The 140186-nt window shown below is 48.0% G+C and overlaps 4 protein-coding genes, 1 long non-coding RNA gene and 1 pseudogene across 8 annotated transcripts; 4 read left to right on the forward strand and 2 right to left on the reverse strand.

The window, feature by feature from the left end:
* The window catches only part of LOC128112660 (60S ribosomal protein L35a-like), a 7542-nt pseudogene extending 2818 nt beyond the window's left edge, over positions 1-4724 (reverse strand).
* A 130-nt stretch (positions 4725-4854) lies between these two features.
* Fam53c (family with sequence similarity 53 member C) lies at positions 4855-18680 on the forward strand. 2 transcript variants are annotated; one of them, XM_052741860.1, is made up of 5 exons: positions 4855-4963; positions 7889-8117; positions 8481-8538; positions 13640-14424; positions 15810-18680. In XM_052741860.1, exons 2-5 carry the CDS (start codon positions 8040-8042, stop codon positions 16068-16070), a joined length of 1182 nt encoding a protein of 393 aa, XP_052597820.1. In that variant the 5' UTR covers positions 4855-4963; positions 7889-8039; the 3' UTR covers positions 16071-18680. The 2 variants fall into 2 exon arrangements, with proteins under 2 accessions (XP_052597820.1, XP_052597821.1); XM_052741861.1 differs by lacking the exon at positions 4855-4963 and adding an exon at positions 7073-7151.
* A 3487-nt stretch (positions 18681-22167) lies between these two features.
* Kdm3b (lysine demethylase 3B) lies at positions 22168-85285 on the forward strand. 2 transcript variants are annotated; one of them, XM_052741863.1, is made up of 24 exons: positions 22168-22407; positions 37736-37903; positions 40639-40752; positions 42098-42203; positions 43591-43715; positions 46365-46439; positions 50705-51304; positions 55188-56436; positions 57174-57375; positions 60800-61014; positions 61913-62065; positions 67108-67215; positions 69208-69335; positions 70129-70414; positions 71447-71703; positions 74548-74814; positions 75668-75839; positions 76210-76300; positions 76436-76566; positions 77482-77601; positions 79448-79587; positions 81257-81433; positions 82408-82542; positions 83878-85285. In XM_052741863.1, exons 1-24 carry the CDS (start codon positions 22210-22212, stop codon positions 83956-83958), a joined length of 5298 nt encoding a protein of 1765 aa, XP_052597823.1. In that variant the 5' UTR covers positions 22168-22209; the 3' UTR covers positions 83959-85285. The 2 variants fall into 2 exon arrangements, with proteins under 2 accessions (XP_052597823.1, XP_052597824.1); XM_052741864.1 differs by lacking the exon at positions 50705-51304.
* Positions 85286-86903: 1618 nt separating this feature from the next.
* Reep2 (receptor accessory protein 2) lies at positions 86904-95664 on the forward strand. 2 transcript variants are annotated; one of them, XM_052741865.1, is made up of 8 exons: positions 86908-87106; positions 88684-88756; positions 89084-89160; positions 93262-93382; positions 93584-93697; positions 93935-94082; positions 94329-94459; positions 94540-95664. In XM_052741865.1, the coding sequence occupies exons 1-8, from the start codon at positions 87075-87077 to the stop codon at positions 94606-94608; spliced, it is 765 nt and encodes a 254-aa protein (XP_052597825.1). In that variant the 5' UTR covers positions 86908-87074; the 3' UTR covers positions 94609-95664. The 2 variants fall into 2 exon arrangements, with proteins under 2 accessions (XP_052597826.1, XP_052597825.1); XM_052741866.1 differs by lacking the exons at positions 88684-88756; positions 89084-89160 and having other exon boundaries at positions 86904-87106.
* Positions 95665-107066: 11402 nt separating this feature from the next.
* Positions 107067-108205, reverse strand: LOC128112663 (uncharacterized). Its single transcript, XR_008219083.1, has 2 exons — positions 108118-108205; positions 107067-107904 (listed from the first exon to the last, which is right to left on the reverse strand). It is a non-coding gene; the product is annotated as an uncharacterized LOC128112663 (long non-coding RNA).
* A 2657-nt stretch (positions 108206-110862) lies between these two features.
* On the forward strand, positions 110863-114641 carry Egr1 (early growth response 1). Its single transcript, XM_052741867.1, has 2 exons — positions 110863-111431; positions 112105-114641. The coding sequence occupies exons 1-2, from the start codon at positions 111128-111130 to the stop codon at positions 113409-113411; spliced, it is 1611 nt and encodes a 536-aa protein (XP_052597827.1). The 5' UTR covers positions 110863-111127; the 3' UTR covers positions 113412-114641.
* Positions 114642-140186: the final 25545 nt, after the last annotated feature.

Raw genomic sequence — 140186 nt, forward strand, 5'->3', positions numbered from 1 at the left:
AGAAAAGAAGTCTTAACCCAGAAGACTTTCCAAGCTTGTCCATGTTTCTTTTTTCTGAAGTTTTTGTTCTGTTCTATCATTTAATGTGTGAGTGCAGATGTGCCTGTCAAAGCCAGAGGATAACTTTCAAAAGTTGGTTCTTTGCTTCCAGCACGGGCTCTTCTGGGGCTCACACTTGGTCCTCAGCCTCTCCCCTCAGCCATCTTGTTGTCCCCCCAATATTTCTTTTCTTATTAATCTTCTTTGTTAGTGTACAGGGAATGGGTTTCGCTGTGATATTTTCATTATATGAATGTATTTCATTATTCTTTGTTCATTTAACTTTTTAAAATTTTTATTATGTGTATGGGTATTTTCCCTGCATGTATGTTTGTGTACCACATACATGCCTGTGGAGGCCAGAAGAGGCTGTCAGATCCTCTGGAACTGGAACTACAGACAGTTGTGAGCTACCATGTGGGTGCTGGGAATCGAACCCAGGTCCTCTGAGCCATCTCTCCAGCTCCCTCTTCTGTTTTCATGTCATGTATATTCCTCTCTGCTCCCTTTAGACCTCCTGTCCCTTCTTCCTCTATAGTTCCCTTTCTATTTTCATGACCTACACCTACACACACACACACACACACACACACACACATGAAATGCATCAGAAAGTTGAATATCATCCTTAATCAAGGACCAGTTTAAACTTCTGTATAATTCTTTTTTTTTTTTTTTTTTTTTTCTGAGACAGGGTTTCTCTGTGTAGCTTTGCACCTTTCCTGGATCTCCCTCTGTAGACCAGGCTGGCCTTGAACTCACAGAGATCCGCCTGGCTCTGCGTCCCGAGTGCTGGGATTAAAGGCGTGTGCTACCACTGCCGGCAGTATAATTCTTATTTTAGTATATGTGCTTGCTGAAGTGAGCATTATTCCCTGCCCTCCTCCCCGCCCTCTGTGTCTCTTAGTCTCATGTAGCCTAGGCTGGCCTCAAACTCACTATGCAGTCGAGAATGACACTGAACTTCTGATCCTCCTGCCTCCACCTCCAAGTGCTAAAATTTCAGGATTCTAGGTATGTGCCACCAGGCCTGGTCTCACCGTATTTGCTGAACTGGAGTATTATCCTGTCCCTTTTTTTTTTTTTTTTTTTTTTTTTAGGATTTATTTATTTATTATGTATACAGTATGCATGACTGAAGACCAGAAGAGGGCACCAGATCTCATTACAGATGGTTGTGAGCCATGATGTGGTTGCTGGGAATTGAACTCAGGACCTCGGGAAGAGCAGCCAGTGCTCTTAGCCTCTGAGCCACCTCTCCAGCCCTATTATCCTGCCCTTGAGTGGTTCCTGTCTAGGCCTCTGATTCACTGTGCTAAGCCATGAGCAGTATCCCTTTCCTCTGACCTCCATCTGACCCATATTTGTCGTTGCCAGGGCACAGCGACAGCCTGGGTTTCACCCTCAAACACCAAACAAAAACAGGAGGTACAGCGGCCAATCCTGGGATGCCCAGATCAGGCAATGGAGACGAGCCCTGCATACCCGGGACCCCCCAAACCAGCCTCTGCATGACAGGGAGGCCGAGGGTGTGGTCACTAGCCTGACTCCTTCTATGGGTGGTGTAGGCTGAGCCCTGCTTTCTCCAGTTTGCAAAGACTCGGGTTCTATTGGGTGGAAGTGGGGAGTACCTGCATGAGTGCATGTTCTCTCACTCTGCCACCTCTCTAGGAAGGCAACTAAGACTTCCTAAGGCCAGTGGATACTACTCCTTTGGATGATCTCCTGCATGACTGGCCCCAGGCTCCAGAATCCTCAGAGAAGTGGCACAGAGGCCAGAAAGAGACCCAGGTAGTGTCCTCTGCCAAAACCCACTGAATCAGGGAAACAGACAGGGTCTGACCTATGAGGGCAGAAGGTAGAGTCCAAAGGAGATGGGGGCTGAAGACAGAGGGCTTGCCTGAATGCATATGGCCCTGAGTTTGATCTCTTTCACCACAAATAAAGTCCAGAAAGGGAACTGGGCAGGTTGCTGACCCCTGTAATCCGGCACTGGGCAGGCGAAAGCAAAGGATCAGAAGTTGTTTATTTCTGTCACTTAAAGCTTGATTTTGATAAAACATTGAGTTCTTTATTACAGAGATTAACAGGAGGGTCAGGAGTTTAAAGCCAGCCTCAGCCGCATTATATCCTGTGGCCAAACAAAAACAAGACCTGCAAACAAAACAAACAAACAAACAGAAACAATAAAAAAGGCAAGGCAATCAAAACCACCCGTGAGAATCGAGAGGCGTCAATCTGGGCAGGGCTGAGCTCTACTGGTAGGCCGTCTCAGGTCACACTATGAAACATGGTGTGCCCTTAGGCATGACTTGCAGTGTTTTTAAATTTTGCAGTTTTTTTTGCAGTTTTCTTTTGTCTTGCATTATTGAGCTATATTATCTACTTGTCCTTAGGACTGTTTTATTTTTATCTCCTTTCCTTCCTTCCTTTCTTTTTAATTTTACTTATTTATTCGGTGGTGGTGGCGAGGTGAGGCAGCATCTTACTCTGTAGTCCAGGCTGGCCTAGAATTCACTATGTAACCCAGGATGGCCCTGAGTTTATGACTCAGTTTCTTTCAATGCTAACTTAACTTTCACACAATCATTTAACTTTTGTAAGCATGGCTAGGAGTAAAGGGGGCAAGGTGATCCTGGGTACAGTGGTCCGTGTCCATAATCTCAGCACTGGTGAGGCCGAGGCAGGAGGAGCTCAGTGAATTGTAGGCTAGCCTGGTCTACATAGTAAGTTCCAGGACAGCCAGATGTTCACAGCGAGACCCTGTCTCAAAACAAACAAACAAACAAACAAACAAACCAAAACAAAACCAAAAGAGAAAATACAAGGTGTTAGAGTCTCAGATTTTGATGCAACCTTTACTACTACATGGGCAATCATTCAGCCTTTCAGGTGGTTTTGTTGTTGATTTTTCTCATTTGGTGATTGAAAGGAAAATGGCAATAAATATATTTACTTAAAGTATATAGTGCAAGCTAGGCAGTGGTGGTGCATGCCCTTAATCCCAGCACTAGGGAGGCAAAGGCAGGTGGATCTCTTGTGAGTTCGAGGCCAGCCTGGTCTACAGAGCAAGTTCCAGGACAGCCAAGGCTACACAAAGAGACCCTATCCCCCAAAACCAAAACCAACCAAACAAAAAGTATATAGTGCAACTAGACATGGGGGTTCATGTCTGTAATCCTAGCATCTGGGAGTCTGAGACAGGAAGAGCAGAGTTTAAGGACATCCTTAGCTATGTAATAAGTTTGAGGCCTGAAGAAGCTGAATGAGACCCTGTCTCAAAAACAAGTAATAAAGTAAATAGAGTATGTAGCACAGTGCAATTGCTGGAAACCATGTCTCCTATACTCTTTGTCAAATGTGCAATGCAATACAAATCTCCACGCTCCCCCTCCTATTTTTTAGGTTTTACTGTGCAACCTTGGTTGGCCCCTGCACTTGAAACGTTGACCTTGCTTGCCTCTACCCTCTCAAGTGCTGGGATTTTAGATGGGTGCCACCAAACCTGACTTTCCACCTCCACTCTTTAATACTTTATTCTTTTTTTCACTCTTTTCCAGTGTGCATACTTAAGGGTCCTGTTTCCTCCCCTCCCCAGCTCAAAGAGGATCCCCAGCACAGCACGAGGTCTACCGCTGTTTACCTATCCCAGACGAGTAGGGTAGGAAATAGTCAAAGAAAACACATGTGTTTTAGGGACTTGCTGCTACTACTGCAATAGTGAAGTGACTGAATTACCACTTTTTTACCAATTAAAAAGGAAACTAAAAGTCTGCCCTACTAGTGCTCACAGCATGAGAGCATTTATTGAAAACTTTTTGTTGTTACCTGAGACTCCAGTTTACAGAAGAGCCAGGAACCTCTATGGGTTTTTTTCCCCCCATTACTGACATCAACATTCAGTTCTTGAAAAAGGACTTAAAACTTTGGCTGAGGTGGGAGATGGTGGTGGAGATTTAATAAAAAGTGGTTTCCAGTTCCTGAAGAGGAAATACAGTACAGTCGACACCGGTTCCTCATATGCCAGCTTCCTCCCTCCCTCTCTGTCTTAAGTGGTCCAGCCATAACCACCGTGCTCCCCCCACAACACACACCCCGCAATTGAACCACCTATGATGTCATAATCACAATCCCATTACCTCATCCTGCTGGGGGGGGGGAGGGGGAGGCGGATAGGGAAGGGAGGGAGTGAACAGCCTCGGGCCCGCCTCAGCTTTACAAAGTATTTTGGGTGAGAACAAATTACAGAACAAGAGGACACAGCCCCGCAACCGTTATAAATCCCAGGTTTATAAAGGTTCCAGCAGATCCCGCAGCTAGAAGAGGGGCTCCAGGGACTCAGAGCAGGCCCTGATCGGCGCTTGGACTACATTTCCCAGCAGCCTTCACGCTGAGGATCGGTCCTTTGCCGGGGGAAGGAGGGGGGGATGCTTACAGAAAGATGGCTGTTTCGGAAGGGAAAGGAGACCAGGTGAGAAGGCTGTGGCTAATACTGTTTGGGGGTCTGAGTTAAGTGAGACAGTTCAGTTGGGAAGATGGGGCATTGGAAGGATTGGACAATGGCTTTGTTTACCTTTATCCGACATGGCTTCCCCTACGGGCTTCAGGATATGCTTCCAACTGGGCGCGTCCACTCGCGGCGATCTTTTGGAGGGGGTGATTCGTTAGTGAGGACGCCGTCCTGTCCCCAAATCATAGCTCTAGGCTCCTTTCCGACGGCACTACTCTGGAAAGGATTGAGGGAGAAACCACAGAGGGCCCGGGTCTCTTCGGGCGGTTCCGGGGGATTCGGCGAACAGGAGCGATCCCCCCCACTCTCCTCGAGGGCCCGTTGGTTCGTGCCAGCGCCTTTTAAGGGCACCGTGGGGCGAACGGAGCGCTCAGAGCTGCTCCGGCCGCGGCCCTGGGAGCTGGAGGAGCCGCGGTAGGTAGCGGAGGGCAGGTGGTGCTGGGGCCTCGGGGCGGGCACCGCGACCGTCCCTCCCTCCCTCCCTCCCCTCCCCCAGGCCAGCCGCTGGTGCGGCCGAGCCTCGCAGGCTGCCTCGGCGGGAGAGCACGGGACCCGGTGGGGGAGGGGGTGGCGGAGTGCATGTCCCAGACCCTCCCCATCCTCTGCGTCCTGAGTTCGCTTCCCGCGGGTCAGATGGGGAACCCGAATGGGAAGAGGAGAGCGACAGTCCCCCTGAGCGAACCCTGGAGTGCCCCCCCACCCCACCCCCCCCACCCCCCGGCCAGTAGATGCCCCATGCCCCACCCCGCGGGGACAGGCAGGGCAACAGAGGGAGAGGTTGAAGATTAGAGGGAGCCTAAGCCGTTCGCTTTCTCGTCGTGGTGGGGGGATGGGTGCACCCCACTTGTCACCCCTATCTTCAGCAGAACCATATGGAAGAAGAGCAGTCTGATAGCTTTTCCTGCACCTCCCTCCCTCGCTTATGTTTTCCTTCAGTTTCTCCCAGAGGTTTGGGACTGGGACCTGGGGGGAATGCCCCCAGGGAATTTATGACTTTCTTTTCCCCTGGCCTGACTGGATCCTAGGTTGTCCAGGTTTCAGCACAACCTCAGTCTCCCTGAAACACAACTGTCAGGGGTTCCTTCCATCCAATAGGCGTGGGGGGGGGGGGGGGTCTAGTCGTTATCTTAGGGGGCTTCGGGTGGAGGGAGAGACCCTGGGTTGAGAGTTAGGCCTGGTGGGGTTGCTGGGAGGGCCGAGCGGCCTGCTGCTCAGTGAAGGGCTGAGCCTTGTGCCAGTAATGTTAAGCAGAGAAGTTTTAACTTGTTTAGTCAACGTTGAGGGCTGTCTACCCTTCAGATACACAAAATGGAAGGGGAAGGAAGGCCGCCAGAGAGGCCTTCTCACACTTTTTTTTTAATGTCTGCTTGAGAACGAGGAGGCCCCTTGCAGAGCTGGTTTGCCTTCTTTTGTGTCCTGGTTTGATTCCTTATGGCTTCCGTTCTGTTCCCCCTCTCAGCCTGGCCTGTTTTAGGAAACTCGGGCTGAGAGTATCAGTTGCGTGGTGGTAGTTGCATTGTTCCAATTACCGCTGTGTGTGGCCACATCCCAACAATTAAAATGCAGAAAAATAGAAAATCACTCTCTTCAGCTGCTCCTAGAGAGGGCTGGGAGTTTGCTGTTTGTCCAAATGCCTCATGAAAAGCTTGAAAGTTTTTTCACTCCCTGCTCCTCATGGCTGGTCAGCCTGGGGTCTCTAGGGTAAAAGTCTTCACTTAGCTTCCCTTGTTGATTTTTGAGGGCAGAGTTAAGAAAATAGGAACAGAAGAGAGTCCAGCTCTACCTTCTCCCACCAGAACGCAGGGGAAGCAGCCGAGGGGAGGTCTCAGGAAGCTGGAACTTTGTTCCCAGTGGTAGTAATAATTATGCATGGAAATGATAGTTAACTGTAGTGATGATTGACTTCTGCACCTTTCTTCCAAAGAACTCCAAATACATCCTAGGGTACTTTGTTCTTCTTTGTTGCCTTCCTTGGAGACGATGCCCTCTTTTTTCTGTAAGGGGGTGGTCTCCCCCTACCCCACCCCAGGTCATAGGAGGAAGAGCCCGAGCCCTTAGGCTCTTCCTTGATGAGCAAGTGAGGGAGGGTGGCGTCTAGCCAGAGATAGACCCTATTGCCTTCTTCATCTTAATGATATCACCACTTCGGGCATGCCAAGGCTTTGAGAACCTATGTGAACTCCTATTTTTTTATAGGCCAGTTGGTAAGGTATTGTTCAGTTTGATAGTTCATGTAGCCTCGTTCCGGTATAGAATAAGATTGTTATATCCATTTTATGTGGAAGCAGAAATGTTATGTGGTTAGCTAAAACTGACTGAGCAAATTGAATTAAGACTTGGTGGTGGTGGTGGTGGCAGCTTTCTCGTTTTGTTTTTAGACAGGGTTGTAGCCCAGGCTGACCTTATGAGCTCTTATGTTCCTTCTTGTACCTCCCAGGTGCTGGGATCCCAGTGTGTGCTCAGGACTGGATTTCTTGGTTGGTTCTTCTCTGTACTAGTTAATGCTCCATGGCCTCGGGTCTGCCTGTTGGTCATTTATGGGAAGAGGTAAAAGAAAAGACATTGTTGACCTCCCTCCTCTGAGCAAGCCAAGGCCCCTCAGGTAGTAAATGTGTGGGATTTTGAAGCTTGCTCTTTGATAAAAAAATAGTTTGCTTCAGTCATAAGGAAGAATCTTGGTTAATTATATCCATGGTCTTTGAGTGGGATCATGAAAAAAAACTTGGTTGAATAAAGTCATGGAGTTGTTTTTAATATCTGTACAGTTGAAATGTAATCAGAACCAACCACCCTGACCATTCCTTCCCATTGTATAAGAGGATACCCACAGTATCTACTGGGGAAGAGTGATGTATCAGCTATTCAGGCCATAGGGTTTAGAATCCTATCCTGATCTGAAGCAGAAAGCCATGCCTTGCTCCTCTCCTGGCACTAAGCCCCTGTGGTTTAGGAGAAGGGTTCCTTTCTTGGCTTCTGGCTGTAAGATAAAGAGAATATTGTGCTAATTTGGTATGAAATAACCATTTGGGCATCTCTCATTTGAATCTGTTTTCTAAGTGGTGCTGGTATTCTAGGTAGACACAACAGAGCATAAGCAAGGCGAGGAGTGGTAAATAGGTTCAATGTGCCATCTTCGGTTTATTCTACTGGATATCTAGAGTGCCAAGTTCAGTGTGTTTCTGAGGCCATCTTTAGGCTCACTGGGAGTGCTATGATCAATTAACGATGTCTACGGAGGCCTGGCCTAGGGATGCTGGGGTATGTGTGCCATGCATTCTCCAGCTCTGCACCAGGTACATCTCTAATGTTACTTGGGGCTGATCCCTCTGTGATTGGCAGACTCAGCAGGCATGACTGGAGAGGGAAGTCCCAATGGTGCTAGAACGGTGCTTCAGTGGCAGAAGACGGCTCACGAGTGAGATCTGGAAGAACGACAGGGAAGACATCCGTCATTTGCTCCAAAGTGTGCAAGTCAAATCCTGGGCAAAACATGATAACCCTGATCACTGAGCAGCTACAGAAGCAGACTCTGGATGAGCTGAAATGCACACGCTTCAGCATCAGTCTGGTAAAAGACCAGTATTCCTCTTTCCTCATGATCTTCCCCCTCTTTTTTTTTTTTTTTCTGGAGGCTGTTTGTTGCTACAATTTTCCCCTTGTTCTGTGTTGTATGAAACATGCTTGTACTAGAAAAGCCCACTAACAGCTCAGAACCCAGCCCAAGAGGAAGGGGACAGGGACACTAACATTTGGGTGAAAAGGGCTTTGTAATGTTTGAAGGTGTGGCTTATTTCTCACTGACTTTGGGAAGAGAACAACACAGGAGTCTCTTAATATCCTGGTAGCCCATGAATATAGGGAGAATGTAAGAGGTCTCTCTAGAGGTGTCCTTGCCCTGAACCCAAATAATGATGGATAATCTCTCTCTTAGCCTTTGCCTGATCATGCAGACATATCCAACTGTGGGAACCCTTTCCAGCTTGTGTCTGGTAAGGAATCTGTGGTTTATATGTATGTGTGTTTGTGCTTCTGTCCACACATTTCTGTGATTAATTTTTAATGACCATAACTGGTTAACCTACCTTTAGTTTTTGCGATGGGCCTTTTGTTTTGCTTTGTTTTGTTTCGTTTTGAGACAAGGTCTTAAGTCTGTATACCAGGCTAGCCTTGAAGTCACAGAGCTCTGCTTCTGCCTCCAGAGTGATAATAGTGTTAAAGGTGTCCTGCCACCACACCAGCTTGGTTTTTTTTTGTTTGTTTGTTTGTTTTTGTTTTTCTTGAGACAGGGATTCTCTGTGTAGCTCTGGCTTTGGAGCCTGTCCTGGAACTCATTCTGTAGACCAGGCTGGCCTTGAATTCAGAGAGCCACCTGCCTCTACCTCCCAAGTGCTGGGATTGAAGATGTGCCCTGCCGCTGGGCACCACTGGCCACCAGCTTGTTTTTGTTTGTTTGTTTTTTGTTTTTGTCAAGGCCACCTTCTGAGAGTGCTATCTATCTCTATTTACTGTCTTGTAGGAAAATCATGTTCAGTTTACTCTTTTGTTTTTGGGGAAGGATCTTGTAGCCTAGGCTGACCTAGAACTCTTAACAGTCTTGCTATTGAATGCTGGGTTGCAGGTGTGATCCTAGATCAGTTTAACTTTTCTAATGTAATTGCTTTGAAGAGGTAGTACATTTACATAGTTTAAAAATAGCAAAAATATTATGTTGATAAAAGTCATCATCTCCTGTTTCCAATCCATTTAGCTCCTAGTTCCTCCCTAAAAGTACCTTCTGAAAGCTGTGGCTCAGACAGGGCGTTTGCCTGGCATGTATGAGGCTCTTCCTTTGCTCTTAAGAACTGTGTGTGGCATGGAGAGGCAACTGCTATTATTAAGTTTGTTGTTGTTTTACATTTATTATATACAATGTATGCACATGTGTGCTACAGTGTGTGAGGTCAGAGAACAATTTATAGGAATCAATTCTCTCCCACCACATGGGTCCTGGGGATGATTGAACTCAGGTCATTAGGCTTGACCTGAAGCACCTTTACCCTTTAACCATCTTGTTGACCTATAAACTTCTTGTTCTCTTTTTTACATGGGGGTGGGGGTGCTGTGCATGTATGAATGCAGAGTACATATATGGAGGTAAGGGAACAAACACCATGCCTCAGGAGTTGGTTTTCGCTTTCTACCATGTAGCTTCTAGGGATTGGGGATCCAACTCATCAGGCTTGACAGCAACTACCTTTGTCTGTTGAGCTTTCTTGCTTGGGCCCTGTTAACTAGTTTCCTATATATATCGAATGATCCAAGTAGAATTTTTTTTCTTTCTTTTCTTTCTTTTTTTTTTTTTTTTTTTGGCTGGGGGGTAGTACTTGGGATTGAACCTCTGACTAAGACATACTAAGCAAGCACTCTGTTACAGGACGGTGTAGATGAAGTTTTTCTGTCGCACCAGTCAGTTCTGTCCCGCCAGCAGGCTCCCAAATAACTACACAGAGACTTATTATTAAGTATAAATGTTTGGCCGATAGCTTAGGCATGTTACTAACTAGCTCTTATGTCTTAACCCATATTTCTTTTTTTATTTTTTATTTTTAAGATTTATTTATTGTGTATACAGTGCTCTGCCTGCATGTATCCCTGCAGGCCAGAAGAGGGCGTTAGATCTCATTATAAATGGTTGTAGGCCACCATGTTGCTGGGAATTGAACTCAGTACCTTTGGAAGAGCAGTCAGTGCTCCCAACCTCTGAACCATCTCTCCAGCCCCCATATTTCTTTCTTTTTTTTTTTTTTTTAAAGATTTCTTTATTTATTATGTATACAGAAGAGGGCGCCAGATCTCATTACAGATGGTTGTGAGCCACCATGTGGTTGCTGGGAATTGAACTCAGGACCTCTGGAAGAGCAGTCGGTGCTCTTAACCTCTAAGCCATCTCTCCAGCCCCCAAGCCCCCATATTTCTTATTTACACTCTACCATGTGGTGGTACCTTTTTTCAACAAGGCATATTTATCTCCTGCTTCCTTTACTCTTGCTGGCGACTCCTTGACTCTGCCCTTCTTCCCAGTGTCCTCTCAGTCTGGCTCTCCCACCTAACCTCTTCCTGCCTAGCTATTGGCCAGTCAGCTCTTTATTAACAATGAGAACAACACATCTTCACAGTATACAGAAGGATCATTCCACAGCAGGACTGCATCTCAACTCTTTATTTTATCTTGAACTGGCTCTGTAGTTGAGGCTGATAGTAATTCCTGCTCCTCTGCCTGCCTCCTAAAGTGCTGGGGATTCCAGGTGTGTACCACCATGCCCAGCTTTTTTATCTTGAGATAGGGTTTTTCTAAATGTCACAGACTAGCTTTGACTTTGTAACCTCCTGCCTCAGCCTCTGGGATTACAGGTCTATGTCACTAGGCCTAACTCATAATTTCTAGTTTTGTTTTTTTATTATACTTATGGAGGGGTGGGGTGTGTGTCCTATGGCCTGTGGGCGTTGGGTTGGTTCTTTGCTTCTACTTTGTAGATCTCAGGGATGAACTCAGGTCATTGGGCTTGGCAGCAAACACCTTTATTCTCTGAGACATCTCGCTAGCACTTGGATATCTATATACAAGTAGAAGCAAATATAAGTATCTGCATTATTGCTTTTTTGGCAGAGTTTTCTGTTAGTCTCTGCTTCGTTATAGCGTAGTACAGCTGGGTGCCTTCCCCGGTCTGTGCCCAGTGGTGCCTGTTTTACGGAGTTGGACGTTATTACACTGTATGGATCTGTAGTAGTTTACCTAGTCCCTGTTGATGGAGATTTGGGCAGTTTGCAGTCTTCTAATTTTGGGGCGCGTGTGCACGTACAATACGTGTGTATGTATGCATATTTGACACGTGTCGGGTGTTCTGTCCTGTCCCTCTGCCTCACTCCTTTGAGACAGTCTTTCATTGAACCTGGAGGTAGGCTGGCAGCCAGCAAGCCTCAGTGATCCTCCTGTCTCCACCCTACAGCCCCAGATGTAGGTGCCTGGCTATTTGTGCTGGGATCTAAACTCCAGTTCTCAGGCTTACACAGCAAGTGTTCTCACCTACTAACTAACCACCTCTCCAGACTCCTTTTCTATTCTTTACAGAGGACTTTAGTGAATAACTCTGTCCCCAGGTCATTTCTAATATGTGACAATACATCTGAAATGTAAATTCCTAGAGTATGAATTAATCTAAGGGCCTATGATCATGAGTATAACTAAGACAGCCAGAAGCTCTCTAACCTGTGTTGCTGGGCTGCTACACATCTCTCTGGGCTACCTGGCAAGCAGCTACATTCTTTCTCTTGTTGAAAAAACAAAAACACAAACATTTGCTGAAGGCCAGGTCTTATGCATAAGGATCCCTGACCCCTGCCTCATGAAGGCTGGTAAGGAGAGGAACTGTTGACCAAATGCTTGCTGTCGTCGAGTCTGATTTTATATACTTGGATTTGTGCCTTTTCTAGAGAATTCTTGAGAAAACTTGGAATAGGCCCATTGTCCTGTAGTGAGCTATTTCCCCCAAATCAGTCTTAAATGGGGAGGTAGAGGCAGGAGGATAAAATACATTCAAGGTCAGCAGTGGTTATGTAGCATTGAAGCCAGTTTGGGTTACACGAGACCCTGTCTCAAAATAAGTCACAATTTGGGGGGACTAGAAAGATGATAAAGTGCCTGCAGTGTAAGTGTTTGGATTTGTCAGGGTCCCCAGCATTTACATAAAATCCAGGAACGATGGCAGAGTCTATAATTCCAGTGCCTAGAGAGGTAGAGACAGGTTGGCCAGCCAGCCTATCCAAATTGATGAGTGACAGGTTCAGTGAGAGTCCCCACCTCAAAAAAAAAAAAAGAAAAAAGAATTGGAGGGGGCAGGCAGATGTCATAAAGTGCTTGACGACCAGAGTTCCATCCCTAGGACCCCCATGATGGAAGGAGAGACTGATTTCCCCAAGTTGTCCTCTGACCTCCACACACATGATTGTGTGTGTGTGTACATGTTCGTTTGTGTCCATGTACATGTGGGTATGGACAAGAGTCCACATACTTTGAGCTCAGAAGTCAACATCTTATGTCTTGCTCAACGGCTCTCTGCTTCATTTTATTTTTAAATTACATTTATTTATGGGTGTGTGTGTATGTGCGCGCACGCGCCAGCGCTTGGGAGGCAGAGATAGGTAGATCTCTGTGAGTTTGTGGCCAGCCTGGGCTACATAGAAAATTTCAGGCCAACCAGGGCTATATAATGAAACCTAGTCTCAAAAAACTTTTTTTGTTTTTTCAAAATTTATAATGAAGGCCTAAGAGGAAGGGAAGCAGAGTATACGCACAAACAGACGTGAAAGAACAAAATTAACAGAGTCTCAGGGGTTCTCGGAGCACGCGTTCTGCCTTCAGACCCCCCCGCATCTCCCTCGCCTTTCCTGGGGATGAAAGCAGTTGCTTGGTTGCTGGATTACTTCCTGTAGACAGTACTGCCTTCCTTGGTCCTGGTGCCACAGAAGAGAGGAAGAAGGGCCGGGCGGTGGTGGTGGTGCACGCTTTTAATCCCAGCTCTCGGGAGGCAAAGGCAGGCAGATCTCTGAGTTCGAGGCCAGCCTGGTCTACAGAGGGAGTTCCAGGACAGCCAGGAATGTTACACAGAGAAACTCTGTCATGAGAAAAAAAAAAAAAAAAAAGGAAGAGGGCCAGAGAAGGCGAACATAGGCCTGATTTTCAGAACTCAGGCTGGGAGCAGGGAAGGTTGGGTTGAAGATAGGGCTGGTCTGGGAGCCTGGGGGTGAATGGGGCATACACACAGACATGCAGGTTTCTCTTGACGATTGTACCTTTGAGAGGAAGTGGCAGATGGTGTGTAAATGTTCTTTATTCCAGGTGGGTTCTTAGGATGAAGGTATCGTAGTGTAGTGAAGTCTGAATCCTGTTTTGTTCATTTGATAGCTACACACTTTGGAGCAAGTTAGACGGCCGTTCCCTCCTTCATGGAGAGTTTTGTGAACCTACACCAAGTATTTGCTACATTATGTGATGCAGAAGCTCTTATAATATGTTAGCTATTGTTAATCCTTTTTATTATGAATGCCTTTCAGAAGGTGCTTCCTGGAGGGGCTTGCCCCACTGTTCCTGTGCTGAGTTCCAGGACAGCCTCAACTTCAGCTACCATCCCTCAGGCCTGAGCCTGCACCTCAGACCACCTAGTCGGGGAAACTCCCCACAGGAGCAGCCCCTCTCCCAAGTACTAAGCCCTGAACCCCCAGACCCAGAGAAGCTTCCTGTGCCCCCTGCTCCTCCATCCAAGAGGCACTGCCGCTCACTCTCGGTGCCTGTGGACCTGTCTCGCTGGCAGCCAGTGTGGCGGCCCGCCCCCTCCAAGCTGTGGACTCCCATCAAGCACCGGGCCAGTGCTGGAGGGGGTGGGCCGCAGGTGCCTCACCAGAGCCCCCCGAAGCGGGTCTCCAGCCTCAGGTTCCTCCAAGCTCCCAGTGCCTCTTCTCAGTGTGCCCCAGCCCACAGACCCTACAGCCCCCCTTTCTTCAGCCTGGCCCTGGCCCAAGAGTCCGCTCAGCCCTGCGCCACCTCCCCTCAGAATGGTTCTTGGGAGAGCGATGCTGAGTCCCTGTCACCCTGCCCACCCCAGCGCCGCTTCTCCCTGTCCCCCAGCCTGGGCCCACAGGCAAGCCGCTTCTTGCCCTCTGCCCGGAGCTCCCCTGCATCTTCCCCAGAGCTGCCCTGGAGACCTCGGGGTCTCCGCAACCTTCCCCGAAGCCGCTCACAGCCTTGTGATCTGGATGCCCGCAAAACTGGGGTCAAGCGGCGTCATGAAGAGGACTCCCGGCGCCTGCGGCCTTCCCTGGACTTCGACAAGATGAATCAGGTGGGACCGGTCGGCCAGCGGAGTGTAGAGGAGAGTGGGAAGACTTGGGAAGACCCTCTTACAGGCATCCCTGGGAACTCGACTCGCGTTTATTCTAGGAGGCCAGTCTGGCTTGCCTGGGACCTTTTGATTTGGAACCTTTAAAGTCTTCTGCCTTGTCAGATTAACCTTTGATGTTCAGGGAAGCTAGGCTGAGACGTTAACCTTCCGACAGGGATCCCTGATTGTCCTGCCAGAGGCACGCCCCCCTTCCCCCCAGAACTCTCAAGCCACAAAGGTTCTGTCACCAGACTCCGCTCCTTGTGCTTAGGGTTGAGTGTGCTCCCTGCACGTCACTGCCTCGTGTGAGCCTGTGGAGCCTTCCACAGCCCTCCCAAGCCCTTTGTCCAGTCCTAGCCCGAGAGCAGTTGCTGCGTGTGCTTCTTCACTTTGTCCATGGTTTGCTTTCTAGATCACTGGGTCACGGGTCTCTGAGAGTTTGTTCCTTTAGTCATTCAGCCGTTTGGGAAGCATTTATGGCAAAATCGGCAAAAGTACTTGGCTCTTCTCGGGCGCTGGCAGGCCAGAGTGGCCAAAAAGCAGATGGTGGTGTTGACTTCGTGGAGCTTATAAATGAGTGTGTTTGGATTTGTTTGTTTTGAAGAGGTCTTTCTGTTTATCCCAGGTTGGCTTCAGCCTCCTGAGCTATGAGAGTTTGGATCCCACCATGCCCCATTATAACTCACAGCGTCCATTCTTTTTTGTGGTGCCTGTGAGTGAACCTGTGTCCTTAGACATGCTATGCAAATGCTCAGCCACTCTGTTAATACTCAGCCCCCAGGCTTCTATGCTTTGTTGTGGTTCAGGCTTAGTTTGGTTTTTTTGAGACAGGGTCTAATTATTGTAGTCCGAAACACACTGTGTAGACCAGGCTAGCCTTGAACTCTCAGAGATCTGCCTGCCTCTGCCTCCCAACTACTGGGATTAAAAGTGGAAACTGGGGTTCTTTCCTTTGAGAATGTACACGGATACTAAATGTTCCAAATTTTATGATTTGGAAGCTCACTCTAAAACCTAGAATTTCTGCCTTCAAGTGTAACTGAGAGAGACACTTTAAAATTTATTTTTGGAGGGCCAGGAGACATGGCTCAGTGGTTAAGAGCACAGGTCCTCTTCCAGGGGACCTGGATTTGATTCCTAGCACCTACATGGTATAACTCCAGTTCCGGGGGACTTGACGCCTTCTATCGGTCTCTGTGGGCATTGTTTCTATCCACATGATACACACACACAGACATACATGCAAGCCAAACACCCATACATAGAGAATAATCAGTGGAAAATTTTTGAAATTTTATGTTACTTTGGGAAATTAATGTCTTTGTCTCAACTTGGTTGTTTGACAGAAACCATACTCAGGAGGAGGTCTCTGTCTCCAAGAAACAGCTCGAGAAGACAGCAGCATCTCTCCACCGTGGTTCATGGCCTGTAGCCCCCCACCTCTCTCTGCTTCCTGCAGTCCAGTTGAGGGGTCATCCCACGCGCTGAGTGAAAGCGAAGAGGAGGAAGAGGGGGCTGTGCGGTGGGGTCGGAGGGCACGACAAAAGCGGACACTGTGCCAGCAGGACTTTGGGGACCTGGACCTGAATCTGATTGAGGAAAACTAAAGCTGAGAGGCTACTTGCTGGGGCCACACAGACTGACTGTCTAATGGCTACTAACCCGTGTGAAGGCCCCAAGGCTGAGGGCCCAGCCTGGGAAAGGGGGTGAGTGGAGGTCTCTGACTCAGGGCAGCCCAAGTCTTCTCGCTCCAGCAAGCTCGACCATGCCAAGAGACTGGCCGGGACAAGATAAACGGAGCTGGTGGCGAGAGGGATAGCCCCAGAGCAGACCCTCCCCATGGCGGCCCCGAGTGTGAGTATCCATCCCTGCCGCTGAGAGCAATGGGCAGGGAAGGAGGGGTCTCCTGACCCCAGCTCGGGGAATTTCACTAGCCCCTTTGCTTCAAAGGGCACTTGTGTCTTAGAATTTGGCCAGGGTGCGGGCGTTCAGTCAGCCTCCTCGGAGAAATTGTGTGAGTGCGTGTGTGTGCATGGGCGTACACTTGAGGAAAGGTGTGTTTGTGCAGCCTTAGGGAAGGAAGGCAGTTGCTCCTTTTACAGTAGAGCATCAGGATGCCCCCAGAATCTTGACTTTTTTCTTTCTTTCTTTTAATATGACGTTGGGCTTGTTCAAGGTGTCAAGAGTAGAGGGGTGCTTTTTTTTTTTTTGGTCTTCATAGCTCTGGAGCCAGGCTTTTAAGTTCATAGCATTACTTGCTCTGCAGATGGCTCTGTTTTGGGGTCTAAGTACGGTGACCTCAGCTAATGGTCTTTTCCTCAGTCCCACCCTCTCCCACTAGATAAATCTAGTATGGAGGGCTTGTAGGAAGGTCGCATTCATTGTGTTCATCAGATTATCTAAGCTGTACACCGTACACAGCCTGCCTCTCTTGTTCTCTGAGTAGGTGCAAACAAGGGCAGCTGAGGCAGAACTGAGGAGTTCTCTCTTTTCTTCACCAAGGGGACCCTCTCATGTTTTGATCTTTCAAGTCAGAGACAGAGTTGATCCCCAGAATATGTGGAGGCAGACCTGTAGCAGGAGCACTGACATTTAGTCCCCAGAAGTCCTGGAGCCCAGCCCAGCACTGCCTTTGGAAGCTGGCTGCTGTAGGGAAACTTATTCTTGCAAGATCTAGGCCGAGTCTCTTTCTGATCTTCAGGAAAGAGGAAGGGTGCTGAGCGTCTCATAGTTTGCTTGTCTTCCACCCTTGCCAGGAAATGTTTATGTGCCTCTAATTGGTCCTGCGAGACCACGGAGAGGCTGGGGTGCACCGAGGGATTGGCTGGGGATGCGTGAGGCGAAGGCTCTGAGAAGCAGCTGGGAGTTTGTTGTTGTTGGATTGGATTTCCTTTTTTGTTTCTTACCCACAACTGCAGCCGGTGCAGCAGCTCCCAGTGGCCACAGACATGGACTTAAGATTGCAGATACCCTGGTAGGGTTGGCACCAGGAGGTATGCATATAGAAGCTGCTACTGTTGCAGTCCGTGAGGCTTTGTTTAGAACACCCTGCATAACGCATTTGGACCTGCCCTTCCCATTTATCATAGTAAGGGCATTTTTCTGTTCAATTTCAAGGGTGTCTTCACGGGAGGTAGCCATGTCTTCTTGAGCCTGTGGCCCTCAGGTTCTACTTTTCCAGGGCTCCTCCCTATCTCCTGGCTAGTTACCACATATTACCACTGGGCTACCAGTCTCTAAGGACCTAAGAGAGGCTCTCTCGAGAATCCAGGGAAACTGAGCCCAGGAGTTACCCATCCTTGGTTTCATCCTTCCCTGGTTCTCCCTCTCTGGTCCATAATTTCCCTGGTGCCAGCTTCTTTTCCACCTGGGGCATCCTCATCCTTGGGCTCTGCTGCAGATGGCAGTGTCAGCCTCCGATAGGTGACTGGCAGTGCCAATGGGGTCTCTGCAAGGCCCTACTACGTTTAAGTGATGGCAGTGGTTCTGCCTCCGTCCTGGCTTCCCAAAGACCTTAGGTCACCACCCATAGGGAAGGAGGCCTGCAGTTGTCATATTTTGATTCCATTCCTTTAAGTCTGGAATGTTAAACTTGGCAGAACTATCATCTTGCTTCCCAGTTTAAATGCCTCTGGCCCTGGAACAAGCCTTTTCAAGACATGAATCATTTTGCTTTACACAATAGATCTGTTCCAACAGTTCTGTGTAAACCAAATGCTGTTTTTTAATGCATTTGGACTGCTGGCCATTTAAAAGCAGCCTATGATTGCTTCTTTGGTAAAGCGAGCAACCTCCCTCTACTTTAGCCGGTTTCATTATCTGGGTTCTCACATTTGGGCTTTCCCAGAGTGGAGCACACCTCCGGGGCTTGTGGCTGATGCTGTGTTGATGTCTGCATCTGTGCTGCGTGTGTGGTGTGGCTGGCCAGTAGGTGAGTAGTACTGCGTGTGTGAGGGAAGCCGCTCCCAGGCTGATGCGCTCCTCCTGTGCCCGGTGACTGCCCAATGGCAGCCCTCGCTGCCCTTCATTCCCACCTGCTGCCAAAGTCCCTGTGCTAATGGGATTACTGAAACAAAAAGTGGAAAAAAAATTTTTCGTAAACTTTGTTTTATATTAAAAAATCCATAAGTCTGTGTGTGTTAAAACATGAGGTTCTGCCTCTGTGGCTGTGTTTGAAAAAATAAAGTTTTATTAGAATAATCCATTTTCCCAAGCAACCTTGTGTACTACAGTGTCTTTTTCCCTTACGTGCACACACACACACACACACACACACACACACACACACACACACACACACACAGGAAAAGAAGAGGCCGTGAGAATGTTGCCTAACTTCCTAATCCCTCTGAGGCATGGCCAGGCCATCCAAAAGGGCTGGATCTGGTCCCTAGACCTTCTGTGATCAGACCCTGTTGCCTGGGAGTCTGTCAGTATGGCTTGGTCCCAGTTTTCTGGTACTTACAAGTGTAGTCTGCCCTCACTCTCATTTCCAACTGGTTAAAATCAAGTACTAATAGATTCCAGTTCCCTGAGATGTGCTTGATGGTACAGTTAGACACATGACTAGGTTGATTCATAGGCTTTGGATGATGGGAGAAGACAGGACTCCCTTCCTAAGAGTTTTCACATGCTATATCCTGGAGAGATGGAAATTTAGTTGTTAGAACTCAGATTCCAAAGACCTAGGTAACTTCATCTTAAAAATCTTGTTTGCAAAATTATCCTAACAGTAAAGCTCTTTGTCCTAGAAAAGGACATGTTCCCTAAAGCTTCTATTGTTTCCTGAAGAAAAAAAAAAAAGTGTTGCTTAAGTCTTGGCTTTTCTATTCCACCTTTCTTATGTTAACATTTTTCTAATGTGTGTGGATGAAATACAGCTACTTTAGCCAAGCAAGGGCCTCTGCCCATAAAGTTCAGCCTTTCTTTACCAAGCTACAGGGAGAGTCAAGGTGCTCACCTTATGCCCTGCTTTTCTATTTCAAATCGTGGTACTCATCTTGGAATGCCAATGACAGTCCAGGGCAGGACTGGCCTGGCGACCTGGAACAGGAACCTTTGGATGCAAATGACCCCAGAGAGTGGGAGTCACTACCTGCCCTGGAAATAAAGGAGGAGGTACTTTGGAGGTGGACCAAGGCAGACGCGTAGTTAAAGAAATTGTATTTCTGCTTTTTCTCTCTTTACAATTACTGTTTATCTGCTTGGGCCAGGGGCAAAGTTTGAACAACTGAAAAGACATTGCCCCTTGTTATTTTTTTTTAGTTTTATAGTTGGTTTTAAAATCTCTTTTTTTTTCGTGTGTGTGTGTGTGTGTGTGTGTGTGTGTGTGTGTGTGTGTGTGTGTTTTGCTGAGGACAAAAACACAAGGGGCTTGTACATGCTAGGTGAATATTCCCACTCAGCTATACCCCCAGCTCTGTGGTTCTAGTTTTCTGTTAGTTTTCTGCGAGGTCAAATGTACTACTCACTTTCATTGCTTAAGTCTCTTATAGGAAAGAAGTGTAAATTTTGTGAGGGCAGGGGATTATTTTATTCAGTGTTGTGGACTCAACACTTTGGAAATTTCTTGGCATATGAAAAAGTACCTATTTTATTTGTTGGGTGAATTTCTCCTTTGCCCATCCCATCCCTGAGCTGAAATATAGTTGTCACTGGTGCTGTGAAAAGCTAGTCTAGATACTGGGGCAGTGGTTAAGGCTCCATAGAGGAGGAAAAACCTTCAGTAGTTACTTTGGTAGCGAAGATGTAAGGCAGATAGGTCCTGTATGGATTCACCTGTTTTCCTTCCATGAATCATTTACGGGCTGTGTGCACTAAGGACTCAGTCCAGGCCTTAGGTTTGCTATAGGAGAGTAGAAGTTACAAAGAATAGGGGTTGGGGTCTGCCTTTAACCCCAGAGGCAGACTGGTCTACACAGTGAACTCCAGGTCAGCCTGGGACACGTAGTGAAACCCTTCAAAAAACAAACAGGGTTAGAAGGAATAGGGACAAAATTTTTGTTTCCTTGATGCTCCAAGTGCTAGAACTAGGAAGATTTCCCTGGATACTTTGTACTGTATAAAGTTGGTAGTTGGTACCACCCATCCCAGTATTTGCTTAAAAAAAAAAAAAAGTAGGTCAAAGGTACAGACAAGGTTGTGGAAAAGGAGATAACTAGGTAGTCACAGCTGCTTTGTACAGATGAAGGAAGGAACTAGCTACTTTTAGAGCAGCAGGCATGGTTTATGACTAGGCCATTTCTCTTTCGGGTTTGTATATACTTAGTCTGTGTATTCAAGAGACTCCTAGAAACAAGGTAGTAGAATATCAACAAATGTTGGAGGGTCTCCATTGCATATTGTGAATTAGTCTATCCAAAATCTCAGCATCTTCCCTCTGTACTACCTCCTTTTCTGAGATTGTAGAGTATCTCATGCCAGAAATAGTTCTAATATATGCTACTATACTTTTTTGCCTGCAACCCCATTATGTCCATGGTAAAATGAAATGCCACTAAATTAGGTGGTCTTTTGCATTTCCTTACAAGCTGAGTAACATCTAAGCTTAATAACATTGGCAGATTGGGACTAGGGAAATGGCTCCATGGTTAAGAGCACTTACTGTTTCCTGGTGTTGCAGAAGACCTGGGTTCAATTCCCAACACCCACAGGACAACTGTTTTGTAATCCAGTTCCAGGGATCTAGCACCCTCTTGTGGCACACACACACACACACACACACACACACACACACACACACACACACAATGCTGGAGACACTTAACATACAAATAGAAGGGTTTTTGTTTGTTTGTTTTTTAAGACAGGGTCTCACTACGTTACTCTGGCTGGCCTAAATCTCCCTAGATAGACCAAATTGGCCTCCAGCTCTCAGAAATCTGCCTGCCTCTGCCTCCAGAGCATTGGAGTTAAGAGCATGTGCCCCGCCACACCTGGCTAAAATCTTCAAAAACAGTAACATTGGTCCATTGGAAAAGGAAAGAAGCTCTGTGGGTTCAAGGCAGAACACTAAGATGTTAAAGGCACATTCGTCTTTACCAATGGAAATCATAATCACACCCAATGGATGTTACGCATCGGCCAATGGAAAAGGAACCTATCAAGTACTGAACTACTAATGGGCCTATAAGAAGGAAGGTAGTGTCCCATATGGATCAATGGGGTGGATATTTCCTAACAGGTAACAGGGAGGATAACAGTTTTAGGATAGAAGATCAATGGGTTATTGGGGTTAGCTCAAAATATCCATCTTTTAGGTACCTTGTCTCATCTCCCCACCCTCTTAAAAAGTCTTTGGTGTTGTCTGAGGAGAGTAAGCGTAAACTCCTCAACACATGACCACCCGAATTGGAGCAAGGCTGGGCCGAGGGATGGGGCTACTGGGGGGGAGGGGGATGAAGGACCCGCCCACCTCTCCGCCCCCCAGCCGAACTTGCAATTCCCCTCCCGGCCGCAGGGGGCACTGCAGGCCCCGGGGAGGTTGGGGCGGAGCACTGCGAGGGGCTGACAGCTGCTGCCCGGCTCCGGAGCGCTGGGGGCGCTGTGCGCCGCCCTGGCTGTGCCTCCGCTCCCGGCCACGGGGGGCGCTGCGCGGCGCCGGTGGTTGGTGGTGGCTGTTGGGGGGGTGGGGGGGAGCGGCGGCCGCGGGTGGTGCGGAGGGAGGCCTTGCGGGTGGATCGGGCGCTTGGCGGCGGAGGTGGTGGGAGGCGGCGGGCGGGAGCGCGGGTCCGGCCGGCCCTGGCGATGGCGGACGCGGCGGCCTCCCCGGTGGGCAAGCGGCTGTTGCTTCTGTTCTCGGACCCTGCGGCCTCAGCTTCGGCCTCGGCCCCCACGGCGGCGGCAGCAGCGGTGAGCGGAGATCCTGGGCCTGCGCTGCGCACTCGGGCCTGGCGAGCCGGCACGGTGCGGGCCATGAGCGGGGCGGTGCCCCAGGACCTAGCGGTGAGTGGCGGCCGAGGCAGGCACGCGAGGCCGGGGCTGTGGGGCCTGTGGGCGGCCTCCCTGGGGGCCTTTGTGAGGGGGGTGGCGAGGCGGGGGTGACCCAGTTCCGCGCCCCCGGCTCTCCTGAGCGCCCCCCGCCGGCACCTCGGCGCCTGGGCACTCGGGCTCTGGCCGGCGTGGCTTCCGCGTCGGGGTGCGCGCCCCAGTTTCTCCTGGGGGGCGGCCGGGGTGCGAGGAGCTTTGCTGCTGCTGCTGCTTCTAGCCGGGAGGCCCCGCCTCCTGGGCGACCCTGCTCAGCGCACCCCCCCCCCACACACACACACACGCCCTCAGAGCAGGCTCTCGAACCCCGGATTCCCGGGTCCCGCAAAATTCGGCTAGAAGACGCGGACCTGGAGTCCCCAGGCCGTCTCGGGGGACTCCCATCGGGTTCCCTTCCTCCGGCATCCCCGAGTGCGGCCGGAATGTGGGGAGTTGCGGGAGGCTCAGAGGCTGCAGTTGGAGCTGCTCGGGGCTCCTTTTTATTTATTTATTTTTTTAATCTGGCACTTACTTCCTCCTTGTTGGAGCAGGGCTCGGCCTGGCGGTCCCCAGGAAGGCCAGTTCTGTGGTCTGATTTCGAGCGCCCTTCTTTTGGCGCTTCTGGGTGACAGGAGCTGCCGTTTTAGCTTTTTGATAAGTTTGAGGTCTGTGCTAGTAGCCGAATGAGGCTGCTGAGTGGCGGTTTTTGCTTCTAACTCGGTTACTCCCCCCTAACCTTGAGAGAGGTTTTGCTTTGAAACTTTGTATTAGGGTTTGGCCGCTTGCCTCGGTGTATCTTATGGTGAAAGTTGTTCGGTACGAAGTTAAGTAGCATTCGAGACCGTGAGCTTTTATTTTTGCTAATGTGGCGGCAAAATGCTACCTTTTGAGTTTTGTCAAGCCTCTTTAGTTCCTCATTCTGATAGCGGCCCTCCCCTAGCTCCTCTGGCGAGATAAAGCTATGAAAAATGGGCGGGAGGGGTATTTTGGGATTACCTATCGATCAGTAAACAGAAAGTGAATATTCTTGATGAACTTGATTCCGCAGACATTTTATTCACTAAACAGGAACATATTTTGTGAAATTTAGGATTAATGTAGCTGTCTGCTGCTCGTTTTGCTTCCTAGTCTTCAGGTGTTGGGCTGTCTTTCTATCTGATAAGCAACCTTTGGGTTTTGTTTTGTTTTTGTTTTTTTTTTTTTTTTGGCTTGTTCCTGGCTCAAGCTTTACCTCTTCTGCTTCAATTCTACTTGCTTTGATCGTTCTCTGGGATGTATAAAGAAAGCTTGTTAGGGTATTTATGAAGCTTTTGTGGAGTGAATTTGTAAAAAGATACCACAACAATAAGGAGTCGGGGTGGTGAATAAGACGGGAATTTAACTCTAAATTCCTCTGCCCTTTCTACGGAATGATGGGTATAGGTCGGATCGTGGCGGTTTCTTTGATTCACTAATCCCCCCACCCCCGGAAGCAAAGCATTCTTGAGACCCACCCATATGCGCATACCTGAGGCATCGGCATTCCAGGCTTTTAGATTGAGATTTTACTTCCCAGTACTTTGAATAGTGGTTCCCATGTTTCCTCCATCAAATGAATTGAGCTACTGAGCTCTGCACCTGAAATGGCTACCCATTCGCTGATGTTTGTTGGTCTCCGTGAGGGCAGAGGTTTTTGAAGTACACTCAGTGCTGGACACCTACTAGGGCTAAATACTTAATAATTTTACCACTTGGTCAGTGGAAGTGGATTTTCCACCCAACTAAACACTTGCAATGATTCTTGGAAAAAAGGAAGGTGTTCTTACAACGGTGTTGAGGTCTTGTATGGCACAATGTGAATATTGAAGCAAAGGTAGGTTTGGTGAATATATTTGTGCATGTCTTGTACTTTTATCCAGGGACATATATAAGAAAGCAGTCACAACAAAGCTCTGGCTGGGCCTTTAAGTTTTTGTTTTTTTTTTTAAACCTTCTTGAAGAACTGTTCTAGAATTGCTGTTACATTGGAGTTCTGTTAAAGACGGTGATTCGTGAGAAATCTGAATTTGCCGTTTTGTTTTCCTTTTTCATTGACGAGAATGTCTTTGGACTCTGGGCATGTGGACCTTTCCAATTTGCACCACACTTTGTAGTAAACACAACTATCTTCCAATCAAAAGTGTTCTTCCTGTACTCAAGGGTGGAGTTTGCCAGCAGCTGTCCTGTGATTGGGCAGATTTTCTTTCAGTTATGTTTAAGAGGTTTTCAGGCGTGCTTGGTTTTGAGTAATGCATAGCAGGGCGCCCCCTGTTAAGGATGAGTAATTAAGGGTTGGATGAATGAGTTTCTGAAGTGATTGAAAACACATTTCTCAATTTCAGGCTCCATTAATACCCTCTTTCTAAATACTTTTTGACCCCGAAATACTTAAGAGTATATTGGTGGTACACGTAATGAACCTTTTTTATTTCATTACCAATGCCATGTGCTGCCTTAAGGTATGACGTGGAAAAAAATGAAAACTAATACTCTATTCCTTGGGAAATTTGTTGGTGAGGGTCGTAAGAGTGGGTGTGTTCACCAGCAAGCTTCTCTTTGGCAAGCAACTGCTGATTTTTTAACTAGATACAAACCCAGTTTTTCTCCTCTGCTTCTCTTGGAATAGCGACTTTGTAGTTCAAAATAGATTGTGTGTGTGTGTGTGTGTGTGTGTGTGTGTGTGTGTGTGTGTGTGTTTTAATATGTTGCAAGATCAGTGGATTTTGCATTTATCTTATTTCTTAATCTAGTTGTATACATTGAGTTCCTAAATAATTATTGGTCCATACAAGCTCCAGAGTCTTTCAGACCATTACATATATAGATACCCAGACAAAAATACCATGGATTTTCCTCTTGGTTATAAAAGTACAACTATTTACAGAATGTTAAACGAAGTTCTAGACATAAGAGCACAGCAGTCTTGACCCTGCCAGCTCCACCTTACCAAGGAAGAATATAGTTCGGTCATTTAAGAAGAATACTTGTACATGCAAAAGCTATGAAAACAGGGCCAGGGTTGGAGCACGTTCAGTGTGTTTGCACAAGGCCCTGCCTTTACTACACCCATAAAGCTCTCCACAGAGGTTGGCTCTTTTTTTCTTTTTTCTTTTTTTTAAATAAATGCTATCTTTCTACAAAATATCTGCTACTGGCTCTTTACCAAAAAAAAAAAAAGGCCAAAACACTTCTTTAATTTTCTGTGTACGGGTGTCTTTGCCTGCAAATGTGCATGTGTGCCGTGTGCATGCCTGGTATCTGAGAAGGTCAGAAGAGGGTGTTTGATCCTCTGGAACTGGAGTTAAAGGCAGCTGTACATCAATAGCCATCTATACTGTAAACACTTCCCAGTTCTCCTCAACCCTCCCAGGAGCCTTACATATACTAGGTAGGTCCTGTACCACCGAGCAACACTCCCAGATCTTCATCATTTTTTATAACTTTCATATTTTATAGAATGAGTGTGCCATGATTTAGTAATTTCCTTTTTTCTCTTGGTGGACATCCACTTTATTTAAAGTCTTCTTTGGAGGGGCACTGAATAAACTAATCTGTCCTTAGTATACCTTGTGTTTTGTTGGTTTTGTGATCCAGGCTTCATTTGTGTATTTTAGGCATCCAAGGGTGAGATTGTTGAGTATAAGCACTTTTATTTCATTAGGTAATAGATGGTTATTTTCCACTCACATTAAGATGTTTCATAGTCTCACAAACGGTGCTGTAGTACTTGTTTTCCTTCCTCTTTCTTGTTGCTAGTCTAGGAGGTGAGAAATAGGATCTCACGTTTTCATGACTACTGGTCTTTATCTGGGTGTATTTACTCCTCTTCCTTCCTATTTATGCACCTTTTGCTCTCTTGAGGAATGAGTTATTTTTATTATTATTATTATTATTATTATTTTTATTCTGAGTTCTTTATATGGTTATTAACCCTTTTCGAAATAGGATTTCTCTGTGTTACAGCTCTGGCTGTTCTGGAACTGGCTTTGTCGACCAGGCTGGCTTCGAACTCACAGAGATCCGCCTGCCTCTGCCTCCTGAGTGCTGGGATTAAAGGCATGCGTCACCACTGCAGGCTGGTTATTAACTTGTATTACCTCTCTAGTATATTGTAATCATAATCATATACTTTTTGTTTGTTTTTGAGATAGAGTTTCTCTGTGTAGCCTTGGCTGTCCTGGAACTCACTTTGTAGACCAGGCTGGCCTCGAACTCACAGAGATCCACCTGTCCCTGCCTCCCAAGTGCCAGGATTAAATTAAAGGCGTGGGTCATCACCGCCCAGCCTATTTTTCTTTTGACTTAGTCCATATGTTGCTTTGCTCTACAGGAAAAATGTTAACAGGATGGTAGTAGATCATGCCTGTAATCCCAGTGTTTGGGAGGCTGAAGCAGGAGGATCAACATGAGTTTAAGGCCACCCTGGGCTACAGAGTAATACCCTGTCTCAAAACAAAAACAAAACCACACACCAAACAAGCAACTCTAGAACTCTAGATCTGGTTTTAAGCGCTTGGAGCCTGAAGGAAAGCACTCTACCAACCAACCTAACCCCCCATTCGTTCATTCATTCATTCAAAATACTTTATTTGTGGGGAATTCAGGGCAAGTGGTTATGGGTAGCAGGGGAGGCCAGCAGAGGGCATCAGATTCCCTGGAACTAGAGTTGCAGGTTTTTGTTTAGCCACTCTCTGTGGGTGCCAGAACCTAACTGAGGTCCTGTAAGAGCAGCACTCTAAGACATCTCTCTAGTCTCCTGTATTTTTGAGACAGTGCTTTATTGTAATCCAGGCTAGCTTTGAGCTCCTACTCTTCCTGCCTCTATCTCCCAAGTTCTGGGACAGCTCTCTCTCACTCACTTTGTTTGTTTGTTTTTTGTTTTTCAAGACAGCGTTTCTCTGTGTAGCCCTAGCTGTCCTGGAACTCACTCTGTCGACCAGGCTGGCCTTGAACTCACAGAGATCTGCTTGCCTCTGCCTCCTGAGTGCTGGGATTAAAGGCGTGCGCCACCACCGCCTGGCTTTCTCTTTTTTCTTTTTTGAGACATGCCCACTATATATGATCCATGGTGTGCTTGGAACTCATTATGTAGACCAGGCTGGTGAACTCAAGTGCTAGTTAGTATCAAAGGCCCTTTCCACCTCTCCTGACTCACTTTATTTAATCTTTGGACCTTCTGTTCACCTGATGGTTTTTCATTGGCTATAAAATAGGCGATCTGATTTGCCCTTTCTTTTTTCCTGCTGTCTAATGAGTTGTGGTCCTGCCGATTGATTGACTGAAGCCTTTGTTGTTGCAGGATGGTAGAACTGAATTCTGCTGTAGGTGGAGCATTGGTTTCTTTGGCTATCACAGCTGTCTCAGCTTTTCAGACTTGCAAGAAGGACTAAAGGGTATCTGCCTTAATGTTAACTTTCCATCTTTCATTTCTGTTTCAGGGTAAGAATGGTTCTAAAATGTTCCCTTTGTTATGATTTGAGATCTCTATTGTAGCCTTGTTCTGACCAGTACCAGATGACTTGTATCTGGAAGTTGGAAGTCTTCGATAAGGATGAAAGAAAGTGTATCTATTTCTCACCCCCACCCCCGTTTGTTGTTGTTGTTGTTGTTGTGTTCTCACGCGGGGTCTCACTGTGTCACTGGCTGACCCCCCCCACCCCTGTTTGTTGTTGTTGTGTTCTCACGCGGGGTCTCACTGTGTCACTGGCTAACCTGGCACTGACAAGGCTGACTTCAGACTCGCAGAGATGCACTTGCCTCTGCCTCTGAAATCAGTTAGAATTAGAGGCCTGGGCCACCATACTAAGCTGCCTAGTATTTTTACAGCAACCTTTTTCTCTTTGTGCCAGAGTAGGGAAGGTGAACCATAAAATACCTGCTTCCCCACTGTGTCTCTAGATGATGTCATTATAATCAGGTCCAAGATCATACCGTTTCTCCAGTGTACAAACTATCGTTTTTACTTGCTACCTACTTCTAGAATTGTCAGCTCTGATTGTAATAGAGTGTGTGGTTTGATGCTGGAGGTCAAGCCTAAGTACTCTCCCATGCAGCTACACCCCTACTGCTATCCTCTACTCCCCACCCCCAGTCATGGTCCCGCCCCCCATTTTGTCACTTTTAGGATTTATTGATTTATTTTTATGTTAATATATGTTTTGCCTATGTGTAAATAAAATATATTTTGTGGATCAATATATGTTTAAAGATTTATTATGTATACAGTGTTTTATCTGCACATATGCTTATAGGCCAGAAGAGGGCACCAGATCTCATTACAGATGGTTGTGAGCCACCATGTGGTTGCTGGGAATTGAACCCAGGACCTCTGGAAGAGCAGTCAGTGCTCTTAACCGCTGAGCCATCTCTCCAGCCCCAATATATGTTTAGAGAGCTATGTTGTTTTTGAGACAGTCTCACTGTGTCACCTTGGTTGTCCTGGAACTCCTTATAGGCCAGACTGGCCTCAAACGCTGAGATCCTCCTGCCTCTGCCTTTCAGGTGTGAGCCACCACACCCAGTTTGGAGTTTTAGATAAACTGGGCATGGTGAAGCAAGCCTATGCTTTCTAGACTTTTGGAGAGTAGCTTTAAATGAGATTCTGCTCATCTGAACGCTAAGATTGTGTACTGTTTAATTGGATCCCCTCTAAGAACGCCTATCATCCTAACTCCAGAGCTCCTTTTTGTTTGTTTGTTTGTTTGTTTTTTGAGACAGGGTTTCTCTGTGTAGCCCTGGCTGTCCTCAAACTAAGAAATTCGCCTGCCTCTGCCTCCTGAGTGCTGGGATTAAAAGACATGCGCCACCACCACCAGGCTTCTACCTTTTTCTTTTTTTTTTTTTTTTTTTTTTTTTTTTGATGTGTACACCAAGTTGGCCTAGACTCCACAGAGATCCTGCCTCTGAGTTCTGGGATTAAAAGAAAGCACCACCACTCTTGGCACCACTCCATGTGCCACCACTGCCCGGCCCTGTTCATATTTTTAAAAAAACATTTACTTTGTCTAGGGTAGTGGTGAATGACTTCAATCCCAGCAGAGGCCTGAGGAGGAGGAATTCGAGGCCACACTGAGCTGTATAGTTTGTTGTAGGCCAGAAAAAAACAAAATAAACTAATAAAGATGTTGCTGTGTAGCCCAGGATAGCCTGGAATTTGAGAACCTCTTGCCTTAGCTTCCCAAGTGCTGAAATATCTGGTGTGCTCTGCTGCCCAGTTTAAAGTGCTGAAATATCTGGTGTGCTCTGCTGCCCTGTTTAAAGTGCTGAAATATCTGGTGTGCTCTGCTGCCTAGTTTAAAGTGCTGAAATATCTGGTGTGCTCTGCTGCCTAGTTTAAAGTGCTGAAATATCTGGTGTGCTCTGCTGCCTAGTTTAAAGGCCCTCCCTGTCTTTGCAACCCATTGTTTCAACGTTGGACAACATGCCCACCCACATCACAGTGTCCAGCAGTGACTTTCCCTTCCTTCACACAGTCAGAGCTTTCCTCCTGCCCACCCACGTCACACTGTCCAGCAGTGACTTTCCCTTCCTTCACACAGTCAGAGCTTTCCTCCTGCCCACCCACGTCACACTGTCCAGCAGAGACTTTCCCTTCCTTCACACAGTCAGAGCTTTCCTCCTGTCCACCCACATCACACTGTCCAGCAGGGACTTTCCCTTCCTTCACACAGTCAGAGCTTTCCTCCTGCCCACCCACATCACACTGTCCAGCAGTGACTTTCCCTTCCTTCACACAGTCAGAGCTTTCCTCCTGCCCACCCACATCACACTGTCCAGCAGTGACTTTCCCTTCCTTCACACAGTCAGAGCTTTCCTTCTTCCTGCATTGTCTGGTTTGGTCGGGGTTTGCAATTTTGGTTGGTTGGTTTTTTGAGACAGGGTCTCACTTTGTGGTCTTGGCTGGCCTGCAGCTGACCTGCTTCTCACCTCCCCCTCTCCCCCATGCTGCACGACCATGCCTGGCTGGGTTTGTTTTTGTATTTAAAGCAGAGCACTGAATGTGTCCTTGACTGGTCTGGAACTTTGTAACCAGCCAGGCTGGCCTTGGCCTGGTGGTGTAGGTGTGTGCTACCCTCCAAGGTCTCTTAACGGCCTATTTGTTTACCAGGGATCCACACACACATCACTCCGTTCTCATCTGCCAAGAGCTTGTAAGCACTTGTGTGTTCTCCTAGCTTATTCTGGTTGACTTAGTCTCCCCTTCACAGATAGACCCGGAACAGGAGATAGGGAACATTTTCTGGTGGTGGTTTAACAACAGCTGTGGTGGGTGGGTCTGTGGGTTTTCCTGCCCTAAGGCCCAGGGGACACTCAGCACCTGTTACTCTTCAGTTCTCCACTGCCTTTGATAGGTTGGTGACTTTTAAGCCCTCCAAAACACAGCATGCCCAATGCTAAAGTGTCCTTTATTCTTGTTCTCCAGATGGGTAAAACTAGTAGTGACTCAAGTGCTGTGGCCTCTTAGTTTTCCAGGAGGGTAAGTGCCGTGTTTTTAGGGACTTTGTAGGTAATGGGGCTCTAGGGGACTGACTCACTAACCAAATTCTCTGGAGACTGATTTGAAAATCGATATGCAAGGTTATTAATTTACAGTGGAGGATATACCTGTAGAGATGAAAATCCTCTCATCTGCTCAGGGTAAGAAGATTTTTGCCTTGTGAAGAATTACACAAGGAAAATTGGGTGTGGCCCAGGGATCTTTACAGCAAGCAGCCCTCACTTTGTGGGCCCTTACTCCGATGGTGCCTTCTGTGGTCCATTGCTGTGTTCTTGCTCCCTTTTTAGGATAGCCTAGCATGTAACCCAGGCGAACCCTGAACAATCTACCCACCTTAGCTTCCTGATTGTTGGGATTATAGGTATGCACCAGTATACCCAGTTTGGGCTTAGGTTTTTCTTTTCTCCCTTTCCTTCTTTCTTTCTTTCTTTCTTTCTTTCTTTCTTTCTTTCTTTCTTTCTTTCTTCCTTCCTTCCTTCCTTCCTTCCTTCCTTCCTCCCTCCCTCCCTCCCTCCCTCCCTCTCTCTCTCTCTCTCTCTCTTTCTTTTTCTTTGGAGAGGAGGTCTCAGTATATAGCTTTGACTGGCTAAAATTTTATGTAGACCAGGCTGGCCTCGAACTCACAGATATCCGCCTGCCTCTGCCTCCCAAGTGCTGAGGTTAAAGGTGTGCGCTATCGTGCCCAGCTTTGTTTTTTTGTTTTATTTTGGTTTGGTTTTCACAAGGTCTGTCTGTGTAGCTCTGGCTGTCCTAGAACTCACTCCATAGACCAGGTTGGCCTTGAACTCAGAGATCCTCCTGCCTCTGCCTCTTGAGTGCTGGGATCAAAGGTGTGCACCACCACTGCCTGGCAGATGTTTTGTTTTGACTGGCCTAGGCAACATGATGTTATTTTTAAAAGATAAGTAAGAGAGGCAGAGAGGGCCGTGCGGTGGTGGCGCACGCCTTTAATCCCAGCACTCGGGAGGCAGAGCCAGGTGGATCTCTGTGAGTTCGAGGCCAGCCTGGGCTACCAAGCGAGTCCCAGGAAAGGCGCAAAGCTACACAGAGAAACCCTGTCTGGAAAAACGAAAAAAAAAAAAAAAAAAAAGAGAGAGAGGCAGAGAGATTTCTATAAAATTTGAGGATAGCCCTGCACAATTGAGACCTTGTCTCAAAAGGGGAAAAATGATAAACTGGGTGTGGTGGTGTGTTCCTCATGGCTGAGGCAAAAGGATCATTTCAAATTCAGTCCAGATTTCGCTACATAGTGAATTCAGTATACATATATTGATCTCAGCTCCAACAAAACTCTGGGGCTAGGGATGTCGCTCAGTTAGTAGAGGACTTGTCTAGCATGCATGAAGCCCGGGCTCAATCCCCAATCTGGCATAGGTGTGGCATATGCTTATAATCCCATCACCAGGCAGGTAGAGGCTGGAGGGTTTGGTTTTTGTTTTTTGTATTTTAGATAGGGTGTCTGTGTAGCTACAACACATTATGGGAGCTTTCTATCCTCCTGCCTCAGCCTCCTGAATGCTGAGGTTACAGGCATGTCCCACCATGCCTACCTTGGTAACAGGAAGTTTTGAGTAGACTTCTTTGTATTTAGAGTAATTAAGATCATTGCAGGAGTGGTATCACCAGATTATTAACGTGCAAGATTTTTGATATATTTTTACGTTTTCTTGTCTTGTTTGAGGCAGGGTCTCAGCCTAAGCTGGCCTGGAACTCCCAATGCTGCTTTAGTCGCGCAGGAGTGGTAGACCTAGAGGGTTTACAGGCATACACTACCATGCCCGACACTTGTCCCTTAAAGGTTGTACCAACTTATGCCGTGACCAGTAAGTAAAGCAAGCTTGCCTAGGGAACGATGCTGACCCTCCAGGCAATCCTCCAAGGCCCTTCTTGTTCCTGTTTATAGGCAAAGGAAGTGAGGCTCCAAGAGGCTAAGTGAAACATGGGGGAGTCGGGTACGAATCCCTCCCTAACATTGATTCACAGCGCCTCAAAATGCCGTACATACCTGAATTATTCGGATTATCTGTCACCCCCAACTACTTTCCATTTAATATCCATAGTATTAGGTGGGTATGGAAAGTTATCGCTTGGAAATTCAAATAAACTGTAAAGAGAAAATTGTTATTGAAAATAGCAGCATGTAGTCATGCTTCATCACTCACTTTAGCTGTCCACATATCCTACAGTTTGGTGACATTGCACGTAATTCACATTAGAAATAGGAAGAGAAACTAGGCGTCCAGAGTCTTAGTAACTGACCTCTATCTCCTTACTCTCCAGCAACCATCGCAGTCCGCTGTTATTCTCTCGAATTTCTCTGAACACTTTACAGTCATATAACCTTACCGGGGGTTTCAACTTTCTTTCTTTGTAAATGGTCTTCTTACAGTTTCTTCACTTCATAGTTTATCTTTTAAGTCTAATCCAAAGTTAATTTTTCCCTTTAAAATTAATTACCTAAATAATAAATGATACATTCAGATGTTTTATGTCCATAGGTAAATTCTACTCTCAGCTGTAATCAGAGAAACCTCTCTTTTCAGTGAACTGCAGTGAGTGTACAGACCCATGGCTGCACAGGGTGCTGAGAATGAATGATGGCTGAGTGCTCAGCCCTGAACAAGACGCTCATACCATCCCCTTTGAGGCTCAGAGAGCAGAGTGGAAGAGGGGACAGATAGAATGTAAGAGCCTGGAGACAGGAAGAAGGGTTGTCAAAGTCCTGCTCAAGACACAGCCAAGCTGTTACCATCATGAACCAATCAGCAGTCAGCTGTGGATGGAGGCGGGGCTTAGGGGCCGGACTACTGGAAGGAAATGGGAACCCATTCTGTCCCAGTTCTCCTTCTTGTAACTACCTAGTGTCCAACATCTGCAGCTTTCTTTTATTCCCATGTCTTGGGAGCCTTCACAAAATCTATTAGATGTCACTTTTTAACACTTGTTTGTGTTTATTCCATAGTATCTGTTGTATTTTAGTCATCTAATTATAAGATACTTTGTAAGGCTGGAGAGATGGCTCAGAGGTTAAAGAGTACTGGCTGCCCTTCCAGACGTCCTGAGTTCAGTTCCTGGCAGCCACATGGTGGCTCACAACCATCCTGAATGAGATCTGGTGCCCTCTTGTGGCGGGCAGGGGTACATGCAGACAGAACACTATACATAGTAAACAAATAAACAAATAAAAAGATACTTTATAATTTCACTTTGATTTTCTGTTTAAACAGTTTATTTTGCCAGGTGGCATTGTCTTTCCAAAACTTACTCAGTGATGTTTCCCTGCTAACTTTTTTTGTTTGTTTGTTTGTTTGTTTGTTTTTTGTTTTTCCAGACAGGGTTTCTCTGTGTAGCTTTGCACCTTTCCTGGAACTCACGCTGTAGACCAGGCTGGCCTCGAACTCACAGAGATCCACCTGCCTCTGCCTCCCAAGTGTTGGGATTAAAGGCGTGAGCCACCACTGCCCGGCTCCCTGCTAACTTTAAAACTAGAAGAACAATGGTTCTTTCAAGTTCTGTGAACAAACAACATACACTTAGAATCATCTAGGGACTGTTCTTAGCTGGATAGTAAAAAGAAAAAGAATGAATAAATAGAATAATCCATCCATCAAAAGAACAAAACAAATACAAAGAAGAAAAAAGCAATTTGAAAGAATAAAACATAAAAATGAAGCTGAGTGTGCTGGCATATATGCCTGTAATGCCAGCACGATGTAGATAGAGACAAGAAGATAATGTGCAAAGCCTGCCTTGAGTAGGTAGTGGGTTCAAGGCCAGCTGGGCTACATGAGACCCTGTCTCAAAACAAAATGCAAAGTCATATAACAAAGGGTGTAGTGGATTTTAGTAGCTGCCAGAGAGTATTGATAACTTTGTGAAGATGTTCAAATGTATATTAGAAACAAGGGAGACTGGTCTGGGTATGGTGGTGTATGCCTTTAATCCCAGTGGTCAGGAGGCAAAGGCAGGCGGTCAGATTTCATCAATTAAAGACCAGGCTGGTATATAGTGCAAGTTCCAGGATAGTCAGGGCTATAGAGAGAGACCAGGATAGTCAGGGCTGCAGAGATGACTCGGGTTAAGAGCCTGTCCTGCTCTTGTAGAGGGCCTAAGTTCAGTTCCCAACATCCACATCAGGCAGCTCACAACTACTCCAGCTCCAGGGGTTCTGATGTCCTTTCTGGACTCTAGGCATCTGCACTCATGGGACACGTTATCAAAGTTAATTAACCACATGCACCCATCCATGCACAAATGCAGGAGAGCCCCACATAAATAAAAAGAGAAATACATTTTTTTATTTTATGTGCATTTTGTTTGCGTGACATGTGAGGGTATTGGATTCCTCTGGAACTGGAGTTACAGATGGTTATGAGCTGCCATGTGGGTGCTGGAGATTGAACCTGGGTCCTCTAGAAAAACAGCCATTATTCTTCACTGCTGAGCCATGTCTCCAGCCCAGAAGTCTTTTTTTAAAAAAAGAAAAAACTAAAACAAAAAACAAGAGAACCTGGAGAGATGGTTCACTGGTTAAGAACACTCACTGCTCTTGCAGAGACTCTGAGTTCAGTTCTTAACACTTATGTGCTGAAAAAAATGGCTCAGCAGTTGAACACAAATACTGCTCTGGCAGAGGATCCGAATTTGGTCTCCTCCACATCTTCACAACTTCCTACCACTGGAGTTATTCTGCCTTCCTGTGCACCGCACTCAAGTATGCATACCTAAAAGTAAATATATCTTAGAAAGGAGAAACACTGGAGCTGGGCGGTGGTGGCGCACGCCTTTAATCCCAGCACTCGGGAGGCAGAGCCAGGCGGATCTCTCTGAGTTCAAGGCCAGCCTGGGCTACAGAGCGAGTTCCAGGAAAGGCGCAAAGCTACACAGAGAAACCCCGTCTCGAAAAAAACCAAAAAAAAAAAAAAAAAAAAGAGAGAGAGAGAGAGAGAAACACTGTACCAGTTAAAGGAGACGTCTTTGCCAACACATGTCCTTTTGCTGTTCATTGTCCTTCTGTGCTGGGCTCTTGCCGTCCCCCTTTGCTCCCAGAACACCAGATCTTTCTGGGAGGATTCTTCTCTGCTGATGTGACCTGTCTGAAAGTCCAGTCTAGCAAGCATAGCGTCATAGGTCTTTACTGTTTGTTGCCTTTGTGGGACTCTGAGGCTTTCCATTCCTCTCACCCACTCGGGGAGATGTCTTCCTACCATATTTACCTTGACATTCTCAGACCCCGGAGGTGCCCCCGTGTTTCTGAGTGAGTGGATAAATGAACAACAGCTTTACCAGTTGTAGTAAAAGTGCCTTTGAGAAGCAGCCAGTGTCTAGACTGATGATTACGTGACAGACATAAGCCGGATATTACTTCTATCAGAGTTCATCAAACTCCAAGTATTTTTTAAATTGTATTTGTTTTGAGACAGGTCCCAGCGTATGGTCCTGGCCGGCTAGTCTAGAACTTGCTATGTAGAGTAGGCTGGCATCCAACTTGGGGATCCACCTGTCTCTGTCTTCCATGTACTGAGATTAAAGGCATGTGCCACACCCAGCACTTTTTAAGTTTTTTAAATTACATTTATTTGTGTATGAGGGGAGATTTGCACATGTGTGGAAATGATTATGTGGAGGTGAGAGGACAATTTGCTGGAAGTGATTTTCTCCTTGTACCATGTGTGCCCTGGGAATTGAACTCAGGTGCCAGGCTTGGTGGCAAGCCTCTTCACCACTGAGCCACCTCACCTTTCCTTATTGTTGGTTTTGAGTTTATAAAAATCTGTTTGACTTTAAGGGCACTAAAGTGAATTTAAGCACCATTGATACTTCATCTTTACTTCTTTCAGTGTTGAAGGGGGAGTCTCAGTCTGTAGACCAAGCTGGCCTCAAACCCATCTGCCTCTGCCTCCCCAGTCCTGAGATTAAATGTGCCACCATGCCCTGAAGTTTGGGGTTTTTACGGTTCATTTTATTTTATTTGTATGAATGTTTGCTTGTTTGTATGTATGTGCACCACATGTATATTTGGTGCTTGTAGAAGCCAGAAGGGTGCCAGATCCCTTGGAACTGGAGGTGAGTATAAGAACTAAACTCAGGTTCTCTGCAAGAGAGCACGTGCTCTTAACCACTGAGCATCTCCCCAGCCTCTAGGTTTTTGGTAGTTTATAATCCTTTTCCTGCCTACCATGCACAAAGCTGAGTTGGATCCCCAGTACTGCATAAAGCCAGGTTTTTACATGTGTCATTACATGATGACGCATGCATGTAATCCCAGTTGAGGGCAGCGTGGGAGACATGAGACCCTGCCTGGGTGGGGAACCAGGGAGGTGGCTCAGCAGATAAAACCCGCTTGCTGCCAAGCCTGTAGTCCCGAGCTTATCCACACTGTGGGAGGAGAGAAGTGTTTCCCACAAGTTATCCTCCATGTGTATTCTCATACTTGCACATGTACACAAAATCAGTAAATAAACGTCATAAAAATTACAGTGAAGCGGGGTCTCAGGTGAAGAGCCTTGTCCCCAAGCCTGATTCTAGTCCCGGAACCCGTCTGGTGGAAGGAGAGAGCAGACCCCCACAAGTTTTCCCCAGACCTCCACGTGCGTGTGCGCATACCCTAAATCATTGTTTTGTTTTCATCTTGTAAGTAAAAGAAAATGTCAACAAAAATGACCTTAGAAGTAGGTTTATAGAAATTTTCTTAGTCTGTCGTTTAAAACTAGGAAAATGGTTTTTATGTATTCTATAGTATGGCATTTCCCCAGATGTGACATTCAAGCTGCTTTTGATATCTTTTTGCAGATCTTTGTAGAATTTGATGGCTGTAACTGGAAGCAACACTCCTGGGTTAAAGTTCACGCTGAGGAAGTAATTGTACTTCTGCTAGAAGGATCACTTGTTTGGGCACCCCGGAAGGACCCAGTCCTCCTCCAGGGCACTCGGGTCTCAGCTGCACAGTGGCCCGCGCTGGTGAGTAGCTTTGATTTATTTGCGGGGGGATGAGTTGGAGACATGAGCTCATGTACTCCAGCCTGGCTTCCAGGCAGGCCTTGAGCTCCTCGCCCTGCCTCCGTCTTCTAGGCTGGGGTTGCAGGTGTGTACCCCCAGCCCGTTTATATCTTGATGGTTGTCAAACCCAAACAGGTACATGTTAGGCAGCACTTGGATTGCTTTTCCCTTGTTGTATTTTCTTTTTATTTATGGTGTCGGGTATCAGATCTCGGGCCTTCTAGGGCCTTTGCAAGTGCTGTACCCCTGAGCTATACCCTGCAGCCCAGTTAATGAGTCATTTTTATTAGATAGGAGCAATCTGACCTTTTCTTATACCTAGAAATATTTACCTCATAGCTATAAACTCTTCAGAAATTGCAAAAAAATCTACATGCTTTGTCCTTAACAAACTTTGTTCTGAAGTTACCAAAGCAATAATTAAGTTCTTTTCTCCTATGTTCTGAAGAAAGGTTGATATCTATGTATGTATCTATGTATGTATGTATGTATTGTTTTTTTCGGGACAGGGTTTTACTGTGTAGCCCTGGCTGACCTGGAATTCATTCTATAGACTATACTGGCCTCAAACTCACAGAGATTCGCCTGCCTCTGCCTCCCAGGTACTGGGATTAAAGGCATGCGCCAACACCGCCCAGCTAGTTATCTTTTGTTTTGATTATGTGTATATGTGTGGGTGTGTGCATATTACATTTTATTAGTATCCATTTGTTTCTTTTGTTCTGTTAGCAAATTGTGAGCATGAATGCTGACTTTTAAATCTCAATTTTCCTGTGACTAACCCAAAATAAATAATATACAAAACAAAAATTTTATTCAATCTGTTGGTATAGTATTATCTCTTAATAAACTGCCCTTTTCTTTCTTTCTTTTTTTTTTTTTTTTTTTTTTTTTGTTGTTGTTGTTTTTCCAGACAGGGCTTCTCTGTGTAGCCCTGGCTGTCCTGGAACTTACTTTGTAAATCAGGCTGGCCTCAAACTCAGAGATCCAGCTGCCTCTGCCTCCCAGTGCTAGGATTAAGGGCATGCACCACCATACCTGGCTTGCCCATATTTTTCCGTCCTGCACTTTCAGATGGTGTCTCCCTGAGTTGCCCAGGCTGGTCTAACAGTGTATACCTGTAATAGCTGTACTTGGGAAGCGGTGGATCATAAATTAGAGGACAGTGAGACTGTCTCAGAAAACAGGAGTGCCTGGTCATAGTGGTGTGTGTGTATGCCTAGCATTCAGAAAGTTGAGGCAGGGACATTGATAGGAGTTTAAGGGGCTATATATTGAGACTCCCCCATCTCAAAGTACATGCGCACACATGCACACTCGCTGGCAGGTTGTCACAGTGGGTGAAAGCATTTGTCAACAAGCCTGACAACTTGAATTTGAACCCTGGAATGCACATGGTGGAAGAAAAACACTTCCTACAAGGTTTCCTCTAAAATCACAAGTACTGTGGTGCTGGTGTTCATGTTTAAGCGTACTATACACTCTCACAAAATAAATCAATATAATTAAAGGCGGGTGGGGGAGGAGATTGGAACATATAGCTCATTGGGTAGAGTGCTTGCCTGACATGCATAAAGCCCCTGGTTTTATATAAAGTATCACATAAAAGCTGGTATATTGGTTACACACCTGTAATCCTAGTACCTAGGAGGTTGGAGGCAGGATTCTAGAGGTTCAAAATCATTCTTAGTTTATAGAGAGCTCAAGGCCAGCCAGGGCTATCTAAACCTGTATTATAGTAATTGTTTTGTTTGAGATAGGGTCTTACCATGGAATTCTGGCTGGCTTTGTAGATCAGGCTAGACTGAAACTCAGAGCTCCACCTGCCTTTGCCTCTCAGGTGCTGGCATCAAAGGGTGAAGGCTGCACCTTTATACCTGGTTATTCCAGGGTTTATAAACCTCACACGGGTTTCAAGAGCTATAGAAGTGTGTACAACTTTAGGGGGACAAGGGGGCCTTCCTTGACCATCTCCCAAGTGCTGGGGTTATTGGCATGTCCTACCACACCTTGACTACAGCTCCTACTCTGGACATTTATAGTTTAGCCCTTATGAAGCGTAGCACTAGATCCCTAGTGACAATGGCTGATTTCTTACTCCACTTGCCCTTTTTAGACACACAAGTATAAAAATCAGATGTGGTCGCTCACACCTGTAATTCCAGCATTTGAGTGGCTGAGGCAGGAGGATTGCTGCAAATTCCTCACAAGCCTGGTCTGTAGTATGAGATCTGAGCCAAAAACCAAACAAACAGAAATTAGAAAATACTGAGCAAGCATAGCCAGGCATGGTGGTGTATACCTTTAATCCCAGTACTTGGGAAGCAGAGGCAGGCAGATCTCTGAGATCAAGGCCAGCTTGTTCTACAAAGTGAGTTCCAGGACAGCCAGAGCTACACAGAGAAACACTGTCTTGAAAAGCAAAAAAAAAAAAAAAAAAAGAAGAAGAAGAAGAAGAAGAAGAAGAAGAAGAAGAAGAAAAGAAAGAAAGTATTGAGCAACCTCTCTCCTTTGGTTTGCTCACTGGTTATTTGAGGAGCAGAGGCTGTTTGGAATGCTCCCAAGGCCTTGTTCGTTAGCTTGTCTGCATTCACTGGGAGGGGAGGAGAGTATCAGTGGATGCTTTCTCTGAAGTCAGAGATGCATTGAATCTAAGGAACCTAATCAACTTCTTGTCATTGTCCTGTCCTTCACAGACTTTCACTCCCCTGGTGGATAAGCTGGGTTTGGGGTCTGTGGTGCCAATTGAATACCTTGTGGATCGAGAGCTGCGCTTCATGGCAGATGCTAATGGGCTGCATCTGTTCCAGGTACTTGACTGCTCTAGCTAGCCTTGGACTTATTAGTTACCTCCTTGCTAATTTCCTTGTTGATTCAATCGTGGGTATTTATTCTTTTCTTTTAGCATTACTTTGCTTCCTGTAGTAAATTACCCTGTGCATTTTGAAGTTTTATGCTTCTTTAAAAAGTACATTTGGTGACTGACACCTCTTTCTCTTCTGTACCCCCACCCTCACCCCCTCTAAAGCCACCCAGGACTTAAGACTACCATGTAGTAGTTCCTTCCGAAAAATGGGCTTCTTGGGTTAGAGAGATGGCTCAGCAGTGTGAGAGCACTTGTTGCTCTTCCAGAGGACTTGAATTTGGTTCCCCACACTACATTCCAAGGCTTCCAGCTGCCTGAACTCCAACTATAGGGAACCACTGCCTTCTTCCGGCCCCTGAGGGTGCCTGCACACATGTCATGCACACACACACATAAAAGAAGAATATGAGCCAGGCGGTGGTGGCGCACGCCTTTAATCCCAGCACTCGGGAGGCAGAGACAGGAGGATCTCTGTGAGTTCGAGGCCAGCCTGGACTACCAAGTGAGTTCCAGGAAAGGCGCAAAGCTACACAGAGAAATCCTGTCTCAAAAAACCAAAAAAAAAAAAAAAAAAAAAAAGAAGAAGAAGAATATGAGTGAATAAATAGCAAAGGGACTTCTCTAAGATGGGACCTAGTTTGGCTTATGTTTACTTTAGTGGCAGATGAGCAGGAATGAGTAACAGCTGGTTCCCGGCAGCATGAAATATTGAAGATATATATATATGTAAATATATATATTTACATACAAAGCAAAGGAATAGGCGAATAGTTTGGACAGACTCTCATCTGAGTTGTAGTTTCTTAAGATACTACTGGCTGGAGACATGGTGCAGAGGTAAGAGCACTTGTTCCTGCAGTGCTGATTCCATCACCCACCCATGACCTCCCTTCCAGGGTCAGATGCCCTCTTCTGACCTCTGAGAGCACTGCATGCATGTGTTGCACACAGACATGCAGGCAAAACACTCATAAAACAATAAGTCTAAAATAAAAAAATTTTTAAAGAAAGATGTTATTTTTTTCTCACTTGTAAGGACTATCTGAAAGTTGAACATTGTAAAGGTTTTACTCTTTCGTTGGAAGAGCTGAGACTGATATTTCCTGAACTACATTCTAGGAGATATTAACAGTAGTTTCTTTGTTAGTCGTCCTTATTAGGGGTCATTCCCTCTGAGCATCCTTGCTTTATTCATCTTTATGCTCCTTGTGTTTGGGTCTGATTTTCTCATCTACTAAGTTTTATTGCCTTTCACTTTAACATCAGGTGTTTACTTTTATCTTTACCAGATGGGAACAGATGCTCAAAACCAAATTCTTTTAGAGCATGCTGCATTAAGGGAAACAGTTAATGCTTTGATCAGTGACCAAAAGCTACAAGAGATATTCAGCCGAGGTAAGAAAAAACAGTTTTCTGTCCTTGGACTCCTTATCAGGTGGGCAGTCAGTGATGATGCTGGATTTCTAAAATAAATTGGAAAAAAAAAAAGGAAAAAAGCCCCTTACTCCAGGCTATTCTGTTTAGTGACCCTAGGAATTCTTTCTGCTGTGTGAGTTTCTACCATTGAGTAGAGGGTTCAATTTATGTTCTCCATATTGTACACTAATTAATAGTCCTGACAAACATGCACCCCTTGATCTTCTTTCTGCATTTCAAAACACAAAGTTTTGTGTTTTCTTAAGTGTTTATAAGGAGTTAACCACATATTAAACAAAACATCAAGTGATAGAGATCCTGCCATTAGAGAAAACCTTTGCTATTATTATAGTTTTACTTACCACCTGCAGATTTCTCAAGAGCTAAAAGCTGCTAACACCAACCAAGTATGTGCCTAAAGAAGTGTAGTAGAATATTATTTTAAGGTGTGTTACTTTAGTTTATGTTGCATTTGTTTAACTCTGTGAAGCTGTGTTACTGTGCCTGTCTAAAACATCTGATTGGTCTAACAGAGGTCTGAATGGCCAATAGCAAGGCAGGAGAAAGGCTAGGTGGGGCTGGCAGGCAGAGAGAATACAGAGAAGGAGAAAACTGGGAGAAAGAGAGAGGAGGAGGGGGAGGAGGGGGAGTGAAAGGAAGTAGTAGCCAGAGAAGGAGGAGGACACTGGGGCCAGCCACTCAGCTACACAGCAAGCCATGGAGCAAGATTTACAGAAGTAAGAGAACAGGAAAAACCCAGAGGCAAAGGGTAGATAGAATAATTTAAAGTTAAGGAAAGCTGGCTAGAAACTAAGCCAAGCTAAGGCCAGGCATTCATAAGTAAGAATAAACCTCAATGTGTGATTTATTTGGGAGCTGGGTGGGGGCCCCCCTAAAAAGCAAAAACAAACATCAACAAAGCAGTCCATTAATAGACTTGCTGCGCTAGAGTTTGTAGTCAGTGGTAGAGTTCTGTGAAATAGACAGCATCCGAGGGCCTATATTTTCAGCATGAATTGAACTCCACCCAATGGCATTTCATTTATAGTTCCTATGGCCATTTTACCTAATAGCGCATTCAACTTAGTGGCCTGGCTTGTTTTGTTTGCTTTATAGCTTCGGCTTGCCTTTCAGAATTTTATGATTGAGGGAAAAAAATAGAATTGGGGACTTAGGAGATTCCTTAGAAATGAAAAGTTTATAAAACTCACTAGAAAAAAAACCAACAACAAAACCATGTGTTTCAATTTTATTCTACTGAGTATGGGAAACTAGAGTTGTTCCCTTCGGCTCTGCATAGAAAATGCTAAGTGTTTACCTCATGTGGTTAGCCCAAGCATTCAGTTCTAATGGAGCTCTCCTTTAGGTCCCTATAGTGTTCAAGGTCACAGGGTCAAAGTATACCAGCCAGAAGGAGAAGAAGTATGGCTCTGTGGTGTTGTAAGCCGGCAGGACTCCATCACCCGTCTCATGGAGGTGTCTATAACTGAGGTGAGGCTCTTACCCTGTAGGAGGTACAGCCACTGCCTTAGTGACGTTCAGCATTGTAAGAAGACTGGCTTCTACCTCTGCCTGTTTCTGAGTGAGCCTGAGGAAGGCCGCATAACTGTGACCTCATTGTGAGTTAAGAGGTAAACATGTAAAACCCCACTGACACCTGGCAGTGGTGGCGCATACAGTGGAGGCAGAAACAGGCAGATCTCTGTGAGTTCGAGGCCAGTCTGGTCTACAGAGTGAGATCCAGGACAGCCAGAGCTGTTACAGAGACAGCCTGTCTTGAAAAACAAACAAAAAGCCCATTGACTTTATAGCATAGGGATAATCTTTGAAAGTACTTACAAGCTGGGTGGGGCTGCACATACATGCACTTCCAGCACTCTGGAAGTGTTAATCTCACCAAACAAGAGTAAAGACCATTACTCAAGTTCTTTGGTCAAATTTTCTGTCGGACAGGAATGTCTCCTTCCATCAGAGTTTGAGCAAACAGCATTGAACATAGGGGAAGGTAGGGTTTATATAGCCCCCACACACTTCAAGGTCTCAGGGTTTCCAAGGGTTGAGGGATTTCCAGAAGAATTTTGGTTTCATAGGAACTTGGTTGAACATTTCAAAATTATCTGGCAGAACATCTTATCAGGATACATTCAAAGTGTTAACAGGGTATGTTCAAGGTGTGAGTCAAACTCCAGAAACAGGTTAGAGCACTGTCAAGCTTGGATTTGCAGCAAACAGAAACTTGTTCTAATAATAAAGTTATTTTTAGTTTATGTGTATGGGTGTAAGTATGTATATACACTATGTGCGTAGTATGCTCATGGAGCTCAAGAGAGTGGGATTTCCTTGAACAGGAGTTCTAGGTAGTTAGGATTTACCATGTGGGCACTGGGTAAACCTGGTATCAACCTAGGTCCTCTTCTCTGAAAGAGCAACAAGATCTCTTAAACACTGAGCTGTCCCATCTCTCTAGTCCCCACTAAAGACAAATTTTTTTTTTTCAAATGATAGCCATACATGTAAAGTACATAATGAAAACTGCCACTTCCCCTAAGAAGCTGTCACTCCCACAGTGGTACCACCAGTGTGGTGTTTCCCAGAGTCTTCCTATTATTTTCTAAGTATGTATCTAGAATATATTTTATTTAGATGAAGTAAAGTTGTGTAAGTTAAACTTTAGTGATTGATATGATACAGTACATAGGCACAATTCCTCTTTTGAACATAATTGTATGCTATATGCTATATATATGTGTGTGTGTATGTGTGTGTGTGTGTGTGTGTGTGTATACAGACATTTGACTCATCCTTTTAAAATATATGTATATTCTAAATGGATATATGATAACTAATTTGTCTTGAGGACTTTTAAAGCATGTGCAGTATTTTCACTAGCACAGGTATTGGCAGTTAGCACCCTTACACATTCTTTCACACACGTTACTTATTAGAGTGAACCCTTAGTGTGGGATGAGAAGGTGCTTTAGCAGTAAAGGCATTGATACTCTTGCACAGAGCCTCAGTTTGTTGCCTAGCACCCATGTTGGGGGACTCCTGCCTGTAACTCCACTTACAAAGGACCCCATACTCTCTTCTGGCCATTTGTACTCATGTACACACACCTACGTATAAACATACATGCATACACAAGTAATTAAAAATAGGTATGTTAAAAAGTAAATTCCTGGCTGGGCAGTGGTGGCCCACGCCTTTATTCCTGGCTCTTGGGATGCAGAAGCAGGAGGATCTCAGTGAGTTCCAGGCCAGCCTGGACTATTACATAGAGAAACCCTGTCTTGAAAAACTAACTAACTAACTAAATAAATTTAATAAAATAAATTCCTTAGTGTGTAATTGCTAGAAATAGAATAAATTTGTACTTTATCACATTGTCCCCACCTTTAAAGTTTTATTTTTTTCTTTAATAGTTAAGTGCCTCTTTTAATGATTGTTGGCTTAGAGATGCAGAAATTTAAATGAATATTGCTGAGGTATTATTAGATCATAGGCATTATTAGATTAAAGACATACTTAGAGCTTGAATTGAGTCAGTTCTTTAATTCATTAACTTAACAATTATATTAATCTTTGCCAAATTCTAGATGTTATTTCCAATACTGTTACTGGACATCACTCTTGTTAGGAAGTTTTCCATCTCTGTAGGGAAGTAAAAATAAATAGATGTTGTATATTGGGTGTGGTTCACTTGGTCCGTGGAAAGAAGACACAGAGGCACCTTAGCGAAGGGTTTTTTCTATTGTTACACATCTCACACCTTTAGCAAGTTAATTTCCGTATACCAAAACCTCTTACCTAAGTTCCCCCAAAGGGACAATGCCAAATGCAAATTCTCAGTTAAGAGGTACCTCGGTTTGCTGGGTTCTCTGCCAGCCAAGTTCTGCATAGGCTTTGCACCTTTAGGAAACTCTGAGCCAAGATTGACATTTCAAATGGAAGGTACTGGAGACTAAAAGGCTGATTAAAGCTAGGTGCTAACACTCTGGAATCAAACCAGCTGCGGCTCAGCAGGAGCTCTCCTTACAAATAGATACCTATGTTGTTAAGGAACAGTATATTTTATTTTGGTTGTCAAGGTATTAAATATCTTTTCCCCTTTCTTCATGTGTTGTGCTTCCTGCTCTGTAGACTGGTGAGATGAAGTCAGTAGACCCCAGACTCATCCATGTGATGCTGATGGACAGTTCGACACCACAGAGTGAGGTACAGTAATAGTCTCGGGAGACTTGTGAGCTTGTGTTAGTTACTCTGCCCTGGGGATCCCTTGTTACATGTTTTACATGAATGCCCTGGAGTTGCTGGGCTCTGCAATGCTTTTCTGTTTTCTCTCCGATTTGTCTAGTTAAGAGAGAACAGCCTTAGGAAAAAAAAACTAGTTTGAGCAAACCTTTTAAATTAAACCTATGTCCCCTAGTTGTAAAATCCATGGCCTCTTTCTTCTTATATTCTCCCAGGACAAGTTAATAGATAGTTAAAACTGTGATGAACAATAGTAATAATAATGGCTTACCTAATAATAGGAAATAAAGGAAAAGCTGTATCCTCCCTACCCCTAATCAGGTCCCAGTGAGCTCCGAGATAGACTGAAATTCTATCTTTGGTACTGAAATCAAATTAAACAAATGCCTGGTTCAGTGCTGCACATAGTGGTTTGTTTTATAATTATTATGAACCAGGCCAACTTTTGGTTCATTCAAAATTATTATAACAAACAACAAAAAAAGCTATATTAAAGTCTGCCTGAGCCAGCCAGACCTGACAATGAATCCCAGCACATTGATGGTCAAGCAGGAATATCAGGAGTTCAAGGCCAGCCTGGTTTACTTGAGGCCCTGCCTCAAAAGTTTTTTTGTTCTTTTTTTTTTTTTTTTTCCAGAGCTGAGGACCGAACCCAGGGCCTTGCGCTTGCTAGGCAAGCGCTCTACCACTGAGCTAAATCCCCAACCCCTTTTTTGTTCTTTTGAGACAGGGTTTCTCTGTGTATCCTTGGCTGTCCTGGAACTCACAGAGATCCGACTGCCTCTGCCTCCCAGTGCTGGGATTAAAGGCGTGCGCCACCGCCCTGGCTCATTCTTTCTTGACAAGTATGCAGTCCTTCCTTTTCTGCGGAGACAGGATCTGAGTATGTCTGGTACTCACTGTGTAGACTGGGCTGGCCTGGAGATCCGCCTGCTTTTCCTCTCAAGTGTTGGGCTTAAAGGTGTATGCCACCATGCACTGCTCTGCAGTCATTCTTGTTGGAACAAGATCAGAAGGAAAGAACCAGATTAAATTGAATAGCTCTTTAGTTACATTACCATGAATAGGATAAGCCCTACTGTATGTGTGTGGCTGCAAATACCTATTACTTTGATGATGTATTGAGCTCTGCTGTTCTTTCCTGTATTTCATTTGTTTGCTTATGTACTTAGTATATGATTGGTACTGCTCAGTAGGTTAGATAAAACTGGAGAGCCTGGATGGGTCTCACTGCCCTGTGCTGTCTGCTCATAACTGAGCAGACAGCATAATAGGACCTACATCTGTTGTTTAGAGGATGGTAGAAGACTGCTCTGAGCCAGGTCTGCAGTTTGGCCATCAGTTATAAACTGGATCTAGGAACTGGAGAGATAGCTCAGAGGTTAAGAGCACTGGCTGTTCTTCAGAGGTCCTGAGTTTGATTCCCAGCAACCACATGGTGGCTCACAACCATCTATAGTGGGATCTGGTGCCCTCTTCTGGAATAAAGGAGTACATGCAGATAGAGCACTCATACATAAAATAAATAAGTATATCTTTAAAAAAATGAAAGAAACTAGATCTATGTTTTTTAGCTGAAGATATTGGTTCTTTCCTTTTTGGCTTTGTCGTGGTATGACTACTATATTCTTGACTAGCAGTACAATTATTATTGATACTGTGATAAGTTTGTTTTTTGTTTTTTCTTCTTTTTTTTTCCCCTGAGACAGGGTTTCTCTGTGTAGCTTTGGAGCCTATCCTGGATCTCACTCTGTAGACCAAGCTGGCCTTGAACTCACAGATATCCACTTGGCTCTGCCTCCCAAGTGCTGGGATTAAAGGCGTGCACCACCACCGCCCAGCCTGTGCTAAGTTTTATAATAACCCTTTTTAGACATCCAAGATCAATCCTTTAAGTATAAGAATGAGTGAATGAACAAGAAAGAGTATATCTCAGTAAACATGCTTCTACAGTTAGACTGAAAACTTGCAGAATGGATAGTTTTAAATGAGGGTGAAATAAAAACTATACTCAACCGAATGTTTTCAATTCTTGAATAAAAGTATGGGAAACTTAGGTAATTTTCCCAGAAATATGATAGGTGCTTAGTCATGGTGAGTATGTTATTATTTGTTCATACCTGTTATTTATCTCTGTTGAAACTTGGGTAATATTACTAGAAGTATGGAGGAATGGAAGTAAATCTTGAGTGGTGGTTTTTGTTTTGTTTTGTTTTTGTTTTTTGAGTTTTACAGGAGGGGCTGGAAAGATGGCTCACAGGACAAGAGCATCACTGACACGCTGGCCCATAATCTCCTTTAACTCCAGTTCCAGGGATCAGATGCCCCTTCTGGCCTCCAAAGGCCACATTCACATGGCATATGTACATGCACTCAGGCATACACACATGCATAAAATAAATCAATCTTAAAAAAACAAATAAATTTTACAAAAAATTTAAAGGAGAAAAAATGAAGACGGTAAAAAAAAAATACAGAAATTGGAAAGAAAAAACTGTTTTTTCTTTTAAGATAGGGTTTCTCTATGTAGCCCTGGCTGCCTGGAGCTCTCTCTGTAAAGCAGGCTGGCCTCGAACTCAGAGCTCTGCCTGCCTCTGCTGAGATTAGAGGCTTTCACCACTCCACCCAGCTCCAAGAAAATTTTAAGTCATTTAAAAGTTGACATACCAGATACAATGATCACAGGAAAGATATGGAAAGTATTGATAGTAGTGGGGATAGATTTATTAAATGGTAAATATTTATTGCTACACAGAGCTAGCTTATTACCACCTTGGTACTTTTCAGTGTTTCTGAATAAGCTTAATGAGAATTGTCCCTTCTGATCCCTATCTTCTTAGTTGACATCACAAGACTTCATTGGTAGTGTGAGATACTAGAAAAGAGATTTGTGGTTTGGTCCTCTTTTCCCCATTCCCTGACAAAGGTTTGGAATCAGCTCCGTCAGGTTTGCCTTTCCTGGTCAGCATTCACACATTTCGGGCTGAGTGATTTCTGAATAGAGGAATTTTTGTATTTCAGTACTTGAATGCGAACCTGTCAAACAGACAAGGTGGTGCCCGTGTAATCCCAGCACTGGGGGACAGAGGCAGAAGCTCTGAGTCTGAGGCTAACCTGAGGTCTACATAGGGACTTCTAGGCTGTTCAGTGTGACCTAGTGGGCTCCCCCTCTCAAAAGAAATACAAATAAGTCAATCATTTTTTAACTTTTTAAAACAGTATTCATCCTATGTGAATGGATGTTTTTGCCTGCATGTATCCCTGTGCACCTGAGCATGCCTGGTGCCCTGAATGTCAGAAGAGTTCATTGGATCCCTTGGAAGTGGAGTTGCAGGTGGTTGGGAGCTGCCGCCATGTGGGGGTGGGGGTCAGCTCCAAGTCCTCTAGATGAGCAGCCCACTCTTAGCCACTGAGTCCTCTCTCCAGCTGCCGCCACCACCACCACCCTGGTCCAACCTTTTTTTCTTTTAATTGGTTTTTTTGAGACAGGGTTTCTGTATGTAACAGCTCTGGCTGTCCTGGAACTCTCTTTGTAAACCAGGCTGGCCTCAGACTCACAGAGATCCGCCTGCCTCTGCCTCCCCAGTGCTGGGGGATTAAAGGCTAGTGCCACCACCTCCTGTCTGAAAAATTCTTTTGAAGGGATGCTAGAGAGATGGTTCAGCAGTTCAGAGCACTGGCTGCTCTTTCAGAGAACTGGTATTTAGCAAGTAGAACCCAGATGAGGCAGGTTACAACTGCCTGTAACTCCAGCACCAGCACCTGGCCTTTGAGGGTACCTGCACACATATGGAAGACACATGGCACACATATACACATACATGAAAATTAAAAAAAAAAAAAACTCAGGAAGATAAATATGCCATCTTTATTTCTTTATTGGACAAATATGCTCTCAGCTTAGCTCTGTTAATTTGTTTTGTAGCAGAAATTCCACAAATTGTTGAAATGCTCAAAAAAAATTTTTTTTTCAAAAAAATCCGCTGTGAAGTAGTATACCTTACTGCAGGCATTTACCAAGGAAAGTAACCTCTAGTAGCTTCTGTCTTAAATGTGTGTATCTACAGAGTGAGCCACCAGAGGACTGGAGTTTTCCCGATGTCTTAGAGCTGGCATCAGAAGTGTGCCTGCCTTATCTGCTTCTAGGGATGGGACAGCACTGACGGCTGATGGTTTTCACAGGATGGAAGACCCCTCACAATAAACCTCTTTTGAATTTTGTTTTGTAGGGGGGTACCATAAAAGCAGTAAAATCTTCCAAAGGAAAGAAGAAGAGAGAGAGCATAGAGGGGAGAGATGGCCGGAGGAGGAAAAGTGCTTCGGACTCTGGGTGTGACCCTGCTACAAAGAAATTAAAAGGAGACAGGGGTGAAGTAGACAGTAATGGGAGTGATGGAGGTGAGGCAAGCCGAGGGCCCTGGAAAGGAGGTAATGCCAGTGGAGAGCCAGGGCTGGAGCAAAGAGCCAAGCAGCCACCGTCTACATTTGTTCCCCAGATAAACCGCAACATCCGCTTTGCCACTTACACCAAAGAAAACGGCAGGACTCTGGTGGTGCAGGATGAGCCCGTAGGTGGGGACGTGCCTGCACCTTTCACTCCATATTCTTCAGCCACAGGTCAGACACCTTTGGCCCCAGAGGTGGGTGGAGCTGAAAACAAAGAGTCAGGAAAGACACTGGAACAAGTTAGCCAGGGCATGGTGGCTTCAGCAGCTGTAGTCACCACCGCCAGCTCCACCCCAACTACGGTGAGGATCTCAGACACTGGCCTTGCATCAGGGACTGGGCCGGACAAACAGAAAGGCAGCTGGTCTCAGGCCTCGGGAGAGGTGAGTGACTTCAGGGCAGACCTGGCAGGCTTGCGTGAACTCTTCCGCCTTCCTTCACTGTTAATAAACACATTGAAAGGCATCTCAAATGCCCCAAGGAAGGAAGATTTCTGATACGGATTTAAATTTTACATTGGGCAAATGTGTATTTTTTAATAACTTTATCAGCTCTTAAAAGTCATCTGAACAGTTGAGCTAATTAAAAACCAAAAGACAATTCAATTGAATGAGATGTGGAAAAGATCTGGTGGGGGAATCTCTTTCTCAATTATCTGTTCCTAAGACTCTGAGAGGCAAAGTTCATGAACTGTAGTGTTGATGATAGTGAACCCCATCATGAAGCTGTGCGTACAAGCTGCTCTAACCCTGTCTTCAGTTCTGTTTCTGTGGTAGTTTCCCTGGGGGTGGGGGGGTGGGGGGGGCTTGTTGCTATTGTTTGATACAGCCGTTTAAAGAGCAGTACTGTACAATCTGATGGATTTAGTTACAGTATATCCAGTTGACTGTATATCATTATATATGGGCTAAATGGACAACATAAAAATTGGTTTTACATGGTCTTTGACCAAGTTTGGTCACCAAAGTATAATTTATGATGTTAGTCACATTTTTCTTTCAAACGGGCTGTTAACTCATACTAAAATATGAAATCCTTGACTTTTAAAAAATGAAAGAAAAAAATAAAAATAAAAAATATAAAAAGTTGGGGCCTAGAGAACTGGCTTAGCAGTTAAGAGTACTGGCTGCTCTTGCAGAGGACCGGGTTTCAATCCCCAGGACCCACACAGTGGCTCATAACTGACTAATTCTGCTTTCAGGGGATCTGATACCTTCTGGCCTCTGCAAGCCTCTGTGTGTGGTATACTGACAGACATGCAGGCAGGCAAAACACTCAGACATCAAGGAAACTGTGAGGGGTTCATTTGAACCAGGAGTCTAAGACAGTTAGCCTGGGCAATGTAAGACTTCATTACAAAGTTAAAAGAAAACCCAAACAAAAAATTGTATATAGAAAACTGCTGTGTGCTAAGTACTGTATATTATATATGAAAACCAGGCATGGAGTTTATGACTCCTATAGTCATGGCACTCTGGAGGTAGCAAGGTCAGAAAGTTCAGGGTTATTCTCAGCTACCTAAAGAGCTTGAGGCCAGCCTGGGCTACATGCAACCCCGTCTGAAAAGAGAAATCCCTATTTGGAGGAGCTCACCTACTAAATAAAATGGGATCATTTCAAGTGTAGGAATGCCAGGTAAAAATGGCCTTTGGTTGAGGGTGTAGCTCAGTGAGAGAGCACTGGACTGTTAGGTGTAGGATCCAGGCTTCAGTCTCTGGCACTACAGAAAGCCACACTGAAAACCTGTGGCTTATCGATTTCAGTTGACCTCTTCCCTTTCCTAGCAAGGGAAATGTTTAAATCCTTAGTATTCAAGGATAGGGAGGGAGATGAAAAGCCCAGACAGAAGAGAAGGCCTGTAAATGTAATACTGTTTATAGTTGTTCTCTGTTAGGTAACCAGTGTTAGCAAAAGAACCAGGTGGTTCTTACGTGGATTTCTAGTGGAGATGAGTTGTCATAGTGCCTAAGTTATTTCATATTAACACTGTGTCAAAGTTAGAATGAGTGTAAATGGGCTTATAAAACAAATTTTATGTGCTACAAAATGCTTCTCCTCTTAAAGTAGAAAAGCTGAATAAATGTAAGTAATGTGAGTTTAAAGGGTATTTCTTTGAATGGGTTGGAGGGCTAGGGATATAGTTCATTGGTAGAACACTTGCCTAGTATCTTGCAGTCCAGGTAGGTTCAATCCCCAGTCGTCCCCCCCCCCCCCCCACTTCACCCTACAAAAAAGTCAGATGGCTTGGAGAATTTCTGGACTGTCAAGCGCTTTATTAATGTGTCATCCTGCCTTTTAGAATCCAAGTATAGCCATGAATGTTTCCATTACAGTTGCTTAATCTGAAATAGAGAAACTGAGAGCAGCCACCAAGAAATTTCTCCTAAAAACTGAGTTGCAACAGTTTCCATCACTTTCCTATAAGACAAGGATTTGGAATGTAATCATCTGAAGGAGGAGCAGCCAAGTTACTATCACTCACGTGCTGTTTGCTTTAGCAGTGAAGTATGAGCTACTTAGAGTTCCTTACAGTCCTGCAGCTGTCAGGCTTCTGGCCAGATGCTGCTAGTAAAACAGCTGGAGAGCCTGGGACTGTCAGCCTCTGCTCTCTTCCATGCACGTGGGGGTGTGTCAGTACTTGCGTGGTTAGTGGAAAGAAAACGCACTTGAACTTTTTAACTCTAAAATCTCCTAAAGCGGTCTTGGTAGCAAATATCAGCTGAAGACAAGCTATTGGTATTTTAGGCTTCTTTGCTATTCTGAAGAAAATTTACCATTGTAACCATTAAAATGTATAGTTCTGTGGTGTTTAGTACATTCACGGTGTTAGAAAGCTGGAACCATTACTAGTTCTGGAGATTTTCCTCAAACCAAAAAAATCCACCATATTTCAGTTATGGAATAATTTTTATTTTCAATATTTTAAAGTGAATTTTAGGTAATCATTCTCTTTTTAATAGTACATGATTTGCAAGCCAGGTGCTAGGATCTAAGTATTACTAAATTAAACCAATAATAAGAAAGGGCTCCTATGAGTGTGTCTGTTTATGTATATTGGGTCTGGGTGCCTAATGCACATGAAAATGTCCTGTAGTCATTCACATATGGAAGTTAAGCATTTTCAAAGTTAAGGAAGAAATGTCAAAATGTTTCTTTCATTCTTTAATTTGTTATCCTAAATGTTTGTGTTATCCTAAATGTTTGTGTTTCACATATATTTCAATATACACAGTTTCATTTGGGGAGCCTTAATTGCAAAAGGTCTCAGTAAATTGCCTCATGTGAATTAGAGAATCTTTAGTATTAGTTGAGGCATCTGTTCAGTTTAAGTTGACATGAGCAGGGTGTGTGGTGCACATCCCAAATACCAGCACTAGAAAGGCAGACACAGGGAGCTCTGGGAGTTCAAGGCCAGCCTTGTCTACATAGAGTTCCAGGCCAGCCAGGACTACATAGACCCTGTCTCAAAATATTAATTAATTAAGTTGACATGAACCTGTAAGTAGGTGGCTGGTTTCAAAAAAGATCCATTTTATGAAATTTAAAATAAATAAAATTCTTTAATGTACAGGGAGTTGTAATGAAAGTGAAATAACTTTGTAATGTGGGCTATTTACAACAGCTTAAGTAAATAAAACTGTTTAGAGGGCTGTATAGCTTATTGGTCCTGGGTTCAGTCCCCACTGCCTCATAAAGCAGGCATGTTGACGCACACCTGTCCTATAACCTCAGCATTTGTTAAGTAGAGGCAGGAAGATCAGAAGTTCAAGGTCATTCTGGACTACATAGGGAGTTTGAGGCCAGCCTGGGCTACATGAGACCATGTCTCAGAAAGCAAAGCAAAGCAATGCCTTTCTGTAAGAGGGTGTTTAGGAAGTAGATTGATTTCATAACAAAGTAAGAACTGACTGTTCAGGAACCCTTTCTCCCAGTTCCTTAATGGGACCTCCTTCCAACTACTGTAGACTCTAAGACTACCTCGCATCACACTGCCTTCCAGCTAGACAGGGACCAGTTGAGTAGCAGATTGGGTGACATCCTGCCATCTCTGGCTCACCTTGCTAAAGTAAAGATGACTTCTGTGGTCTGTGGCCAGTTTCCTCCCTCCTCGTGCCGGTGAAATTCAGTTCTAAGAACAGGTTCATAAAATACAGGAGAGAGGAGTTGATTGGCTTATGGAAATGTTGCTTTACCGGTAGCTATGACAAAGAAAGACCAGTAGGTTGTGGCCAGCATCCCTAACTGGATCTACACTCTTCCTTCCAGAGTTCAAGAAGCTCTAGTCTGGCCTCCCCTGGGTTTGGAGCGTCTCTCCCAAGTCTGTCGCAGCCGCTGCCGTTTGGAAGTGGGAGGAGCCAGTCCAATGGGGTGTTAGCCACCGAGAACAAGCCTCTGGGCTTCTCCTTCAGCTGTAGCTCCGCATCAGAGTCTCCGAAGGACCCAGAGCTGTCCAAGAACTTGTTTTTTCAGTGCATGTCCCAAAATTTACCCAGCAGTAACTACTTCAGCACGGTTTCAGAGAGTGTGGCTGAGGATTCCTCCAGCAGGGACTCCTTCAAACAAAGCCTTGAGAGCCTGAGCTCAGGCCTGTGTAAAGGCAGATCTGCTCTTGGGGCAGACACTAAGCCAGGTCCCAAGGCTGGCAGCTCTGTGGACCGAAAAGTGCCTGCAGAGTCTATGCCCACCCTCACTCCAGCCTTCCCACGGAGTCTCCTAAACACCCGCACCCCAGAGAGTCATGAAAATCTATTTTTACAGCCCCCCAAACTATCCCGAGAAGAACCTTCTAACCCTTTCCTGGCGTTTGTGGAGAAAGTCGAGCACAGCCCTTTCAGCAGCTTCGCGTCTCAGGCATCAGGTAGCTCTTCCTCGGCTACGGCTGTCACCTCAAAGGCGACACCCAGCTGGCCCGAGTCTCACTCCTCTGCAGATTCTGCATCTTTAGCAAAGAAAAAAACCCTCTTTATTACAACTGACTCCTCCAAGCTGGTGTCTGGTGTTCTGGGCTCAGCTCTCAGCACTGGGGGCCCAAGCCTCTCTGCCATGGGGAATGGCCGCTCCAGCTCACCCACCAGCAGCCTCACCCAACCCATCGAGATGCCTACTCTCTCCTCCAGCCCCACAGAAGAGAGGCCAACTGTGGGGCCTGGCCAGCAGGACAATCCTCTCCTCAAAACCTTCAGTAACGTCTTTGGCAGGCACTCAGGCAGCTTTCTGCCCTCCGCAGCAGAGTTTTCCCAGGAGAACAGAGCTCCTTTTGAAGCCGTAAGGAGGTTCTCATTGGATGAACGAAGCTTGGCTTGCAGGCAGGACTCGGACTCCAGCACCAACAGTGACCTGTCCGATCTGAGCGACTCAGAGGAGCAGCTGCAGGCCAAGAGTGGCCTGAAGGGGATTCCAGAGCACCTGATGGGGAAGCTAGGCCCCAACGGGGAACGCAGTGCCGAGCTGCTGCTGGGCAAGGGCAAAGGGAAGCAGGCCCCCAAGGGCCGGCCTCGGACTGCTCCCTTGAAAGGTGAACCTGCTTGGGCCATAGCCGGGCTTTGCACTAACAGCAAATGATTTGATGGAAAATTCGTAATCTCTAGCATTCCAAAGCCGAAAGGGCTTGACAGAGTCCCCTCATCAAACCTGGTGCAGGGCACCATTGTTTTCTGTGTTCTCACTGTTAGGGTTTTCTGGCCACAGAGAAAATTCTTGATCTTATCGGTCTTTTTTTACATTAGGAACTAAGTTTCTGTGTATATCCCATTCCTTTCTACTTCACTTTAGACCATCTTTAAGTTTACTTCAGGGAGATACGAAGAGATAGTCACTGATCCCATAGCACCCTTTTGTAGATTTGATGAAGCAAAGAGATTCACAGCCTCAGTTTCTTCTCCCTCAAGACACTTACCTCCTACCAGAGTCCAGTAACTACGACAGGATATTGTGGAGAGTCTAGTGGTAAAAGCAGCTCTTTCCTTCGGGATTGACAGACTTTGGGAGCCCAGCTTCAGGTGGTGGCTGCCTTCTCTCTCCCTGTGGGCTCTCTCACGCCCAGACCCAGTGTTTCCACTTCTGAGTCACTTGATACAGGTTCTCTGTGGCTCTTAGTTCCCAGCTGAAGCCTTCTTGCTTCCTGCACTCTTTCTGTTTCGTCCCTCAGGAGTACAGAGAAACAGGGAGGTCAGGAATGATGACGTGTCTCTAAGAGGATTGTTAGTGGACCTTATCTATACCTCCTGTGAGAGCCTTTTCTCCTTCCCCCAGTTGGCCAGTCGGTGCTGAAAGACGTGAGTAAGGTGAAGAAGCTGAAGCAGTCTGGAGAGCCCTTCCTGCAGGACGGCTCCTGCATCAACGTGGCCCCTCACCTGCACAAGTGTCGGGAGTGCCGCCTGGAGAGGTACCGCAAGTTCAAGGAGCAGGAGCAGGACGACTCCACCGTAGCCTGCCGCTTCTTCCACTTCCGGAGGTACCAGGCTGCTCTTCCCGCCTCGTCCCCTGTTCCCATTAGTTTGCAGTGCCTCCCACCCTCTCTTCCCCGGGATCCACAAAGGTGTCTTGCCATCCTTCTCACTCTCCTTAACCTTCGCTCTCAGAGTCTGTGAGGCGGTCACCCAGTGGGGTTATGAAATACCGTGTGACTTTGTCCTTAGAGAATGGAGTTGAACAGTTGAGCTGTTCCTGGAGTTAGTCGGGTCCATTTGAAGTTGGTGGTGTAAGCAGGACTCAGTTTATGTTACAGACCCGCCTGATCACCTGCCCTTCTTTAGTGGTAGAGTGACCTGAGAGATGGGGGAAGATTGGGAGATAGTGTGAAGCTGCTTCATTTTTCCTTTGTTTTTCTCTTGGCTTGGTTTGGGGTACAGGGTCTTTCTTGTGTCTTCAGTGTGGTTTGAACTAGTGGACTCAGTCTGCCCTCAGCCATCCAAGTGCTGGGATGACAAGACGTCTGCTCCCACACTTGACAAAGAGTCTTTACTTATTGGATAAAGAAATCCATTTCTCAGCCTTTTTTGACTGAGATCAGGTAAAGAAATATAAATTGTTCATTGGTTTGGCATGAATTCCTTTATCTATCAGGCCATTATTGTGTCAACCATTTTTCTCCTGTGGATTCAGGAGCAAAGAAAGCCCCACTTGCAGCCCTGTGGTTTGGAGAAGAGGAAGAAGTTTAAAAACAAAGCATTCTGTCACGGGGCTAGAGCAGCCACATGTGGTTCCCAGCACCCTCGTCGGGCACCTCCTGACGCTCCAGCCCCTACTTCAAGGGACCTGCACACACCTGGCCTCCAGTCACACAGACGCACATATGCCAAAGATGAAAATAAGTCTTAGGCTGGAGAGAGGGCTCAGTAGTGGTTAAGAGCCCTGGCTTCTCTTCCAGAGGACCTGGGCTCAATTCTCAGCACCCACATGGCAGATCACAACTGTCTGTAACTCCATTTCCAGAGGATCCACCTCCCCTACACAGACATACATGCAGGCAAAACACCAATGAACATGAAATAAAAGTTAAAAAAAATTTAAAAATTATATATTAAAAAAAGATGAAAATAATTCTTTTGTTTGTTTTCAAGACAGGGTTTCTCTTTGTGTAGCCTTGGCTGTCCTAGAACTTGCTCTGTAGACCAGGCTGGACTCAGACTCAGAGACTCTGCCTGCCTCTGCCTCCCGAGGGCTGGGATTAAAGTCATACTCCACCACTGCCCAGCAATAATAAATCTTTAAAAATATGTTATATATAAAAAAAGAAGTGTGGTCATCTGAGGCTTAAAATCAACAAAAAGATAGTTGACATTTTGGGGGAGGCTAGAGAGGCTTGTTTCTTTGTTTGAAACAGGATCTTACTGTGAGCCCTGGCTGGTCCTGAACTCATAAGAGCTCTACCTGCCTCTGCCTCCTGAGTACTGGGGTTCAAGATGCACGCCACCACTAGTCAGGCAGTGGTGGCGCACACCTTTAATCCCAGCTATTGGGAGGCAGAGGCAGGTGGATCATTGAGTTCGAGGCCAGCCTAGGCTACAGAGGGTTCCAGAACAACCAAGGCTACACAGAGAAACCCTGTTTCAAAAAGAAAAAATATGCATACCACCATGCCTAGCCCAAGAGAGGCAAACTATTTTAACTACGATATGTGGAAGCAAGTTCATCCTTGAGGTTGTACCATTGCTGATAGAACTAGGGTGGGTACTAGGATGAGCAAAGGACAGAGAAGGTGGAGGTCAGAGAACTCGGGATGGGTCTGTATTTTACTTGTTGCTTGCTTGTTTGGAGGTGGGTTATCGTGTGCCCCAGGATAGCCTTGAGCGCCTTCTGAAGGTGAGGATGAACTTAAGCTCTGATACTCCTGCCTGCCTCCTAAGTGCTAGGAGTACAGGCCTGTCACACCATGCCCTGTTGAGTGGTGCTGAGGACTGAACCCAGGGCCTCCTGCAGTTAGGTCGGCACTCTACCAACTAAGTAAGCTAAAGCTGATGGGTCCGTGTTTTAAAGGACCATTCCAGGAGCCTTGGCTTTTATGTGGTAAGTGCTTGAAGGTATGTTGATGCATGTGTGTAATCCCAACACTCTGGAGGCGGAGGTAGGAAGAGCAAGAGCTTGAGGCTCGCATTGATTATGTAGTAAATTTGAGGCCAGCCTGGACTACATGAGGCCCTGTCTTGAAAGAGAAAGAATTAGAGGACTTAATGCCTTTGAGTTGGGGAAAGGCATAGCATGTACATAGAGATGCTGACCTTGATTGGGAGCATATTTAAAATGGCTCATCAGATGGAGAACTTGGGTCTGTTTGCAGGAAGCTCTGGCGGTGAGGTGGTGGGAGGAGCTTAGAGATACTCTCCGTATGATAAGAGGTAAAGGAGAGGGTCATACTGCAGCTGTGAAAAGAAAGCATCAGACTAGAGTCTTGCAGAGGAGGGCACCAATGGACCACCATGACTGCTGGGCAATAAAAAGGGCCCATCTAAGTTTAAGGGTGATGATGAAGTTGTCTCTGCTTTTTCCCTGGTCACATTTAGTGGCATGGTTGCAGATCCATAACAGATGGATGGGAAAATTCAGGACAACTCTAATGGTGTAGTGGGAGCTTTTTAAAGAATGGAGACTTACTAAGCGTTCTACTAGCAAAAACCACATATAGTTTGTCCGCGCTGGTTCCACACATACAGATTTAAATAAGTAGACTGAAAACTTACCTAGACTTGTAACATGTATGCTAAACCTGTAGAAACTTTGTTTTTCCCATCCTGTTTTTATATTTACTTATTTGGGGGACGGGGGTTGGGGGGGCGGCTAGAGAGATGACTCTGGTTAAGAGCCCTGACTGCTCTTAACAGAGGACCCATGTTTGATTCTTAGCACACACATGACAACTTACAACCATCTGTAACTGCAGTCCCGGGGGATCCGATGCCCTTTCTGGCCTCTGTTAAATGGGAAAAAAAGGGTGTGTGTGTGTGTGTGCATGCACATATGCATGCATACGGTCAGCATTTGGCAGCCAGAGAATGACTTGAAGAAGTGGCTGGGAGTGGAGCTCAGACTGTCCAGTTTGACAGGAAGTGCCCCCCTTCCCCTTTGGTCCATCTCACTGTCATGTCCACCCCTTCATGGCCCCTCCCCAGTCCTTAAACACTATAGTGTAAAACCAAGTGTTATAGTGATGTTATATGTAACTATTATAGTATTACATTGTATTAAGTACTTTAAGTAACCTACTGGTGATGACTTAAAAGAATATGCAAAAACATGTAGTGAAGTACAGTATCGTATGAGGAACTCCCACCAGACTTTGGTAGGGGAGTAGGCAACGTGGCCCACTAGGGAGTATGACCTCTAACCGTCCCCTCAGCTCCTGGGGGCAGTGTACTTGACTTCTCTCCCTTTTGTCTTAGGTTGGTCTTCACTCGAAAGGGGGTACTCCGCGTAGAAGGATTTCTAAGCCCTCAGCAGAGTGACCCTGATGCCATGAACCTGTGGATTCCCTCTTCTTCCCTAGCAGAAGGAATAGACCTAGAAACCTCAAAATACATCTTGGCCAATGTTGGGGACCAGTTCTGCCAGCTTGTAATGTCTGAGAAGGAGGCCATGATGATGGTGGAACCACACCGTAAGTCGCCTCCTGACTGCTTCCAGCTGCCCTGTCTGCACTCGTGATTTTCTTTACTGAAGAGAAAGATTGGGAGGAGAAGGCATCTGCTAGGGATGAATTCTTCTGATAAGACTCCTCTTGTAGCAGCCTCTAATCAAGAGCATAACTGTACCTACCAGATCCCATCCTTTGAGTCCTGACAATGAGAAACTCCTCCTTAGTTTGCCTTTCTTGTTAGTTGTACATCTGCCAAAGAACCATTGGGGTACCACTTTGGGATTGTGTCATCCTGGCTTCAGTTTGCTGTGAACAAAATTGCATCAGTACCAGTGGCTTGTTGAGAGACGTGATGCTGTTTAGTGCTTTATTTCTCACCTAGAAGGATCATTATTATAGAGAGACAGTGCAAATGTACTGCATACTGTTCCCAAACCAAAGGAAACTACTAGGAATTTATGCTTTAAATTTCAAGAGGAACATTCTCTTTTGTCAAGTTCTCCCTAATTAAAGATTTTATACTGCCTATTTTATTTTTTGAGACAGGGTCTCATCTAGCCCAGGCTGGCTTTAGACTTGTTATATATTTAAGACTGGCCTTTGGACTCCCATTTTCCCACCTCCACCTTCAAAATGTAGGAATCACAACCCAGCTAAAATTTTATTGTCTGTCAGCTGATAACATGGAACATTAATTTTTTATAGACACGAGGTTATCCTATTCTCTACTGTTACTACAGCCCCCTAACAACACTGAGTGTTCAGTGTATTTGTTTCTCTTAGAATTATAGAAGCACAAACCTGTCTATTTTTACAATCTTTATCACTGGACAAGATGCCATGAGTGCCAGTCAGTGAGTCTGGGGTCAGATGCTATCGGTCATAGTAGCCACTACCAATAATGCTCTTCTCTTCTCAGAGAAAGTGGCATGGAAGCGAGCTGTGCGGGGAGTGAGGGAGATGTGTGACGTGTGTGAGACAACCCTCTTCAACATCCACTGGGTGTGTCGAAAGTGTGGATTTGGGGTCTGCCTTGACTGCTACCGGCTCAGGAAAAGCCGTCCTCGGAGTGGTGAGTAACACTGTGTCTTAGGCAGTTCTCGACATGACTGGTAGGCATATATTTATGAGCTTGGGCGATTGAGTCAGACAGGAACGGGCTTCTGCCTCCTCTTTAAGATGCTTGGCTTCTTTTGTCTTTGTCATAACAGGTTTTTTTGTTTGTTTGTTTTTGAGACACATAACATCTTTTTTTTTCTTTTTTGAGACAGGGTTTCTCTGTGTAACAGCCCTGGCTGTCCTGGAATTCACTCTGTAGACCAGGCTGGCCTCGAACTCACAGAGATCCGCCTCTCTCTGCCTCCCAAGGGCTGGGATTAAAGACGTGCGCTACCACCACCTGGCTCAACATCTTTTTTTTGTTTTTGTTTTTGTTTGTTTGTTTAAGATTTGTTTTATTATTTTTTAATTTTCTGAATTATGTGTTAGTCTTGGGGTATGTGCACAGGTGGGTGCAGGTTTTCACAGAGGCTAGAAGAAGGTGTGGGATCCCCTGGAGCTGGAATTATAGATGTTTCTGAGCAGGCTTGTATGGGAACTAAACTTAGATCCTTTGCTGAGCCATCATGCCAGCCCATTGTAACGTTTAAAATTGCCAATACTCAGGGTTGGGGATTTAGCTCAGTGGTAGAGCGCTTGCCTGGCAAGCACAAGGCCCTGGGTTCGGTACTCAGCTCCGGAAAAACGAAAGAAAGAAAAAAACATTGCCAATACTCAGCCTATTTGGGAAGCCTTAAATCAAGAAGGATTATTCCCTTAGGCAAGTCTCTAACCCTGAGCTAAATCCTCAGCCTACATTCACCTTTTTCTTTTTTAAAAAGATTTATAAAGTTGGGCACAGTGGCACATGACTTTAATCCCAGCACGCAGAGGCAGAGGCAGAGGCAGGTGGTTCTTTGAGTTTGAGGCCAGCCTGGGCTACATAAAGAATTCCAGGAGAGCCAGGGCTTCAGGAAACCCTGTCTCAAAGGAAGAAAAAAAGATTTATTTTTAACTATTTGTTAGTGTGTATGCATGTCTATGAATGAGTGTGTACATGTAAGTACTGTGCCCTCAGAAGCCAGAGAGGAAAATCTGCCTGGGAGTGGTGGCACATGCCTTTAATCACTTGGGGTACAGAGGTAGAAGGGTCTCTGTGAGTTCAAGGCCAACCTGGTCTACAGAACAAATTTGGACAGCCTCACCTATATAGAGAGACTTGTCTTAAAAAAGCAAACAAACAAAAAGCTAAACTAAAACAGGTAAGATATCAGGTTCCTGGACTGGAGTTAACAGCTGTTCTTAGCTGCCATGTGGGTGCTGGGAACTGAACTCAGGTCCTATACAAGAGCAATACGTGCTTTTAACCACTGAGCCATCTTCCAGGTACCACGTCACTATTTTTTTTCTTTTCTCAAACTAACCTTTTTTTTTTTTTTTTTTTTTTTGGTTTTTCCAAAGTTTCTCTGTGTAACAGCCCTAGCTGTCCTGGAGCTTGCTTTGTAGGCCAAGCTGGCTTCAAACTGAGACATCTCCCTGCCTCAGCCTCCCAATTGTTGGGATTAAAGGCTTGTGCCACCACATCCAGCTCAAACTACAAACCAGTAGTTTAATTTGTAAAATTGTGTTACCATGCTACCAGATTCTGTGCTTATAGCTGTCATTTTCTATTCCTTCCTTCCTCTGGCCTTTGGCCCCTACTAATTAATTTCTGTCTGTGTAGATTTGCACATTCATATCATATAGATGGACTCATAATATTTGGCCTTTTGTAACTGGCTTCTCTTAGCATAATACTTTATCCTCAGGTTTGTCTGTTATAGTACATAGAAAAAGAAAAGAAAGCTACACACAAGCACAGAACTTACCTTCTTGTGTGTTCTACCTGACTCAGACGATTAGTTTGTTTGTTTATTTAGTATGTTTAGGGGTGTCTTGCCTGCATTTCTTTAAAATTATAATCGAAATCAGACTTTCCATAAAGAAAATCTAGAAAGGTAGGAGTGTGTAGATAGCAAACTACTTATTACACATTTCATGTATAAGAATGGCAGCCAATTTATCAGAAACCATATAGGCCAGAAAACAACATCGTAACATCTTAAAGTGTTGAAAACAAACCATAATTAACACTCAAAATATTTTCCGAATGTGAGAAAACTTGTTTTCAGACCTCGTTTCAGAGCATGTCTGGTCATTCTGCAGTGTGCTGTGCCATTGCACTGGACTCAGCAGACTTCCTTCTGGAAGGAGGGAGGGAGGGAGGGAGGAAAAAGCAGGCCATAAGAGAATAGAAGGCTGGCAAGACGGCCCGTAGATAAAGGTGCTTGCTGCCAGTCCTGATGATCTGAGTTGTGTACCCAGTTCCCACCTTGTAGAAGAGTACCAACCCCCAAAATTGTCATCTGATCGCAATAGAGTGGTTTGATGGGGCTGGAGAAGTAGCTCAGTGGTTAGAGCACTGGCTGTTCTTCCAGAGGACCCAGGTTCAATTCCCAGCACCCACATGGCAGTTCACAACTGTCTGTAACTCCAGTTCCAGGGAATCTGACATCTTCACACAGATATGCATGCAGGCAAACCAATGCACATAAAATAGGAATAAATAAATAAATAAATGTTTAAAAATTTTTTAAAAAGTGGCATAATACAGTTGAGGTTCACACAAAGAAATGAAAAGTGTTCTTTTTAATATATAATACAAAAGGCCCTTTTCCCCACTCATTTTTAATTGCTAAAATAATTGCTAGGCAAAATACAATGTTGCACACTTGTAATCACAACCTAGGAAACAGAGGCAGTAAGATCATATTGGGAGCCAGCCTGGGCTATGTTTGAGACCCTATCTCAAAAACTGAAAATATTTCAATACAATTGCTAAAACAAAAATAAAGAAGTAGCAAGATGGCTCAGTGAGTCGAGGCACGTATGCCGAGCCTGAGGACCTGAGTTCAACCCCAGGAGCCACGTAGCAGGAGGAGAGGACTGACTCCTCCAGGTCGTTCTGTTCCTCTGTGCACGAGCGCACATGCACACAAACAAACAAATGTAATGTAAATAAAAAACACAGGTGGCAGGAGCGATGGCTCAGAGGTTAAGAGCACTGTCTGCTCTTCCAGAGGTCCTGGGTTCGATTCCCAGTACCCACATGGCAGCTCACAACCATCTACTACAACTCCAGGTTCAGGGGATCTGAAGCCCTCTTCTGGACTCCTGGGGTACTAGGCACCCATGAGGTGCAGAGAAATACATGCAGGCAAAACATGTATACATAAAATAATAAAAATAAAGACTACATTTTAAAAATAAATAAATAAAAATAAAAAACACAACACAGAAATGGTATATTTAGGAGATCCGTCCGTCTGTCCGTCCGTCCGTCCCCCACCCCCTCCACCCCCCCACCCCGAGACAGGGTTTCTCCGTGTAGCTTTGTGCCTTTCCTGGAACTCACTTGGTAGCCCAGGCTGGCCTCGAACTCACAGAGATCCACCTGGCTCTGCCTCCCGAGTGCTGGGATTACAGGCATGTGCCACCACCGCCTGGCTATTTAGGAGTTTTTGACTTTAAAATAAAATGTATAGGGGATGGAGAGATCGCTTAATGGTTAAGAGCACTGATGGCCTTACAGAGAGACCAAGTTCAGTTTCCAGCACCCACATGGCAGCTCACAACTGTGTCTAGCTCTAGTAACAAGGGGATCTGATGTCCTCTTCTGGCCTCTGTGAGCATTGCATGCATGTGGTGCACATATATACATACATGCAGATAAAAAACTCATACACAAAAAGTGAAAATAGTGTACTGGGCAGTGTTGGTGCACACCTTTAATCCCAGCACTTGGGCAGCAGAGGCAAGCCTGGTCTACAGAGCAAGTTTGAGGACAGCCAAGGCTACACAGAGAAACCCTGTCTCAGAAACCCTTCCCCCCAAAAAATTTTAAATTAAATAAATAGTAAAAAGAAAAGAAAATATGTAACAAATAGCACAAAGTTGTGTGTGTGTGTGTAAGTATGTGGAGTGTGTAATAGCTGAAGATAGACTGTGCTAAGTTAAGGATTAATACTGCTGACCCTAGTCAAGAGAAAGTCCAGCTCTGAGGCTGGAGAGATGGCCTGATGGCGAGAGCGCTTCTCTGCACTTGTCAAGGTGTTCCTTCGCAGAGTCCGTATCAGGCTGTTCCTAGACTCCTTTAACTCCAGGACAGGGGAGCCAGGGCCCTCTCTGGCCCCAGCAGGCACCTGTACACATTCAGCATTCATTCACAAACACAAGGGAAGTACATTTTTTTAAACCTTGAAATCTGGCAGCAAACTCCTATAATCCTATACTCAGAAGAAAGCAGGAGTGTTCAGAGTTAAGGGCTGACTTAGGCTGCATAGCAAGTCTGAGGCCAGTCTGAGATCCATGAAAACCTACTTCAAAAGAAATCTACTTTAAGCCTGGCAGAGGCTGGGGCATGATGATCTTGAGTTTGAAGCCAACCTGAACTAAATCTGAGCTCAAGTCCAATCTCCACTTCATAGTAAAATCCTGTCTAAAATAAAACAGAAATTTCAAGTGGTACTCAATACAGATGACTTCATCCTGTATGCTTCTGTTTATATGAAAATTTAACAAGGAAAAATTAAGGATAAGAAAATTCATGAGTGGGGCTGGGGATGTCACTCAGTTGCTAGAATGTTCGCCTACCATCCGTGAAGCCCTGGGTGTGGTCAAGCAATCCTGTAGTATTGGCGCTTGTAAGATGAAGGCAGGAGCATTGAAGTTCAGTCATCTGCAGGTACTTGAGCTGCATCAGACCTCGTCCAACAAACCAAACAAAAACAGTCATGGCCAAGATTGAAAGAAGGGTGTTAAGTGCAAAGTCCGTGGGGGGATAAGTGACCTACTTTAGATGGTTGGTTTATTTTTATAAAGTGTAACACAGTAGAGCAGATTGTGTTGTTTAGTTTTTAAGTTAGCTGTTGCTTTCTTTGGCTGTAAGAAAATTGGCCTTTGAGGTTCTGAATCTTCCTCTTACTGAAAGAGATCCATCTATGACCCCATAAAATGAGAAGTTAATTTCTGTTTCAGAGACAGAAGAAATGGGCGATGAAGAAGTTTTCTCCTGGCTAAAGTGTGCGAAGGGGCAGTCCCATGAACCAGAAAACCTCATGCCTACACAGATCATCCCTGGCACAGGTAATAAAAAAGTGTTATGTGCTTATTTGTTTTGATTTTGTAGTGATGAGTATTGAATTCTTAGCCTTTTTACGTCCTAGGTCAACATTTCACCACAGAGCTCCATCCCTAGCCTGAGTGTATTGGTTTAGTCGGGTGTGTGTTTTGTTTTAAATTTTTATTTGTTTACTTACTGTGTGTGTGTGGGGGGGGGTTGTCTGCATGTATGTTTGCCTCCTGCATGCCTGGTACTCATGGAGGTCAGAAGAGGGAATCAGATCCCCTGGAACTGGAGTTACAAAGGGTTGTGAGCCACTGTGTAGGTGCTGGAAATTGAACCCTTGTCTCTATAAAAGCCGTCTCTTCAGCCCCATTGTTTTAGCAACTTTTTCCCTTAATTTTTCAAAGATTTATTTTTCTTATGTCTGTGTGGTATGTCTATTTGCAAGTACCCATGGAGCTCAGAAGTAGGGGTGGGGGGCATCAGATGCCGTCCCTGGAGCGGAGTCACGGGTAGTTGCTAGCTACCTGCCTTGAGTGCTGGGAACTGAACTCAGGTCCCCTAGAAGAGCAGGAAGCACTGTTAACTGCTGGTTCACTCTAGGCCCTGTGTTAGCCTTTCAGACTGGCCTGAAACTCACTATGTAAGCAGGCTTCTTGCAGTTAGGATCCTCTTGCCTCCCGGTCCTAAGTACTGGGATTATAGGAGTCTGCCACGACATGCTGTTTTCTACGGGCTGGGATGACCCCAGCGCTTCCCGCAGGCTAGGGAAGTACTCGGCCAACCAGGGTCATATCCCCAGCCCACAGAAAGTGATTTTCTGTAGCACAAGCAGGCCTTTAACTTGGGGCCAGTCACTGGATCTATTGCTGTGAGATAGCTCCTGGGGAAAGCCACTTCAGGATTGTATTCACAGTCAGGGTCCAGAAATGAAATGCTGGTATTGGGCTTGCTTTTTCTTTTTATTCAGTTTGGGGCCTCAAATCCTACTAATTTTGCCACCCACGCTGAGGATGGGTCTTCCCTCTTTACTCAGACCTTTCTGGAAATATGCTCAGCACACCAGAGTTGTGTTACCATAGTGATTCTAAATCCGATCACGCTGACGATGATCAACATCACACTAGACTTCTGGCTTTAAACTTATGAAACTCTAGCTAGGGGGCTGGAGAGAGGTGGCTCAGTGGTTAAGAGCACTTGCTACTCTTACGGAAGACCCAGGTCCAGTTCTCAGCACCTACATAGGACAGCTTACAACCACGTAAAACTCCAGTTCCAGGGCTCTAGTTTCCTCTCTTGGCCTTCAAGGGCAACCAGGTATGCATATAGTACACATACATACATGCAGACATTCAAGTGAAATAAAATCAAAACAAACAGACCAACAAACGTATTTTCTGGGCAGTGGTGGCACATGCCTTTAATCCCAGCACTTGGGAGGCAGAGCCAGGCGGATCTCTGAGTTTGAGGCCAGCCTGGTCTATAGAACAAGTTCTAGGACAGCCAGGGTCACACAGAGAAACCCTGACTCAAAAAAACAAAAATAAAAAAATAAATATTTTTTAAAAATCCAACTGAGAGCTGCCATGACGCTTTATAATTAAACTTCTAGAAGCAGAGGCGGGAGAGGAGATTTCACTGGATTGGAGGCCACCCTGGCTCCATAGTGAGTTCGGGTCAAACAAACAATAATAAACAATCATAAAAGTATCCAGCTGGGGGATGGGAAATTAGCTGAGAGCAAGGCCCTGGGTTCTCTGCTCTGCTTGCAAGGGGATTTCCAGCTGAGCATCAACAAACCCTTGCGTCTATGAAGATGGCAGCTGTCTTGACAGAGGAAGGACCGCTCCTGTTGGGTCATAATCCCAGTTCACTGCAGCGATTCCTCCTCAGGAGAGCAAAGCCAACCTGGGTCCACGGGTTCTGTCTCCAAACAAAGCGAGAGCCTTAGTCCACGTGCAAGTGTGCTTACCGTGTGCTTACCGCGTGCTCACCGTCTCCTCCTCCCCCAGCGCTGTACAACATTGGAGACATGGTGCATGCTGCCCGGGGAAAGTGGGGCATCAAAGCCAACTGCCCTTGTATTAGTCGGCAGAGCAAGTCGGTGTTGAGACCTGCTGTCACCAACGGGATGTCACAGGTACAGTGTGTGGGGCCACAACTGAGACGGGCTGGGTTTTTTCTTCCTGCCTGCCTCCCTCCTTCCCTCCCTCCCTTCCTTTTTTTCTTCCTTTCCTTCTTTCTTTTTAAAATTTTATGTAAGAGTTAGTTCCAGAAGGGCAGTACTGGGGCAGGCGGGGTGGTAGAAGGGTAAAAGCAGGGGTGGGGGGTGGGGCACAACCAAAAGTAATTGTGATTGAAAAGGCCATAGGGCCTGTTATTTTATATGCCAGTTAAAACAAAAATTAATGCTTTCAATTTAAAAGGAAAAAAAGACTTAAAAAATATCAGTCCCTGCTACTCAGGAGTGAGGTGACAGATTGTGAGTTTTGAGGCTCCTCTGGCCGGTGTATCAAGACTACATCTCAGGAGCCAAGTCAGAACAACAAATCCAAACCATAGTCTGCCGCTTACGTTTGATCTCTTAATCGCCCAGAGTGGATGATGCTCTGCGTGTACACCTACCCGCACTTGCCAGAAGAGGGCGTCAGGGGTTTGAGTCCTGCTTGCTTTGCTTTCCACAGAACCTAGTATGACCTGCCGGCGCACTGTAGACTCGGTAGATGTATGTGGAGTTAGAATGGATGAAGAAATAACAGTGTCTGAGACAGTCCCGGGTGGTTCTTCCCGGACTGCAGACAGCCATGGGTAGTCAGTCAGGTTGGGCTTTCTCTACCCAAGCTCACCCTCTGCAGTGCTTCTAACTGGCACTCTCAGCTTCCGGGAGAATCCCAGCGCCTCCTCCAACTAACCCCTAACCTTGGGTGTTTCAGCTTCCCAGTTTAACCCCTAGTGCCTCTTCCGGAAACGAAGCTACCTTCTCAGGCGGAGGCGGAACCGGAACCGCAGCGGTAACAAATCCAGAGCCGGACCAAGTTCCCAAAGGCACCGGCACTGACAGCAGGTCTGAGGAGCCCCTAAAAGCAGAAGGGTCTGCATCCAATAGCAATAGTGAACTAAAAGCCATCAGGCCCCCGTGCCCTGACACGGCCCCTCCCTCCTCTGCCCTGCATTGGTTGGCGGATTTAGCAACGCAGAAGGCTAAAGAAGAAACGAAAGGTGAGATGAACCACCTGAGCCCCGGCTGTGGAAGCAGCAAGCGTTGGGGTTTTAACTGACGTGTGGCCATGTCCATTTGGAGAGGTGCCACTTGCTTTCTCTGGCTGAGCACACAGCATGAGGGGTTGTCTTCTGGTTTTTTTAGAAAGTGGGGCAATCCTTACCTAGAACTCCTCAGTCAGAATCGAGTTAGTTCTTTTTTTTTTTTTTGGCTTTTCGAGACAGGGTTTCTCTGTGTAGCTTTGGAGCCTTTCCTGGAACTCACTTGGTAGCCCAGGCTGGCCTTGAATTCACAGAGATCCGCCTGGCTCTGCCTCCCGAGTGCTGGGATTAAAGGTGTGCGCCATCACTGCCCGGTTCGAGTTAGTTCTTAGTGAGCGTCCCTCCTGGTGTGTTTCTGCAGCCAGAGTTGACAGACAGACTTAGAAAGCGGTTTGTTTTGAACGGTCTCACTGGCCTTGAAAGGGGCAGCCTGTTTTGTTTAGTTTTTCCAGACAGGGTTTCTCTGTGTAACCCTGGCCATCCTGGAACTCTCTGTAGATCAGGCTGGCCTTGAACTCAAAGATCTGCTGAGCAGCCATTTTAAATGGACTTTAGAACCCCCTGGGAATTGTTTTTTAAATGCACATTCTTTCACCCCACTTAGAACCATTCATTAAGTTAGAATTTCTTGAGATAAGGACTGATCTCCATTTTTAATAAGCATCACTGATGATTCCAGTTCAAGAGCTCTGGAGACCCACTTAGACTGGCTTAGAAGATAAAAGGTAGATGAGAAAAAAGGAATTTTGTGATCCAAACATAGACAAGAAGAAAGAAGTAGAGAATGTTTCTGGATCCCTGAAACCTGTGTTCATAGCTTTCAGCCTTGTCACAGACGATTATAATCCTACACAGTTGCGGGGCGGGGCGGGGCGGGGCGGGGCGAGGCGAGGCGAGTCTTCCCCTCTTCCCACCTAGCAGTGTTGGGAGAGTAAGTGTCTGCTGGCTGTTCCTCCCTGTCTAATGCTCTCTCCCTCTGTGTTCTTACAGAAGCAGGGTCCCTGAGGTCGGTGCTCAATAAAGAATCCCATTCACCCTTTGGGCTGGACTCATTCAACTCCACTGCAAAAGTCTCTCCATTGACTCCAAAGCTTTTTAACAGTCTGCTACTGGGTCCCACTGCCTCCAACAGCAAAACTGAGGGTTCTAGCCTTCGAGACCTCCTTCACTCTGGGCCCGGAAAGCTTCCTCAAACCCCCCTGGATACAGGCATACCTTTCCCACCTGTTTTCTCTGCGTCCTCAGCAGTAAGTGTCTGTCTACAACTCTAGCCTTTGGTGTTCTTCCGTGAAAAAACTGTCACATGTCTAGATGATTGAGTCAGGGTATCCTGGTGACTGTGTTCTTTACATGGTCAAGCCAACAAGATCTCTTTTAACACTGAGTTCTGGGAATGTTTGAAGTCAGTAAAAATTAAGGCTTAGTGGGTAAAAAATGCTCAGTATAATGACCTAAGTTCAATCCCTAAAATCCTCAGTGGAAGGAGAGAACTTCCCTACTGCTAAAAATTGTTCTCTTACCTCTACATGGTGCCATGGAAAAGCACCCATCCATATAGATCTCTCCCTCCCCCCCCCTCTCACACACACACACACACTTTTTTTTTTAAGGAAGTTAGTAAAAATTGAAGTCTTCCTTTTGGGGGCTCCATCAGAAAGTTATTACATTGACCTACTTGATTTTCTTGCAAACACTCGATTTTTTTGTAAGCTGAGCGGTGCATTCTTAGTGTGCTCTGTTGGATTCAACTCTCTAAAACATCCAGGGTAGCCCTGATCTCCTGCCTGTGCGCCTACTCTTCCCTAATGTTCTTCCTTGGTCAGTGGCTGCTCTGCCCTTCTGGTTGCTCATCCCCACGTTGGAATCATTTGGAACTCTCCTCTTACAGTTCATACATCGTTTGTCACATGCTTGTGTACCTCATGCACGCCTGTTTCCCTCAGAGGCCAAAAGAGGTCATCGATCCCCTGGAACAGTCCTCTACACCCAGTGCTTGATGTCTCGTTAGGGATGACTTTGCACTCCTAATCCTCCTGCCTCTACCTGCCAAATTCTGAGAGTACATACCTGTGCCAGCACACCTGGGTTTTTGCTATAGTCCCACCCTCTACACACAATTGCTTTCATAGCACTTATAATATGTTCTATTGCATTTCTCTCGCCTTTACTAAAGACATTTTATTCACTAGTACATATCCTTAGTACCATGGTGGTTGATAAGTGGTCTTTTTTTACTAAGTGCTGATGGAATATGTGAATTCTCAGAATACGAAAGTTAAAGATAATAGAAATGGAATGGAGGAGCTAGAAATGGCTCAGTGGTTCAGAGCATTGGGTGTAGAGGACCTCTGTTCACTTCCTAGTGCCCACATGGCAGCTCACAAGCCTCTGTAACTCCCATTCCAGGGGATTGATGCCCTCTTGGCCTCTGAGGGCAGCAGGAATGCATGTGGTACACAAACAACATTAAACACATACATTAAAAAAGAGGTCTTCCTGGTTTCCCTTTCTCTTTTCGGGTCACCAGTGTGTGCGTGCGTGCGTGCGTGCGTGCGTGCGAGCGTGAAAGCGCGCGAGTGCTGACCCAGCATTATTTCTTGAGTGTCATTTCAGAAATGTCACATGTATATGTATATAGTTTGCTATATACATGTGACACAAGTTTGTTCTACATTTGCTTGTCTGCTTTTCGGTGTATATCTCTTGTAGATTAAACAAGTACATAAATATATTTCTGATGCTATTTATGATTAATGGGTGCGGTCTGAAATCATAGGTAGTTGGATCTTTATGATGTAGGTTATTTCTTTTTAGGTAAGTAATTTCAAAAATATATGTTTGTACTTGCATATACCCCCGTTTCCTTTCCTGACCCCCCCCCCCCCCCAACATTATGTGATTATGTATTTTTAGTCTGTTGAGGCAGGGTTTCACTATGTAGCCCTGGCTGGCTGGGAATGCTGTGTTGACAAGGTTGGCCTTGGACTCACAGAGACCCACCTGCCATCACATCCAGCGGTATAAGTGGACAGTACTGCTTCAGACAGGATTGTCAGGTTTATAGGAGTCCTCTCTGCTGTGACTTTCCCAGGGTGCCTTCCCCTCCAGTGATTGTGAGCTTTCCTCCCATCAGCTGAGACAGGAGAAATTCCAAGTAGATGGTAACAGAGGGAGGGTAGAGACCACTTTTTTTTTTGTTGTTTTTTTTTTTTTTGTTTTTGTTTTTGTTTTTCGAGACAGGGTTTCTCTGTGTAGCTTTGCGCCTTTCCTGGAACTCACTTGGTAGTCCAGGCTGGCCTCGAACTCACAGAGATCCGCCTGGCTCTGCCTCCCGAGTGCTGGGATTAAAGGCGTGCGCCACCACCGCCTGGCCAAGTAGAGACCACTTTTAGAGTATGTGGTTCTCAGATGGTGATTGTTGAGATAAGTGTTCTGTGCCAGGAAACTGCTGCCTTTCTAGTACCTGAGTGGACGTTCACCTGCCACTGCGGATCATGTGCAGAGTTCATGCCTGTCCTTCTACTTTGTGGGTCCCAGGAGAGAAATCAAGTCACCTTTACCCACTGATCCATCTCACCGGTCAAGAGAAAGTTTTCTAAATTAACCTTTTTAAATCAGTTATAGCATTTTATGAACTCTGTAGTCTAAATGCATGTACTTAACACAGAGTTCAGTGCTAAAGATGTATTTCCCGGGTCTTAAGAGATCTTCCTTACCAGGCTTGGAGGCACACACCTCTAATCCCAGCTCGAGGCAGAAACAGGTGGCCATCCTGGTCTACGGAGAGAGTTCTAAGACTACACAGAGAAACCTTGTCTCAAAAAGACAAAACAAAAAAGATCTGTACTTTCATAAATGTAAGAAAATACTAAAGGCTGAGGAATTTAAGATACTAAAAATTAGTGACTTTTTGCCGTGTCCCGTGTCCCCCCCCCCCCCCCCCCCCCCAATTACAGAAGACATCTTAGGAGTTTGTATGGGATTTAATTAGATAGGTAGAACTTGGAACTATAACTGCGAGACAGTGAGACAGTTTCTTTAATGTTCTTGTGGTGCTTGAGTCAAGCTTACCTGAGGGTTTGTCTGTGAAGGGAGTGAAGAGCAAAGCCAGCCTACCCAACTTTCTCGACCACATCATTGCCTCGGTGGTAGAAAATAAGAAAACCTCAGATTCTTCAAAGCGGTCCTGCAACTTGACAGATACCCAGAAGGAAGTGAAGGAGATGGTGATGGGGTTAAATGTGCTAGACCCCCATACTTCTCATTCCTGGCTCTGTGACGGGAGGCTTCTGTGTCTCCACGACCCCAGCAACAAAAACAACTGGAAGATCTTCCGAGAGTGCTGGAAACAAGGCCAGGTAAGCAGAGCTCAGTTGTTTTCTGCCTGCTGTTTCCCTGGCAGCCACAGCCGCCAAGGAAACCCTAGGCCTGTCTGGAAGTCTGCTGCCAGGAAGATGGATGTACTGTATGTGCAGTAAAGATATCCTTGCTATTTCAAGTTGACATTGCTTTTCGAAATCAAGGAAAGCTGGCGGCGGTGGTGCACGCCTTTAACCCCAGTACTCAGCAGGATCTCTATGAGTTCCAGGCCAGTCTGGTCAATACACAGCAGTCCAGGACAGCCAGAGCTGTCACACAGAGACGCCCTGTCACAAAAAAACAAAACAAAATCAAGGCGATCCCTAAGAACACTTTGTGTATCTTTTAATGTTAGGCGGTACTTTGTATTTGTAATACAAAGTTGACATTCCAGTGGGTACTGAGCTGCCATTGGTGATTCTCACCTTTGGAGGAGAATCCCAAGTGTAGTGCTGGATAGGGTAAGGTATGAGTTAGAGTAGCAGGATTCTGGGTATTTGAGTCTTCAGTGGTGTATGTGATAATGTGATTTTTATACTCCATGATTTTTATACTTTAGCAGGTGCTTGAGGAAGGAGACACTTAGGGAGTCACCTGTTTGCATTTTAGTGTGAGGAGATATTCCCAAAGTTGCCTTTGCCATTTGTGTCTCCTCACCTCAGTACTGACAGATGCCAAGGAAGAAGTTCCTCAGTGAGTGTTCCGAGTGAGAGCCTACTGTAACCACAGAGTAGAGCCACTTCCCATTCTCTGTAGCTAACAGAGGGACTCTGTAGATTCTATACTGGAGAATAACAGTAGGTTTTCATATATTTCCTAGATTGTTCTGATGGGTTCTCTTTGTTTCCACAGCCAGTGCTAGTTTCAGGAGTCCATAAAAAGCTCAAGTCTGAACTCTGGAAGCCAGAAGCCTTTAGCCAGGAGTTTGGAGACCAGGATGTGGACTTGGTGAACTGCAGGAACTGTGCTATCATTTCTGACGTCAAAGTTCGGGACTTCTGGGACGGCTTTGAGATTATATGCAGTAAGGAGCTTTGTTATCTGGTTACATAGTGACAGTGGGTAGTAAGCATCCCAATACTTGGTCCTGCGCCTGAAGTAACAGTGTCCTCTTGTCGGGAGGACCTTCTGTCTCAGTGCCCCTCTCCAGCTGCATGGCAGGCCTGTGGCTCCCAGAACAGGCCTGTGGCTCAGGTAACACATGGGTTGCACGGAGCTCTATAGCACCGAGGAGGGAGCAGGACTCCTGTGAAATGGAGAGACATGACACACAGCAGTGGGTGGAGAAAGCAAGCCCACTCAACTGGTCCATGGGAAATAGGAGCTTTTATCTCCAGAGACTCGGCCCCTAGAAGAGTAGCAGTAGGTTTATGAGAATGTTGTCTGTCTTGTAGAGAGACTGCGGTCAGAAGATGGGCAGCCAATGGTGCTCAAACTCAAAGACTGGCCCCCTGGGGAAGATTTTCGGGACATGATGCCAACAAGGTTAGTGATTTCAGGGAGTGCCGTCCTCAGAGGCCCGTGCCTGGCTGACATCAACACAACATAATCACAGACGTGAACACTGCCTCTTTTTGTCTCCCTGTAACAAGCTGAATCATCTTTCCTGCCCTTTCTTAGGTTTGAAGATCTGATGGAGAATCTTCCTCTGCCAGAATATACCAAACGAGATGGCAGGCTCAATCTGGCTTCTAGGCTGCCCAGCTACTTTGTAAGGCCTGATCTGGGACCCAAGATGTACAACGCCTATGGTATGAGGGGGAGGACAGAATGTCCCCTGGGGGACTGCTGTTGTCATTTCATAAACAGTGATGATTGGGGCAGGTGACATGTGCTGGGGTACGTCATACCCAGGGTGGTTTTGAATGTTTCCTTTGTCAGTACTGATTTGTGTACCATTCATAAACTTGTAAATCTATTAGAAACAGTTTCTTCTCACCAGGCGATGGGGGTGCACATCTTTAATCCCAGCACTCGGGAGGCAGAGGCAGGTGGATCTCTCTGAGTTCAAGGCCAGCCTGGTCTACAGAGTGAGATCCAGGATAGCCAGGGCTACACAGAGAAACCCTGTCTTGGGGAAAGAAAGAAAAAAAAAAGTTCTCAAATTCTACTCAAACAGACATATTCTTAGTTTTATTCTTTAGTTTTGCTAAAACTAAAGAATGCCAAATACCTCACTATCATGCCTGTATTCTATTAAGTTAAAAAATGACCTAAAGTAAAATACTGTGAAAGTTGAGTTCTGTCTGAATGTCCCTTATGCTGTAGGTTTTGAATTTCAAGAAAGGGGCCATTTTCAAGCAGTGGCTTGGTTCTGTAATGAGTGCTGGTTCTATGTGGACCAATTAAGACTCATTTCTAGAGTCTTAAACTGTATGAAAGAAAGATAAAGGTGGTGCTTTAGCTGATGCTCGTTCCCTCTCCTCTCTCCTCCCTGCCCTGTCTACTCTCCTCCTCCCTCTGGGTGCACAGCCCCTGTACCCTGTAGTACTAGAGATTTAACCTAGGGCCTGAGCATGTTAGCCAAAGCATTCTACCACTGCACCGACTTCTTGATAAACAGGTATACCCTCCTCTCCCAGGGGTACTTGCGCATATTTTCAGGGTTGGCATGGGTCCTTTGGAATAGCACCCCTTCAGCTTTCATATTTTCCTCCCTTCTTTAGGCTTGATAACAGCAGAAGATAGAAGAGTTGGTACAACAAACCTTCATTTAGATGTGTCTGATGCTGTTAATGTGATGGTGTATGTTGGGATCCCTGTCGGGGAGGGTGCTCATGATGAAGGTAGGTTTTCTAGAAAGATCACTTTAATGAGGCTTGCCCTAAGAAGTAGAGTAACTGATGCTTCTCCTCAGTCAGATATAGTGGTTTTTTCTTAAGTTCCTTCCAGGCTTCATATGCACCTGGTGAAAATTGTTAGACAATGGGAAATTCTAGCAGAGTGCTGCTTGTCAACCTTTGACTAGAGTTTTGCCTTTCAGGGAATGTTCAAGTATGTAGCCTACAAAAAAAGGACAGAGGACTGGGGCCAGGGCACAGTGCTTAAAAGTGCACTGCCGGGCTGGAGAGATGGCTCAGAGGTTAAGAGCACTGGCTGTTCTTCCAGAGGTCCTGAGTTCAATTACCAGCAACTATATGGTGGCTCTCACAACCATCTGTAATGAGATCTGGTGCCCTCTTCTGGCCTGCAGGCAGAACACTGCCTACATAATTAATAAATAAATAAATAAACAAACAAACGAGTGAATGAATGAATGAAAAAATAGATAAATAAATAAGCTTTTCTTTTTTTTTTTTAAGTGCACTGCCCTAGCCAGGCAACAGTGGCACACACCTTTTTTTTTTTTTTTTTTTTTGGTTTTTCGAGACAGGGTTTCTCTGTGTAGCTTTGCGCCTTTCCTGGAACTCACTTGGTAGTCCAGGCTGGCCTCGAACTCACAGAGATCCGCCTGGCTCTGCCTCCCGAGTGCTGGGATTAAAGGCGTGCGCCACCACCGCCCGGCGGCACACACCTTTAATCCCAGCACTCGGGAGGCAGAGCCAGGCGGATCTCTGTGAGTTCGAGGCCAGCCTGGTCTACAGAGTGAGATCCAGGACAGGCACCAAAGCTACACAGAAAAACTCCGTCTTGAAAAGCCAAAAAAAAGAAAAGAAAAGTGTACAGCCCTTTGGTTCAGTTCCCAGCACCCACAGCAGGAGGCTCACAACCTCCTTTAATTCCAGCTCCAAGGGATTTGATGCTCTCTAGCGCCTGTATACATGTGGTACACAAACTCACACACACATGCATGTAAACAAATAAAAACAAATATTTTTTTTTTTAAATAAGAAAGGACTGCTGGCGCACTCCTTTAGTTCCAGCACGTGGGAGGCAGAAACAGGCGGGTCTCTGTGAGTTCGAGGCCAATCTAGTCTACAAAGCAAGTTCTAGGACAGCCAGGGCTATAACAGAGAAACCTTGTCTCAAACAATGAAGGAAAAAAAAACAGGACTGAGCATCTACTTGACTTATTACCTGTATCAGCTCTAATGGTAAGTGGCCAAGCCAGGTCCCGTGCACAAGCAAAGGTGAACGTAGAGGTTGAGTTGTAAGGCAAGCATGAAGACCTAAGTTTGCTTCCCGTAAGAAGCCGGGAGTGGCCACGCACACCTTTAGTCCCAACACTTGGAAGGAAGAGGCAGGTGGGTCTCTGAGAGATGAAGGCCAGCCTGTCTATGTAGTGAATTCCAGGCCAGCCAAGGCTACATAGTGAGACCCTGTCATTCTCTCTATCCACCACCTGGGTCCCTGGGGTCCAGCTCAGGTCATCAGACACGACAGCAGGAGTCCAGCTTTACTGCTGGACGATCTCACCAGCCCCCAGATGAGTTTTGATTCTTTCTTAAAAACAGGGTCTAGTAGAACTCCATCTGTAGACCCGGCTGGCCTCAAACTCAGAGATCCCCCTGCCTCTGCCTCAAGTGATGAGATTAAAGGCGTGCGCCACCATGCCTAGCAAGTTTTGGTTCTTGATTCTTGTGATATGACTCAGATAGAGAAGAACAGAGCCCAAACTTGTTTTGATTGGGCATTTTCCCTAGAGGTCCTGATCAGACTGCTTACTTTACCATCACCACTTGTTCTTTTCAGAAGTCCTCAAAACGATTGATGAGGGAGATGCTGATGAGGTGACCAAGCAGAGGATTCATGACGGGAAAGAGAAGCCAGGGGCTTTATGGCACATCTATGCAGCCAAGGATGCAGAGAAGATCCGAGAACTGCTCAGGAAGGTGTGTCCCTGCTGGACTGCGTCCTCAGCTCCAGGCTAGGAGCTAGGAGCCACCAAGGTCTCACGTGAAGTGAGAGTAGTGCAGACCTGTTTAGACAAGGCATGGTGTTGGCCTGTAATTCCAGCACTTGAGTTAGGAAGATCACAGTTAGAAGGCAACCTGGACTGCATAGAGAGACCCTAGCTCAAAAAAACAAACAAACAAACAAAACCCAAAGAGCTTGAGGCTGGAGATGGTGACTCAGCAGTTAAGACCACATGTTGCTCTTGCAGAGGACCCAGTTCATTTGTCAATCTTCTGAAGTCTTCAGGCACAAGGCACTCATGTGGTTGGTGCACAGACATCATACATGCAAGCAAAATCCTCATACACATACAATCAAAATAAGTCTTTTTAAAAGGGGGGAGGGGGCTGGAGAGATGGCTCAGAGGTTAAGAGCACTGGCTGCTCTTCCAGAGGTCCTGAGTTCAATTCCCAGCAACCATGTGGTGGCTCCCAACCATCTATAATAGAATCCGATGCCGCCTTCTGGCCTGCAGCAGGATATGTACAAATAGAGTGCTCGTATACATAAAATACATAAATAAAATTTGACTAGGCCTGGTGGCACACACCTTTAATCCCAGCACTCTGGAGGCAGAGGCAGGCGGATCTCTGTGAGTTCCAGGCTAGCCTGGTCTACAGAGCAAGTTCCAGGACAGCCATGGCTACAGAGAAACCCTGTCTCAAAAGGCCAATAAATGAAGAAATAAAAAGCAAAAGCATAAGGTTCTGGGTTCCATCTTCAGCCCTGCTGAGGAAAAGAGAAGGACCTGTTAGCCAAGGAACCTTTCCAAATGCCCAGGGGCCTGAGCTCACACTAACACAGGTTCAGCAGAGTGAAGAAGATACTTTGTGTGTTTAAGGGGTAATGCATTCCATGACCCCTAGGAGGCTCCCTACATCTTTTTTTCCCTATATATGCATACTGGTACTAAATACTGAGTTAATAAGGGTCGGTAAGAGTTCAACAACAATGGTACTAAAACACACGAGACAAAAAGAGGTTATCTTGTGGAGCTTCTTTTTTTGTTGTTGTTTGTTTTTTCTAGACAGGGTTTCTCTGTGTAGCCCTGGCTGTCCTGGAACTCCCTCTGTCGACCAGGCTGCTCGAACTGTTTCACCAGCCTCTGCCTCCCTCCCGTGTGGTGGGATTAGAGGCATGCACCACCACTGCGGGGCTCTGTGTAGCCCAGGCTGACCTCAAACTCATGGTTCTCCTGCCTCCACCTCCTTAAGCAAATCCTGCTAGTATGTGCCACCACACGGGCTTATGGAGGTCTCTTCTGATTCGCCCTCGTGGCTCCTTTTGTCCGTTGGGAGCCGTTACTGCATCAAGAGTATTGAACACGTGCTCTCTGGGCCCTCACAGCCGTCTAACCCGGAACAGAGCCCTGAGAGACAGCTACCCTAGACGAGGATAGAACGTGTCTAGCATGAGGTTGTGCTGGACAGTGGGGAGTCTTTGATGTCACCATAATAAACAGTTTCGAACTTCAAATCCTTTCTGGACTTCTCCATGTAGTGTTTTAGAGCACAATTGACTCTGGGCAAATAGAACTGGAGAACCTGGGGAAGGAAAAGCTACTTTTTTTTTTCTTTTTTTTTTTAATTTTGATTATGATTTCAGGTTGGAGAAGAGCAAGGCCAAGAGAATCCTCCTGATCATGACCCAATTCATGACCAAAGTTGGTATCTGGACCAGATCCTCCGAAAGCGACTCTTTGAGGAGTACGGTGTGCAAGGCTGGGCCATTGTGCAGTTCCTGGGCGATGCTGTCTTCATCCCTGCTGGGGCCCCACACCAGGTGGGTTGACGTGGAGGCTGGCCGTGCAGCCCCACGGTGCTCCTGTGCTGCTGTCTGTAGCTCTAAGTAGCAGCGTCAGGCTGGTCGCTCTAGTATCATGACTTGGGAGTTTTTCATTTGATTCCTTGTAACTCTCAATGCTTATTTGGTTGTTTGTTTTGGAGGGCGTTGTTTTCTGGGTTTTGGTTTGGGTTTTTATTGGGGGGGGGGGTTGTTTGTTTGTTTGTTTGTTTTTCAAGACAGGGTTTCTCTGTGTAGCTTTGCACCTTTCCTGGAACTCTCTTTGGAGACTAGGCTGACCTCAAACTCACAGAGATCCACCTGCCTCTGCCTCCCGAGTGTTGGGATTAAAGGCGTGCGCCACCACCACCACCACCACCACCACCACCACCACCACCACCACCACCACCACCGCCGGCCTGTTTGTTTGTTTTTTGTTTGTTTGTTTGTTTTTTGTTTTTTGAGACAGGGTTTCTCTGTGTAGCTTTGCGCCTTTCCTGGAACTCGCTTTGGAGACCAGGCTGGCCTCGAACTCACAGAGATCCGCCTGGCTCTGCCTCCCGAGTGCTGGGGTTAAAGGCGTGCGCCACCACCGCCCGGCTCTGTTTGTTTGTTTTTAACATACAGAGATCTGTCTCTGCCTCCCAAGTACTAGGACTAAGGGTGTGTACCATCTAAATTTTTTGTTTTGTTTTGTTTTCAAGACAGGGTCTTGCTATGTAGCCCTGGCTGTCCTGGAATTCACTCTCTAGACGAGGCTAGCCTGAAACTCAGAGATCCACCTGCCTCTGCCTCTGCCTCTGCCTCCTGGAACTTCCTGTGTAGATCAGGCTGGTCTCAAACTCACAGAGGTCCACCTGCCCTCCTGAGGTGCTGAGATTAAAGGCGTGTGCTGCCACAGCTTAGTGGCGTTTTCTTATGAGTTACTGAATCTCTAATGTCTACATTTTCCTGCTGTACTTGCCTCATCCCAGGTTCACAATCTGTATAGTTGCATAAAAGTAGCAGAAGACTTTGTATCTCCAGAGCACGTGAAGCACTGTTTCCGCCTGACTCAGGAATTCAGGCATCTCTCCAACACTCATACGAATCATGAGGATAAACTACAGGTAAATAATCTTTCCTGTCTTCCCAGGTAATGCTCACGTAGACACATTCTCCACATAGGGTAGTTTCTGGTAGAGAAATGGCTCTGGAAAACTATGTCTGGACGTATAAAGGCTTCCTCCTCCACACATGCCCCCTGGTACTCAGTGTGTACGTGCACATACGTACATGTCACTCTGAGAACACTGTGATGGCAGCCTCAGCTCTGCTAGACCCCAGGCCCATTGATCACTTGGCTTTTCTGTAATGGTTTCACCATCTGACTCACTCTGTTCTCTGACTTGTTCGTGGCTAGCTTGCTAAAATGTAAGCTTAATTAAGCTTGGTGAAGGCAGAAGTTTGTCTCGTTGACGACTTTCCCCAGCACAAATCGGAAACACAGGACACAGTGCAGTTTTGTTAAGTAACAGAAAAGGATCAGTAGAGGCAGAGGGCCTCTTGTGTCATACATATACATGAAATACACATATATACACATACAACACTGTTAAAGTGCCAGTGTGTCCTTTTGTCTTACTTTTCCACCCTAGAAATAATACTCTTCTTCTCAGTCCTTTTAAAGTCTTCAGCCTGACAGTTTATTTTAATAACGTTAGTGAAATCTTCCAACATCACATGTAAAATATGTCTCTTTTAGACAAATGAGAATAGACACATAAGCTCTAGGCCTGGTGGCACATTCTTGTAATCCCATTACTTGTGAATCTAAATTAAGAAGCTCATAGAGTTAGAGGCCAGCCTTGGCTAAATAGTAACACCCTGTCTCGGAAATGGGGGAGGGGAGCTGGCAAGATGGCTCAGTGAGTGACGGACGGCACTTGCAGCTAAGCCTGGGGACCAGAGGCTAGTCACTGAACCCACCTCGTGCAGATATCCCGTTGCCTACCCACGGGCACTGTTTATCGATGTGGGGTCTTGGGCAGGAGTATTTTGGACAGTCTTTTGTCCAGGTTGGCCTCAGCCATTGGGATTACAGACATGTGCCACGGTGCCCGCTCCAGTTCCCTGTAACTTGATCTTCTCAGTCTCATATCTTTAAACAAGGCTCCTGATAAAATGTACTTCATGGGCTCATGGCAAAGATTAACCAGCAGTCTACCTAATAGCTTTATGACACTGCCCAGCACCTAGTGAGAACAGGAGGGATGGTGGCTGTACACGTTCTTCCTTGAGTGTGACCCTCATACCCTGCATGACTTATAACTCATTGGGGCTTGGTTTGGGAAGCGCATAGGTACTGCCGGGGTGTCCCCATTAGCTTCAGTGGCTTGTTGTTGGAGTAGGTCATGGATCTCATTTGTGAGCTGCCCTGGACTGACAGTGCTAATTCTCTCCAGGTGAAGAACATCATATACCATGCAGTGAAAGATGCTGTTGGTACTCTCAAGGCCCACGAATCCAAACTGGCAAGGTCGTAAGGCCTGGGGACCTCCCAGCTCTCCTGTGAAGCAGGCCTTTCACAACACTCACCAGGGAAGAGCAGGGCTCTCTGCAGGAGCAGCCGCCCTTCCCCGAGCCAGTGTGGTCAGTATTACAACTCTCCAGCCCCTCTCTCTATGCTGCCTCAACACTGAAGGTCGACACAAGAAAACCGCACTGCTCACACACAGTTTCAGACTCGAAGCCGAGGGTGCCACATTCCCATCCAGTGGCCTTTTGGGAATCCAGGTTGCTTGAACATCGCTGGGCTTTCCTGCACATTCTCCTGGTTTGAGACCATGGAAACCAGGAATGTGGGCACACCTTCCTTCTCTGTTCCTCTTGTGCCTAGCTAAGTGGGACTGTGTTTGGAGGCGGAGGAAGTCAGAATGGTAAAGAAAGGTGATGATTGAATGTGCCGGGTGGAAGCCTGGCTGTGTCTCCGCACATGACTTCTGACCTGGCCCATCCCAGGAGATGGGGGAGCAGCCATTCCCCATACTCTCTGTGAACATTGGAGTCTTCAGGACCCAGGGAGAGCCCACGGCTTTTCCCAGGAGGCTCCAGGATTAGGAAACGTGTGTATTTAGTGAAAAATAGGTTTGTAGTGAAATAGTTACTATTTCATGAAAGTAGATATTTTTAGAACTTTTGAAATAACACAGTTGTTTTCCTGGACTCTGAGGAAAGGCACATTACTTTAGTCTTCCTTTCAATAAAACTCTTTGAAAAGATCTGATTTTTAGAACTCAGCTGCCCCTTATAGCACAAGATCAGCCAAAGCGTAATTTAGAAGAATTGGCGTTTAATTAAAATTCTTTGAGTTTCTCCCTCCTCTCTGTCTTATCTGGAGGGAACAGTTGTCTGAGAAAGAACTGTGTCATGTCTGAGCTGTGGAGCGCTCCCCGTGTGCACACTGCTGACCCCAGGAGCTGTTTGCCGACTGCCAGCGTTCCACAGGACTCCTCGGATGTTTCCAAATGGGGTGGAAAGTTTGGTTTCCAGTATAAGAGTTTTTTGTTTTTATTTTGGAGTTTTGTCTGGAAATATTTTCAACAAAACTTTACAACTCAGTGGAGTTTTTATTAAGAATTTACTTGGAAATGATGGAATTCACTGGCTCATAGATACGTTGGGAAATGTATCTCTTTCCCGGTGTCCCGCCCCGCAGCCTTGGTCATATGTTCACAGTTACCTTTTTTTTTTCTTTTTTTTTTTAATAAAAGTCATTTACTGTAGAATACTTTTAATTTCACTTTCTGTACTTAATTTTATTGAAGGGCTGATTGGGATTTCCATGTTCTTATTAAAAATCTAACAAATCTGTTTGGAGTAGACAAAATTCTTTGTGTGCCAACCTTTCTAACATCAAGACCACACTGTGGGCAGTTAGTTAAGAGATGGGGGTTGATTTCAGGTCTACTTGCCGCCCTGCGCCTGGTGATCGCCCTTCACTGTTGCCTTGTGCCCAGGGAGGCTAGGAAGCAACCACCTGAGTTAATTGGTGAGTGGGCAGAGGGATTGTTTCCCTGTAGTTTATTCTCAGTGAACAAAAAGGGGTAAGTGGGGTCCTCCTTCTTTCTCTAGGGTGCAGGACGAGAGAACAGCAGCCTGAACAAAACTCCAGGCAAGGTTGTGAGGTTCTGCGGCTGCATACCACAAGTGTGTGGCCTAGGTAACCTCAAACAGTGGAAGGGGACCCAACTGGGGTTCTGTTTATTTATTAAGCAAAAGGAAAGTGTTCTCTGGGTAAGGACAGACTGCATTCTAGGTAAAGGGGGCCTTTTGGGAAGGGAGTTGTACAGAAAAGCAAGAGGCACCATCAGAGGCCCGCATCTCTGAAGCCTGTTTGAAAACACCTTCCAAAGCATTTGAGCCCAGAAACATAATTATCAGGCTACAAATAGACCGTTTGTGTTTTTCAAGGGTGCTAGGTTTGAATCAGAGTCTTTGAATTGAAATACAGAGCTGTGAGCATGTCCTTACAGCCTGGATGGGACAGGTTAATAGTGTGGTCACCAAAAGGATTATACCTCAACATAAAGACACCAGGATGCGGCAGCTTTAAAGTGGGACGAGAAGGAGGGCAGTGGAGGAGGGATGCTTTGGAATGAAGTTGCTTTGGTGAAAATCAGGAGGCAAGCTAGCCTACATTCTGGATATAAATGTCTTCAGAATTAGGACATCCACTACCGGTGGTACTCTGATGGGGGTGGAGCTGAGGTCTCCGGACTTTTCACTGACTTGAGACCCACTCCTCTCTCTCCTACCCCCTGCCTGTGAAATTAAATCTCATATATCCCTAACCCCAGCACAATTTACCACCCAAAAGTCCGATCAAACCATGTGGGCAGGTTCCCTTTAATCTGGGAATTGGCGGTTATTGACGAGGACTGGGGTGGGCAGGTGCAGCTGTGCCTGGCCCCAAGCGCCCAGGTAGACGTCCTTATGGGGCCTGTACAGTGAAAGAGTTTTTGATGGTCAGTGTTTGGAGCATGTAGCCTGTAAAATAAACTTCTTAGTTTCATATCATAACAAGTGTGACTTGGTGGTTTTGTGACCCTCATAGTAGCGAACCAATAACCCCCACCTTCAAGATGAGGCTAATTATAACTTCTGCCTTATAGGGTAGTTGTGAGGATTCAATGAAATAACATGCGAAGCTCTAAACACGGTGCCTGGCAGTTAAGCAATAAAGCAGCTGTTGCCCCTCGGGGGGGATTTTTAAGCCTTCAACCTGATGTGGGCAGGGCCGGAGGTGGGTGGAAGCTGATGTCAAAGGATGGAAGCAAAAGGGTCCCCGCCGAGAGCTTGGCCTCCAGCTTGAAGCTCAAGCAAAGTGAACAAGCGATTTAGAGCAAGGCTGGGCACTGAGGGTGAAGGCGCATGCCCAGCCACAGCAGGTGCTGGGGGGGCGCGCCGACACCGCGGCCTCCCCTTTAAGAGCCGCCACCGCCCACGGCCCGCTGCTGCGGCAGGGACCTCCCCTTTAACGGCGGCAACTCCGCGTTCCGCTGACCCCACGGCGGCTGCCGCTGCTAACTGCAGCTCCTGCTGCCTCCACCGCCGGCCTCGGGCAGCAGCATCCTCGCCCAGGCTGGGTCCCCGCCCCACCATGGTGTCCTGGATCATCTCTCGCCTGGTGGTGTGAGTGCGGAGGCAGCGGGGCTCGCCCGGGTTGGGGGTGAGGGGGGCCGGTGATGGAGGGCGCGGTATTCAAGCCTGGGATGGATCAGCCCAGGGTCCCTATGTGGTGTCCCCAGAGACAGAGATGTGAGACGGAAGACTGGAAGGGGAGCATAGCGGGAGCATGGCAGGCCTGGTTTCCCAGAGACCTCACCCATATTATTTTTAAAACCTGTTTATTCTTAATTGCCTTGCTCCTGCGCCCTCCCCCATCCTAGAGGCTGAGCAGCTACTGATTTATAAGGGGAGGCGGGCACATCCCCTCCCCCACTGAGCAGATCTAGGCTGGAGGAGCCCAGCGTACAAGACCTTCCTTTCCCTCAGGAAGAGTGGGGAACGTGGCAGGAGCCCCATCATTCCAGAGCTCAGATCCCAAAGATTTCAGGCCTTCCTCCTACTTCCACTGACTGTGGATGAGGACACCTGTCCAAGGCATGCAGGGGGGAAGACTGGGCATGGAAGCCGAGGTGCTGAGAGGGCAAAGTGCGGAGGTGACAGGATGGAGGATGTGTATTGTCTGCCTAGGATGGGAAAACATTTGGTGGCCTTAATTCCAGACACACTGTAACAGTCACATTGTGGAGCCATGGCCCTGGCACCTCCCCCAGATACAGGAAAACATACCTCCCTCCCCCAAACACACACAAGCCTAGATGTTGGCCCTGAGGATTCTGCCCCACTACCCAACATCAGCACGGGCAGTGAGTGCCCTGCCTTGGCAGGGAAACACCCACACTTGAAGGGGCCGGGCTTGAGAGCCAACCCTCTAGTTTAGGGCTCTGCCCCTCAGCCTTCGTCAGGACTGGCATCCCCATAGCAGCCCCACCCTTCTCCCCATTCAATGTTGTCACATACTTGTGTCCTGGTTTCCTCTCAGACCACTGGAGTTTCCTCTTCCCACCCCCTAGAGGCCTTATCTCTCTGTGTGGCATTCAGGATGGCTGCTTCTGGCCTGGGCAAACTCCCTACAGGATATATGACTCCTCCTCCCCCATTGATGGGATGCTCAGACATGGGCTTCTCTACCTGACCCCAGACTATATTGACATGGGGTTACAAACCTCTTTGTCTCTTTCAGGGCCTCCTGGCCCTGTGCCCTCTGGTCCCAGGACCCCAATGTCTCTCTGGCGGCCAGGTTGGGTGCCCTGTTAGGTGATGTTAGATGTGGGGAACTGGTCCTACACAGCCTGTCTCTGAGAAAAGGAAGTGGAGAGTATGAACAGATGGGCTGAGTGCGCATTAGGCCAAGAAGGAAGACATCTCATGGCAGTGGCCAGCCCCCTCAACTCCTATAACATGCTGTACATAGCCAAAGATTCTGATGGAAGGGCCCACTTTGGATCCTCCTGCCTCTGGGTCTAGGGAAAGGGCCTCACTCACCCAGGCTGGATGTGTGTCTCAGAGTCTTGACTGCTCTGACCAGAGCTCCCCAGCCAGCTGGCGCTTCTTTGGAGCTCTGTCCCCTTGCACCTTAGCCCCCAGGGGCTGATGCAGAGCTGGGAGGGAGAAGGGCCCAGTAACCATGCCTGCCTCCCTAGGCTCATCTTCGGCACCCTGTACCCAGCCTATTCTTCCTACAAGGCGGTGAAGACCAAAAACGTAAAGGAATATGTGAGTGAACAACTCTTCCCCCATTAACAAATTGGGAGGGGCGCACATTTTGTCACATTCCAGGTGGGGGTAGAGTGTGGCTTTGTGCCACACTATCCAACAAAGCACTGAGCAAAAGAGGTTCTGGGATGTCTCCTATTCCCCACCCAGGCTTGGTCTGATTGACAAATGTGAGGTCCTGGGTAACTTTTTCCCAGGACTTCAGTTTAGAGCAGGTAGCAATATGTGGTCCTGGGTTTTCTTGGCTTAGCCCTGGTATTCGGGGACCTTGGGTGTTTACATCCCCTCCATCCTAGGCCTCATTTAATACTACCCTTTGTCCCTCAGGTAAAATGGATGATGTACTGGATCGTCTTTGCCTTCTTTACCACAGCTGAGACACTTACGGATATAATACTGTCCTGGTGAGGTCCAATGTTACCTCCTTGCATCTCAAGACCCAGATTTCTTTCTTCCTCTAGCCAGGCAGATAGGCAGAAGATTGGGACCCCAACTCCCAACAGTCCCTCAGTGTCCTTAATACCTCTCCAAAGGCCTGATATCAGCATAGTAAGAAGCCGGGCATGGCGGCCCACGCCTTTAATCCCAGCACCTGGAGGCAGAGGCAGGAGAATCTCCATAGCAAGTTCCAGGACAGCTGGGGCTACCCTAGCTCAAACAGAGAGGAAAAAGCCAGAACCTCCACATTTCTTTCTGGTGACAGCCAGCCACAGCACCACAGTGGAATTCAGTGAGTCTGTATCTGCTCCTTCATCCTTCCTGGGACGGTGGACAGATGGCCAGTCTCTAAATCTCATCTTCCTTGTTTGTGGGGCAGGCATGTAGTTCAAGCGTGTGGACACTGGATGCTGTATTTCCAAGGCATTGCAGGCACTAATTGGCCTGAAGTGTAGGCGCGTTATAGGGAAAGGGACTATGTCTGAGTCCACTCAGAAATGTTCACTGCATGAGCAAGCACCTCTTGAAGAGTACACAGCACAGGGAACTGGAGTCACCTGTCATCCCAGCACTGGGGACCTTAAGGTGGGGGGTATCATTGCAGTTTCGAGGCCAACCTGGGCTACATAATCTCAGGGCAGGGGGCAGCAAGGTAGCTCATCAGCAAAGCTCTTGCCACATGAGCCTGATGACCTGAGTTTGATTCCTGCGAGCCATGTAAGGGGGGAAGGAGAGAAGTAGCCCCAGATACTGTCTTCTGACCCCCACACATGCACTATGGCAGGAGCCTGCACCAACACACACACACACACACACACCATATACATGATTACGATTTTTAAAAAGAGGCAATAGCATCCAGGCGGTGGTGGCACACGCCTTTAATCTCAGCACTCAGAGGCAGAGGCAGGCAGATCTCTGTGAGTTCGAGGTCAGCCTGGTCTACAGAACAAGTTCCAGGACAGCCGGGGCTGTTACACAGAGAAACCCTGTCTCGAAAAACCAAACAAAAGGCAATTGCTTACTGGCCTCAGCCATGTTCCTTCCTAAGTCTGCTTTTTTGTTTTGTTTTGTTTTTTAATTCAAAAAAGCATAATTTTTCTTCTTCTCCTCTTTATTCTCTCTCCCTCTCCATCTCCTTCTCTCTCCCTCTCCCTCTCTCCCCCTCTCCCTCTCCCTCCCTCTCCCTCCCCCCCTCTCTTTTCTCCAGACAGAGTTTCACTATGTATCTCTGGCTGGGTTGGCTGGAACCCTTTATATAGCCCAAGTTAGCCTCAAAATTGCAATGATCCGCCTGCCTCAGCTTCCCAAATGCTAGGATTACAGGTGTACACTGCACCACTATGCCCAACTTTCTCTTAAAGAAGAAAAAAGATACTTCCATGTGTGGGTGTTTGGCCTGCATGTCTGTCTGTGCACCACCTGTGTGCCTGGTCCCAGAAGAGGTCAGAAGTGAGTGTCGTCAGTCAGATGGCCTGGAAATGGAGTTACAGTTGTCAGCCACCACGTGGGGGCTGGGAACTGAACCTAGGTCCTCTGCAAACGCAGCAAATTCTCTTAACCACACCCTGGGTCATCTCTTTTCTTTTTTTTCAAGACAGGGTTTCTCTGTGTAACAGCCCTGGCTGTCCTGGATCTTGCTCTGTAGACCAGGCTGGCCTCGAACTCACAGAGATCCCCCTGCCTCTGCCTCCTGAGTGCTGGGATTGAAGGTGAGCGCCACCACACCTGCCCATCTCTTTTCTAAACATGTTTTCCTTGCTACTTGGAGCTTCTCTAACGTTTTACGCTTCTTTACTCTTTCTCTGCCATGTGACAGCTTGTCAGCCATGGGTCTGGCCTCCATGCTGGTTTAAATGGCATGGTTTTCTTCCTTCTCTTCCATTCTCCTCTTCCAGAAAGCTGCCAAGTTTGAAGCTTGCCTGCCTGGAGATTGTTTGTTTGTTTTTTCTTTTCCTTTTTGTAAAAAAATATTTATTTGGGCTGGAGAGATGGCTCAGAGGTTAAGAGCACCGACTGCTCTTCCAGAGGACCTGAGTTCAATTCCCAGCACCCACATGGTGGCTCACAACCATCTGTAATGAGATCTGGTGCCCTCTTCTGTATACATAATAAATAAATAAATCTTAAAAAAAATATTTATTTATTATATATAGTGTTCTGCCTGCACATAAACCTTTATGCCAGAAGAGGGCACCAGATCTCACTATAGATGGCTGTGAGCCACCATGTGGTTGCTGGGAATTGAACTCAGGACCTCTGAGCCATCTCTCCAGCCCTTATTTTCCTTTTAAGCTCTAATAAAGTTGTCCTTGACTTCAAAAACATTTTTAATAAGAGACAAAAAAAAATGTAAAGATTGGAAGACAAAATATCATTTCATTTGTAGATAAAGCCATTGTATCTGCCAGCTATAGTTTTAGTAGAGAGGTAATTTAGAGATTTGTTAAAAGATTCAGGTGCACACCTTAAATCCCAGCACTCAGGAGGCAGAGGCAGGCAGATCTCTGTGAGTTCAAGGCCAGCCTGGGCTACAGAATGAGTTCCAGGAAAGGCTCCAAAGCTACACAGAGAAACCCTGTCTCGGAAAAACAAAAAACAAAAAACAAAAAAGATTCAGGGTGGGCCGGTTGGTGGTGACTCACGCCTTTAATCCCAGCACTCGGGAGGCAGAGCCAGGCGGATCTCTGAGTTCCAGGCCAGCCTGGACTGTTACACAGAGAAACCCTGTCTTCCAAAACAAACAAAAACAAAACAAAAAGATTCAGGGTGGCAAGTCTAGATTCCCTGGGTACCAGTGAAGGAGAGGGCTTTGATGAGGATGTAGAAGACTTGAGAGAGGTTGTGGCCTGGGCATAAAAGCCTGTGGGAAACGGAGAACAGTACTCAAAAGTCAAAGGACCTGAGTGCCTGTTCCTGAAGCAGAGGACCCCTTGCACCTAGGGGTCCAAGGCTAGCGTGAACAGCGCAGTGACACCACATCTCAAGGAAAATTCTAACAAAGATATTGTCGAGCGAGGGAGATGGCTGGGTGGGTGAAGCCTGATGGTTAGCGCAGGACCCATGTTTAAAAGGCGTGATGGCGCATGCTTATAAATCTCAGCTCGTGGAAGTAGACACAGGTGGATTACTAGGGCTTGCTAGCTCCAAGCCAGTGAGAGAACAATACCCAGGTTTGACCTCTGGTCTACATTACATACTCGTGCATGCACATGGACGGGGACACACACACACACACACACACACACACACACACACACACACACACACCAATGAGCACGTAGCAAGCACAGCTACTTGGGGGGCTGGGGAAGGAAGACTACAGACCCAAGAGCTGCCTGGGCAACTTAGTAAAACCAAAAAATCAAAGGCTAGGGGTAGAACCCAATGGTTGACAGCCAAGCATATTTGAGGCCAATACTAAAAAAAGAATAAAAAGCGGGGGGGGGGGGGGGGGCAGATTGTATGGCAGCAAGGATCGATCCAGATTCCATCCTGGTCCTCTTCACGGAAGGAAGGCAAGAACCAGGAAGACAGGAGACCTCAGCACAGAGGGCTTGAGAAGGAGAGATGCTGGTTCTTGGAGGAAGCGGAAGGAGAGCTGCTTGATGGGGAAATTCCTTCTGGGGTCTCTTTTTGCTTCAGTTTTTGAGATAGGGTCCCATGTTCCCTGGGCTGACCCTGAACTACCTATGTAGCTGAAGAGAACCTTGAACTCCTGATCCTCCTGCCTCCACTTCCCAGGTGCCTGAGATTCAGGATAGTAGTACCCCATGCCTGGTCTTTGTTTTGTGGCTTAAGATAGGGTCTTAGGTAACCCAGAGTGGCCACAAATGTGTGATCAGCCTGCCAAGTGCAGGGATTATAGGCATGCACCCCGACTGGGGTCACTTCTTACTTCCCACATGGAGTCTCAGTTTAGCACCCCACCCCCTCCCTCCGGGTCCTCTTGGAAACCTGGTGGCCCCAGAGCCCTGAGGGGTGGGAACTGTCCAGCGTCAGTGCCACTAAATCCAGTGTACCCCTTAACTCATACGCTCTGCCGGCACCTCTGTCCCCCCCAACAGGTTCCCCTTCTACTTCGAGCTCAAGATTGCTTTTGTGATATGGCTGCTGTCCCCTTACACCAAAGGCTCCAGCGTTCTCTACCGCAAGTTCGTGCACCCTACGCTGTCCAACAAGGAAAAGGTTTGCCCCCACCTTTGCCCAGCCTGGTCCAGCTGAGGCCTTCCCCTGCCTGCAGCTACATGCATTTCCTGGGCGTGGCCAGAGCCTGCAGCGCCCGCCCTCGCGGAGCCTGGCTCCCTGGGTCGGGCGGTGTCTTTGCCCAGGGTGTGAACAAAGGTAACTTGCCTGCAGCCTTACCTCTCGGGTCTCCCGTCCCTCCAGGAGATCGACGAATATATCACACAAGCCCGAGACAAGAGCTATGAGACCATGATGAGGGTGGGCAAGAGGGGCCTGAACCTGGCCGCCAATGCCGCAGTCACAGCTGCCGCCAAGGTGAGACAGGGGTGGGTTCAGACTCCCCGGGGCTCCCACCCTGTGCATCCACCCTGTCTTCAGGCCTTGGAGGCTTTGGGCTGTGCAGCTCGAGGCTCCAGCCTCGTTTCTTCTACTCTCTGGTCAGTTTCCTCCTCTGGCCAAAGGGAGAAATATCCCAACACCATGGTAACTAACCTCTGTTTCCACCCCGCCCACCCTCCCTCCCGCTCTCTTGGTGCGTGGTGGTAACCCTAGGGCCAGGGGGTGCTGTCCGAAAAGCTCCGGAGCTTCAGCATGCAGGACCTGACTCTCATTCGAGATGAGGATGCACTGTCACTGCAGGGACCCGATGGCCGCCTCCGACCTGGCCCTGGGGGTCTCCTGGACACCATTGAAGACCTAGGTAATGGCAGGCATGGGGCTGTGGGAAAGAGGACAGGGTTGAAAAGCCCAGCCTTTATTTATTTATTATGTATATAGTGTTCTGCCTGCAGGCCAGAAGAGGGCGCCAGATCTCATTACAGATGGTTGAGAGCCACCATGTGGTTGCTGGGAACTGAACTCAGGACCTCTGGAAGAGCAGCCAGTGCTCTTAACCGCTGAGCCATCTCTCCAGCCCCGCCTTATTCTCCTTTCCTCCCCTAACTAGGAGATGACCCTGCCCTGAGTGTAAGGTCTAGCACAAGCCAGGCAGAACTCCGGACTGAGACCTCAGAAGATGACCTGGGAGATAAGGCAACCAAGAGGACCAAATCTATCAAAAAAGTGCCCAAAGCTGAGGTGAGAATGCAGGGTGTGGCCTGGGGGAACGGGGCCGCTGGCGTGGGACCGGGCTGAGCCCCATCATCCTCTCTCCATAGCCAGTGGCTTCCAAGACGCTGAAGACCCGACCTAAGAAGAAGAGTTCTGGAGGGGGCGACTCAGCCTGAGGTCCTCCCCTCCCCCCACCCCTCCAGTGTAAGACAATAGCGAGCACTGGGAAGAGCTGCAGCCCCAGCCCCCGCTCCACAGTGGGCCACCAGCCCAAGTGTTTCAGACCCGAGAACCCCCTAGATGGCTGTTTCCCGCGCCCCCTCCCCATGGACACTCCTCCAGAGGGGGCTTGGCAAAGAGGAGGGAGGCGCAGCTGTAGGGTCGAGGACAGAAGCCGATGACTGAGCCCTGGAGGAGGTGGGGGCTCCCTGGCCAGCCCTGCTCTTCTCGCTGCTCCAGCCCCGCCCCGCCCATCCAGTGCCTTGCTGAAGACCATGGCCAGCCCCTTCTCTGAGGCCCGACGTGCCTCCACCGCTCTTCCTTGAATAGGGGTAGTGGCCACAGTCCAGACAGACCAAGGAGGGGGCCTTAAGGCACCTCGAGAAGGGGAAGAAATGGGGGCAGATCCGAGGGGGGAGGGTGTCACTCGGGCACAACTGTGAGTGGCAGACACGGGCTGAAAATGAGCAACATGGCCTTGCGGGAACTGCAGCTGATAGGGCTGTACGCTCTACATCACCGTGGCCAGAAAGAGGAGGGATTCCAAGGGTATGCATGCTGGGGAGGTTGGGAAAAGTGGTCGCTTCCTCCCTACTTCAGCCCTGGTCTGTCTTCCTCTTTACCCTCCCCTGCTGGTCTCTCAGAGGACCCGAGCCCTTGACAGAAGGAGGCTCCAAGGGGTCTCTCCCCCATCCTTCCATCCTGGATCTTTTACCCATTCACGCCCCTAGGCTGGACTCCTCCTCTCCTAGGGCCCACTGTAGAGGTCCTGCCGAGCTGGCTCCTTTCCTCTCCTGTCAAGGGGACCCGTCCTACCTTGCCATGGGGTCCCCTTCCTGTGCCAAGCAAACCCCTGTCAGAACCAGCCTGGACCGCTCCCCCTGGTCCTGGTTCTACCAGCTTTTGAGGGCCAAGTGGAATCCGGGAAGAAGGAAGAGAAACGAGCCAAGAGGCTCCTAATTCGGTAGTGCCCACTGGATGAGCCAATAAATGAAACTCTGCCACCTCCTCCATTATGGCCTCTGTGTTGTTCTTGTCCCCACCAAGACAATAAGTGGGAAGGGCCCCCCTGAGAAGTAAGACCCAACTGTGAGGAGAATAGCAAAAGACAGAGGCAGGTGGATCTCTGAGTTCAAGGCTAACCTGGTCTACAGAGCAAGCTCCAGGACAGCCAGGACCACACAGAGAAACCCTGTCTTGAGAATGAATGAATAACAATAAGAGATCCTTCTTACCCACTCTGGAATCCTCTCGTCAAGCCCTCTGAAGGCATCCCTTTCACCGTTGGCCCCTGTCGATTTCTATTGCTTTGATAAACACCATGACCCAAAGCAACGTGTAGAGGAAAGAGTTTATTTCAGGTCACACTCCATCCCTGAGGAAAGTCACGGCAGGAACTCGAGGCAGGAACCTGGAAGCAGGAACTGAACCAGAGGCCACGGAGGAACACTGCTTACTGGCTTGTTCCTATGGGTTGTTCAGTCCGCATCTGTATATGGAGGACCACCTTCCCAGGGCGCGGCACTGGCCGCGGGGAGCTGGGCGGTCCCACATCTGTCATTAAGAAAATGCACCACGGGCAGCCTATCTGATGGAGGCAGTTCCTCAAGATTTCCTCTTCTCAGATGCCCCTCGCCTGAATCAAGTTGACATAAAAACTAGCCAGCACAGCCCTGGAGGAATTTGGCTTTTTTTTTTTTTAATTGGAAAGGAGAGGAAGAAGGTACCAGTTAAGGAAGAGACTCATTCTAGAAGATTCCTCATAAAGTAAAGTTAGTACCATGCTAGCACTTACATATAGCCAGGAAAACAGGCCAGGCATTCTGTATAAATTTGATTTGTTACATATCACACACACACACAAAAAATGGTGGCTAGGTAAGGAGACCATTGCCAGATTCTGCATGGCCAGACTTTACATATACATCTGGGTTTTTTGTGGCATGGCAAAAGGCCTATGTGCAGATTTCCAGGCTCCCTGTTCTGTTGCCATGGAAACATTCAGGCTTCCAGAATTCTGGGCACAGGGCCTGCTTCCTGTGGTGCAGGGGAAGAGAGGAGAGATGGAGACAGAATGGTTGGAAAGCCTTTTAGGAGAAGGTTGGCTGGTGGGACATGCTGGCTCTGGGTGACCTCACGCTGTCCCCTCATTCCCCAGGTCCACCTGCCCTCTCTCCTCTCCCTCAGATCTTCTCAGGCTGGAGGAGTATAAAGGACATCGGTTAGAGCTAGGTGGAGGCCACTAAATCACTGCCTGGGTCCTCAGTGGGCTTTGAGAGGTATTAGCTTTAGGGCTGGGGTCTAGCGTTATGTCCCATGATCAGGCTCCTGGGAACATCAGGCAACCCTCCGGGCCGATGTTCCAGACTGTGATGGCCTCAGGCCTGAAGCTGCGTTAGCTGGCTTCTCCCTTTCTGTGGGTGTTCCAACCTCCCAAGAACCTGCTTAAAATGGGATTTCCAGGCCCTGACGTCAGAGGGAAGCCAGCAGCTCCCTCTCGCCTGTGCCAGCTCTACCGTGATTAGCAGAGCTAAGCGCAGCCTTGCTCAGTCTGCAAGGAGGCAATGCTAGCAGAGGAGGGAGGAACGTGGGACCCTAAGCAGTGGTCCCTGTATCTGCCGCATCCCGGGGAGGGGGGGGGGCAAGAACAAGCTGTTTCCGGGTCGAAAGACCCTGCTGGCTTCCCTGTTAACTTAAAATTCAGCTAGTGCGTGATCATTACCCTCCCAAGCGCCATAGTTCTTTCCTCTCGGTTCTAGGACTCACGCCTGGCTTGAGGAAGAAAACGAGCATCTCAAGTCAGTCCCGAGAGCTGGACAGCGGCTTCGGTTTGGGTCTTACCCAAGCGTAGGCTGTGGGAGCTCTGCCTGCAAGGAGACGAAAGGCCCACTAGGTGGCGCAGCTCCCTCCTATTGTGAGATTGCATCTTCAAGCAGAGAACAATCTCTCCAATGGCTCAAGGCCTGGAGACCAGAAAGCCTCATACTCTACTCCATGGAAGAGGAGACTAAAGAGGGTGGGAGCATCTTTGAGGGTAGACAGGACAGCTGGGGGTTCTCCAGAAATCTCTGGCCAAACCCAATCTGTGTGCACCCCCACCACTCAGAACAGGAGGTGGACACACAGACTCAGAAAATAAAACCTTCTGGAAAGGATCCTGCACAGTTCTAGGGGCGGGGAAAAATGCTAGGCTTCCTCCAGGAGGGACCTAACCTGGGCTTCCACACTAGCATCTGAGAGACACCTAGTGAAATGGATTTCAGGGTCAGGAGAGGAGGGGGGCAGAGCTGGGGGTTGTGGGGAAAGATTTCCACATAGTTCTTGCACCCCTGACCTGGCCACAGTGGCATCCCAGGCCTGCCCCAGGCTTCCCTAACCCCCAGCCTTTTCCATTGTTTTCGTCAAGGATAACCCCCCTCCCCAACACACACACAACTCCTAGAATCCCCAAGTATTCTTGCAGGGTCTGGCAGGGTAGAGAAGCCTCCTCAGTGACCTACCTTTCTCTGACCTCTCCCCCAAACTGACCCCAGGCAGCCCTGTCACCCTGGTGAATTACTCTCTCCTTTTGTCCCAGCCAGATGAGTGATCAATAAATAATGTTGCCTGAAATATTGATGGAGTTTTACACCAGCATCCCTCAGCTGTGCCTGGCAGGGCCATGACCCTCGCGGTAGCCCTTTCACGGTGCCAATAAAAGTTTTCTCTTAGGCCAAGATTTCCACCTGATCCCATCTGAACCAAAATCATGACTCGGTTTCACCAAGAGATGTGAGAGATTAACTTAACCCGGCTGCCTGAGAAGGGTAGTTCGGCGGAAACGAGCAGAGACCCTTCCCGATTGATTTCCGATGATGCCATCAGGATCCTACTTCTGTCCACCTCGGGCTTGCCAGGTCCACTTTTGGAGTGGCCCAAGCAGAAGGTGCCGACGAGGGGGGATGGTAGAGAACACCTGTGATCCAAGCCCTCAGAAAGAAGAGGCAGAAGAATTGCTCCAAGTTGAAGCTAGCCTGGTCTACATAGGTTCCAGACTAGGCAGGACCACATAGGAGACTCTGTCACAACAAAACACACAAAGGAAATAAAAGTGCCAGGTGGTGGTAGTGGTGCACGCCTTTAATCCCAGCACTCAGGAGGCAGAGGCAGGCGGATCTCTGAGTTCGAGGCCAGCCTGGTCTACAGAACGAGATCCAGGACAGGCACCAAAAATGACACAGAGAAACACTGTCTCGGGAAAAAAAAAGAAATAATAATGATCATGTGATCAGACGTCTCTGGCCCAGGCCACTCACATCTGGTTTATTCTCCAGCATGAAGGGTAAGAAGAGTAGGAAGAGAGGGGAGAGTTGGAGATGAAGGAAGCTCTTGCACTGACTCAGGCCCCACCGTCCCCACTTTGTGCTCGGCAGAAGCCGTATCCACTCAAATCACTGATGAGTCTGTCTGCCCAAGAACCCCCGCTCTCCTGCTTCACTAGGTCTGCTCCTGAAGTGCACAAATCTCAGCTCAGATGTTATCCCCTCACCCCCAAGCTGCCAGGTGTCCCCTCCAGGCCGCCGCCATCACATCTGTCCTTCCTGCTGTCATAGCCAGCCCGGTTCCTTCGTGCCTGTTTCGGAGTCTATTTCCCCATCAGACTGCAAAGCCCTTTCTCTCACACAGATGGGAGTCAGCGTTCCAGCCACATTCAGTTCTCGCTTTAATTCAAATGCTAAATCGGGAAGAAGAGCAGTTTCACACTCCATATTTAGTCTGGGAGAGAAAAAGTGAGACAGCATGGATGTTACCAGGGAAAGAAGGCTGGGCCTGGGCTTGGAGAAGGTGGAGAACCTACCCAGAGCCCAAGAGAAGAGCGTGAAGCCCTTGGCACCTCCTGAAACTGGTCACCCAGAGCCCCAGTCGGTCCTTTCCTCCACCAGCTCACTCAGCATTCCCTCAGAGAATGTGGCCATGGCTGAGGGAAGCCACAGGATAAGAGCTACCCAGAGCCAGGCCGTGGTGGCGCACTCCTTTAGTCCCAGCACTCGGGAGACAGAGGCAGGCGGATCTCTGTGAGTTTGAGGCCAGCTTGGTCTCCAAAGCAAGTTCCAGGAAAGGCACAAAACTATACTGAGAAACCCTGTCTCGAAAAACCAAAACAAAGCAAAACAAACAAACAAAAAAGAGCTACCCAGAACAGCGGCTGTGGCACTGTGTACCTGGAAGAGCACTCAGGAGTTAGAAACAGGGAATTGTGGGCCCAGACCTAGGCTGAGCCGTATAGGAAGACTGTCTCAAGAAAACAATACAACTGCAATATCAAAAAGCCTATCCAGAGAGGCACAGGTAGCCACGGGCTATCACCCATACCATATGGCTACCCCCATAGGATAATTAATTAACTCTGCATCCACAGCACTGGGACACCAATGTTTTCAGCAGCCTTATTCACGGTAGTAAAACAAAACAAAACAAGAAACAAGGGGTGAGAGAGATAGCTTACTGGTTAAGAGCACCTGCTGCTCTTAGGGACGTGGGTTCAATCCCTAGCACTCACGTGTGTTTCACAAACTCCATTTCCAGGGTATCCGAGATGCCCTCTTCAGACCTCCACAGGCACCAGGCACACATGGTGCATAGGCATCCATGCAGGCAAAACATTCACACACATAAGACCAAAGTAATATTTAAAGGGAAACCTCCCCATCCATGGTCAGATAAGTGGACACACAGAATGTGAAATACACATGGCATGGTGGATGATGTGATCTTCATACAGGGATGCTACAATGGGAACCGTCCACGAAAGCCGGGGGTCATAGCACAGGCTTTTCATGCCAGGATTTAGGGGCAGAAGCAGGCACATCTCTGAGTTCGAGGCCAGCCTGGTCTGCAGAGCAAGTCAAGTTCCAGGACAGCCAGGGCTACACAGAGAAACCCTATCTCGAAAAGAAGGGGGAGGAGGAGGAGGAGGAGGAGGAGGAGGAGGAGGAGGAGGAGGAGGAAAGAAAGAACAGTTCATGAAAACATCATGCCAAATGAAATAAACCAGACACCAAAGAGTACACAGTGTGTGTTTGCCTTATATGAGGTTCCAAGGGAGTCAAATGCATACACAGAGGTCGGCAAGGGTTGGGAGAAGGGGATAGAGAGCCGTTGTTTAATGGGCATAGATTTTCTATTTGGAAGCATTAAGACGTTCTGGAAGTAGGCCTGGAGAGATGGCTCAGCGGTTAAGAGCAATGCCTGCTCTTCCAGAGGACCCGGGTTCAATTCCCAGCACCCACATGGCAGCTCACAACTGTCTATAACTCCTGTTCCAGGGGACCCAACACCCTCATACAGACATATATGCAGGCAAAACACCCATGTACATAAAACACAAATAAATAATTTTTTTTTTTTTTGTTTTTTTCGAGACAGGGTTTCTCTGTGTAGCTTTGCGCCTTTCCTGGGACTCACTTGGTAGCCCAGGCTGGCCTCGAACCAGAGATCTGCCTGGCTCTGCCTCCCGAGTGCTGGGATTAAAGGCGTGCGCCACCACCGCCCGGCTCAAATAAATAAATTTAAAAAAAAGGAAGTTCTGGAAGTGGATAGTGTTGATAGTGAATGTAAGTAATATCCCTGGGTCATAAATATAAATTGAGTGCTACAATGGTAAACTTTATGTGTACAGAGACAGGTTATCTCTACATAGCCCTAGATGTCTTGGGACTCACTATGCAGACCAGGCTGGCCTTGAACTCACAGAGATCTGCCTGCCCCCGCCTGCCAGACAATCAATTTTTGACAGTGTTAGGAATCAATCATAGGACCTCCTGTGTTCTCTCTAGGCAAGCATTTTTACCCTGAGTCCAGTGTCAGCTTCAAGGCATGCCATGTTGACCCACTGCACCTAGACTGGAGGGAAACTGAGTCCCCTAAGTTCCAAAGACCCCCTCCACCTGCCTGCTGGTGGGAGCAGCGGGGCTGTCTACGCACAGAGTAAGGCAGAGCCCTCCTTGCATACTCTGAAGGCTTCAGCTACCCTGCCCTCCACAGCCACTCAGCGTGATCACCTGCAGGAAGTTCCTCTCCTGCTGTGAGGTACCACTACCCCTGCACAGCTTACCTTGATTCCAGAAGTCCGCATCCCACATGGAGGGAGCTGATAGGAGGATGTCTGGGGAAGGAAAGAGGACAGGCCCCTTCTATCCAGTCTCCTGGCTACCATACTGTCTCCATGCCGAGAGAAATGGATAGCCCTATGAGCTGACTCTTTGAATTCGGTTGTCCATTTGTCTCAATGTCTTTCTGCCTCGGAGTGGATGCTGCCTGTGGGAGCCCCAACAATAGCAGATGCTGATGCTTCCAGACACACTCTCTGTTCTAGATCACAGCCTGGGCCCGATCTCCCTCCTTCAACCCCCCACCTCAGTGTCGAGACAGGGTTTCTCTGTGTAGCCCTGGCTGTCCTGGAACTTCCTCTGTAGACCAGGCTGGTCTTGAACTCAGAGATCCACCTGCCTCTGCCTCTCAAGCACTGGGATTAGAGGCATGTGCCACCACCGCCTGGCTCTTTTCTTTTTTGTTTTGTTTATTCAGGACATTTTGTTTTGGTTTTACTCTGTAAACCAAGCTGGCCTCCGATTTCTGGCGACCCCTGTGGCATCTGCCTCCCAAGCTCTGGGATTATTATCACATCCTGATTTTTCTTGTGCTTTTTACAAGTGGCAGCTTGGCTCTCTGATGGGCTGGGATGCACATGAAGTGAAAGCTAGATCAAGGACTAGCTGTGCACCCCCCACCCCCCATGAGAAAATGGGTCACACTGTCACCATTGCTGTTTTCTCTGTTCATTCTTTTTAAATTTTGAGTCAGCAAAAGCCAAGAAGATGTCCAATGTCAGCTTCAAGACATGCATACTGCCATGACGACCCTCTGCACCTGGACTGGAAGGGAACTGAGTCCTGAGTTTCCCAGACTAGCCTTAAATTCCCTATGTAATTGAGGATGACCTTGAGCTCCTGATCCTCCTGCCTCGACCTCCCAAATGCTGAGATGACAGGCATGGACCACCACACCAGCTTATCATCACTTCTTTGCATATCTGTCTCCACTAGGCTGGGGCACAGCAAGAGCAGGGTGGCAGGAGTCTCCTAAACGTCGTCATCTCATAGAACAGACACGATGTTTGGGCAGTAAATACGGTATGAATAGAAGTGACCTGTTTGTTGGTCTGGCTCCTGTTTCCAACTTACTCGAGAACTGAAGAGAGCGAGATTCTCAGGTTCATTTTGGGACCCCAGACAATAGATCTTGGTGTAGGCTGCAATTTAGACGAAGAGTTCTGAAGCCAGACCATCTTGAATGGGCTCCTGGTTCACCTCTGTGACCTTGAACAAGTTACCTGTCTTTTCTGCACGTCTTTCCCCATCAATGAAATGGGCCTGAGAATGAGACCAACCTCATCAGGCACTGTGGAGACAAACGCTGAGAAGCCTGTCACACAGTGGATGTGTGCTGGGAGGGGGTGGGCATGGAAAATGCACCCAGGGATTAAGGGAAGTCGGAAGAAGAAGAAGCAAGCTCACTGTCACTACTGTGTCCTTGGCATTCTTGGGTTTGTTAGGATGGGGGTAACTGAGGACAGACCCGAATCAGGTAACCCCAGAAGGTGCCTGTCTCCTCCCCGCCTCTCCCTCCTGCCAGGTCTGCAGAATCCATGCTTACCCACCAAGAAGCTGAGCAGCCTGGCGCTGGGCGGTGGTGAGGGGCCAGAAATAACCCCTGTTTCTATTCCTGCCATTCTGGGCTGGGTGGAAACACTGCTTTTTGAATCTAAAGGCTGCTTTCGACTTCCTGCACATCAGTAGGGCTCTTATGTAACAGTCCCCTCCCTCTCCTGCCCAGGGAGCTTCCAGAGATTTCTGCAGCCGGCTGGCTTTGCTGCACACTCAGCTGGGGGGTGGGGAGAGCAGAGAAAGCACCACAGGATGGGTTGTCCTCTGAGCCCAGTGTCCTCACAGGCTCAGATCTGGGAGAGAGATCATGCAGTGCAGCAGGTCAGAAGGATGGCCTCCAAGGGCAGCAGTCTCTCTCAGCCTCTGCATGGCACCCTGGGGCAGGAAAGATCCGGAGAGCCTGTCTAGATAGTCGGCTCCCCCTCCCTCCACAGACCTCCTTAAGGACAGACTGTGCCACCTCCTCCAACTTTCTATGCCTCAGTGGCTTCCATTTTAAGACTAACCTAACTCTGTCTGGCTCATCACCCCTTAGGGCTCTGAGGACTTGATTCAAGCCACCCAGACCACAACTGCCTTAGGCAGTCCTGTACCTAGTGCCGAATTCCCCACGGTCTCTTTTCTACAAGGCCTGGATCACTTTTGGAGTGGGTGAGGCGCTCTCTTCACCGGTTCACGTGTGTGTGTGTGTGTGTGTGTGTGTGTGTGTGTGTGTGTGTGTGTGCATGAGTGAGTGCATGTGAGAATGTGTGTGTTCAATGTGTGTGTATGGTGTGTGTTCATGCGTGTATGTGTATATGTGAGTGTGTATCTGTGTGTGTGTTGCTGGGGATTTAACCTGGGGGATCGAACACACTAGGAAAGCATCTACCACTGAGCTACACCCCAGCCCATTAGGGGTTCTCTCAGACCATCATCCCATCTGCTCCAGGCCTCAGCACCACTCTGCATGGCCCTTCCCACCTAGCCTAGGTCTCAGGGTTATGGAAGAGGCACCTCCTCCCTCTGGGACAATCCTCTCTCATGTCCCTGTCTTTCCCCATTTGTCCCCTACTTCCTTCCCACCTCTGGTGTGGCCTCTTCAGACTTCTCATCTCTCAAAGCCCTCCACAGGCGGGAGCAAAGCTGTACCCAGAAGCATTCCAGGCCAAGCTGTCTGGGTTTCGGTTGGGGCCCCTCAGCCATCGGAAAGTGTGACAGGCAACCCAGACAGAACCCAAAAGAGAGTCACTTCCTGAGCCCCGGGGCTAGACACAGAAGCGGCAAACCACGGCCAGAGAAGCACATGTGGGCGCTGACGCAACCTAGCTCTGGGAAGAGGAAGTGGCAGTGGAAAATGGGGCTCCCTTTCCTCTGAGAGCTGCAGCCTGCTTGACCTTGGGTGAAATGACAGTCAACATGGCCCACTGGCTTTCTATTGGAGACTCAGCAGCTGGGGTCTCCCTCTCCTCTGCCTCCTCCTCTCCACTCTCAGAGCACGAGTGCAGACAGCGTATCTAGAGCCTCTGGCATCAATCACCAATCACCTGGCCATCGAGAACCCTAGAGTCCCAGGTCATCACCGAGTCCATCTCTCCAGGCCCATGCAGCCTGCCTTCCTGTAGGCCTCAGGACACTTTTCCATCTGAGTTGCTGGGTATACACTGGCTATTCCTCACAGGCCCAAGTTGGGACTTGGCTCCTTGGGAGGGATCACTTTTCCCTGTCTCGTCCTTGTCCCCCAGCCCTCCAGTCACAGCCAACAGAAGTGTGCCACCAGCTGCAGAACAGGTCAGTGGAAGGTGGGGATGACTCAGGTGCTCCTGGCCTTGCTGCTGAGACGCCCCCTCTCTGAGGGGGTGTGTGGCAGACCTTTCTTCTCACTAGCTACCCTTTACAGAGTGCTGTGGTCTGTAGCCCTGGGCAGTGTGACAGGGATTTGAGCTCAGCTCCTCACTACTGTTCCTGAGCAGAATCTGCCTTCTAGTGGGTCACACCAAGGAGACTGGGCAAGGTAAAGAAGCCTCTTTGTCTTTGAACCACAAAACTAAACAACAGGAAGTATGGATGGACAGACAGTACAGTTCAGCGCTGGGCATTCTTAGCCCACCTACGTCTTAGCTTGAGTTCTCGGCCCAATCATGGTCCAGCACCCATACCTCCTGAGGTCTTTGAACTTGTCTGTCTTCCTGGAATCCCCCACCGCTGAGCCTGAGCCTCCTTCCATGCAGAGTGTGTTTCTTCTGTTTGTCTGAAACAGGGTCTTAATTCTATAGCCCAGGCTGGCCTGCAACTCACGGCATTCTTCCTGCCCCAACCTCTTTAGTGTTTTATTTTTATTTTGAGAGTGAGAGAGAGGTTATCACTATCTCACTGTTGCACTAGCTTGTCAGGAACTCAGTGTGCAGACCAGGCTGGTCTCACACTCACAGAGATCCTCTGGTCTCTGCCTCCTCAGTGCTGGGATTAACGATGTGCACCAGCACTCTGGCCTAAATGTTTTTTTTTTTTTTTTTTTTTTTTTTTTTTGGTTTTTTCGAGACAGGGTTTCTCTGTGTAGCTTTGCGCCTCTCCTGGAACTCACTTGGTAGCCCAGGCTGGCCTCGAACTCACAGAGATCCGCCTGGCTCTGCCTCCCGAGTGCTGGGATTAAAGGCGTGCGCCACCACCGCCCGGCTGGCCTAAATGTTTTTTAAAAGAATGGAATCAGCTAACACTCAGAAGGCTGGGCAGGGCAGGAGGATCACAAGTTATGGACTGTATAGAGAGACCCTTCCTATAAAAGAGAGAAAAAAAAGAAAGAAGAAAAAATATTTGTTAGAGTAACTCAGTCTCCCTCCACTTGGCGACAGCAGCCCTTTCTGATCCAGGCCATCCTCTCAATGTCCAACAGCATCTTCACCAGACAGCTTAGAAGTGGGTCCTTCTGGCTGGATGGTGGTGGTGCATGACTTTGATCCCAGCACTCAGGAGGCAGAGGCAGGCAGATCTCAGTGAGTTCGAGGCCAGCCTGGGCTGCAGAGCGAGTTCCACAAAAGGCGCCAAAACTACACAGAGAAACCCTGTCTCAGAAAAAAAAAGGGGGGGGGGTGCCTTCTGGTTATTCAACTGCCTGCTGGGCCTATAAGAGTCTCTCACCTCCCCACTATAAAATACAGTCCTTGGGATGTTCTTTCTGCTCCAAAATCTTCTCATTGTCTCTGTCTGTCTAACTCTCTGGAACCTCCTTCCCTTTTTAATCCTGTTTTTTGTTGTTGTTGTTTGAGACAGTCTTTTTTGTTTGTTTGTTTTTCGAGACAGGGTTTCTGTCTAACAGCTCTGGCTGTCCTGGAACTCACCAGGCTGGCCTTGAACTCAGAGATTCCCAAGTGCTGGGATTTAAGGCATGCCCCACCACTGCCCGGCTTGAGACAGAGGCTCACACAGCCCAGGAGTGACTTGAAACTGCCGCAGCCCTCCTACCTCTGTCTCCCAGTTGCTAGGGTCACCGAGTTACAAGACAATCGCCAAAAAAAACTCCTTTTTACCTCTTATGTCCCTGGATGCTGCTGGCATGTGGTGGCCACGGGAGTGATTCCTTCTCTTGTGACAGAATCCAGGCTTGCTTCTATCCACTGTAAGCTCCTTAGAGGGGCTAGGGGTGCGGGAGGCTACACCATAGGCCTTACCCACCTTCTCAGAGAAGTCTGGAACTGCAGTTGAGAAGGGTGTGGTAATTAGAATCTCCTGGGTTATGGTAACAGAAAAGGAGCTGAGGATGCTTGTTTTATTAAATGAGAAGGAAACGCACTGACTCGTGCATCTGAAGAGCCAAGATGATATCCAAAAACGAACTCCGGCTCTGAAAATCTCTTTTCTCCGATCTCCTTCCGATGGCTTCATTCTCAAGCAGGCTCTCCAATCCTGAGAGCAACTCAGACTCCGGGCTCCCATTCCATTGGCTTTGTATCTGACAGAGAAGGAGAGGTCTTCCTCAAGAGTTCAAAGAAAGTCCCAGAAGTTATCTTCGCTGGCCTGGTTTGGGTCATGTGCCCATCCTGATTCAGTCACCATAGGAAACTGAGGTGCTCCTAGATTAGAGGATCCTATGTGGATGATCAGGCCTGGGTTACAGATCTCCACTTAGATTCGGGGTGGAGTTATCCTCCCCCCTCAACCTCAGGAGTGGTGGCAGCTCCTCAGAAGACATTGCTGGCTGAGGAATATTCCAAAAATAACTGCTGCTGGACACACAAAAAGCAGACATTCAGACACCTCAGCAGGACTTGCACATTAGACTCATGGGACAACCACTTTGTCCTGGCACTGGGGCCGGTGTGTGTGTGTGAGTGTGTATGTGTGTGTGTGTGTATGTGTGTGTGTGTGTATGTGTGTGTGTGTGTTCGCAGTCTAAGGAATGCTGCAGGCACGGGACAAGGGTCCTTGGCTGAGTTGCTTTCTCAGTTCCATGATTCGGTTGCTCCATAAAAAGCTCTTTTCCAGAGCCCCACAGGCGATTCTGCTGTCCATCGAGGTGTCTGCTCTAGGGAAAAAATGTTCTCCTGCAGCAGGGAGAGCACAGGTTAGGAGCTGGAGAGGCAGCGAGTTAAGAGCACAGGCTGCTTTGCAGAGAGGATCTTGGTTTGGTTCCCAGCCACCAAATGGAGGCTCACCATAGTCTGTAACCACCGTTTCAGGGGATCGATGCCATCTTTTAGACCCCAAGGGCAGTGCTCTTACAGACACATAGGCAAAGCATAAATACATACACGTGAAATAATATATTCTTTTTAAAAAGGATACAGATTAGCTGTTAGGGACAGTGTCTCTTGTGTTAGGATTGGAATTCTTTTCTCTCTGCACAATTTTTTTGTTTTTCTTCTCTTTTTTTTTTTTTTTTTTTTTTTTTTTGGTTTTTCGAGACAGGGTTTCTCTGTGTAGCTTTGCGCCTTTCCTGGGACTCACTTGGTAGCCCAGGCTGGCCTCGAACTCACAGAGATCCGCCTGGCTCTGCCTCCCGAGTGCTGGGATTAAAGGCGTGCGCCACCACCGCCCGGCTTCTTTTGTTTTTTTAAAGATGCGGTCTCATGTGATCTCATGTAGCCCAGGATTGCCTTGAACACTTGATTCTCCTAATTGAACTTCCTTAGTACTGGGATTATCAGCACCAGGCTGGTTCATGCCATACTAGAAACAAGGTTGTTGTTGGTTTTTTTTTTTCCGAGACCGGGTTTCTCTGTGTAGCTTTGAGCCTTTCCTGGATCTCGCTCTGTAGACCAGGCTGGCCTTGAACTCACAGAGATACTCCTGGTTCTGCCTCTCCAGTGCTGGAGTTAAAGGCATGCACCACCACTGCCCGGCTAGAAGCAAGGTTTTTCTGCGTGCTAAGTTTTCTATCAGCTGAGTTACATTCCCAGCCCCACTGGGTTTTCTCAAGGCTGGGTGAGGTCGGGTGAGCAAAGGGAACAACCACCTCTGCTTATTCAGTGTTTGCTAACTGCAATGCAAGCCTGGTGTTTGGTAGTCACAGGTAGCAGGCTGTGTAAACGTCAGTCTGTACCATCCTTCTACATGAACATCGTTAACATTAGCCTCATCTTACACAGAAAGCGTGGTCAGAGAACCCCCACGAGAGTGACAAAATGGGCATTCTCACACAGGAAGCACAGATGCTGCCTGTCCTGGCCAGAAGGCTATGGAAAGGCACACGACTTATGGCCCCTAAGTGAATAATTTAACACTTGCCAAGGAACTTAGGATGGTGAGTTCAAACACAAGGGAACCTTGGTTCATTGCTGGATTCCTTAAGCTGCCTTTTTAAAAAACGGGGTGGGGGGAGGGCTTCAGAGAGAGAGAATGCCGAAGAGTAACCCCCTCAGCCCGTTAAACCCTGATGACCATGCCCTTCTTCCTTCTGTATCTCATTCTCCTTCCACACAGGCACTCTTTGCTTCCTTTTTAAATAAAATAAAAAGCAGCACCTTCTCTGGATTCAAATTTGGAAACAACAGGAGCCTTCCCTTCTGGAATCCCTTCTCCCTTTGGGGTGGGGGAGGAGGGCTTCACTGCTTGCGTCAAGGTCCCAGGAGATCTGCGGGAATCACTCCGCCATCACCTCCCCGCGTTCCCTGCCCTTGGCCTGGCTAGGTGAGGAAGTGTTACCCCGGAGTCTGGGCGCCTCGGCAGTGGCGGTTCCCGGGGGACTGCGGGGAAGGCCCAGGCCGCCGCGCCTGCTCAGTTCTCGCTCACTGCGTCTTAGGCTCTCCCCGGCCTGGCTCTGCGCCCAGCACAGAAAGCGGGAGGGGGACGTGGGGGCGGCGGAAGAGCCCGCCCCACCCGGAGAGACCTCCAGAGGGCAGCACAGAGTCGCAGGCGCGTCCTCAGCACGCCAAGCCTGGGGTCGCCAGGCCGCCCGAAGGAAGAGTCCCCTCTTTAGAACAGGGCAGGGTCCGCCCGCCCAGTCCCTGGACTGGATAAAGGTCAGGAAGTGTCCAACCATCACAAGAACCAGCAGCTCCCGGCGGGGACTCCGGACTGTCCTAGGGCAATCAGGGTCTGCAGTCCAGGTCCCCAAAAGGTGGCTCCCCCAACCGCAGGGGCCAGGGAATTAGCCTTTCGATTCTGGCTGGCGCATTGGGGGCCCCAGGTCTTAACACCCCCCAGCCTACTGACGGGTGGCCGAATAGGCGCCCGACCGCTAGGCAGCGTCCCCAGAGCCCAGTTGCCAAATTTTTGTTGGTCTCGGTTTTCCCGGTGGCACCTGGCAAGTAAGTGACCCTGCCATTAGCGGAGGCTCGGGTCAGGGCCCCGCCTCTCCTGGGCGGCCTCTGCCCCAGCCCGCCCAGGCGCTCCTCCTGTCGGCGGGCTCGCTCCCACGGTCCCCGAGGTGGGCGGGTGAGCCCGGGATGACGGCTGTAGAACCCGGGCCTGGCTCGCCCTCGCCCCCGCGCCCGGCCTGGGCTTCCCCAGCCCAGCTCGCACCCGGGGGCCGTCGGAGCCGCCGCGCGCCCAGCTCTCCGCGCCTGGCGCCCTCCCCACGCGGGCGTCCCCGACTCCTGCGCGCGTTCGGGCTCCCGGCTGGGAACCAAGGAGGGGGAGGGTGGGAGCGCCGGCCCGGAAACGCCATATAAGGAGCAGGAAGGATCCCCCGCCGGAACAGACCTTATTTGGGCAGCGCCTTATTTGGAGCGGCCCAATATGGCCCTGCCGCTTCCGGCTCTGGGAGGAGGGGCGAGGGGGGTTGGGGCGGGGGCAGCCTGGGAACTCCAGGCGCCTGGCCCCGGCGGCCCCCGCTGCCGTTCCAATACTCGGCTTCCCCAGAGCTTGAGTGCTCGAGATGCCGGAGCGGGTCTCGGGGTGCAGGTGCCCACCGCCCTCGGATGGGGGTGCTTCACGTCACTCCGGGTCCTCCCGGCCGGTCCTTCCATATTAGGGCTTCCTGCTTCCCATATATGGCCATGTACGTCACGGCGGAGGCGGAGCCGTGCCGTTCCAGACCCTTGAAATAGAGGCCGATTCGGGGAGTCGCGAGAGATCCCAGCGCGCAGAACTTGGGGAGCCGCCGCCGCGATTCGCCGCTACCACCGTCAGCTTCCGCCGCCGCAAGATCGGCCCCTACCCCAGCCTCCGCTGCAGCCCTGCGTCCACCACGGGCCGCGGCCACCGGCAGCCTGGGGGCCCACCTCCACTCCCCCGCAGTGTGCCCTGCGCCCCGCATGTGACCCGGCCAACCCCCGGCGAGTGTGCCCTCAGTAGCTTCGGCCCCGGGCTGCGCCCACCGCCCAACATCAGCTCTCCAGCTCGCTCGTCCGGGATGGCAGCAGCCAAGGCCGAGATGCAGTTGATGGCCCCGCTGCAGATCTCTGACCCGTTCGGCTCCTTCCCTCACTCACCCACCATGGACAACTACCCCAAACTGGAGGAGATGATGCTGCTGAGCAATGGGGCTCCCCAGTTCCTCGGGGCTGCCGGAGCCCCAGAGGGCAGCGGCGGCAACAGCAGCAGCAGCAGCAGCAACAGCAGCGGGGGCGGTGGTGGGGGCGGCAGCAACAGCGGCAGCAGCGCCTTCAATGCTCAGGGGGAGCCGGGAGAACAACCGTATGAGCACCTGACCACAGGTAAGCGGTGGTCTGCGCCGAGGGTGACTACCCCTTCGTGATTACCCTAACGTCCAGCCCTTTGCTGCAGGGACCTGCTCCTAGACCTTAGGGATGGGACCGGGGTTTCCCTCTATTCCACACAGCTCCAAGGTCTTGTGTTAGAGGGATGTCTGGGGACAACTCCCCCACCACCCCATCCTTGCGGTGCGCGGAGGGCAGAGCGTTTGTTTTGGATGGAGAGCTCAAGCTGCGTGGGTGGTTGGAGGGGGGGAGGGTTTGTTTTGATGAGCAGGGTTGCCCCCTCCCCCGCGCGCGAGCGGCGCTGCGTGGCTTGCCGCTTGTCCCCAAGGATAGGGCTCAAATCTGTGAACAGGGATGTCCCTGCCGCCCAGGGTAGGGGGCGCGCATTAGCTGTGGCCACTAGGGTGCTGGCGGGATTCCCTCGCCCGCGCAGCCTCGCTGCGGAGCGCTCTCCTAGCTGCAGTAGAGGGGGGATTCTCTGTTTGCGTCAGCTGTTGAAATAGGCTCTGCCACTGGAGCAGGTCCAGGAACATTGCAATCTGCTGCTATCAATTATTAACCACATCGGGAGTCGGTGGTAGCCGGGCGACCTCTTGCCTGGCCGCTTGGGTTCTCATCGTCCAGTGATTGCTCTCCAGTAACCAGGCCTCTCTGCTCTCTTTCCTCCCAGAGTCTTTTTCTGACATCGCTCTGAATAATGAGAAGGCCATGGTGGAGACGAGTTATCCCAGCCAAAGTACTCGGCTGCCTCCCATCACCTACACGGGCCGCTTCTCTCTGGAGCCTGCACCCAACAGCGGCAACACTTTGTGGCCTGAACCTCTTTTCAGCCTGGTCAGTGGCCTCGTGAGCATGAGCAATCCTCCGGCCTCTTCGTCCTCGGCACCGTCTCCAGCGGCGTCAACGTCTTCCTCTGCCTCCCAGAGCCCACCCCTGAGCTGTGCTGTGCCGTCCAACGACAGCAGCCCCATTTACTCAGCTGCACCCACCTTTCCCACTCCCAACACTGACATTTTTCCTGAGCCCCAAAGCCAGGCCTTCCCAGGCTCGGCAGGCACAGCCCTGCAGTACCCACCTCCTGCCTACCCTGCCACCAAGGGTGGCTTCCAGGTTCCCATGATCCCTGACTATCTGTTTTCACAGCAACAGGGAGACCTGGGCCTGGGCACCCCAGACCAGAAGCCCTTCCAGGGTCTGGAGAACCGTACCCAGCAGCCTTCACTTACTCCACTGTCCACTATTAAAGCCTTTGCCACTCAATCGGGCTCCCAAGACTTAAAGGCTCTTAATACCACCTACCAGTCCCAGCTTATCAAACCCAGCCGCATGCGCAAGTACCCTAACCGGCCCAGCAAGACACCCCCCCACGAACGTCCATACGCCTGCCCAGTCGAGTCCTGCGATCGTCGCTTCTCTCGCTCCGACGAGCTCACCCGCCACATCCGCATCCACACGGGCCAGAAGCCCTTCCAGTGCCGCATCTGCATGCGCAACTTCAGTCGCAGTGACCACCTTACCACCCACATCCGCACCCACACAGGCGAGAAGCCCTTTGCCTGTGACATTTGCGGGAGAAAGTTTGCCAGGAGTGATGAACGCAAGAGGCATACCAAAATCCACTTACGACAGAAGGACAAGAAAGCAGACAAAACTGGTGTGGCCTCCTCGGCCACCTCTTCCCTCTCTTCCTACCCGTCCTCAGTGGCTACCTCTTACCCATCCCCGGCCACCACCTCTTTTCCGTCCCCTGTACCCACCTCCTACTCCTCTCCTGGCTCCTCTACCTACCCATCCCCGGCACACAGTGGCTTCCCCTCGCCCTCGGTGGCCACCACCTACGCCTCGGTCCCTCCTGCTTTCCCTGCCCAGGTCAGCAGCTTCCCCTCTGCCGCTGTGACCAACTCGTTCAGCAGCACCTCAACTGGGCTTTCGGACATGGCCGCCACCTTTTCCCCTAGGACAATTGAAATTTGCTAAAGGGGGGAAAAAAGAAAGAAAGAAAGAAAGAACGAGCGAAAAGGGAGGGGAAAAACAACCGTGAAAGACAATAAAGGACAGGAGGGAGATGACCATCAGAAGAGGCTCCTCTAGGTCAGAGCCAAGTCCTTCCTCTAGTGAAGAGGAGAAGGTCTGTTGGCCAACGGCCCTTTCACTTACCGTCCCTGCTTCCCCGTTCCTATTCCCCTTGACTTCAGCTGCCTGAAACAGCCATGTCCAAGTTCTTCACCTCTATCCAAAGAACTTGATTTGCATGGGTATTGGATAAACCATTTCAGTATCATCTCCACCGTATGCCTGACCCTTGCTCCCCTTCAGTGCTACGACATCGAGTTGGCAAAATGGGGTTGGGGCCCTCAGAACCCTGCCCTGTATCTTTTTGTACAGTGTCTGTGCCGTGGATTTTGTTTTCCTTGAGGTATTGACGTGAAGATAATTTGCATACTCTATTGTATTATTTGGAGTTCCGTCCTCACTTTGGGGGAGGGAGGGGAGCAGAGCCAAGCAAACCAATGGTGATCCTCTATTTTGTGATGACGCTGCTGTGACCATATGTTTGGAGCATCTCTTGAAGCAGCAGTCCTAGGTATTAACCAGAGCATGTGTCAGAGTGTTCCGTTAACCTTTTTGTAAATACTGCTCGACTGTACTCTCACATGTGGTAAAGTATGGTTTGTTTGGGTTTTGTTTTGGTTTTTTGTTTTTTTTAAATTTGCCGGTCCCTTTGGTTTAAAAAGTTTCACGTCTTGGTGCCTTTTGTGTGACACGCCTTGCCGATGGCTTGACATGTGCAATTGTGAAGGACATGCTTGCCTCTAGCCTTAAGGGGGTAGGAGTGATGTTTGCGGGGAGGCTTTGAGAGAAAAATGAGGAAGAGGGCTGAGCTGAGCTCTGGTTCTCCAGAATGTAAGAAGAAAAAAATTTAAAACAAAATCTGAACTCTCAAAAGTCTATTTTTTTAACTGAAAATGTAAATTTCTACATCTATTCAGGAGTTGGAATGTTGTAGTTACCTACTGAGTAGGCGGCGATTTTTGTATGTTATGAACATGAAGTTCATCATTTTGTGGTTTTATTTTACTTTGTACTCGTGTTTGCTTAAACAAAGTGACTTGTTTGGCTTATAAACACATTGGATGCGCTTTATTGCCCATGGGATATGTGGTGTATATCCTTCAGAAAAATTAAAAGGAAAATAAAGAAGCTGTAGCTGGTTATGTGTTTTCTGGCCTAGGGGGAGGGCTGTGCAGGAGTCATTCCTGCCTGAAAAAGGGGTTGAGGTTTTCTTCAGACGGGGGCTTTAGAGATATGTGTGCAGGCTTGTGTATGTGTGTTGGTGCCGGGGACTGACCATGCACAATTAAGCAGGTACTCCTAGGCAGCTGTGATGGTGCAGGTCTTTAACCCCAGCACTCCAGAGGCAGGCAGGTCTCTGTGAGTTCGAGGCCAGCCTGGTCTACAAAGTGAGTTCCAGGACAGCCAGAGAAACCCTGTCTCAAAAAAAAAAAAAAAAAAAAAAAGCAGGCACTCCTCTTCATATCAGGTCTGGGCATCAGTGTAGTGGACCATGTGGCCAGAGGCATTAGCCAATCCTACCCCTCATCTCTACCCAGAATTGGAGAAATCTGGTCCCTGCCAGATGTTCTTGGGGGAGATAAGAGGTGGAGGACACAGGCTTTGGGAAACAGTTACGAGGTCAGGGCTGACTCAACCTCTCCATCCTTGCGTGGCCCTAGCAACTTAGAAGCAAGGGCCAGTTCTCCAGCCAAAACCTTCCAGGAAGGAAAACTCATCCCTTTGCCAGTTGGAAAGGCCATTCTTGGCAGCTTCCTAGGAGACAGGGCAGGGTGGATAGGAGGTGGCAAAGCGTGTTCCCATTGGATAGGAGGTCCACAGTACTAGGTTCTCTTGACCCTGGTCCCTAAGGGACACTCACTGCTGGAGTGAGCCTTGTGGGTATGTGAGCACCTGTCTACTCAGTGAGAGCCTTTGGCTTGGCCATGACAGACAGACAAGAACAGTTCCTGTTCCAGGAATGCAGATGGTTGGGGAGATGGAGATGTGAGCCAAAAACTTACAACAGTAAGGTTTGTTACACAATAAGGCAGGCATGCGGCTCTCTCTCCGTCACCCCATCCAGCCGGGGACTTCGGGAAAGTGGGAAAGTTAAACCGGGAAGCCTAAGGAGGGGTGGACCTCAATGCCTCTGTGTTACTGAGGCAGGGAAGACGGCGGCCATTAGTGCAGAGTGTGGTTATGGGAATGTGGATGTGCCGCCTCCAACTCTAATGTGTCTTACGTCTTCTTTGAACTGATCAGATACCCACAACCTTTGGGCAGATGGTACAGTGAATTTGGCGTGCTGGAATTCTCAAGCCTTAGCTCCACACTCACCTTCTCACCCCAGACACCAGAGTATCCCTTCTACCCAGCATGATAATCAGGAACTAAGTGGAATTAAGGTAAACTCAACCTCCACCCCTTCCGCTTCCTCTGAGGGCCCGTTGGGTTCTCCACCCTCATCCTAGGTCCTAGGAGATTCCAGTAGTCCTTTGGCATTAGCCTAGTTCTTTTACATTCTGGTCCTTCCCTGCCAACACTTTTCTCTGCCCTTTCCCATGACTCCAGATTCCTCAGACCAGGAGGAGCCAGGTACCTTCTCTAGACAAGGGCACATCCCTGTCAGCCTCCTGGCAAAACTGCCAAGTCCCCATAGGACATTTGCGTTGGCAGCTCTCTTCCTAGTCCCGCCTACCCTTCTCCATCTCACTCTAGGCTCACACAGGTCTGTGCCTGCTACACATTCCTTAGAGTTTCTCACCCCGGGTTCCCAAGAAACAAAGTACATCGGAAGTACACTTGGGTGGGAAGGAAGAAGCAAAAATAATCCTTTCCACTGGACTATCTCCTGTTCAAGGGCTCCAGAATGAGCTCACCAGACCTGTTTCCCCGAGAGTCTTGTCTTGTATCCGGGGTGGCTTTTGGTATTGGCCTTGATAACAAGGTCATTCCTAGGCAGATGGCTGGCTGAGAAACTCTGCCAAGCTTGCTGGCCAATTTTTATCGGTCTTGGCATCAAGGTTTCATTAGATTCAAACACTCCAAACTCAAGTTCTTCTGCATGATTGAAAGAAGGCACACACACACACACACACACACACACACACACACACACACCCCGAAATTGCCCTGTTTTATGGACCAGTCTAGGTATGCTGGCAGGGTCTCTGGATGTAGCTCTTTCATGCCGTGTACCAAAACCTGATCCCAGAAGAAGCACCCCAAATAAGAAGTTAATTTCGTCTCCCATTCCTAGGAGGGGCATCTGCAGCCGAAGTCTCAGGACAGTGCTGATAAAATCTATGATCTTAGTAAAAGTTGAGACTTGGAAAGAATGCTGAACAATGGATTGCTGCCTGGGGCCATTGTCTGGGTCTCAGCAATATGGGAAAGACCAAGACCACCGCATAGAAGAAAAGGGCAAAAGGGGCAGAGAGAGAGAGAAACAGATTTAGATTTGGAGGAAAAACAACCACAACCCTCCAGCCTTCCTCTAAATTCTTTTTTTTGAGGGGAGGGGGTTGAGAAAGGGTTTCTCTATGTAGCCCTGGCTGTCCTGGAACTCACTCTGTAGACCAAGCTGACCTCAAACTCACAGAGATCCGCCTGGCTCTGCCTCCTGAGTGCTGGGATTAAAGGCGTGCGCCAACACACCAGCTCCCTCTAGGATCTTGACAGATCTTATTCTCTTGAATTTCAGGAATGTTCAGTCCCATGCATTTTGAAAGGTTCCACTCCGAAGGAAAGGATTTGGCCTGGTTGTTATGCTCAGTTTTCCTGTGAGCTTCCTTCTACCTCTTCTGACTCACAGGAGAAATGGAGCCTGCTCAGAGGACCACAGGCTGGGTATTTTCTGCCAGGTCCCCATCCCCATCTAACTACGTTCCTAGCATCAAGCTAACAGTACTGTTGGGGAGGGGATGGGCAGATGGAGACCCCAGTGTCCTAGGGGAAATGAGACTAAGCCTCAAAGAATCAGATGTCAAGAACCTTCAATTTCAACATTTTACCCAGAAACCTTTGGGTATGGTGGTGTGGTGATTTCCTCCAATTGAAACATTCCTTCCTGGAGGGAGGAAGGTGGTCCCGAGACTCAGGAAGTCAACAAATCTCTGCAGTTTAAGAATGCTGAAGCTCACAGGCTTCACAACCCCCCCCCCCCACCCCACCCCCAAGGTTATAGAAGTGTTAACAAAGGCTGAGGAGAAGAGGCTCCCTTCGGTAGAATCCGGAGGAGAGTCTGACCAGTCAGCTACCTACAAGCTGTCCAGGGAGATGCAGGCAGGCAGCTTTCATGAAGCCTGAGCCGTGCTGGGGTGAGCTTTGAGCCACCCATGTTCCTGTAACCCCTAACCTACATTCCTGCTAGTAACTTCAATGAACTCCTTGCTCACCACGCTGAACTTTGTGGGATCGTGACTTTGATCTAACGCCCGTGCCCTGTGTGGGGTGAGTAGCCATGTGTTCAGGTCGCCACCAGGAAAGTTTCATGTAACAAATGCTGGTAAGTTTTGTTTTTTTTTTTTGTATTCAAGGACTGGAGAGATGGTTCAGCAGTGAAGAGCATGTGTTCTCGCAGAGGACCCGGGTGTGATTCCCAGCATCCACACAGCATACGTACCACAACCATCCACAACTCCAGTTCCAGGGGACCAGACACGGGCTTTTGGCCAGGCACACACGTGGTGCGCAGACGTACCTGGAAACAAAACACTCATACACATAAAATAGTTTGTGCTCAGACAGCCAGTCAGGCCCACTGTTTAAGCTGTGTTCCTCCCCAGGTCTCCTTTTCCCGGTCACGGGACTTAGGAGATCGCTTTTTGGTTGAGCTTAATTGAGATAATCACCTGTCTTAAGTCAAGATGATGGCTTGTTTTTTCCATCTGCGTGCTGCTCTACTGGACTCATTCTCCTCTGCACTAAGAGGTTTGATTCTATTTTTAATTTATACGAAGTTTTTTTTTTTAAGCGTTTTATTTATTTCTTATTAGTGTGTTGAAGGATGACTTTCTCCTTTTACTGTGGGTTCTGGGAACCAAACTCAGGCCATCAGCTTACATGGCAAACTCTTTTACCCACTGAAACAGCTCAGCAGCCTTGGTTTTCTTATTTATTTATTTATTTATTTATTTATTTATTTATTTATTTATTTAGGTTTTTCGAGACAGGGTTTCTCTGTGTAGTTTTGGTGCCTGTCCTGGATCTGGTTCAAGGCTGACCTTGAACCCCCAGAGATCCGCCTGTCTCTGCCTCCCGAGTGCTGGGATTAAAGGCGTGCGCCGCCGCCGCCGCCGCCGCCGCCGCCGCCGCCGCCGCCGCCGCCACCACCACCACCACCCGGGTGCCTATTTATTTTTTTAGATTTTGAGACAAGGTCTCACTGTATAGCTCTGACTGGCTTGGAACTTGCTATGTAGAACTGGCCATGAACTCATGACAGTCCTCCTACCTCAGCTTTCCCAGTGTTGAGGTTACAGATGTGAGCCACCACACCTGGCTAGTCCTTAAGGTTAGATGTTGTTGTTGTTTGGGTTTGGATGAGATATGTAGCTCTGGCTGCCCTCAGAGTTCTTAGAAACTATTGAGACAGGCTTGGTGGTACCCACCTTTAACCCCAGCACTTAGGAGGGAACAGCAGGCAGATCTCTATGAGTGTGAAGCCAGCATCTTCTACATAGTAAGTTCCAGGCCCGCTAAAGCTACATGGCCAGACCCCGCCTCAAAAAACAAATGAACGTACAAACAAGCAAACTCATTATGACAACTTTATTGAAGTATAACTGATATATAGTAAATTATATATAATGCATATTTTTAATGTTTTATTAAAATGTTCATACAATATACTTTGATCATTTTCTTTCTCTTCCCCCCAACTTCTCACAGATCATCCTCATCTCCCTTCCCACCAAAATTCATTTTCTCTCTCTCTCTAACATCTCCCCAAACAGAAAACCAGAAAAAAACAAAAACAACAAAATATGAAAACCAAAATACACAAACTTAAAAAAAAACCCAAATACCAAAAGAAATCTCCAAAACACACACACACACACACACACACACACACACACACACACACACACACACACACAGAGACAGACAGACAGACAAACAAAAAACAGCCATGGGCCCTGCCCTGGAGTGTGGTTGATAAACACAGCGACACTCCATTGGAAAATATTGATTTTTCCTTTCCTAACAGCTATCAACTGCAAATAGCGTTTTGGTTAGGGATGGAACTTTGTGTCCACTCCCCATTCTCAGTGCTGGGTGTTGAACCTGTGTGGGTCTTGTGTGTACACCAGTTTCTGTAAGTTTGTGTGGTCCCTGTTGTGTCTGGAAGATGTTGTCTCCTTGGAGTCCTCCAGCACCTCTGGCTCTTACAGTCTTTCTGCCTCCTCTCCTTCAGAGATCCCTGAGCCCTGAGAGGAGGGGCTTGACATCCCCGTCAGGGCTGGGTGCTCCAGCATCTCTGCACATTGTTCAGTTGTGGTCTCGATGTTAATTACCATCCACTGCAAGAAGAAGCTTCTCTGATGAGAGCTGAGTGCTGCACTGATCTATGGATTTAGCAGAATGTCATTAGGAGTCATTTTATTGCTATGTTCCTTTAGCAGAAAAATAGCAGTAAGTTTTCCCCAGGCCCATGACCTATACAGTGCCACATAAGGAAGGGTTTCATCTCACACAGTGGGCTGCAAATCCAATCAAGTGGTTGTTTACGCTCATAACGTTTGTAGTTAGTAGGGGTGAAGCTTCTAGTTAGGCACCCTCTTGATTTTTCCATGTTTGATGACGTAAGTAAGTGGTGTCTTCAACCATAGGGCCTTATCAACAGGTTGTGAAGAGTAACCAGTAGCCTTAGCAATAGTATATGTTGTTTGTGGGAGTCAGGCCATGGGACTCCTTTGGCCAGCAACTCAACAAGATATAACCCATTCTTGACACTGGAGATTTTATTTGCAGGCATAAATGTTTAGTTGGGGCATTGTCTCCCCCGTAATGTGGGGACTCTTAAATTCCTTATGCACACTTAGAAAGCATCTACAGAAATAGTAGTTTTCTATATGGCTTTTTGTTTATTTGGTTGGTTTGGTTTTTTTTGAGTCAGGATTTCTCTGTATAACCCTGGCTGTCCTGGAACTTGCTCTGTAGACCAGGCTGGCCTCAAACTCAGAGATCTGTCTGCCTCCACCTCCCAAGGATGGGATTAAAGTCATATGCCACCACCACCCAGCCCCACTTCATTATTTTTATTGCTGTATTACACACTTAATCCCATTGGTTTATATCTTTCTGGTAATGAGATGTCTGGGCTAAGCGAGGTATATGGTTATTATCTAGTCATCTCAGCAAGTATGCATAAGTCCCTGGGAATGCTGTGCACGGAGGAAAGGTATACAGCAAAGAGTGAGCCAGAGACCCATGAGACATTCCTGTGTTTACAAAGGAAGAGACTAAGGATTAGATGGTTATCTTACTGTTCTATTGCTGTGACAAGATACCATGACCAAGGCAGCTTATAAAAGAAAGTATTTATTCGGGGTTTACAGATTCAGAGGGTTAGAATCCATGATCATTATTGTGTGGAGCTTGGCAGCAGGTAGTCAAGCATGGTGCAGGAGCTTACACTGATGGGCTTTTGAAAGCCTGTCCCAGTGACACGCCTCCTCCAACGGGGCCACACCTACTAATCCTTCCCAAACAGTTGCACAGTTCCACTAGCTTCCAACCCAACATTCAAATATGAACCAGCCTATGGGGCAGTTGCCATTCAAACCATCACAATGATATAGGAAGTTGGCCCGGGAGCCTGGTCTCAAGAGGCCACTTCTATACTTTGTCCCCCAGTGAGTTTTGTAGAATACTGTCCCCACTCACTTCTTGGTTGTTACATTTCTGCCTCATTCAGGGATGGTATATGTAACTAAAGGTCTCTATCCAGGCAGGACGAATGCTCAGCTGTTCAGAGCACAGGCTGCCCTGGCGGAAGACTCAGTTACAATCACAAGTGACTGTAACTCCCATTCCAGGCACTAGACATTCCCTTTTGGTCTCTATGGACACCAGGTACACATGTCGTGCACGATCAAACAATCAAACATAGGGAACAAACACTCATGCACATAAAATAACATAAATCAATCAGTCTGATCTCTACATGCACACTGTGGCCTGTACACAAACACCAACATTAAATTTAAAAACATTAGTAATAGTGGCTACTTCTAGTCCCATGGACACACCTAGGCAGTCTTATCACCTCAGGTTTGAGATGGTTTCTGAAGGTGTCTCCTCAGACCCACCTCTTACTCTCTTCAGAGTCACATTTTACTTTATGCTAATGAAATAGTGAAGGTTCTAGAACTTTCTTCTGAGGTCTATCATAGTTCTGCTAAAAAAACACCTTTTTTATTTCCTCGGGCCCCACCATCAACCTTCTAGAGCAAAATCTTTTAACATTCACCCATAGGCTTCAGTTTCTCCATTTGCTTAGTGGGTCAAATAATTTTTCTTCTTTAGAAAGGTGATATCAGCTGGGGATGGTAGCTCCCACGGCAGCATCAGCACTCAGGAGACTGAAGCAAGAGAATCACCTCAAATTCAAGGGCATTTGGGGCTCTATCATGAATTCCAAATCAATCCAATTTGTTCCAATCAATCCCAATTCCAAATACAGGGTGAGACTGTCAAAAAAAAAAACAAAACAGAACAAGACGTTACATTTTTTCATTATAAAATATAATAGGGCTGGGCTCGGTAGCACATGCCTATAACCTCAGCCTAGCACTTGAAAAACCTAGGTAGGAGGATTGAAAAAGAAAGCTCTGGGCTAGCCTCAGCTACACCACGGTGACACAGTGCATAGTGACCCATACACAAATACGCACACCAATCATGTGCATAAATATTAGATACTCCTTGTGAAAAATGTAAACGCATCTGTGGTGGTTTGAATGAGAATGGTCCCCATAGGCTCATAGATTTGAATGCTTGGTTGCTAGTTGGTGAACTGTTTAGGAAGGATTAGGGGGTGTGGCCTTGTTGGAGGAGGTGTGTCACTGGGGGTGGGCTTTGAGGTTTCAAACGCTCATGACAGGCCCAGCCTCATGCTCTTTTGCCACATGCTCTCAGGTCAGATGTAAGCTCTCACTGTGGCCCCAGCGCCATGCCTGCCTGCTGCCATGCTTCCTGGTGTGGTAGTAATAATAACCTCTGAAACTGTAAGCAAGCCCCTTATTAAATGCTTCCTCGTCTAAGTTGTCTTGATTGTGGTGTCTCTTCACAGAAATAGAACAGTTGCTAAGACAGCATCCTACCCTTTCTGTGTATGCTAAAATAAGTAAAAAGCCTTTGACATCTTAAATCTCATGCATGGATAGAGGAAGAACGAATTGGGGCCAGAGCTTCCCTGAGGAAACAGCATGGACAGAGAGCCTTATTATAATAGCTCATGCCCTTTCTCTTAGCAATTCTACCAGGACTGCTGTTAGTCACAACATTATTTGTGGTGGGAAAAAAATGCACATAAAAATCCAGTGAGTGACAGCTGGAATAAATTGTTATATGATTGTCTACAAGACAGTTATTATAAGTCATGTTCTAAGACTGGTAAGATGGCTCAGTGGATAAAGGCACCCATTGTGGAATATTATTATTATTATTATTGTTGTTGTTGTTTTGGTTTTTCAAGACAGGGTTTCACTGTGTAGCCTTGGCTATCCTGGAACTCACTTTGTAGACCAAACTGGCCTCAAACTCACAGAGATTCACCTGGCTCTGCCTCCTGAGTGCTGGGATTGAAGGCATGCATCACCACTGACCAGCTGTGGAATATTATTTTAAGATGTGTTACATTCATTTATGCTGTGGAACATTTGTTTAATGATGCAAAGACGTGTTGCATTCTTTTTTTTTTTTTTTTTTTCCGGAGCTGAGGACCGAACCCAGGGCCTTGCGCTTGCTAGGCCAACGCTCTCTCTACCACTGAGCTAAATCCCCAACCCCGTGTTGCATTCTTTTATGTTGCATTTGATTAACTCTGTGAAGCTGTGTTACTGTGCCTGCCTAAAACACCTGATGGTCTAATAAAGAGCTGAAAGGCCGATAGTGAGTCAGGAGAAAGGATAGGTGGGGCTGGCAGGCAGAGAGAATAAATAGAAGGAGAAATCTGGGAGGAAAAGATCAAGGAGCAAGGAAAGGAGGAGAGGAGGATGCCAGCGGCCAGCCACCCAGCCACCCAGCCAGCGACGGAGTAAGAAAGAGGGAAAGATATGCAGAAATAGAAAAAGGTAAAAGCCCAGAGGCAAAAGATAGATGGTATAATTTAATTTAAAAGCTGGCAAGAAATAAGCCAAGCTAAGGCCAGGCATCTATACGAAAGGATAAGCCTCCATGTATTTATTTGGTAGCTGGGTGGCGGGACCCCCAAAGAGCTAAAGAGTAAAAAACAGCCACCAACAGGCGCCTGCTGCTAAGCCTGGTGCTGTGAGTTCAGTCCCCAGAATCTGCATGGAAAAGGAAAGGACTGAGTCCTGAAAGTTGTCCTCTGGCCACACCATAACGTGTGCACGCACACATACAAATAAATAAGCACTTGTGATAAGCAATAAATTATTTATTGATCTGAAAGAGACAATACTAAGTAGTAAGCTGGCCATAGTGTCCTAGAACTCAGAAGGTAGAGGCAAGCTGGTCTACATTGCTGGTTCTAGGCTAGCCAGGGCTGTGTAGTGAGACCCCATGTTCAAAAAAGAAAATAAGAGCAGTCCTAAGTAATAAGATCTACCTGGAGCCTCGCGTGGTGGCGCACACCTTTAATCCCAGCACTCGGGAGGCAGAGCCAGGCAGATCTCTGTGAGTTTGAGGCCAGCCTGGGCTACCAAGTGAGTTCCAGGAAAAGGCGCAAAGCTACACAGAGAAACCCTGTCTCGAAAAACCAAAAAAAAAAAAAGAAGATCTACCTGGAGCCTCGCGTGGTGCTGTCTGCCTGTAATTCCAGCACTCAAGAGACTGATCCAGGAAGTGCATGAGTTTGAGGCCATGCTGAACCACTGCAAGTTCCAGTCCATCCTGGGTTACATAGTGAGACTCTACCTCCAAAACACAACAAGTCTTCCACGGCATGATTCCAGTTTTATGAAATACATGCACACATATAACGTCACCTTGACCCCAGTGTGTAACTTGAACTCAGGCTGACCTTGAACTTACAGAGATCTGCCTTCCTCCACCTCTCACATCCTGGGATTATAGGTATGCCTACTACACACAAATACAATTTTTTGTTTGTTTTTGAGACGGGTTTTTCTGTGTAGCTCTGGCTGTCCTAGAACTTGATTTGTAGACCAGTGTGGCCTCACATTCAGAGACCTGCCTGCCCTGCCTCCCAAGCACTGGGAGTGTTTGCCACCACGCCTGGCTTATAAGTACAATTTAATAAGTGATTAGATAAGTCATAATCATTTTCTAGAACCGGGTGTAATGTGAATCTTTATGAAGGCCTCTGATGGAGTGTGTCATCTCCTTTCGGGGATCTGCTCCTTCAGAGGGGAGTGCTGAAGATATAAAGGGGGTATCTTTTAGGGGTTCAGGACTGTAGGCTCTTTACTGGATGGTTGCAAGTTGATCATCTTGTGTTCCCTGTGGACTGATGCTCTGTTAGAAGCCAGCAGGACCCAAGTGCCAGACAGTTGCCATTGGTTTCTGAGTCTCTAGGCTATAAGGCAATGGTTTCTCACCATGTGGGTTGTGACTCCTTTGGGGTTGAATGAGTCTTTCACAGGGGTCACCTAAGACCATCAGAAAACACAGATGTTTACATTACGATTCAGAACAGTAGCGAAATGACAGTTGTGAGTTAGCAATAATGAAAATAATTTTATGGTTGGGGGTCACCACATGAGAAACTATATTAAAGAGTCGAACTACCTATTAGGAAGGTTGAGAACCACTGCTGTGTGGTTTTCAAAAACCGGAAAGACCTGGGCATAATGGTACACCCCTTTAATCATAGCCCTCAGGAGGAAGAGGCAGACGGAGCTCTGTAGTTTGAGACAAGTCTGGTCTACATAGTGAGTTCTAGGCTAGCCAGAGCTACAGAGTGCAAGAGTGCCCAGTGAGGCCCTTTCTTAAAAAAAAAAAAATTAAACAAAAACCACAATAACAACAACAACAACAACAAAACAACCGTAAGGCACAAACATGAAGAAGCCGGGCCTGGTAATGCAGGCCTGTAAGCCCAGTTCTTAGGGAAGCTAAGGCAGAGGATTTCAAGCTGAGGGCCCCCCTGAGTGACAGAGCAAGCTTCAGCCTGACCTACATAGTAAGACCCTGTCTCACAGGAAGAATGTTTGCTTAGCAGGCCCAAGGCCCTGAGTTTGATCTTTATCACAATGGAAAACAAAAAACAAAACCAAGAAGAGTTATTTTAGTAGTTTGCCGATCCGCCTTATCTATCTACCCTGTCTACTATCTGTCTATTTAGCTACAGATGCCTACCTCCTTGCTGCTGATTACCCAGGCGGGCTCCAGACTCCGGGTTCCAGCCATCCTCCTGCCTCGTCCTCTTAAGGAACTGGGGTTACAGGAGCATACCACTAGGTCCCACTTCCTCAACTATTTCTTTTAAATTATCATTACATTGATTGATTGACTGATTGATTGATTGACTGTGTGTGTGTGTGTGTGTGTGTGCGCGCGCGCGCGTGTGTGTGCGTGTGCCTGTGTTTGCCATAGTGCTTGTGTGGAGGTTAGAGGATAACCTCCAGGGATTGGTTCTCTCCTTCCACTCTGTGGGTCCTGGGGATTGAACTCAGGTCATCGGGTTTAATGGCAAGCTCCTTTACCCTCTGAGCCGTCTCACCGGCCCTTCCTCAGCTATTTCTTAGAGAACTGGGGAGATCTGGCCAGTCACCGGATCGTGTTCGCATTCCCATTTCCAACCAGGACTCACACGGAGCACTAGGTCAAAGCCACCTTCTCTGCAATTTCTTTCTTCTACGTGTTCCCGAGTCGGTGTTAGCAAGGTGGTCTTCTCGGTATTCACAAGTCAGGCTGCTCGATCTAGAGTGCCCAGGTTTAGTGGTCACTAAGAAAGAGGCTTTCTTTCTAAAAGTATGACTTTCTTGAGAGCACAGAGTAGCAGGGCCATCCAGAATCCTTTGGCTCTTTTAGCTATTCGGTTAAAATTTATTCCCCAAACATTTAGCAAATACCATTTTTATGTCCAACCCTGAGCACAGAAAGAGAAACAAGATAAGTAGGTCCGGGGAAGCACAGAATTGGGTGGGGGGGGATATTTGGAAAGAAGTAATTACCAGACAGTGTGTGTATGAAAGGTGTGTACAGGACAAGGAGTGACTAATTCTGTCCAGGAGGAGGGATGCAGGAACAGGGTGGAGAAGGAAGCTTGGCGAGTGCACGGGAGAAGGTCCCACAGGCCTGGGAACAGTAAGAACACGGCAGAGCACTTCCAACTATGATGTTCAGAAACCAGTGAGTTAATGGTGGTGTGGCCAGCCAGGAAACAAGCGGAGGAGGGCAGGGAACGCAGCTGGAAAGGCAGGTTGGGGCCAGATTTGGAAGAGCCTCAGTGATGCTCCAATACAAGCAGGCGCTTCGTGTATGTGAAAGGCTGCCTGCTGCTTCCGGCCTTCTCAGAAGAGCCCAAGTGTCCGCCCTTGACCCAACAATTACAATAATGACAATAATTTAGACTAATCACTCCAGATTTCATGCATGCCTTTTACGTTATGAGTTCTAGGCCAGCCATGCTGTGGCTGAGCTTCAACCCCGCCATGCTGAGGCTGAGATGCCTTTGCGTCTCAAGTGCTGGGATTTCAGCTGTGAGCCACTGGTTTAGTTTGCTTTCTATTAATGTGATAAAGCACCATGACCAGCCGGGCGGTGGTGGCGCACGCCTTTAACCCCAGCACTCGGGAGGCAGAGCCAGGCGGATCTCTGTGAGTTCGAGGCCAGCCTGGGCTACCAAGTGAGTTCCAGGAAAAGGCGCAAAGCTACACAGAGAAACCCTGTCTCGAAAAACCAAAAAAAACAAAAACAAAAAAAAAAAAACCCACCATGACCAAAAGCAGCTTGAGGAGGAAAAGGTTTATTTCATCCTACAGCTTGAAGTCCATCATCCAGAGAAGTCAGGGCAGGAGCTCAAGACAGGGACTTAGAGGCAAGAACTGAAGCTGAGACCATGGAGGAATACTGCTGACTGGCTTGCTCCGCATGACTTCCTCAGACTACTGTCTTCTATACCCCGGACCCCCTGCCTCGGGGAGACATCACCACAATGGGCTGGGCCCTCCCACATCAACCATTAGTCAAGAAAATACTCTACAGACTTGCCCACAGGCCAATCTGGTGGAGGCATCTTCTCAATGGAGGTTCCTCTTCCCAGATGACTCTAGCTTGTGTCAAGTTGACAGAAAACTAACCAGGACAGTCACCAGGCCTGGCTCTTTCATTCCTTTTAATATTTAGGTTTCGGTCAGTGAGAACCACTTTAGACTCAGTTATTCAACTTTTACTCAATTTTCTCTAAGTAAGATAGAATGTTTATGCATCTAACAAGCCAGGTGTGGTGGTGCAGGGCTTTTATTCCAGCACGTGGGAGGCAGAGGCACGCAGGTCTCTGTGAGTTCGAGGACAGCCTGCTCTACATAGTGAGTTCCAGGACAGCCAGGGCTACATAGACAGACCCTGTCTCAAAACAAAACCAAAACCAAACAAGAATATCTCTGCATTTAAATACACGCTAATTTTATGGACAGGTCAAGTCTCGAATCACACACACACAGAGACATGACACAGACACAGACACAGACACAGACACAGACACAGACACACACACACACACACACACACACACACACACACACACACACACACAGACATACACACTGTTCTCCTCAGTGTCAGGGATGGAAACTCCAAATGCCCCACCTCAGCCCAAAGCTTCATTCTCTCTCTCTCTCTCTCTCTCTCTCTCTCTCTGGTTTTTTTTGAGACAAGGTTTCTCTGTGTAGCTTTGGAGCCCTTGCTGGCACTAAGTCTGTAGCCCAGGCTGGCCTTGTACTCACAGAGATTCACCTGCCTCTGTCTCCCAGGTGCTGGGATTAAAGGCATGAGCCACCACCATCCAGGCCTTCATATGCCTTTTTAATCTCATAACTTTCCTATGAACTGGCTGTGTGACCCAAAGGCTGGGTCAGATCAATGTTTAGGCCATGCTATGTGCTTTCTAGTGCAATGTAAGGAGTACATAATTTCTGGTTTTTCCTTTTTTTTTTTTTTTTTTGGTTTTTTGAGACAGGGTTTCTCTGAGTAGCTTTGCGCCTTTCCTGGGACTCACTTGGTAGCCCAGGCTGGCCTCGAACTCAGAAAGATCCGCCTGGCTCTGCCTCCCGAGTGCTGGGGTTAAAGGCATGCGCCACCACCGCCCGGCTGGTTTTTCCTTTTTTAATTTCCCAGATGTGATTCCTGAAAGCTACAATGTAATTCATAGAACATTTTATTTTATTTTTGTAAAGATTTATCTATTTTCCTCTATGTGCATAAGTGTCTGCCTGCATGTATGTATATGCAGCATGTGGTCTTGGTGCTCATGTCAGAAAAGGGTGTCAGACCCCCTGGGACTGGAGTTCCAGAGTTGTGAGCCACCCTGTGGGTGCTGGGAACCTACCCCAGGCTGTCTGCAGGGCAGCGAGCGCTACTTAGACTCTGGAGCCATCTCTCATTTTATATTGTTCTGGTGGAGGCGGGCGGTGGTGGCGTACGCCTTTAGTCCCAGCACTCGGGAGGGAGGCAGAGGCAGGCCGATCTCTGTGAGTTCGAGGCCAGCTGGTCTACCGAGTGAGTTCCAGGACAGCCAGAGAAATTGTCTCAAAAAAAAAAAAATTGTTCTGTCGGGGACATGGATGGGCTGAGTTGGCACAGTGCCCACTGAGCAGGCACAGGAAGTCCTGGGTTGGTCGTCAGTGATGCAGATGTGGTGGTGCACACTTGTAATAACCTGGCACTTGGGGGTAGAAGAGGATGAGAAGTTCAAGGTCATATTCAACTACATCCTGAGTTCAAGGTCAGTCTATGCTGTAAGAGACTGACTCAAAAAGCCTTACTGATGTAAAGAAAGCGCACACTCTACTGATTTTCTGTATATTTACAGTGTTGTAAGGTGATTGTCACTATCTAGAACACTAAAACCATCCTGAAGCTTTGTACCAGGTAGCTGTCACGATCATTCCTTATCACCCGCCAGCACCTGCCAACTGCTAACCTCATTTTCTGTCTCTCTGGATTTCCTTGTTCTGGAGCTTCCCTACAGAAGGAATCATACAGTATGTCCCATTTTGTCTGGTTTCGTTCACTTAGCATGAGGTTTTTCAGGCACACCTATGTTGTAGCATCAGCCCGTACCTCAGTTCCTTCTTCTGGCTGAGTAATATTCCAGTAAATGATTATATCCAATCTTCATTATCCCATCGTCAATTGGCGGGCATTTGGCTTGGTACCACTTTGGGCTATCATGAATAATACTGGTACTGTGAGCATCATATCCAGGCTTTCTCGTGAACACACGATTTCAATTCTCTTGCTGGTTGTCTATTTTTGTGGTGTTACAATTGTCGGGTTCAAGCACCACCAGATTATAGTGGTATAAAGAGCCTTTCTGCTCACTACTCCCGGATGGCTAAGGAACCTCCCCTGACCTGGCTTTTGTTGTTGTTATTGTTTTGTTTTTAGGGTTGGCTCTTCCTGTGTTGCATAGTTTGGTCTTGAATATCAGGGCTGAAATGATCCTCACCTCAGGTGCCCGAGTGCAGGTACTGGCTTCCCATTATTGAGGATTCTTGTCTAACCATGATCTCATTAGGTGTTGCAATGGTTCTTGTAGTTCTACCACTCTATTTGCATAATTAGTCGGGATTTTTCTAGACTGAGTCATAGATGGAAGAAGGTAAACTAAATGCTTTTTAAACATTCATCCTTTTCACTTATATTTATTGTTACTATTTTTAGTTCATTCTTTGAGAATTTCATGAATTCATACAGTGTATTTTGATCATATTCACTCCCCTTCCATTCCCTCCCAGATTCCTCTACACCCACCTTTTTTTTTAAAAGACAGGGTCTCCTGTAGCCCGGGATGGCTTTGGACTGGTTGTGTAGCTGAGGTTGATCTTGAACTCCTGATCCTTCTGCCTCAGCATCCCAAGTGCTGGGATTACAGGCATGCATGACCATCCTCAGGAAGATATCTGATTTTTTTTTCGTTTATAAAATATTGAAGCTGGGTGATGGTGGCGCAAGCCTTTAGTCTCAGCACTTGGGAGGCAGAGCCAGGTGGAGCTCTGTGAGTTTGAGGCCAGCCTGGGCTACAGAGCAAGATCCAGGACAGGCACCAAAACTACACAGAGAAACCCTGTCTCAAAAAAAAACAAAACAACAACAAAAAAAACTCTATATAACTTTTAGGTGCCTAAATGGTCAGGGCTCTCTATGGAGTTGCAAATCACAGTTGTGGGCTGCTGCGGCAGTGTTCTAGCCATTGCTCAGCTGACTATCTCTTGTGGTGGACTCAAGACTCAATAAACCTGTTTTCTAAAAAAAAAAAAAAAGCCAGGCGGTGGTGGCGCACACCTTTAATACCAGCACCCAGGAGACAGAGGCAGGTGGATCTCTGTGAGTTTGAGGCCCGCCTGGTCTATAGAGCGAGCTTCAGGACAACCAGAGATACACAGAGAAACCCTGTCTCAAAAAACAAAACAAAACAGAAGATGAAGAAATTCTTTTCCTTCTCTTCAGCCCTCACGTTTTTCTCACACAGGTGAATGCCGTTTCTCTGCTGAAGCCTCTCTCTTCCAATCGATCAGGCTCCTCAGACCATTCTTTCGAACTACACCCCAAGTACCCCTTATTCTGCACTATAACAGATCCAGGACTGAGGCCCCAAAGGCCAAACTCCAAGTGGGTGAGTGGGCACAGATTCTGAGCTGGACATCTGTTATGGATGGGTGAGATTTTTTTTTTTTATGGAGAAACATAGTAACAATCTCATTGGCAGCACTGTGTTCTCTGCAATGAACGTGCATTACCCCCAGTGGAATAAAAAGTAAGTGTTTCAAAACTAAACAAAAGAGCCGGCCGGGAGGGAAGGAAGGAAGCGGTGTATTCTCCTCGCTCTCCAGTGCCCTTTCCTCTCCACAGACTGCATCCTTGACTTTCTGTTCCAGGGAGAATGGAACCTTTTCCCTGACTCAGAGTTTCAAGTGTTTCCCACCCCCTCAGGCTGCAGCAGGCGCGGGAGCAATGGAATCATGCTCCTGCACCAGTGCAGAGCAGTCTGCAAAGAGCTCTGGGAACCAATCCACCGACCTGCCTGAAGACAGGAATGTTAACTAGCAGTTGTGGTTAGTCTCTCAGACTAAACTCACCAGGCTTCCCATTGGGTCCCAAGAAACACTACTGTTCGGCTTAGACATATCTTATCTCTCAGGGAACTCTCAAGGGTGGGAGAGATAGTGGAGCCATCTCAAGGCTCCTTCCAGTCTCGGGGATCCGTGACTAACCGCAGCTCTTCAGGCCCATGCGTCCAGTAAGGGTTCTGATGATTTGTCTGAATGAAGCCGAGTGGATGCTGGTTAGATCCTTACCTGTGTGGTAAGCACTATGAACAGATTTGTGTCGTGCCCGCCTTCCAGAGCAGGCACCTCAGAGGAAGGAAGAAGCCTTCCTGAGGCAAAGCAGTCCCCGGCAGGTGCTCCAGAGTCCCACAGACCCAAATCTAACCTCCACTTCTGGATTTGGTGATGGCAAGCATATTCTCTGAGACTTGTACATGAAAACAAGCTCTCTCCTATACTGCACCATGTCCCCATCTGAGCCTCATTTTAAAAAGTTTCAAGTTACAGATATTTCTTTGGTGTAGGTAGGTGTGCTACAGTGAACACATAGAGGTCAACTTGTGAGACTCGGTAGCAGGCGTGTCATTTTGGGAGGGAGACATAATTACAGTTGAATGCCATCAAGAGAGAGCAGGAGGAGGAGCGGAGATCTGGGGGCCTCTCCTTCCTGAGTCTCCACTCTTCAACCCAGGGACTTCCCACTAGCCCCTGCTGAGCCAGGCTCTGCCTCAGGCTCATTTTAGAGACTTCTGTATTCCTATGCGGATCAGCATCAATCTTCCCCACCTACACTGGTGGCAGCCCGACACCAAGTTCTTCCTAGCCATTGAGAGAAGAAGTGGAAGTTTCCTCCCTTCCTCGGGAGCCTCTCTTCCCCTCCCTTTTGCGGGGGAGCCGACTGCGCTCTCTGGAGGGACTGAGGGAAGCCGGGCTAGCTCTAATGTGATTTTGCCTAGATGGAGCTGGCAGCTGGGAACCACTTTCCCCAGGCTTGCCCTCTGCTGGGGAAACTCCATGACAAGGCAGCTGGCTTGAGGGTGCTTTGGAGTCAGAAGGGACCACACAGGAACATTCAAGGCCAGAGATAAATGCTGAGGCTACCTTTCTTTCCTGGGCGTTCCCTGGAAAGTCAGTGCTTTGGGGAAAAGGTTCGCTTGCTCAAAGCACAAAAGGAAATACAAAGGAGAAATAATAGGAAAGAGAGAGAGAGAGAGAGAGAGAGAGAGAGAGAGAGAGAGCGCGCGCGAGCAAATACAACAGAGCATAAGACTTCACACAGAAGATGTGGGACGGGGCTCTGAAAGTTAAAGTCCTAACGCTGTGGCTAGGCCATGTGATTTTTTGGTCATGCTATTTATAATGTTTGCCCAACTTCTAACTCCCCAATTTCTAAAACAAGTGTTCTAAGACCTCATAGAACTGCACACGGCCTTAGTTGATATACTCTGTGGAAAATTAGAATGCAGGAGAGAGTCGATTTTCATTTATTCCACAGATGTTTGAAGAGAAAAAAAAATCACTGAATTCTGGAGTCTTTCCACTTTCTACAGCAGTGGAAACCATAAGTGCCACTCAATTTGTTGGGTGCCTGACTGTGCAGTCAGATGTTTATCATTCACCAATGACACCCCAAAAAGGCTTCAGAACTGGTGTCTCTGGGTAGTGGAGGACTGACACATGATCCAGTCTGCATCTCCTTTGAGCCCCGGGCTCTCTGGGAACGAGTCTCTGGGAACCACAGCACCACATTCCTGTTCCCGGGGAGGCCTGGATGACAAGCTACATGTCACTCTGTGGCCCACAGAAGGAGCTGTGTCCCCGCTGGAATTGAAAATCATCCTTGAAAGCTGCAACTTTTACAGGGAAGGTTACCATGCCAACCACAGCCTCCTTGCCCAACAGGGATGAAAGGAAACAAGGCCCTGGGTGACAGGCAGCCATTGTGTGTTCACAGACTTGCCTGGAATCTATCAGTGGCTGCTAACTGCTGCTCAGCAGGACAGGGCAGGGAAATTCAGGTTAGATTTCAATGGGACTCCAGGACAGGCTGGACTGGGAAATGAGCTTCTGAGAGTGATACCCATCTCTTGGTGAAATGTGTGGGTGTGGTACTGACAGCAGGTGTGGACGGGAGGGTGTCCTACATACCAGGATCAGGCTGTGGTGGGAACTCAGTTTCCTCTGGGTTCATTTTTGCCACCTTTGTCCTCTGGAGGAAGTACAGGACAGTAGAGCAGGTCACTGAAGCAGTGGCCAGAGAGTCAGGACCACACACACCTCAGCTAAAGGCAATACAATCTAACTGGGCCTGGTGGCACAGGCCTGTATCTCAGCTCCTCTGGAGACTGAGGCAGGAAGATGGCAAGTCTGTACTGCTGGAGTTCAAGGCCATCCTGTGCCACTGAGTGAGAATACAAAAAGAGCTGGGGTTATAGGTCTGCGGGAGAGACTTTGCCTAGCATGTACAAGACCTTGAGTTCCAGTTTAATATTTAAAGGAGGGTTGTGAAGGACGCCTGAGTGGGGCAGCCTCAACACACACACTCACACACTATTTCATTTGATTACCACAAACCTGCAAAGCAGGAACCTAGCCCCCTTTCACCGAAGACCTGGAGCCTCTGAGGTTTCTTTTCCAACATTAACCAGCGGGTAAGAAGCTGGGATTAGACTTCCTCTGAGCCCTGGAGTGGAAACCTCACACTTTAGGGACGTCTCATTTTCTTCTAGGCATGTCTTCCGAAGCAGCTCCCAGTTCCATCTTTTTTTTTTTTTTTTTTTTTGGTTTTTCGAGACAGGGTTTCTCTGTGTAGCTTTGTGCCTTTCCTGGGACTCACTTGGTAGCCCAGGCTGGCCTCGACCAGTTCCATCTTTTAACTGGAGATTATGGGGACTCAGCAGACATCTGGGAAAACCTCTCAGCTCACAACAACGGGGTGGCCACTCTAGGCTGTGCCCGCGCTCAGGCGTGCTTCACCCACAAAACAGAAGGTGGGTTGCTCAAGGTTGCAGAGCCTGCGTGGCCACACTGGGATTCCGCGCCGGCTGGGGAATCCACCAGGCCCGGCGTCCCGGGACGAGGTGTGTGCAGTTCCCACGGGGAACTGCATGCTGCCCCCTCCGTGCCCCGAGTCCTGGGACGGAGTGATGCTGCCCCCTCCGGGCCCCGCGTCCCGGGATGGCGTGCATACTGCCCCCTCCGGGTCCCACGTCCTGGGACGGAGTGCATGCTGCCCCCTCCGGGTCCCACGTCCTGGGACGGAGTGCGTGCTGCTGCCTCCGGGCCCCGCGTCCTGGGACGGAGTGCATGCTACTCCCTCCGGGCTCCGCGTCCCGGGATGGTGTGCTTGCTGCTCCCTCCGGGTCCCGCGTCCTGGAACGGAGTGCATGCGGGCCCCGCGTCCCGGGATGGCGTGCATGCTGCCCCCTCGGGGCCCTGCGTCCCGGGACGGAGTGCATGCTGCTCCCTCGGGGCCCTGCGTCCCGGGACGGAGTGCGTGCTGCTCCCTCCGGGCCCCGCGTCCCGGGATGGCGTGCGTGCTGCCCCTTCCGGGCCCCGCGTCCCGGGATGGCGTGCATGCTGCCCCCTCGGGGCCCTGCGTCCCGGGACGGAGTGCATGCTGCCCCCTCGGGGCCCCGCGTCCCGGGACGGAGTGCATGCTGCTCCCTCGGGGCCCCGCGTCCCGAGACGGAGTGCATGCTGCTCCCTCGGGGCCCCGCGTCCCGGGACGGAGTGCATGCTGCTCCCTCGGGGCCCTGCGTCCCGGGACGGAGTGCATGCTGCCCCCTCCGGGCCCTGCGTCCTGGGACCGAGTGCATGCTGCTCCCTCGGGGCCCCGCGTCCCGGGATGGCGTGCATACTGCCCCCTCCGGGCCCCGCGTCCCGGGATGGCGTGCATACTGCCCCCTCCGGGCCCCGCGTCCCGGGATGGCGTGCGTGCTGCCCCCTCCGGGCCCCGCGTCCCGGGACCGGGGGCACGGCGCGGGCTCAGCGGCCCCCAGGCGGCGGAAGTGCCTCGGTCCCGCGCTCCCCGCCCCGCCCCCGCCCCGCCCCCGCCCCGCCCCCCGCCTCCCCGCGCCATGTATGGCGCTTCCTTCCCGAGCCCTACAAGGAGTTTCCTTTCCTGTCACCAGCCCATACATGGCGCTTCCTTCCCGGCGCAGCTGGCAGGCTGCCCGCGGGCTCGAGCACGGCCTCGGAGAGCGGCCCGCGGCGCCGTGACCCTGCCAAGGAGGGGGACGCCAGACAGGCCGGCCTCCGGAGCCCCTCGGGACAGCGCCGCCTGCCACCCCGGTCAGGTCAGAGGCGCCCACCGTCGCCGGCCATCTCGTCCGCCCCGCTCTTCTCCCCGTCCCGCGCACGCAGCACCCCATCGCTGGACAGCCTTTAGCAGCTCGCAGCTCCTCAGCCGCCGCCACCCTCCGCCCTCCCCCCCCCCGTCTCGCTTTGGCGACTTGGTCTTTTGGGAGCATCTGGCTGCTCCCCGCTACTCCTCGCCTTTACTCAAATGCCTTCCTCACCCCGCTGCGGTAGAGCGAAGGCTCCCGGTTCCCCCCTAAGGTGGTGCAGGCTAATGGCCCGAGGGCAACCGTTCCTGTGCTCAGCCCACAGGTCGGCTGACCATGCCCCCCAGCAGCTCGACGCCCCTTGGTTTGTCCAGACTGCGGCCTCGGTCTTCCTTGTTGTCGCATTCCTGGTCCCCACCTCCCATAACGATGCTATTTTTGAGTGAAAGTAAAGCAGGAAAGGACCCTCTTATCAGGCCTCCGCAGCCCTCTTCGGTTTCCTGTGGCGTGGAGGCTCGGGAGCTCCAGAACCCTGGCAGAGTGATCCAATGTTGTAAGATGGAGGAGGGGGTGGGGCGCGGGAGTAGCAGCGGCTAGGCCGGGTGGACGCTACAGCAACAGTACCCACGAGGTGCCCCCCAGCCCCCTCCGGAGTGGCCTCTCTTCCTCTGCCTCACAGCTCTTCATGCTCTGTTGCAAGCCCCGACGAGCCCCTGCAGGCCCTGCTACAGCAGCTGCCGGACTTAAACCTGGGCCAGGCACGCAGGTACCCCGAGGTGATCTGCAGCACTGAGGAAAGGTCAGAGAGAGAGAGAGAGAGAGACAGGCACCACAGTCATTGAGGTCCAGGCTTGGTGCTGGGTGGAGACAAGCAAGCCTCCATGTTGCCCGGTGTCCATCTTGACAGCCTTGCCGCCAGAGAAGGGGGTTTCTAGTGCCAGGCAGCCTGTGGGCTGTTGTTGTGTTTGTTTATTTTTATATTATATCTTATTTATTTATTTGTGTGTGTGTGTCTGTGTGCCGCAGCACGCATGTGGAGATCAGGGGATGATAATATGTAGGTGTCTGATCAACCATGGGTGTCCCAGGGCGCAAGCAAGCTCAGGTCATCGTGTCGGCAGCAGGTGCTTTCTGCAGAACTATCTTTTCGTCAGTGTTTCTTCCCCTTCCTCCTTCCAGACTTCCTTTTTCTGGTTTCGCTCTAGAAGGAACTGATTTCCAGGCTGCCAGTCTCCACCAGCTACCAAACACCCATGCCCTGTGGCTATAACTAAGGCCTTCCAGTTTCCCGTGTGCGCCCGGGTCGTCTTGAGTGCCTGTGAATAGGGGGCTTGGAGAGGCTCTCCAAGGTCCAGGAGTTAGGTGCCCACACCCCTGTCCTGGGGTTCTCTTGCCTGGTTTCCCACCGCGGCTGCGGGCCCTGAGCATTGTCCTTAGCACGGCTACCGTCTCCAGTGGGAGATCCGGGAAGACCAGGCTTCCTGCGGTCCTTCCCGCCGTCCCCTCGCTACCTTTCGCCCTCTGCTGGCCGACGCCTCCCGGGCGAGGGCCGTTCAGGGTGTGGAGGCGGCGACTGCTGGTGAGGCTGAGATCCCGGGCTGGAAACCAGAGAGCTATTTATAACAGCCTGGTGGAGGACCGGTGTCGAAGGCGTTGAACTCCGCGAGGATGCTACAGGCTTCGCGGGAACCCCTTGCTTCTGCTTGGGCAGACCTAATTCTCGGTGAGGGAGCCGTGGGTCTCAGAAAACCCTACGAACTGGCAGCGGTCCTGAGTCCGCTATGAAAGCTCTGATGCCAGCTTTTCGGTTCCTTTCGAGGGTTGGATATTTGATCTGGGTTGAGAAGGTGAACCTTTTTTGAAGAACCTTTTTGAAGAAATAAAAAAGCCACGTGACACTCAGTGTAACCGTCGCCTGGGATTTCCAAGATCTTGTTTTGAGACAGGATCTGTGTGTGTGTGTGTGCGTGTGTGTGTGTGTGTGTGTGTGTGTGTGTGTGTGTGTTTCCGTCCATAGCACTGGCTGTCCTGAAACTCACTACGTAGACCAGCCTGGCCTCTGGAATCCCCAGAGATCCAGCTGTCTCAGCCTCCCAAGTGCTGAGATTAAAGGTATGTGCCACCACACTCGGCTCGTGCATTTTTCTTACCTCAACCAAATCTCCACAGGAGAGAGAGAGAGAGAGAGAAAGCCACCCACTGCTAATAGTACCAACCTCTCCCTACCTCAGCTGGATTGGATGCCTTTTTCTTTCTTTTTGAAGCAATATTGGAGTTTATTAGGATATTTTAGAGGTTTAAAATTACATTTATTTTGTGTGGGGGTGGTGGTGGAAATCTGACAGTGTACACATATGGATCCCTCTTGGGAGTTCCACCTTCTACCATGTGGGTCCCAGGGATTAAATTTAGGCCATCAGGCTTGGCTAGTGCTTTTAACCCATTCATCCATGTCCACAACCCTTAGTAAGAAATTTTTAATATATATAATTTTCACGTGAATGAGTGTTGGCCTGCATGTATGTATGTGCACCGTAAGTGTGCCTGGTGTCACTGGAGGTCAGATGGGGTGTTGGAGTCTCTGGAATTGGCGTTATGGACAATTGTAAGCCACCCATGCGGGTACAGGGAACCGAATCCTGGTTAAGAGCAGTAAGAGCTTTGAACTGCTGAGCCATCTCTCCAGCCCCCCGCCCCATGCAGATTTTAAAGAACATTTTATTGTTTTTAAATTCCATGTATGTGTGTGTGTGTGTGGGGGGGTGAACATGTGAATGGAGGTGCCTGCAGAATCCAGAAGAGAGTGTCGGATCCCCTGGAGCTGGAGACATAGATGTGTGAGTTCTGGGAACGGAACTTGGGTCCTCTGCAAGAGCAGCGTGTGCTCTTTAACTGCCAAGCCTCCCTCCAGCTTTTATTAGAGATTTGTGATCACTGGGGTTGGGAGGAAGAAGGGTCTCGGGAAGAAAGTCTGGTGCTTTTGTCTGCCTCGTCCCGTGGACTCCTCTGCCCAGGGCCTTGTGCCTGTCGCTTGTCTGCGTTTTACTTCTAGAGCAGGAGTTCTTATTGACGTGTCTGCCGAGGTGACTGCTAGAGTCCGCTGTCACATGAATACATTGACTAGATGGTTGCCAGCACTGTTTGTGGAATGACGGTTCATACACACTTCATCACCATGCTGGCTTATGGTTTGGAAAGCAGCTTGGGGTGTTTCAGTCTGTCCCCCCAGAGCTGTGACAAGTCCTGGCATCTGCCTGGCTTCTCAGTACTGTTCAGCCCTGACAGAACACAACAACACAAAGGATAGCCTGGCTAGCTGGGAACTCTGCAGTGTAGACCAGGCTAGCTTTAAACTTGGGGCCATCCTCGTGCCTCTGCCTCATAAGCACTTTTGTCTTTTCTTCTTCTCCCTCCCCGCACCCCGGGATCAAAGCCATTGTCTTTCCCATGCTAGGCAGCCATTCTGCAATGGAACCGTATCTCCAGCACTTCCATATCTGGCGCACTTCTGTATCTTTAAAAAAAATTTTTTTTTTTGGTTGGTTGTGGCACACATCTTTAGTCCTAGGACTCGGGAGGCAGAGGCAGGTGGATCTCTGTGAGTTAGAGGTCAGCCTGGTCTACAAAGCAAGTTTCAGGACAGCTAGGGCTGTTACACAGAGAAACCCTGCCTTGAAAAAACAAACAAAAAGGGTTTATTTTTAATTATGTGCATATGCATGTGATGGGTGTGTGCACTGGCATGCAGGTGCTCTGAGAGGCCAGAAGAGGGTGTCAGACCCCCTGGAGCTGGGGTTGCAGGCAGCCTGGGTCCTGGAAACTGAACTGGGGTCGTGTAAGAGCAGTATACACTCTGCTCTTCCACGTGCTCCGAATCTTCTCCAATATCACACTCACAGGCTCTGTAGGTATCCTCCCCTTGGGTGTGAAGTAGCTTTGGAGCTTCCTGATAATGGCCCAGCCTCTTTCTCCAAACTGCATTGTGC

Source organism: Peromyscus californicus, unplaced genomic scaffold, assembly GCF_007827085.1.
Source record: "Peromyscus californicus insignis strain IS unplaced genomic scaffold, ASM782708v3 Scaffold_17__1_contigs__length_78620276, whole genome shotgun sequence".
NCBI lineage: Eukaryota > Metazoa > Chordata > Mammalia > Rodentia > Cricetidae > Peromyscus > Peromyscus californicus.

Excerpts from the sequence above, each read along its gene's own strand:
- Reep2 (XM_052741865.1), top strand. The coding sequence starts at position 87,075 with ATGGTGTCCTGGATCATCTCTCGCCTGGTGGT. Across the intron at positions 87,107-88,683 it reads ATCATCTCTCGCCTGGTGGT|GCTCATCTTCGGCACCCTGT; the intron begins GTGAGTGCGGAG and ends CTGCCTCCCTAG. Across the intron at positions 94,083-94,328 it reads GGACACCATTGAAGACCTAG|GAGATGACCCTGCCCTGAGT; the intron begins GTAATGGCAGGC and ends TCCCCTAACTAG.
- Egr1 (XM_052741867.1), top strand. The coding sequence starts at position 111,128 with ATGGCAGCAGCCAAGGCCGAGATGCAGTTGATGGCCCCGCTGCAGATC. Across the intron at positions 111,432-112,104 it reads GTATGAGCACCTGACCACAG|AGTCTTTTTCTGACATCGCT; the intron begins GTAAGCGGTGGT and ends CTTTCCTCCCAG.
- Kdm3b (XM_052741863.1), top strand. The coding sequence starts at position 22,210 with ATGGCGGACGCGGCGGCCTCCCCGGTGGGCAAGCGGCTGTTGCTTCTG. Across the intron at positions 74,815-75,667 it reads AGTGCTGGAAACAAGGCCAG|CCAGTGCTAGTTTCAGGAGT; the intron begins GTAAGCAGAGCT and ends TTGTTTCCACAG. Across the intron at positions 79,588-81,256 it reads TCCGAGAACTGCTCAGGAAG|GTTGGAGAAGAGCAAGGCCA; the intron begins GTGTGTCCCTGC and ends TTATGATTTCAG.
- Fam53c (XM_052741860.1), top strand. The coding sequence starts at position 8,040 with ATGATAACCCTGATCACTGAGCAGCTACAGAAGCAGACTCTGGATGAG. Across the intron at positions 8,118-8,480 it reads CACGCTTCAGCATCAGTCTG|CCTTTGCCTGATCATGCAGA; the intron begins GTAAAAGACCAG and ends TCTCTCTCTTAG. Across the intron at positions 8,539-13,639 it reads CCCTTTCCAGCTTGTGTCTG|AAGGTGCTTCCTGGAGGGGC; the intron begins GTAAGGAATCTG and ends AATGCCTTTCAG.